The sequence below is a fragment of the Molossus molossus genome, unplaced genomic scaffold (assembly GCF_014108415.1).
Source record: "Molossus molossus isolate mMolMol1 unplaced genomic scaffold, mMolMol1.p scaffold_m16_p_12, whole genome shotgun sequence".
NCBI classification, from domain to species: domain Eukaryota; kingdom Metazoa; phylum Chordata; class Mammalia; order Chiroptera; family Molossidae; genus Molossus; species Molossus molossus.
In genome coordinates, this window is record NW_023425347.1 from 7,600,898 (window position 1) to 7,728,063 (window position 127,166).

A 127,166-nucleotide genomic window follows, 5' to 3' on the forward strand; every position below is an offset into this window, starting at 1 on the left:
TGTCATCTCAAAGGATAAGAGATCTTTCTTTCTTACAGCTGCATAGTACTCCATTGTGTACATGTACCACAGCTTTTTAATCCACTTATCTACTGATGGACACTTGGGCTGTTTCCAGATCTTAGCTATTGTAAATAGCACTGCTATGAACATGGGGGTGCATATATTCTTTCTGATTGGTGTTGCAGGCTTCTTAGGATATATTCAAGAAGTGAAATCATTGGGTTAAATGGCAGTTTCATTTTTAATCTTTTGAGGTAACTCCATACTGCTTTCCACAGTGGCTCCACTAATCTGCATCCCCACCAACAGTGCACAAGGGTACCCTTTTCTCAACATCTTCACAAATACTTATTTGCTGATTTATTGATGACAGTCATTCTGACAGGTGTGAGGTGATATCTCCTTGTAGTTTTAATGAGCATTTATCTGATGATTAATGACACTGAGCATATTTTAATGTCTGTTGGCCATCTGTATGCCCTTTTTGGAGAAGTGTCTAGTGAGGTTCTTCACCCATTTTTTAATTGGAGTGTTTGTTTTTTTTTTGGTGTTGAGTTTTATAAGTTCTTTATAAATTTTGGAAATTAACCAATTATCAGATATATCATTGGCAAATACGTTCTCCCATTCAGTGGGTTGTCTTTTCATTTTGTTGATGGTTTCCTTTGCTGCACAAACTTTTATGTTTGATGTAGTCCCATTTGTTTATTTTTTCTTTTATTTCTCTTGCCCAAAGAGACATATCAGAAAAAAATGTTGCTAAGAGAAATGTTTGAGATGTTACTGCCTCTGTTTTCTTCTAGGATTTTTAAGGTTTTGAATCTAACATTTAAGTCTTTTTTTTTTTTTTCATTTAAGTCTTTAATCCATTTGAATTTATTCTTGTAGATGGTATAAGAAGGTAATCTAGTTTCATTTTTATGCAGGTATCTCCAATTTTCCCAACACCATTTATTGAATAGACTATCTTAACCCCATTGTATATTTTTGCCTTCTTAGTCAAATATTAATTGACTATAAAGGTTTGGGTTTATTTCTGGGCTTTCTATAGGGCTATTGGGGGTCTTTTGTGGTTCCATATAAATTTTTTAAATGTTTGTTTTAGTTCTATGAAATAGGCCACTGGTATCTTAATAGGAATTGCATTGAATCTATAGATTGTTTTGGGTAATGTGGACATTTTCATGATATTAAGTCTTTCTATCCATAAACACGGTATTTGCTTCCACTAGTTGTATCTTCTTCAATTTCTTTCCTCAGTGTTTTAAAATTTTCTGAGTACAGGTTTTTCACATCCTTGGTTAAGTTTGTGTGTGTGTGTGTGTGCGTATTTTTTTTAAGCAATTGAGAATAGGATTGTTTTCTTTTTAATATTTTTTTTAATGTTTTTCCTTTATTGATCTTAGAGAGAGAGGAAGTGAGAGAGAGATAGAAAAACATCAATGAGAGAGAACATCGATTGGCTGCCTCCTGCATACTTTTAATTCTTTTTGTCTGATTGCTGTGGCTAGGACTTCCAATACTGTGTTGAATAAAAGTGGCGAAAGCAGACATCTCTGACTTGTTCTTGATCTTAAGGGAAATGCTTTTAGTTTTTGCCGAATGAATGTGATGTTGCCTGTGGGTTTGTCATATATGACCTTTGTTATGTTGAGGTATGTACCCTCTATTCCCACTTTGCTGAGAGTTTTTTTTTATCATAAATGAGTGCTGGATTTTATCAAAATGCTTTTTCTGCATTTATTGATATGATCATGTGGTTTTTAATCCTTCACTTTGTTTATGTGGTATATCACATTTACTGATTTGTGGATATTGTACCAACTATGCAACCCTGGAACAAATCCCACTTGATCATGGTATACAATCTTTTTGATGTATTGTTGGATCTAGTTTGGTAGTATTATTTTTTTTTAATTTTTTTTTCCTTTATTGATTTTTAGAGATAGGAGAAGTGAGAAGGAGAGAGAGAAATACCGATGGCAGAGAACATCGATTGGCCGCCTCCTGCATGCCCCCGACTGGGGATGGGGCCCACAACCTGGGCATGTGTCCTGACCAGGAATCAAACTGGCGACCTCTTGGTGCATGGGTCAACGCTCAACCACTGAGCCACAGTGGCTGGACTGGTTTGGTAGTATTTTGTTAAGGATTTTAGCATTTATGTTTATCAGGAATATTGGCCACTAATTTTTCTTTTGTAGTGTCTTTATCTGGTTTTGGAATTAGGATAATGCTGGCCTTGTAAAATGAGCTTGGGACCCTTGGGGTTTTAGGAATAGTTTGAGAAGAATAGGAGTTTTTAAATTTTATTATTGCTTCAATTTCCATAGTTTTAAGCAGTCTATTAATATTCTCTATTCTTCCTGATTCAGTTTTTGAAGAATCTATGTTTCTAGGAATGTAATTATTTCTTCCAGATTGTATGATTGGCATATCGTTGTTTGTAATATTTTCTTACACTTTTTTGTATTTCTTGGGTGTTTGTTTTTACTTCTCTCCTTTCATTTCTGATTTTATTTAAGTTCTCTTTTATCTTGATAAGTCTGGTTAAATGTTTGTTAATTTTGTTCATCCTCACCTGAGGACATTTTTCCATTTTTTGTTCAGATAGAGTGGGAGGGAGAGAGAGAGAGAGAAACATCAGTGTGAAAGGGGCACATCAAGTGGCTGCCTCCCACAGGGCCGGGGACAAACTGCAACTAAGGTCTGAGCCCTTAGCGGAAACTGAACCCGGGTCTCTCTGGACCACAGGCTGATGTTCTAACCGCTGAGCAGAACTGGCCAGGGCTTGTTTGTTTTTTCAAAGAACCAGCACTTGGCTTCAATGAACTTTTTCTCTTTCTTTCTGTCTTTTTTTTTTTTTTAATGTTTTTATTGATTTTTTAGAGAAAGAGGAAGGGAGAAACAGAGGAAGAGACACAGAAACATCGATGTGAGAGAGAAACATAGATAGGCTGCCTCAAGCCCCACACCAGGGCATGTGCCCTGACCAGGAATCAAACCAGGACCTCTCAGTCCATGGGACAATGCTCAATCCACTGAGCCACACTGGCCGGGATCATTGACCTTTTATATTGTTTTTTTTAGACTCTATTTCATTTATTTCTGCTCTAATTTTTATTATTCTCTTTCTTCTACTCACTGTGGGCTTTGTTTGCTGTTCTTTCTTCAGTGCCTTTAGGTGTAAACTTAGATTGTTTATTTGAGATTTTTCTTTTTGTTGCTGCTGCTGCTGCTGCTGCTGCTTCTTCTTCTTCTTCTTCTTCTTCTTCTTCATCCTCACCCAAGGACACTTTTGCATTTATCTTCAGATAGAGTGGGAGGGAGAGAGGGAGGAGGAGAGAGACACATAGACTGGTTGCTACCCACACGACCCCAACTGGGGCTGGGGACAAACTGCAACTGAGGTATGTGCCCTTAGCGGGAACCAAACCTGGGACTCTCTGGTTCATGGGCCAATGCTCTAATCACTGAGCCAAACCGGCCAGGGCTTTTTTTGTTTCTTGAGATAGGCCTGTAATGCTATGAATTTTCCTCATACAACTGCTTTTGCTATGTCCCATAGACTTTGAATTGTTTTGTTATTTCCATTTGTTTTAAGGTAACTTCCTTGATCTCATAGTTAACCCATTCATTGTTCAGTAACATGTTATTTAGCATCCAGGTCTTTGTGTGTTTTTCAGTTTGTTTGTTTTTTTTTTTGGTGATTGATTTCTAATTTCATGCCATTATGGTCAGAGAAGATGCTTGATATAATTTTATGCCTCTTAAATTTTATTTTTAAAATATATTTTAATTGCTTTTTTAGAGAAAGAGGTAGGTAGATAGAGATAGAAACATCGATGTGAGAATACTCAACTAGCTGCCTCCTACATGCCCCCCATTGGAGACCAAGCCTGCAACCCAGGCATGTGCCCTGACTGGGAATCAAACTGGGACCTTTAGTCTATAGAATGATGCTCAGTCCATTGAGCCACACCAGCTGGGCATCATTCCCCTTAAATTTACTGAGACTTGTTTTGTGTCCTAATATGTGGACTAGTCTAGAAAATGTTCCATGTGCACTTGAAAAGAATATATATTCTGCTTCTTTGGGGTGAAATGCTTTCAAGCTATCAATTACCAGAAATCTATCTGGTTAGTGTGTCATTTAAAGTCCTCGGATGAGGATAAAAAACAAAACAAAACATAGACTTTAATACAAAGGCTATAGTAAGAGATATAGAAGGAGCTAAAAGGAGCAATCCAACAAAAGAATATAACCCCTGGCACCCAACATAGCAGCACCTAAATATATAAAACAAATCTTCAGTAATACTGTCATAGTAGGGGATATGAGCATCAACCCATGCACCAAGAGGTTGCCAGTTCTATTCCCAGTCACGGCACATGCCGAGGTTGTGGGCCTGATCCCCAGTGGGGGGGCATAAAGGAAGCGGCCAATCAATGTTCCGAGGTACATACCCTTAGCAGGAACCGAACCCGGGTCTCTCTGGACCGCAGGCCAACGCTCTAACCGCTGAGCCAAACCAGCCAGGCTATAAGTCTTTTCTTTTTCTTTTTGTTAGGGAGGGCCTTCTGGTGAAAACCGGAAAACCCACTAGACAAATTCAAAAAGAGCTGTAAGCACTACTAAGTCTTGTTTTTTTATCTATTCAGCTACCCTATTGTCTTTTGATTGGAGCATTTAAGCCATTTACATTTAAATGATTTTTTTTAATTAAAAAAAAAGTTTTCTTTTTCTTTATTGATATTAGAGGGAAAGAGATAGAAACACTGATGAGAGAGAACATTGATTGGCCGCTTCCTTTATGCCCCCCCACTGGGGATCAGGCCCACAACCTCGGCATGTGCCGTGACTGGGAATAGAACTGGCAACCTCTTGGTGCATGGGTTGATGCTCAACCACTGAACCACAGCAGCCAGGCCATTTAAGTGATTGTTGATAGGTATGTATTTATTACCACTTTATTCTTTTGACTATGTTCCTCTGTGTGTTTTTTCTTCTTCTTCTTGTCCTTCTCAGAGCAGGCCTTTTAACATTTCTTGTAATACTGGTTTAGTGGTAACAAACTCCTTTAGCTTTTTCTTATCTGGGAAGCTCTTTATTTCCCCTTCAATTTCAAATGATAGCCTTGCCAGCTAAAGTAGTCTTGGTTATAAGCTTTTACTTTTCATCACTTTGAATGTTTTATGCCAATCCCTTCTGTCCTGAAATGTTTCTGTTGAAAAATTAGCCGACATTGTTATAGGAGCTCCCTTGTAGGTAACTGGCTTTCTCTTGCTGTTTTTAAGATTCTCTCTTTGATTTTAAACTTTTCCATTTTAATTATGTTATGTCTTGGTGTGGGCCTCTTTTGGGATCATCTTATTTGGGACTCTGTGTTTCCTGGACTTGTGTGTCTTTTTCTTTCACCAGGTTAAGGAAGTTTTCAGTCATTATTTCTTCAAGTAGGTTTTCAGTCCCTTGTTCTTTTTCTTCTCCTTCTGGTATCCCTATGATGCAGATGTTGTTACACTTCATATTGTCGCAAAGGTCCCTTAAACTATCTTCATTACTTTTAATTCTTTTTACTTTTTGTTGTTCTGGTTGGGTGTTTTTTTCTACTATGTCTTCCAAATTGCTGATTTGATCATCTGCTTCATCCAACCTACATTTATTCCTTCCAGTGCATTAATTTTATTTTATTATTTTATTTATTTTTATTTTTTATTTTATTATTTTATTTATTTTATTTTTAAATTTAATTTAATTTTATTATTTTATTTATTTACTTTTAAATTTTATTTATTTTATTTTATGAAAGGGACACATTGAGTGGCCGCCACTCACACGATCCAACCAGGGCTGGGGACAAACTGCAACCAAGGTACATGCCCTTAGCGGAAACCAAACCCGGGTCTCTCTGGACCGCAGGCCAATGCTCTAACCGTTGAGCCAAACTGGCCAGGGCTTTCCAGTGAATTCTTTTTTTTTTTTTTTTTTTCTTATCCTCACCCGAGGACATTTTTCCATTTTTTGTTCAGGTAGAGTGGGAGGGAGAGAGAGGAACAGAGAGAGAGAGAGAAACATCGACGTGAAAGGGACACATCGAGTGGCTGCCACCTGCACAACCAACCAGGGCCGGGGACAAACTGCAACCGAGGTACGCGCCCTTAGCGGGAACCGAACCCAGGTCTCTCAGGACCGCAGGCCGACGCTCTAACCGCTGAGCCAAACCGGCAAGGGCCCAGTGAATTCTTGATTTCGGGTATTATATTCTTCATTTCTGACTGGTCTTTTTTTATGTTTTCTATGTCCTTTTCACACTGTTGTAGTTGTCACTAACTTCCCTGAATATCCTTATAACCATTTCTTTGAAGTCTATATCTGATAAATTGCTTGCTTCCATTTCATTTAGCTTTTTTTTCTGTAGATTTCCCGTTCTTACATTTGGAGCATTTTTTTCTCCCCTCGTTTTGGCTGCCTCTTTGTGTTTGTTTCAGTGTATTAGATAAATATGCTATGACTCCAGTCTTCATTTGGTTGCCGTATGTAGTAGGTGTCCTGTGGGATGCAGTGGCACAGTCTCCTTGATCACCTGACCTGGATATTCTAGGAATGTCCTTTGAGTGGGTTATGTGGGTCTTCCGGTTATAATTGAGTCTTGATTGCTAGTGGCCTGTTCGTGCATGAAAGCCACCCTCAGCCTAGCTGACTGGGAGGCTCAACCATAATCACAGCATGTTAGCTGCTGTGCAGGTGCTGACCACATAAAGCAGAATTTGCCTCAGCGGGATTTGGTTATTAATATTGGAAAAGGAGCAAAGGGGGAAGGCCAGACATTATAAGCATGTAATTTGGGCAGCTTCACCAAGAAACTGCAACTTTGCACTCCCCAGGGAACAGGCCTATTCCCTGCAAAACACTTGGGGAAGGGATCCAACAAAGGAAAAATAGACCCATGCCAAGTAAAGTTGGGGTGAGTAGGGAAGGTGCCTGTCAGTCAAACCAGGGATCAGAGATCATTGGCCAGAATACATGTGGCACTGCAAGCATGTGAAAATTTGGAAATACATAATCTCCTAAACAAAGGAGTTCTCTCTTTGGGGCTCTTATTGTTCTTGGTGCAAATGGCCTGAGACTTGTGACTCTTGGCTCTCTTGCATTCGCCCCTATGGCCCACGGCCATGAAGACCCCACATACAATGGACTATTGGACTACGGTGGGAAACACAAGGTAAGCTAGCCTGATGCTGGATTGGACTCTGCTTTGATATGGAACAGGAACTCTGGACACTGGCTCTGAATTTAGCTCTACTAAAGCCCCAGTTACACTTTCTATGACTAGGCAAAGGGAAGGGACTTTGAAAACTCAGGAATTTAATTCTATGCAAATACAAATAATTTGTTCTCCTGTGCAAATTTTTTCTCCGGACCGCAGGCCGACACTCTAACCGCTGAGCCAAACTGGCCAGGGCGCAAATTTTTTCTGAGACCGTTGGTCTCATAAAATTCCTTTACTTGGGATATCACACGAAATCCACCCCACTAGCAACTAGGGGAAACAAGACCCTCTCCCCTCTGTTAACAATACTGATCACAACCTCATTGTTCTGAGAACTTAATGCTTAAGGGAGTAGTTGTGCAAGGGAAAAGGAGGCAGGTGAGTCAGGGTGCTGAGTGAGGCCGGTTTGAATCAGTTATTTGTCTCATTTTCCCTGTTTTACATGCCAAGAAATTTTTCTAGTTTCTTACTATCCTGCCTCATATATTATTTTTTATTTATTTTTATTGGTTTTAGAGAGAGAGGGAGGGAAAGGGAGAGAGAGATAGAAACATGGAAGAGAATATCATTGGCCACCTCCTGCATGCCTCCCACTGGGTACTGGGCCCACAACCTGGGCATGTGCCCTGACTGGGAACTGAACCAGAGACTTCTTGGTGCATGGGTTGACGCTCAGCCACTGAGCCACACGGGCCAGGCTGCCTCATATATATTATGTGATACTATTGTTCTCCATGTATTACATAGATTGACCTCCTCATAAAACGTTAAGAGCAATTCTACCTTGATGTTGTTACAGAACAGAAAGAGTCCATACACCTGGCATTAGCAGAGAGCCAAACACTAGACACCGAGAATTGCAGTAGAGACATATTGGCTATTTTATTGATGAATGGCACCATCCAGGAGAACAAGAAGCTAGTGCTCAGAAGCCCAAACTCCCTGAGGCATGTAGTTTGCAGATTATATAGGGCAAAATCAAAGGACACTGTGGGTTAGGGGGTTGGGGTTATTCCACATGCTGATTGGTTGGACATGAGGTAATGGTAATAAATGATTTCTTCAGGTCTTGAGGACAGTTCTGAGGTCTGTTCTGGTATCCCTCTGTCTGGTTTCATGAAAAAGTAGCTGGGGATGGGGGAGGGGAGTCATTTAAATTTAGGGCTCAGGAACTGAAAAATAACTTAGGTCAAGGTGTAATCTTTAGCCTGCCAGAGGTCCAGATCTCGTAATCCTTAATCAGGTCTCAGTTACTGTCTTCTGCTGCCTCAGGGATTGCTGACTATTGAGGAGAAAAATCTTGGTCTCTGGGGGGGGGGGGGGGGGGGGGGGGAGGATGGCGGTGATTTTTAGAAGTAGGATTTGAAGCTAAATTTAATCAAAGTCTTAAGGACCGTTGGTTTTAATGTCGGCGGTAGAGATGGATTTGTATTGATTTAGCCATATTTTTAAAAAATTAGATCACAGCCATGGCCAGTTTGGCTCAGCAATTGGAGCATCAGTCCGAAGACCAAAGGATCACGGGTTCAATGCCCAGTCAAGGGAATGTACCTGCATTGCAGGTTTGATCCCTGGCCCTGGTTGGGGTTGTGCAGGAGGCAACCAATCAATGTGTCTCTCTCACATTGATCCCTCTCTCTCTATCTCTCTCTACCTCTCTCCCTTCCTTCCACTCTATCTAAATAAAAAATCAATGGAAAAATATCCTCAAGTGAGGATTAGAAAAAAGTCAGGTCACAGTCAATGAACTGAGGAAAAGTTAAGTGTCTAAATGATCAATTAAGCCCTGGCCGGTGTGGCTCAGTTCGTTGGGCATTGTCCCATGCACCGAAAGGTTGCCAGTCTGATTCCCCATCAGGGCACATGCCTGGGTTTCGGGCTTGGTCCCCGGTAGGGAATGCGCAGGAGGCAGCCAACTGATATTTCACTTTCATATCAATGTTTTCCTCTCTCCCTCCTCCCACTTCCACTCTCTCTAGAAATCAATTTTTAAAAATCTTTAAAAAAATAAAAGTCAACTAACATATTTAATGAGTAAAAAAAAATAAAACTTATGGGCTAAACTATCCATAATTAAGTCAATTGCTTAGCATCTGATCTAATCATTGAACTTTCATCACACATCTATAGTACAAAACACTAAGATAATAGCTCTTAGTGTCTAATGTTCTAACAGTTCTTTCAAAGAAATGGTAGCAGCCACTCCCAGAGACTCACTTGAAAAACCTGTTCTGGTCATGGGTCACTTCTGAAAGACAAAGACCAGACAGGAAGCAGAGAACATGTTATGAGATTATGAACACAGAGTGTTGCTGGAAGGTCATCCTTGCTAAGAACATAAAGCAAGTAACCTTGCCTTCTTCCAGTGATAGTTCATCAAAGAGGCCAATTTAAAATAAGGCACTGGCCTTGGCCAGTTTGGCTCAGCGGTTAGAGCGTCGGCCTGCGGTCCGGAGAGACCCGGGTTCGGTTCCCGCTAGGGGCATGTACCTCGGTTGCAGTTTGTCCCCAGCCCTGATCGGTTGTGCGGGTGGCAGCCACTCGATGTGTCCCTTTCACGTCGATGTTTCTCTCTCTCTCTCTCCCCCTCCCACTCTATCTGTACAAAAAATGGAAAAATGTCCTCAGGTGAGGATTAAATAAATAAATAAATAAATAAATAAAATAAGGCACTGCCCAAAGTGGAAAAAATGTAAGAAGTGGAGGTCTGATGAGACTGCAGGTATTGGTTAAATAAAGAACACACACTCCCTTCCCCTGCGAGGTGTGCACAGCTGGGAGGTAGGGCCAGTCTTCTCCAAGTTTCCTCGGTAAGGACAGTTTAGGGGGACCCTGAGCCTGAGCCCCGCAGCATCCCGGCTGGTGAGAGCAGGACGGCAGTGCTCCAGCATAGTCTGCTCCTGGATGTATCGCAGAAAGCTTGGCTCCCTCCCACTGCTTTCTGGGACTGTGGCAAAGAATCTGACTTTTCCCCCACAGATTTTAGCAGAGGTTCAGACATCAACACTGCAGTATAGTTTTCTAGGTGATCACTACCTTGCTTTCCTTCCAGACTCATAGGGACCACGTGCTAGAGAGGATTTATTTCACTGGCTTTCCTGCCCTAAAATGTGACCATAGATTTGACATTGAGATAAATCCATGGCCTTTCTATCAAGACCTAACTTTGATTTCTCTCTCTCTCTCTCTCTCTCTCTCTGTGTGTGTGTGTGTGTGTGTAATTCTTGAGAAAACCCAGCATGGATTTGTTACCGGTGCGATAACCTGGTTATTATTCAACAGGAAAGGAGTAAGGGAAAATTAGGTAATTTAATACTCCAAGTCTATTCCCCCATGATCGATGGGGAAGAGTCTGGACAAAAACAGTTTAGATGCATGCCCAGTACAGTCTGAGTGACATGGGAGGTGCCTACCTGTCCGACACACCTGGGAGTGAGTCGGTGGCCAAAACAGGCATGGCCACAGCAAAGGCTCGAAACCCGAATGTCTGGATCTCCTGGACAAAGGAAGGAGCTCCCTCGCGCTCACTGCCCATGCCAGACTCCTGGATTGCGGGGCTCCTATGCCCTGCCCCTTGCCCTCGTCATGTGGCCCATGGCCATGTGGGACCCCCCCCCCCCCAATTGACTAATGGACTAAATGTAGACTAATCCTGATCTGGACACAGCTGCACCATGGAATGGAAACTCTGGACTCTGGCTTTGCTTTTCTAGCCTTGCTGAATCCACAACTGTCTCTCTTCCAGGACTGGACTGAGGGACAGGGGCCTCGACAACCCCAGAAATGTAATTCCACACCAATAAAAACCATCCATTCTTCCTTGGGGGCTTCTGAATTTGCTTATTTCAACTGCTCTCCAAGAGCCTCCTGCCCACAAGTGTCGGGGGGATCTGGCCCCTTTATCCCTCCAGTGACAGATTTACCCCTTCAACTCCCACAATTAAAATAATTCATTTGTGAAGGTAAAGGACTGAGAGATGCAACCAGTCAGTGTTCTCCTGCCCTGCTTTATTATTTTCTATTGTATCATGTATTTAAATGAGAAAAAGTGACTATTTTAACCAGCGAGGAATAGATCGAAAAAATAAAATAGAATTACTATATTTAAGCTGCTAAATTATGAAAATCAAGTAGGTTGAGAAATGAGGAAATGATTCTATTTTTGTTTTAACTAGATTGGGAATAAAACGTTTGAACTTTCCAGTTCTGGGCTCATGCCTGGATATCCATCAAACCTCCTAATTACCTCCTGAAGGACCAAGAAAGAATGTTCATGTACCCGGACCACCTGACATTCTCTATCCAGACCACCAGTCATCTAGAGGATCACCATCTCAGACCAATCCAAAGCCTAAGAATTCAATACTGATTTTTCTCAAGCATGTGCTTTATACTATAAAGACCCTCAGCTTCTCTTTCTTCTTTGCAATAGTCTGGGTATTGCCTAGTTGTGCTTCTGGTTTGAAAACCCTAAGACCCTTGTATGAATCTTTACCATTTATTTTTAGCAAAGCCTCCAGATTCTGTTTGAGTTCATTCAACACCACAAACCATTTTTCACATTCAGATACTTGGAATTTATAAACCCTCCCCACAGTATATTCATACCCTTGAGGCCCCACTAGGTAGCAGAGCTGGAAAACCCCAAACTTCATTTATTAAACATTTATTGTCCTGATTCCTGTATCAGATCACAAAGAAATTGAGAAGTAAAACTGAATAAAACATGGGCCTTCGTTTTTGAGCATTTCAGGTGGAGGGGAAGCCTGCCTTACCGCAGCTCTAAGGGAGCAGGCACGCAGGTGGCGAGAACAGGATGGCGAGGGCGACTGTGGGGCTCATGGTGGATTCACAGTGGCATCAGTTGAGCTGGGACTTCTGTGAGTAGTGATTGTTTAGCTGGACAGTGGAGAAACGACCTGGGCAGAGTAAATGCATGTGCGAAGGTGTGGCTGTGAAAAGGCTTGCAGAGGACAAAGGTGAGTCCGGGGGGGTGGGGGGGCTGGAGCCTGGCCCACAGTGAAGTTGATAAGGGTTGAACATGTCGGTTAGAGCTGGACTGGGAAGAGTCTTTATGCCATTCTAAGGAATCTGGGTTATATCAGACAGGCAGTGTGAGAACTAGTACAAGATTTTAACTACAAGAGTAATGTCATTTCTTTCTCTCTTTTGTAAAACAAAAATAATACAAATGGCCCTGGCTGGTTTGGCTCAGCAATTAGAGCATCAGCCTGCAGACCAAAGAGTCGTAGGTTCGAGTCCAGTCAAGGTCACATACCTCAGTTGTGGTTCAGTCCCTGGCCCTGGTTGGGTCATGCAGGAGACAACCAATCAATGTGTCTCTCTCACATCAGAGTTTCTCTCTCTCCCTCTCTGCCTCCGTCCCTCACTCTCACTCTATCTAAAGATAAATGGAAAAATATCCTCGGGTGAGGATTAAAAAATAAATAAATAAATAAATAAATAAATAAAATAATAATAATGGAGTTAGATCTGCCATTCCAGAGGAACTGCCTTGCATGTTTTATATCTCAAATCTTTAGAATGTTAAAACAGAGCAAATTAACCTAAAGCAACATTTTGTGCTGAACAACTGTTTGCAAAACAATAATAAAGCAGATATCATTAGCATTTCTATTTTAGCTTATCTGTACCAGTGGAAATGCTTGTTTATCAGGAAGGCATCTGTGAGGATAGAGCCGAGGCTATACCAACCAACATCTTAAAAGACTGCTGAAAAAAGAGAACACTGCAAAGAAAATGGAGAAGAAGAGCAAAAAGAGACTGGACAACAGAGCAAGGTCAACAGCATCAACTTCTGGTTCTGAGAGGACGTGGAGAGTTAGAATTGAAAGAGGCCACTTCTCATTCCCAGATGAATAGTTACATTAGTAACAGGTGAGATAAACACCAAAGTGGGTGGGAATCAGGCATTAAAAGAGACAGCTGACAGAGAATACACTTTGCAGAGACTTGGCTGTGAGAGAGAGAGCTAGAGCTGGAGATTCGCTGGAAAGGAGGATCTGTTGTAAGGACAAAACAGAATTGAGCATGTCATTTGCCTTTTGTTTTCTTTGTTTTTGTTTTTGTTTTTTTTATCCTCACCCGAGGACATTTTCCCATTTTTTTGTTCAGGTAGAGTGGGAGGGAGAGAGAGGAACAGAGAGAGAGAGAGAAACATCGATGTGAAAGGGACACATCGAGTGGCTGCCACCCGCACGACCAACCAGGGCCGGGGACAAACTGCAACCGAGGTACGCGCCCTTAGCGGGAACCGAACCCGGGTCTCTCAGGACCGCAGGCCGACGCTCTAACCGCTGAGCGAAACCGGCCAGGGCTCATTTGCCTTTTGAAGAGTGACCCTCAGAAACAACTTATAAAATACTAGGAAATTAGGAAATTGTCTGATTTTTTAAAAATTCTAAATAAGCCCTGGCCGGTTTGGCTCAGCGGTTAGAGCGTCGGCCTGCGGTCCTGAGAGACCCGGGTTCGGTTCCTGCTAGGGGTGCGTGCCTCGGTTGCAGTTTGTCCCCGGCCCTGGTCGGTCGTGCGGGTGGCAGCCACTCGATGTGTCCCTTTCACCTCGATGTTTCTCTCTCTCTGTTCCTCTCTCTCCCTCCCACTCTACCTGAACAAAGGATGGAAAGATGTCCTCGGGTGAGGATTAAAAAAAAAAAAAAAATTCTAAATAAAATATGATTATTTTCTCAAGAGTAAAATAGTGAAGTAAACCTACATTACTTATTTATTTATTTATTTTTTTATCCTCACCCAAGGACACTTTTTCATTCTTTGTTCAGATAGAGCAGGAGGGAGGGAGAGAGAGAGAGAAACATCGATGTGAAGGGACACATCGAGTGGCTGCCACCCGCACGACCAACCAGGGCCGGGGACAAACTGCAACCGAGGTACACGCCCTTAGCGGGAACCGAACCTGCTGAGCCAAACCGGCCAGGGCTACATTACTTATTTCTACCTAGACAATGATTTCATTATTTAGGTCACCTTTAACCCAGCATCTCATGAAATCCGCTTCTCAGCCCGACATGTTAATTTAGCACCTGAAAGACAGGTGCCCGTAAGTAACGGGCCTGCGAGCCTTAGAGGGTGTGACTCACTGTGCCTGAAGCCTGAAGGAGGTTTTCAGAACCTGGGTTTCAGTTATTTCTCTTAAAATTACACTTTCTTATTTTAAATCTCGGTTAAATTAAGAGAATCTTGCTACTCTGGGTATTTTTAATATTCCTGATTATAAGATTTTAAGAAATAATTAAATAATAAAGAATAATAATTAAAATAAAATAGCTAAATAACAGCTAAAATAAATATAATACATAGATATAGTAAAAAAAACCTAATAATTTCTCATCATAAGATTTTTTAAATAGATAAATGATAAATAACTGAGGGGGCAGCTGAGTCTGGGCAGCCTTACTCTCTGGTCCCAGGTCGTTGCTAAAGGGCACTAGAGAAATCTGCATGAGAAGTTTAGGAAAGTGTTCCCTCACATGCCAGACTTCAGTAGTTAGGAGGCAATTTCAAACTGCCCGGGGCTTGTGCCATGGTGCGTGCAACCAGCCGCTCCAGTCCCTGCTGCCCGGGACTGAGGGTGCTGTGGGAAACGGGGCTGGCACTGGGACTTGCAATACGGAGCAGTGACCTTGGACACCCAGAAGGCTGCCTTCTAGGCCAAGCCCAGTGCTCAGAGAGTGAAAATGCACTGGGTTTTGCACAAAGGGCAACAGGGTTAATTTGGAAATGCAGGCTTGGGCATCACAGAACAAAAGCCAAAAGGGACATGAGATATGCAATTTTATTGTATCTGTTGGGGGAAGGGTAGTCAGAACATTTTCTTCTTTTTATACAAAGGCAAACAGTTCAAGCATTTTCTAGGTCCCCATCCACCCTGAGGTACTGGCTCAGTCTCTCATCTGGAAGGTAACTGTCACTGAGCCCTGGGGACAGAGCAGCAGGGGCCGAGGGAGGGGTTCTGTCATCTGGTCACTCCTGCTGCTTTCCTCCCCTACCCCAAACCCACCTTGAAATACACACACTTTCTCTTACCTAGGGGCCACTGCCACTTCCAAGGTCAATCTAAGATCTTCACAAAGATTGTGGGAAGTTCTTTTTTCTTTATTGATTTCAGAGAGAGAGGAAGTGAGAGGGAGAGATAGAAACGTCGATGAGAGAGAACATTGATCAGCCGCCCCCTACATGCCCCCATCTGGGGATCGGGCCCACAACCTGGGTATGTGTCCTGACCGGGAATCAAACTGGTGACTTCCTGGTGCGTGGGTCAACGCTCAACCAGTGAGCCACACCGGCCTGACTGTGGGAAGTTCTTACCCCATGAGTCATCTAAGCAATATGATGAGCAGTCTTTTAGATCATTTATAGTGTGATTCTTGGGTAACTTGATGTTTGCTCATCAGCTGTACTCACTTTATTACATGAACTATCAAGTATTCATAAATGATAACAGTGATGCACAAACTGGTGGTATGATTAATTATTTTGTTTATTCCACAAACTTTTATTGAGTACCCACTGTAGGCCAGAAGCTATACTAAGGTCTGGCGATATGATGATAGAAGACATGGTCCCTGGCCTGAAGATACCAGATAGATATTGTGATATTATAGAAAAAAATGTGTATTGGTCTCTGCCTCCTGCTCTGGACACAAAGCTCCTGAAACCCTCATAAGTTCCTGTGTGGTAAGGGCACCAGGAGCAGCTTTGGTTCTAACATTTGGTCTTTGACCCTGGGTCCTGACACAGGACTCATGACACCCTTGTAATTTCCTGGACGAGATGAATGTCTTTTGGTCTAATGAGAAGAATCTGGGTGGGCTCCTGGACGAGAGCTGATGACCAGACTAAGCCATGGTCAGAAGCTTGGCGTTCTCAGCTCCACCCCTCATTGCCCTGCGAAGGGACAGGGGTTAAAATGGAGTTAATGATTAACCATGATGAAGCCTCCACCAAAAATCCCCTAAGGAGGATGGGATTTGGAGGGATTCTAAATTTGCAAACACATCTACACCTGGAGGGTAATACACTCCAATCCATAGGCAATGAAGCTCCTGCACTCGGACCCTCCCAGACCTTGCCCTGTGGATCTCTTCATGCGGCTATTCATCTGTATCCTTGATCATATCCTTTAATAAACTGGTAAATGTAAGTAGGTGTTTCCCTGAGTTCTGTGAGCTTCCTCCCCAGGGAGGAAGGGGTCATTGAAACCAGCGATTTGTAGCCAAATCGGACAGAGTTGTGGGCAACCCGGGGACCCACTACTTGTGACTGACCTCTGAATGGCGGCAACCATCTGGGACTGAGCCATACCTGTGGGGTCTGATGCCATCTCCAGGTAGGAAGAGTTAGTTTCCTTAATGTGTAGGGCAGCCAGTTGGTGTCGTGGAGAATCGCTTGGTGTGGGGAAAACCCACATATTTGGTGAGCAGGAGGGTCACAGTGAAGTGTTGTGTAGGAGTAAAAGAGAATCGCAAGAGAGAAACACAGGAAGAGGAAAGAGCTAGGGTTTATCCTATCAGGAAGAAGTTTGAACTGAGGTTTTTCCTTATATAGATAAGAAAACAAATGAAATATTCTGTACTATGTGCTGTAATGACAAAGTAAAAGGGCAAGAAAACATGAAAGCAGCAAGAAATCTGGCTGGAGAATCAGGGAAGTTGTCACAAAATCCCTAACACTTGAGCTGAGATCTGAAGAACAAGGATGAGCTAAGCAGGTGACACCCAGGAGGAGGGTATTCCAAAGTCAGAGACAGGAAAACTTGCAAAAGTATGCATGTTTGAGGAAACAAATAACTTACTACTGCCATGTCATTCAACACGAGGCAGCTGAGACTGGTGTGGAGGAGACTGTTCCAGGACACGACCGCTGCTGGACCTGCAAGGTGGACCAGGGCCTGAACAGAGATTGCTTTCCAACCTCCCCCTCCTCCCTTGGAGACTGATTGTTAGTCATGTTTGTTCTGGCATAAACCAGGACCCCTTCCCTGCCTCCTGCTACATGCTGGTTCCTGGGACAGGCCAGTCCTGACCTGGACAAGCATGTGATTTCCCACACCTGGCAGCTTTCACATACTAGTAGTAGCCATGATCATCCCCCCTTTACCTATATGGTTCTTTGGCTCCTGCCAAGCTGCACAGAATCCATTTCATCTTTTTTTTTTTTTTTTTTTTTTATCCTCACCCGAGGACATTTTTTGTTCAGGTAGAGTGGGAGGGAGAGAGAGAGGTAGAGAGAGAGAGAGAGAGAGAAACATTGATGTGAAAGGGACACATTGAGTGGCTGCCACCCACACGACCGACCAGGGCCGGGGACAAACTGCAACCGAGATACGCACCCCCAGCAAGAACCGAACCCGGGTCTCTCAGGACCGCAGGCCGACGCTCTAACCACGGCCAGGGCTCCATTTCATCTTGAAGCCACCTAAGAAGTACTTCATGAGCTGTTTCCATTAATAAACTATATAAATTACCAGACTGGAGTGGCCAGCCTCTTTCTTCTCTTTCCCTGTCCTCTGCTTACAGAGCTACGTTTTCAATCCTGGAACTTTCACTGGGTCTGTGTGTATTAACAACTGGATATCTATGAAGGGCCTTATATACAATGCCAATAAATTTCTATTTTGTCTTTTTTAAGAGAGAGAAACATGCACCCTGACTGGGAACAGACTCCTCGACCTTTTGGTGCATGGGACGACGCTCAACGAGCCACCCGGCCAGGGCTCTGTTTTATCTTATAGGCTACAGAGAGTCCCTGAAGAATTCTGAGCTGTAAAGTCGTGTAAACAGAGTTATATACTGGGAAGTTTGCTCTGCAGCAGTCCAGACAAACAGGATGAGAACAAGACAGACGTACCAGTGCTGCAGTACTTCCAATGAAGACAGCGTGCATGAACCAGTGCGGTGCCTGGAGGGCAAGGAGGGAAGAGCTGCTTGAGAAGAATTCAGGACACGCCCAAGGTACTGTAGGTAGGAAGGAAGAATCCATCATCAAACTTTAAGATTACTGACGTGGGCCATCAGGTGAATGGCGGACAAGCAAGGTTGGGAAAACAAAGGCAAATTAACTTGGAAGAAAAAATGAATTTCATTTTTGATATGAAGGTTGGGGTTCCATGGAAGGCTCAGGTTAGGCACCAATGTCTTTGTGGGGGTCATCAGCAAATTGATGTAGGTAAAGTCAGATGTTGAGGAGGTTTGCCAGGGAGAAGAGGGGACCCCCTAGGAATGCCAATACATAAGGGAGAATGGCATTTTCCTTCTCTTTTTCTGGCATCTTTAGAAAGACCCAGGAAAAGATAAGGAGGGGCTAGATAGGCCTTAAAAGCATAAGAAGAATCAGGGAATTATTAACAAAAAACAAAAAGTTTTTTTTATTAATTATTTTTCTTTTATTAATACATTTTATTCAAATTCTGCTACATGCATGTTATTGTGTTAAAACTTAAAGGTAAGAGTATAAATAAGAACGATTTAACTCCGGTCTTGTAGGCTGATAAAGCTGTAAAACCCTTCACACTGCATACGGGATCTCTAATGACAACCTTCAGAGATGCATGGAGAAGAAGGGGCTTCCTTGCAACTCTGGAGTCAGATCAGATCTGAAGTTGGTAGCCACTGACTAGTGCTTCCTTTTCAGAGAGGATTCTAAAATGGCGGCGGAGTGGATGGAAGCTACACAGACGGTCTCCCAGGACCAAACTGGAATTACAATTTGGGCTCCAGCAAGGAAAGAGCAGACTGGACTGGAACTGTGTGGAGAGACTCGGAAGTCTGGAGAGCTACTGGGAGTTTTGTGCTGAATCACTACCTCATAGGACAGAAGCTATCTTACTCAAAGAGCACCTTCCCAGAGCCCCAGGGACCAAAAAGAGTTTTAAAGAAGGAGCTGAGCCCAGCCGATGTGGCTCAGTGGTTGAGCACTGACCCATGCACCAGGAGGTCACCAGTTTGATTCCCAGTTGGGGCACATGCCCAGGTTGCATGCCCAGAGAAGGTGTGCAGAAGGCAGCCAATCGATTTTCTCTCGTTGATGTTTCTCTCTCTCCCTCTCCCTTTAAAATCAATAAAATAAATAAATAAATAAAATCAATAAAAAGAAAAATACATATTTTTAAAAAGAGCTGATAGAATAATCAAAACAGTATGGTATTGGCAGAAACAGACATAGACCAAAGTAACAGAATAAAGAGAGCAGAAGTAAACCCTCATGTATACAGGCAACTAATTTTAGATAAAGAAGCAAAAAACATCCGATGGAGAAAGGAAAGCCTCATCAATTAATGGTGTTGGAAAATTGGAAAGACATGCCAAAGAATGATACTAGACTGCAATTTGACATCACACAAAAATTAACTCAAAATGGATTACAGACTTAAATATAAGACCTGAAACAATAAAATACATATAAGAAAACTGTTATGGTTTGACTGGTGACTTGGGCTTCTGAAAGAATTCACAACCAGAGAGGAGAGAGAGAAAAGGGAGGAAGTTAATTTCACTTTCCCATAGGGAAAGGACCCAAGCACTAACTGGCAATACAAGGGCAGGGAAGAAAGATTTGCTCTTTTATTGGGGGCTCTAGGGAGTAAAGGGCAATTGGGACAGAAAGGGGAAGTTGAACAAACACCAGAGTGGCCTTGAGAAGCCACAGTTTGTTTGTTTTCTAGGAGACAGTCTGGCAGATGCACCAGGGAGGCGTCCTTATTACATATATCTTCTCTAGCCTGTAAAATATGCTTTGGAGCAAAGAAAGTTACCAAGAGTATAAAAGAGTCACATCTGAAGGGGTTACAAAGAGTCTGGAGAAGAGAGACTTTTTTGAAAGGGGAAAGGGAATTTTCTGTTCATTACAGGCTCTTTCGTGTGAATCATCCTGGAGTTGCTAAAATAGCAGAGGGCGTGGGGGAAAGTGCAGCGCTTATCTATTTACTGCCTGAGTAGGAAGGTGGCTTGAAGTTAGAGATGCCAGCAAGCTCTGCATTTAATTACCAGGTGCTTTTCGTAAATTGTGGGAAAGTCATAGCACAAAAGAAAGGGCTGTTTTCTGCCCTTCAAAAACATAGATCCTACCCTGACTGGTTTGGCTCAGCAGTTAGTGTAGGCCTGCTAAGGACACATACCTTGGTTGCAGTTTGTCCCTGGCCCCGGTTGGGGTCCTGTGGGTGGCAGCCACTCGATGTGTCTCTCTCACATCAATGTTTCTCTCTCTCTCTTCCTCATTCTCTATTTGAAGATAAATGCAAAAATGTCCTTGGGTGAGGATAAAAACAAACAAACAAACATAGATACCAAATTTATGGACCTTGGTTGCAGAGAAGCTTTTATGAACTTAACCCCTAAGGCAAGGGAAGTAAAAGCAAAAGTAAATATATGAAGGACATCAAACTGTAAAGCTTCTGCATAGACCCCCAAAAATCCAAAACTCAACAAAACAAAAAGGCAACCAACCAAATGGGAGAAGATATTTGCAAATAATACCTTCGACAAGGGGCTAATATCTGAAATACATAAAAACTCATACAAGAAGTGTTGGAGAGGTTGTGGAGAAAAAGGAACCCTCATTCACTGCCGGGGGAATGTAAACTGGTATAGCCACTATGGAAAACAGTATGGCAGTTTCTCAAAAAATTAAGAATAGAGATACTTTATGAGCCAATAATCTTTCTTCTGGGGTATCTACCCCCAAAATTGAAAACATTTATTCATAAAGGTCTATGTACCCCTAAGTTCATTGCGGTAGTACTCATGGTGGTCAAGACATGGAAACCAGCTAAGTGTCCTGACTGGATAAAGAAATGTGGTACATTTATACAATGTAATACAACTCGGCCATAAGAAAGATGAAATACTGCCATTTGTGACAACATGGATGGATCTTGAGAATACAATGCTAAGTGAAATAAGTCAGATGATTTCACTCATATGTGGAATATAAAACAGAAAACAACAAAAGTACAAACAAAAGAAACTCAGCACGACAGAGTGGTGGTTAACAGAGAGGAAGGGGGTAGGGCAGGTAGTCAGGGGTAAAGGGGGTTAAATATGTGGTGAGGGAAGGAGACTAGGCTCGGTGAGGGTCCTCAGAACTGAGTACGGGTAGGATCTCGGAGGACACTGAAGGCTGCAGAAGTGTGGAGGGGTGGTGGCTGAGGGGTGAATGGGGAAGCCGAGCCAGATGCTAAAATCCGGCCCGCAACACTAGGCTGTGGGGAAGTGGAGGCTTGGGAGGGGCGCCACCACGCCTGCCCAGCCAGAGCTGGAGGGGTCAGAAGACCGGTGGTGGTGGGAGGGTTGCGGGGAAGGCGGGGCGGGGCGAGGTTGACGGCAGGGCGGTTCAGGGAAACCAGGGCAAGCGATCGAGGAAGAGAGAGGGCAGGGTCTGGGATGAGTAATGGAGCGCAGAGCGTGGGGTTCCCGAGAATAAGGAGGGGACACAGGCCCGGGAAGGGCATGCGTCAGGGATGGGAGCCGAGCCCTGAGAAATAAGGGGGTTCGCAGCCGCTGAAAGCCACAGGCACCGCCGGCCTCCAATAGGCTTGCCCTGCGGTGGGGGGGGCGGCACCCCAGCTCGGCTGCCGCCGTGATGCCGGGGGAGGGTCTGCCGGGGTCCACCGCGAGTCGGGCGGTTTGGGGTCCCGCGACCGCCCTCCACCCCCGAGGCGTCCCTTCCTTCCGCTGCGCCCCGAGGCCGGGCCTGGCAGGAGCCACCCGCCCGGGCTCGCTCCCTGGTGCCCGCTTCCCACGGCCCCGTTGCACCCACTGGCGGAAGCCGCACCCAGCCCAGCGCGCCACACCTGGAAGGGGTCGTGGGCTCAGGGCGCGTCGGGCTGGGGCCCGGGGAGCAGTCGTGGACCAGAACTCAGGGCTGGAGGAGGATCGTCTGGGTGACTCACCTGGGCCCGGCCGGGTGGCTGCAGTGACGCCCTGCTCCGGCCAGTCTGGTCGTTTGTAGCACAGCGCCCTCTTTACTCCCTCACAGCACTAGCCACCAAGGTCGTAATTGGCTGAATTCCTCATTCTGCGTTTCCACCAGAAGGTAATTTTCAGGAGAGGAGGCCACGTCTCCTAGCATTCCGCAACGCGGGGACAGCGTCAGACGCGGTGCCTCCACGGGGGTGGTTGGGGGGGAGAGGGAAGGTCAGGCCCGGGAGCCTGGAAGGCCCTGGAAGGCCCTGGAAGAGGAAGGAAGGAACTGGCGCTCTAGGGGAAGGGGCGAGGGGTGGTAAGGCAAGCACAGGGCACCTGCATGAACCGTGTCAGTGTCCAGCATGACAGGAACTTACCACAAGGAGAGGTACAGTAATCACATAATATCTGACCTGCAGATGCACCCTGATGCCACTGCCAGAGCCCCCTGGCTTTGCCAAGGTTACAGGGTGGATCCACACCAGCTTTCTGTTGTTGCTCCAACTTCTAATTACAAGTTTGAGATCTTGTTCTCAACCTTCCTGATGCCATGACCCTCTAATACAGCGCCTCATGTTGTATGTGGGCGTATCTGCATGTGGGCCCACCGCCTTGAGACGGATAGAGGAGCGGTATCTCGGTTTCTAAGACCACTGGAAATATGTGTTTTCCCATGGTCTTAGGCGACCCCTGTGAAAGGGTCGTTTTAACCCCAAAGAGGTCGCGACCCACAGGTTGAGAACTGCTGCCTTAGACCATTTTTACTGCACTTTCAAAAATAAGTACAATATATCATTTAACTTCAAACATATATAATTTTCATCATCTTATGCAAATCCTTAAAACAGCAGACGTGTCGCCCTGGCCGGTTTGGCTCAGCGGTTAGAGCGTTGGCCTGCGGTCCGGAGAGGCCCGGGTTCGGTTCCCGCTAAGGGCATGTACCTCGGTTGCAGTTTGTCCCCGGCCCTGGTTGGTCGTGCGGGTGGCAGCCACTCGATGTGTCCGTTTCACATCGATGTTTCCCTCTCTCTCTCTTCCTCTCTCTCCCTCCCACTCTGTACAAAAAATGGAAAAATGTCCTCGGATGAGGATTAAAAAAAACAAAACAAAACAGTAGACGTGTCGCCTGGCCAGAGTGGTTCGGTGTCCTCCTGTGCACTGAAAGGTTGCTGGTTTGACACCCCCCACGCCACATGGGGTGGCACATACAGAAGGCAACCATTAGATGTTTCTCTCCACATGGATGTCTCTCTTCCTCTCCTCCTTCCTCTCTTGGAAGCAAGTCCTTGGATGAGAACTAAAAAAAAAAAAAATATATTAGCTGTGTCTTGGAAGTTTTGCTGGTATTTACTTTAGTGTACTGTTCTCAAAGTCCAGATAAATACTGTAACGTTTTGCTATTCACTTCGGTGGGCACAGAGCGCTCAAATTTAGGAGCTGATCTTCCTATCTGCTTCTATTATTAACCACCTTGGGATGGGATGCTTGTGAGCCAGGGTGCTATATCTGTATCCCTTTATTCACATATAGGCTGAGGGCTTCCTTGGAGCTATTCCCACCTTTTATAGCAGCCTTCTCCTGTGAATGTTTTGATCAGGATATATACTTTTTTACTAATTTCAGCTTTCTGTTTTTAGTCCTTACTAAGAGTTTTTCTGATTCACCAAAGATTCTCTTCTTGTTTTCTGGTGGGACTAAAGATTTATATTTTTAATTTTTTTTCTAGTTCCAGGGATTTGGAAGTGGAAACCTTAGTATGAGCTCAAGTTGCCAAACTGCAACAGAATGTTTTTATCCTATTTTAATTCTGCAAATGTTAGCCTCTCCCCTTCTACTTCAAGCCCAGTGCAGAAGATTGTTCAACATAGACTTTAATAATGTTGTAAAAACAATGTGTCCTGTAACAAAATCAAGCAATCCAGAAAAATAAAAAGTGAAGAATGAAATATTCACCTCCTTTCTCCCCAGACAGCCTTGTGTATATTAAAATATGTATATATGAAGGAGAAAAAAAACAACAAAGAAAAAATATGTATATATGGAAACATCAACACATAAAATTTTAATATAACACCTACATTTATATTAATATTTTTATGAAAATAGAACCTATATTGAAATATCTATAAAGGAAGATCTGCAAAAAAAGAGAAAAAAAATCCTCAACAGGAACTGAGACCCCCTTCTACTCTTAAATCATTTTATTTTTCCCTGGAAATAAATGAGGTTAACAGCACAATTATCTACTATTCCTAAGGTCTGTGAAAAATACAGGCTATATACATTTGTACTGAGGGAGAACATGTAACATGAGCAAAAATTTCTCCACTTAAAGCCTCTTTATTTCAGAAATCTGAGACACACACACACACACACATATCTTCAAGATGATTACAATTTATTTTGCAAACATTCTTTACACTAGCTCTCATTTCCCCCAGTAGTTTGTATGCTCCACGACACCATGTTTTTGCTGAGAACTGAGTCCTCCTTGCCACAAATAAGGACTGACAGAGAGTAGGTGCTCAGTAAAGACTTTGAATGAATGAATGAATGAATGAATATGAATTTTAGTGATCTCAAGCTTTTAGAATTATTCTCTTTTTTTATATAATTAAAAATACAAAAATTATGTTTAACATTTTCTAATTGTTAGCCTTCAAGATAGTGTTGTACTGGTCTTCCTTTACTCTGGTTTGGTTTCCATGTTCTCAATTCACTTGTTACCTACTTCTCTTTTGAGTTCGAAATGACACAAAACATTTAAAGACTTTTAATTTGCTAGAATACAAACACAGGGGATTTCTTCCATTGATATTGATGTGAGATATGATAGAGGTGAAGTGTTTCAAAAATTTGATAAAATGTCATAATTATTATAATTTTCTATCTTTGGTGTTAAGGCTTGTAATCATTCTTTAATCCTATATAATACAGGACCAAGATTTGATTCAGAAAAGTGATTTTCTTGTAAAGAGACTTAATTGTCTCCAAGACAGTTCTTAACACTTGCTATTCCACACTTCCCTGGTCCTTTCATGGAGTCCACACTACCCAGAGGTCTGGCTGTTGTTTTCTTAAAAGTCCTCATAGCACAAAAGACCAGAATACACCCCTCCCACTGGACAACAGGGTTACTTGCCCTCCTTATCACCAAGTCTACCTTCAATTATTCCAGAGAACCTGACCTGCACCTACCTTTCATAGGATGACTCATTTACTTCCATGACACAATTATTTGAGGAGCCCTAAGTGAATCTCATCAGAAAGGAGGAAAACAAAAACAAATTTTATCTTTGTGGATATCCTGATACATTTGGAAATGCCTCAAGCACTTTTCCTCTGATAAAGGTCTTTCTAAAATACAGAATGCCTCCAGAATTTCCTAGGTCACAAAACAAGGTGGCCCTGTGCCCTGCTGGCATGAGAGCATCTCAGAAAGGGGCCATATTCTCATCCCTGAAAGCAAGGAAAACATCAACAGCAGACAAACCAACCCCAATACTGGTCTACAAACAATAGCAGCACTAACTTTCATGAGGAATATTAGGAACACGGGAAACCTTACTTTTGCTTTATTGCTTGAATAGGACTATCCTAGGACACCAGAAATCAAGGCATAGAGTTTGAGGACAATCCTTGGGGATGTCACAATGGTAGATGGACTGCCAAATGAGATGGCACAAATCAGAAAGTGCTGGAAAAGAGAAAAAGAGACAATGAGCCCAAACTGCTCATCAGCAAACCCGTCTCCCCCCAATCCCACCATACACACACACAAACACATCTACAGGCTCTGGTTCCATACCTTTCCACCTTCTAAGGCAGTGGTTCTCAACCCTCCTAATGCCGCGACCCTTTAATACAGTTCCTCATGTTGTGGTGACCTCCAACCATAAAATTATTTTCGTTGCTACCTCATAACTGTAATGTTGCTACTGTTATATCTTAGGCGACCCCTGTGAAAGGGTTGTTTGACCCCCGAAGGGGTCACGACCCACAGGTTAGAACCACTGTAAGAAATGTCCTGGGCTTTGAACCATCTTTTTTTTTTTTTTTTTTTAATTAAAATTTTTCTTTTGAGAGAACTTTAGATTCATATGCAGTTGAAGGAAGTAACACATAGATATCACATGTGCATTTTATCCAATTTCTCCCAAAAAAACATCTGGCCAAACTACAGTATAATATCACAGCCAGGATATTCACATTGATAGTCAGGTACAGAACATTTCCCTCACCACAAGGTTCCCTATTGTTGCTCTCTTATAGTTACATTGACCCCATCCCTCACCCCTGGCAATCACTAATCTGTTTTCCATTTCTATAAGTTGTCATTTTAAGAACGTTGTATAAATGTATGGGACCATGTATATGTACATGCAAATGTACAGTTACACAGTGTATGAAACCTTTTGGGATTGTTTGTTTTTCCCTCCATAATTCTCTGGAGATTTGCACAGAACATTAGCTGTATCAATAGTTCATTCCTTTTTATTGCTAAGTGTTATGCCATGGTCTGTCTTCTTTAAAATTTACTTTAAGCCCTGGCCAGTTTGGCTCAGCGGTAGAGTGTCAGCCCACGGACCAGAGAGTCCCGGGTTCAGTTCCCACTAAGGGCACGTACCTTGGTTGCAGTTTGTCCCCGGCCCTGGTTGGGGTTGTGTGGGTGGCAGCCACTCGATGTGTCTCTCTCACATTGATGTTTCTCTCTCTTCCTCCCTATCTCCCTCCTGCTCTATCTGAAGATAAATGCAAAAATGTCCTCAGGTGAGGATAAAAAAAAATTTTTAATTAAAAAAATAATAAAATTTACTTTAAAATTATAGTTGACATACAATAATATATTAGTTTGGATGTACAACATAGTGCTTAGACATTTATATACCTTACAAAGTGATCACCACGATAAGTCTAGTACTTACCTGGTATCATACATCGTTATTACAATATTATTTACTATATTCCGTATGCTGTACTTTACATCCCTGTGACTATTTATAACTGGCAATTTGTACTTTTTTTTTTTTTTTATCCTCACCCGAGGACATTTTTCCATTTTTTGTTTAGGTAGAGTAGGAGGGAGAGAGAGGAACAGAGAGAGAGAGAGAAACATCCATGTGAAAGGGACACATTGAGTGGCTGCCACCCGCACGACCGACCAGGGCCGGGGACAAACTCTAACCGACGTATGTGCCCTTAGCGGGAAAGGGACCTGGGTCTCTCTGGACCACAGGCCAACGCTCTAACCGCTGAGCCAAACCAGCCAGGGCAATTTGTACTTCTTAATACAGCTCAACATTAAAAGAAAAAAAAGCAATCCTATTAAAAAATGGGTGGAGGACCTGAGCAGACATTTCTCCAAAGACATACAGATGAAATAGACACATGAAATGATGCTGAACATCATTAATCATCAGGGAAATGCAAATCAAAACCACAGTGAAAGATCACCTCACACCTGTCACACTATTATCAAAAAGTAAACAAACAATATATGTTGTCAAAAACGTGGAGAAAGGGAACCCTCCTGCACTGCGGGTGGGATTGTAAATTGGTGGAACGACTATGGAAAATAGTGTGGAGTGTCCTCAAAAAGTTTAAACTAGAATTATCATATGACCCAGCAATTCCACTTTTGGTAATTTATCCGAAAATACTATTTCAAAAAGAGATATGCACCCCTATGTTCAATGCAACATTATTTACAATAGCCAAGATATGGACCTTCATTTGTTAACCTGAATACCTGTCTGGGCAGGAGGGCTCCCCTCTTCCAAGCTTGGTGGGCCCACCGTTCTCCACAGCGATTCGGCCAACCCCGGTTCTGCTTCAGCCCAAGGGGAGGCATGGAGTGGGTCAGGGGGCGGGGCGGGGGCGGGACCAGAGGGCGTTGTCTGGGGGCGGGGCGGGGCGTCGCCTCGGCGCGGGGTAGCGGGTGGGGCGGAGAGCGAGAAAGGAGCCCGGGGAGAAGCCGGGGGCGGGGCGGCCGGGACCAGCCCGGTGGACAACCCAAGTTCCTCCCAGCCCTGTGTTCGGGCCAGAGCTGGGCAGTCTGTCCGCCTCCGGGCGCGTGCGTGAGAGTGTGCGTGTGCGTGTGCGTGTGCGTGTGCGTGTGCGTGGCCGCCAGCGGCCGGAACCCGGCGCAGACGACCCGAGCTTCCCTTCGGTCGGGCTCGGGTCCTGCCGCTTCTTTCCTGGGGCGTCGGCTGGCCGGAGGGTGAGTGCCTCCCCTTGCCGGGCGCCCGGGGGCTTGGGAGGCGCAGGCCCCACACTCTGCGCGCTCTCGGCGGGGACTGCAGGGCTGGAGAGGTCGCTGCTCGTTTTCACTTTCCAGCCAGAGTGGGAACACGTGGTCCCGTGGGTCCTAGCGTGACTCATTCACCATTTCAAATTAGGATTTTACTTGTCTCTTCCCAGACCTACCGCACGCTAGGCCTGGTTCCTAGTGTTTAACAGGCTCATTTAGTCTGCTCTCAACCCTATTACAAATGAAGAAACAGGGCAGGCTAAGTAAGATCAGTTCGTAAAGGGGGCCAGATTACGCCGGCTCCCCACAGCCCGGCCTTTGACCAGTATACTGTGGCAGTCTCACGGAACTTGAAAAACTCGGCTTCTTCGCCCTGGCCGGTTAGGCTCAGCGGTGAGAGCCTCGATTCCCGTCAAGGGCAGTACCTCCGTTGCGGAGGAGGCAACCGGTCATGTGGCTCTGTCACACTGATGTTTCTCTCTCTCCCTCCCTCCCTCCCACTCTATCTGATGACAAATGGAAAAATAACCTCGGATGAGGAAAAAAAATCACCTTTAGTTTCCCTGAAAATATCAAACAAAAAATACATGAAAAGGGACATGTATTAAATAATACATGCTTCTAGCAGTGCTATTTATAGTTCTGGAACAAAAATGGAAATAACCAAAGTGTCCAGGAATAGAGAAGTGGTCACAAATGGGCATGCAGACAGTGGTCTAGCTACGTAGTGAAATGTTATCTACCTAGAGAGGAACAGGCACAAAGCAAGTCTGTGTGTAAAAGAGGCAAAGTGAAAACATAAAACAGCTTCTGGATACTGATTAAGAAGATATAATGCACATCAACATCAGCCCATTTGATGTGGTGTATATAGTTTCATAACCGATTGGGGGTTTTTTTTGTTTGTTTTTTCCTGTTGACCTGGGTAAGTGTATGCACTTACTTTTCCCCTGACAAAGGGGTAAAGATTATTGTTGTGCAGTGGGGCACTAAGGAAGGTGAGTGAATGGAGATTGAAGAGCCCTGGACAGACAGCAAGTCAAAAGCCTGGCTGGAGTATTTTATTTTGGACAAGTAGCTTACTTCTTGAGCCTCAGTTTCTTTTTCTGTACAAGTACGAGAATTGTACAAGATGTGGAGTCACAAATTCAAATGCCTCAAGTGTCCAGGCATGTAATGTGAATATGTAACTGGGCCAACCAAACAACAGGGAATGGTGAGGCCTGGAATGCAAAAGAATACGTGTCCTAATAGAGGCATTAACATTAAATAATTTCCTCCAAAACCTAAATGTCTTTGGATCCTCACCCTAGGAATCTTAGGATAAAGTGTTATATGAGTCTGAAGTGACACTGATAACCTTTTAAAAAGTAATCAAAACATATCATTCCTGCTTAAGATGCTCCAGTGGCTGTCTTGTTATGCTTAGAATAATATCCTTGTCCCTATCCTGCAGGCCCACCTACCTCTGAGGCCCACCTACCTCTGACTGCATTGTCCACCACAACTCTTTTTTCAGCCATAGGCCAGTCAAACAGGTTTTCTTGAATACTCCAGGTCAGTTCCTAGCTCATGCCTTATTCTTGCTGTTCCCCTACATTTTTGCATTGCTGGGTCCATATCATCATTCATCCAGAGATACCTTCTTGGACCATTCTATCCTAAAATATCAAACACACTCCTGCCATTTTATCTCCGAAAGTACTTTGTTTTCTTATCACTATCACTATTAGCATTATTATTAGTACTTACCACTATTAGAATTCTGTGGTTGTTTTGTTTGCCTATTTGTTTTATCTGCCTCCCCCCACCCCCAGAATAAAGTTCTACCTCCCGTAGCCTCAGCACCTAGTGCAGTACCTGGCCAGAGGGCGAGTGAGTGCCCCAAGCCCGGGACCCAGCTGAATGAATGTGTGAATCGGTTAAGAATTGTGCCCCACTTACTGCAAGTAATAGAGATCGACTCCAGTGGCTTAAACACATTTTAGAATTTGATCTCTCATGTAAAGAATTCTGGAAGCTGGCAATCTAGAACCATCCCACACTCCAAGAAATCATCCGGAATACAGGTTCTGTTCATATTTCTGCTCTATCATCCTTAATCCATAGCCTCCACCCACAGAATAACAAGGTGACTCACTGAGCCCTGCTATCATTCCACGGTCCAGCTGTGAAGAAAGCCACTCGTAAGAGGCCAAAATGGTACCCTCCCCCCCCAACAGAGTCAGCCCCTTTAAGGATATTTCCACCTCATTAGCCACCCCTAAGTGCAAGAGAGGCTGGGAAATGTAGTCTCTAGTTGGGCACATTGACACCTGAATAAATTCAGTGACTGTTAAAGAACAAGAGGGGATGTTGGGTAGCCAAAGAAGCAGGTTCCTAACTGTTTACTCAGTAGTGAATTTAAGGGAATTTAAAATCCCCTCTGATCAAAGCTGTGGCTCCTGCTCCACTTCAAGTGCCCTGCTTTCCTCCAACTCAGCTTCAGCCACAATGATTTAGGTCTCTTTCTTTCTGTCCCCAGGTCAGAGAGCCCATTCCCCTGCACCCTACTTTCACTTCTTGGCAATATTCTGCATACCCTAGCCCTTTACCTCCTGGACAGTGTGGAGCACCCTGGAAGGTGCTAATTCAGGCTCGGCTCCATTTTCCAGGTGTGGCTGTGGATAAGCCTGATTTCTGTCTCTGAGTTTTGTTGCTGTCCTGTAAAGATACAGTCATATGTTAACATCGTCATTTGGGCAGCATTCCCACACTGGCAGTCACAGGCTCTGAGCTGTTTTCTGGAGAGGGAGCAGGTTTGTTGGAGGCACCTGTCTCCCCCAGAAGCCAGCTAGTGAGGATTTAGGCCTCCCTCAGGCCTGTGAGGCCGTCGAGGGAGAGCTAACATTTTTCCAGAGCCTTAATATGTGCCACCCTCCACATGTGTGTACTATCTCTCGCTCTTCTCAGCCATTCTTGTACTTTGTAGACCATGGTAGACGTGGTAGCTATAGGTTTCTTACCAATACCCCTGCCCTTTGTCTGTTCCACTACACTGATTATGTGGAGGGAAAACTGGGGAGAAGAAGGAAGGACAGAGAGAAGTACACTGCTGTTCCCTATCGGATGGCTCATTTCCCAGGAACTTTTCTCTATGGCTGCTTTCACAGAGGGTTCTGAGTTCTCGCAGCAAAAAAAAAGGATTGGTTTTGACATCCTGTATGACTTGTCCTCTGAAGCCTAAATCTCTAGAGGGCTCCTTGCCTCCCTCTCTCTGTTTTTTTTTTGTTTTTTTTTTTTCTGGTTCCCAAGTTTTATTCAAGGACTCATACAAAACGTGGCAGATAAATGAGTTTTAATCCTCATTCTCCTCTTCATCCTGGTTAATGAGAAAATAACACAATTCGTAACTCACTTTGCTGTTAGCAACTCTGTTCAGCCAGTCACAGAGATGATTCTTCAAACATGTTCTGGTGAGATGTTTCAAATTCCTTTTGCAAGAAGGCACCTCAGACCGTACAGTGATCTTGCTCTTGTTTCTTTCAATGGTTATGACCTCTCCACCAAGATTCCCAGTTTTTCCATTCACTTTGTTTCTCCCCTGAAGAAACTCTTCAAAATTGGTAGCATTCATGTTCCGTTTTCTGTAGGGTGGGAGTCAAGGGTGAACTTCGAACCGGTTTCTTTTATTTGCCTCCCATTACCACAAGCTTCTTCACAAGGGGCCATGACAGCAGCGGAGGCAGAAAGGGTGGTTCCTTGCCTCTCTTGAAAAGCCTTTTTTCGAGACATTTCATGTCCTTCACAAAGTGGTGGTGAGGCCTAGAGCCGGTACATCAACTTCACCACCTTGTCCCCCCCCAACTGTTCTTTTCTAGATTGTTGAGGCCTGAAGAGAGTGACCACATTGGAAAGCCTGGGGCTCGCCACACCGAATCCACAGGAGTAAGAGCAAACCTTTCTTGTGACCTGTCAGGAAAGAAATTCATCTTCCTAGAACATGGCAGGTGACTATTAGCTATGAGGGAGTTAAATTAAAAGTTTAATTAAAAATTGAATACGTTGTTATAAAAAATCTAAATAACACTGAAGTATATAAAACTTGTTTTATTTATAATGTGGATCGCTACCTGGAATTATGTTATTTTGTATTTTCTTACTTGTTTTATTGTCTGTTTAAATCTTACCAAAATATAAGTTCCTCAGAAGTAAGGGCCATGCTTATCTATTCTCTGGAATGATATTAGGGGATAGTAGCTGCTCAATAAATAGTCGAGTGAAGGAGCCCCAGGAGGAACCATGGTTCAAAATTCAGTATGACTCCCCATCTTTACATGTCTCCCTGCTCATGACAAACATGCCATTATGCAACATCTTTTTTTTTCTCTCAACAAAATAACATGAAGATTTCTTCATTTCAGAACATAAAAGTCCACCTTACACATGAAACTGTACGTTAAATTTTCCATCTCAGCACTACTGATACTTTGGGCCAGATAACCCTTTGATTTATGCATTGTACCATGTTTAGCAGCATCCTTGGAGCTCTATCTACCAGATGCCAGTAGTGCCCGCCCCCCAGTCATGAAAACTGAAAATGCCTCCAGATATTGTGAGGTGTTTCCTGGGAGGCAACACTGCCGGTAGCTGAGAACCATTGATGTAGATACTTCATTTGTATCCATTTTCCTATTAAGCCCCCAACTAGAGTTCATTCATAACAAATGAATGTGAGAAGTGAAAATAAAAAATGTTGATCATTAACTCATGGAATTCAACTTTTACATTCAGTTGAATTCCCTGAAGTTGTTTGCTTCAGACTGACCTTTGTATTTTCTCCTTAAGGACCTAAACCGAAAAATTTAAATCAAAAGTTTAAATATTTTGGCCTTAGACCTTATCTGGAAAAAGTTAAGCAAATCACCAGAGCTGCCTCCCTAAAAAAAAAAAAAAAAAAAAAAAAAAATCAGTGCATAATCTCACGAAATCTTCTGAACAACGAAAATACTGCTTCAGAGGCTATTGGTAATAGTGATACAACCAGGACCCATAAGACCTGACTCTTCTTAGACTTCTTGTCATCTTCACCACCAAAAGCAGGGGTCCTACAGCCCTGCCTGCCTTGTGGTAGTACTAGGAGTCCAATTTTTCATATCTTGTTTAAGTGTGACATTTCGATGGGGCTGAAGGAAAGGAAGCAGAACTATATTTTGGTAACTGACACCTGGCCACATAGGGTTAACACAAAAGATTAGTTACAGAACTTTTTCATTTCAATGTATGGGAACAGGGCTACAACTTCTCATAGAGGATAGCCAAACTAGACTGGGCTTTCAAAGAACTTGGTTGTTTGAGTTTTGAGAAATCATAATTTGACCCATTGTATATTTGTATATTAGTAAACTCAAGTAACCATGAGGTATGCTATAACTGCATTAAACCTCACCCACTAAAAAGGTTGGTGGTTCTTAGCTTCAACTGCTGTAATGCTCTTACACATTTCATTTCTGTCTTAGTCCTTATGGAATTTTGACAAAGAGGAACTGCTCTTTAAGAGAAATCAATTCTTCTCTGGATTTAGGTAAGAAAGTGCTCATTGTCTATGCTCACCAAGAACCCAGGTCTTTCAATGGCTCCTTGAAGAAGGTGGCTGTGGATGAACTGAGCAAGCAGGGCTGCACCGTCACCGTTTCTGACCTCTACGCCATGGACTTTGAGCCAAGAGCCACAAGGAAAGATATGACCAGTAAGTCATGGGCATAAGCACTGTGTTTTCTAAAAAGTTCTTCTTTGTGTGTGTACATTTTTGTTTGTTTGTTCATTTGTTTTTATTGAGGTATAACTGATATAACAGTTTTAGGTTTACAATGTAATGATTCAATATTTGTATGTATTGTAAAATGGTGACCACAACAAGTCCAGTTAACACTCATCACCTCACATAGTTACAATTTTGTTTTTCCTCCTGATGAGAACTTTCAAGATCCACCCTCCTAGCTACTTTCAGATATGCAATGCAGGCTTATGTACTGTAGTCACTGTGCATAACATCTCCAGGACTTACTCATTTTATAAATCGAAATTTGTGCCTTTTGACCCCCTTCACCTGTATGGCCCACTCCCCAACCCCTGCCTCAGACAACACCAGTCTGTTCTCTGTATTCATGAACTCAGTTATTTGGTTTGCTTTTGGGGGTTTTGTTAGGTTGTTCTTCTTTTTTTCTTTTTTATATTCCATGTATAAATGAGATTACACAGTATAGATCTTTTTCTGTCTGACTTATTTCACTTAGCATAATACCCTCTAGGTCCATTTATGTTGCTGCAAATGGCAAGGTTTCATTCTTTTTTGTTGGCTCAATAATAGTATTCCATTATATGTATACCACATTTTCTTTATCCTTTTATTCACGGATAGGTTGTTTCCATGCCTTGGCTATTATAAAGAATGCTGTAATGAATATGGGAATGCCTATATTTTTTCAAGTGTTTATGTTTTCTTCGCACAAATACCCAGAAGTGAAATAACTGGGTCAAAAAGTAGTTCTAGTTTTAATTTTTTGAGGAACCTCCATACTGTTTTCTATAGTGGCTGCACCAATTTATATTCCTACCAACAGTTCACAAGGCTTCCCTTTTCTCCACAACCTCTCCAACCCTTGTTATTTCTAGTCTTATTGATAATAGCCATTCTAACAGTGTGAGGTGTAGTTTTGATTTGCATTTCCCTAGTAGCCAGTGAAGTTGAGCATCTTTTCATATACTTGTTTGCCATTTGTATGTCTTCTTTGAAAAAAATGTCTATTCAAGTCCTCTGCCCATTTTTAAGTCAGATTATTTGTGTTGTTTTTTTTTTTAATTAAAAACAATTTTGAAAAACAGGTAACCATTGCACATAATGTATAATTCTCAGGTCGAGAATTCCACAGTGTGCCCTGGCCAGTTTGGCTCAGCAGTAAGTGCGTCGGCCTGCGGTCCGGAGAGACCCGGGTTCAGTTCCCGCTAAGGGCATGTACCTTGGTTGCAGTTTGTTTCTGGCCCGGGGTTGGTTGTGCAGGTGGCAGCCCCTCGATGTGTCCCTTTCACGTCAATGTTTCTCTCTCTCTGTTCCTCTCTCTCCCTCCCACTCTATCTGAACAAAAAATGGAAAAATGTCCTCGGGTGAGGATAAAAAAAACGAGAATTCCACAGTGTAAGTCTGTTTCCCATCCGCAGACACCCAGTCTCTCCGTCCCTGAGGTAGTGTTACCTGTTTTCTCAGTATCCTTCCAGAGATAGTCAATTTACAGGCATATTCTCCATTTTGCCTCCAGTTTTAAAAATATGGTAGTATGTTATACACAAAGTTATGCACATTGCTTTCTTTTCTTTACTGCTGCAAACTATCCCATTGTATGGAGTCATAGTTTAAGTAGCCCCCTACCTTAGGGCACTTTGGGTTGTTTTTCATCTTTTGCTGTTATAAACAGTGCTGCACTGAAAAATCATGGCCATCTTTGTTTCTTTTTCCTACATATGCTATTATATCTAGAAGTGGAATGGCTGGGGCAAGGGAATGTGCATTCTTAATTTTTAGAGGTAATATCAAATTGTTTTCCATAAATGTACCAGTTTACACTCCTACCAGCAATATTTGCAAGGGCTCATTTCCTCGCTATCACTAACAGTGTTATCAATTTTTTTTTTTTTTTTTCCAATCTTCACCCGAGGACATTTTTCCACTTTTTGTTCAGACAGAGTGGGAGAGAGAGAGAAAGAGAGAGAGAAACATCGACGTGAAGGGACACATCGAGTGGTTGCCACCGCACGACCCAACCAGGGCCAGGGACAAACTGCAACCGAGGTACGTTCCCTCAGCAGAACCGAACTCAGGTCTCTCCGGACCGCAGGCTGACGCTCTAACTGCTGAGCCAAACCGGCCAGGGCATGTTACCAATTTTTGATAATTGCCAACCTGACAAGTGAAAAAATGGGCTCCTGGTATACTTCTAATTTGCATATTTCTCATTATAATAACTGAGCTTTACTATTGTTGGGGAGGAAGAAATTTTCCTCTGTCCTCCTGGTCAAATAGACATGAGACAGATCAACAAGAGAAAATAACCAAATGTAATTATGTACATATGTATGTATGTGGAACCCCACATGCATGAGAGAGTCAGAGACAGAAAAGGAAAGTGAAGTCTATGTGGCATTCTGAGCTGAGGATGAGGTAAGACATCTTTCACATGGGAGGAAGGTCATTCGGAGGAAGATAAGAAGAGAAGATATTCAGTAACTAGATGTTAGCCCTTCCGTGTAGGTAGGTCATAAAAGTTATTTTTGCTAATAACAATTATGGGCAAGGCCCCTAATTTAAAGTCTTTTCAGAAGACGTATGGGTTTCCCATAGCCCTGACTGTTCATTTAATTTATAGCATAGTTTACCCATTGTAATTTCTCTGATTCAGGAGCAAACTGTTGCCATGTTACAAGGGCATTAAGATGGCAAAAGTCTGGCAATGAGGGGTCATTTTTGCAGAAGCAGAATGGGTGTCATGCCACAGTCTTTGTAGACTTGCTGTGGCCTTCGTGTGAAAGGCAGCTAGGGCGTTTCAAATTCAGAGGGTAGCTCTTATATTGAGTAGATTTTGTTTTCTTAAGTAATGAAATAACCAATTAAGATAACATAAAACAACATTATTGCCTGGCCAGTGTATTTCATTGGTTGAGTGTCAACCCATGCACCAAGAGGTCGCCGGTTTGATTCCCGGTCATAGCACATGCTCAGGTTGTGGGCCCGATTCCCAGTGGGGGGCATGTAGGAGGTGGCCCATCAATGTTCTCTCTCATCGATGTTTCTATCTCTCTCTCCTTCTCCCTTCCTCTCTCTCTAATATCAATAAAGAAAAAAAATTTTTAAAAACACATTATTTTGATAAAACACAGAAGCTTTGCTTTCTCAGCAGTAAACTCTTCACAGTATCTTTTGTTTGTTTGTTTGTTTGTTTTTTAATCCTCATCCGAGGACATTTTTCCATTTATCTTAAGATAGAGTAGGAGGGAGGGAGGAGAAGAAAGAGAGACAGAGAGAGGGAGAGAGAGAGAGAAACATCTATGTGAGAGAGACACATCAGTTGGTTGCCCCCTGCACAACCCTGACCAGAGCTGGGGACTGAGCCACAACCGAGGTACATGCCCTTGACTGGAATCGAACCTGCGACAATTTGGTCTGATGCTCTAACCAATGAGCCAAACTGGCCAGGGCTCGTCACAATATTTTATTAGGGGCAGACTAATAATCCAAGAAAACTTTCTCCTTTTAGCAGATAAGAGAATGTTAAGTTTTTTATATAAAGTTTTTTTTTAACTTTTTAACAAATTTGTTCAATCATATTCAGCTCAATCACTTATAAAATTCCTTTCTCAGGACTTGTTTCTCATGAACCTTCCACATCTTTCTGCATCCATTTTAGTTCATCTCTTGTTCTCTTACCCAGTCGGAAACATTCCAGTCGGAATAAAGTTACTTTCATTTTCCTTAATGAAAACACATCTCTTGCCTTTTTTTAAGCCAAAACACATCCTACTTTTCTTGTATACACAGTTGTTTTTCATGAGTTTTTAGTAGCTTTAATTACATATTAGAATTCTTAGCCTTTAAAACTTAATTTCTAGGGATAACTAAGAAATAAGCAATTGTGTTCTTTAGACTGATAAATTTATAAATAAGTTCCATAATTTTAGAAATATGTTTTTTTTTCATAGTACAGTCTTTCATTGTGCCATAAGACATCTGTTTACTAACAGATCAAAATGTATTTTTTAGTTTCTCTTTAATAAGAGCCAAAGGTAGATAAATCTATATTCAGTAATTGGTGTTTTATTACTTCATCTTATTTGGAAATGATCTGGATAATCGGAATTTAACTTGAATCATCATTTAACTTAACTTGACTTTGAGGTTTCAAATTATCAAAATATTTAGGAAATCATTTTTAAGTACACATAAAATATAATTATTGCTAAAGAGTTCACCTAAAATAACCCTTTTTCTTACTTGTATTTATTTAATTTACTTGTTCTTAACAATTATGTTTAGATTACTTATGAAAATGTTATACAGAGTTATTTTTCTTACTGACAAATTTTGCAACAAAGATAACATGAACTTACTTGACTGATAAAACCAGGTAGAATAAAAGTATTGTATGCTAACAACATTAAAGACACTCCTATTGAACCAAACCAAACTCAAACCAGCTTTATTATCAAATATTTCCCCCCAGATCACATGATCCTGAAAAGTGTTTGGATTAGTGTCTATTATAGTTTTAACAAATTTAATATAAGAGCTTGTTTGTTTAATCCAGTTAAGTGGAGCTCTATTACAAATTAGCAATACCATTCAGCCATAGAAAATACTACACAGTACACATGAACACACAAACAGACAGAGACCTCATAACCTTCATTTTTAAATTACTGCCAAGAGATGCGTACGATAGTGTAAAATTCACTACTTACAAAGTTTATCAGCTCATATGGCTAAAGCTTTTCCTGGTTAATATTTGTGGAGAAGACAATTAAGATTTGTGTTTGTCCTTAATAAGGGAACCTTGTAATCAGAGCAGCAGTTTGTGCTTTCAAAAAAACCTTCATTTCCTTTCCTAAATTTTCTTCAGTCCTAGGAATTGGGGCAGTAAAGATAGGTGGGCTCGGAACTGCTTTTAGAGCTGCAGTTCTAGTTTTGCAAAGATTTGTAAGATAATGATGGTTGCTCTAAGTTTTCCCCAAATTGGTTTGAAATTTAAGTGACATCATAGGTTGCTCTATCTATCCACCCAACTACACCATCCTTAAATTGTTTCTTTCCCTCTGGTTACATAGTTTTATTTATTTATTTATTTTTTATTGGAAGGCTTGCTAAGTGTTATGATAAACCTGTTTAAGATAACCTGTCTTGCCCTGGCCAGTTTGGCTCAGCGGTTGGAGCGTTGGCCTGCGGTCCGGAGAGACCCGGGTTCAGTTCCCACTAAGGGCACGTACCTCGGTTGCAGTTTGTCCCCGGCCCTGGTTGGTCATGCAGGTGGCAGTCACTCGATGTGTACCTTTCCCATCGATGTTTCTCTTGCTCTCTCTTCCTTTCTCTCCCTTCTATCTGAGCAAAAAAGTGGAAAAATGTCCTCGAGTGAGGATAAGAAAAAAAAAAAAGATAACCTGTCTTATTTAGACTTTTACAATATATTGTGGTTAATTCTCAAATACTATGACTTCTGTAGACATGTGTCTTTGTAATTACCAGGATCGTGAACTTTTAAACCACTCAAGTGAAAACATCCTTTAAACTAGATATTTCAAGGAAGTCCCCCTCCAACACTCACTCCGTGGTGTTTACTGATTCACTGACACAAGGTTAGAATTTGGCTTTCCATGTCTAAACGACCATCATATGGAGGACACAGATCTTTGTGGAAGAACTGGAACGTGATGCTGTAGGGACCTTAACTCCCAAGGATCTCCTGTCATAACTTTGGCAAACACCAACGTCTGGCTTTGGAGATTTGCAAGATGGAAAGTCAGTACAGAAAAGGAAAATTTCGATCAACTGAAAACTGCAGGACAAGGGGACACTGTGTCTCTTGGGGATAACTTCTAACATTTCATTTTGAAGAACATTTTATGTGTCACCGTACCACTCTAAATGCCCTTAAAACGATGAATTAAGACCATGCACTAAAAGGGATGAATGGCAGTTGGCTGTGTGTTTGGGCTTGTGAAAAAGATCAAGCTAGCAACCAGGGCAAGGGATGCTTTGGTTTTCCCACACAACGCCAGAAAAGGGAGGGACTCATCAGGGACCCGAGCTGCCCGCCGCAGCTGCCTCCTCCCGAGATGGTCTCTGCGGCCGCCGCCCTATCCCGACAGTGGGGGAGAAGAGTGCGAGTCCCGACCCAGCGGTGGTCGGAGTTCCCAGGGCGGCAGGAGGGGAAGAGAGGGTGGGTGGGCAGGTCGGCCTGTAGGCAGCAGCCACCCAGAACCACCCGGCTTCGGCTAACAGTCTGGTTACATAGTTTTATTTCTGATCATAGTTACTAAATTCTTTTAAATGTGTTGTCAAGTTTTAGCTGGGACAACTAGTAAATATTTCTAGTGGTATTAAATAATTCCATGGTCTCAAGAGGGTGCAAAGGTTATTACCTTGCAGAGTCATTCTCTCTGGTAGCCAAAAGAAAGAAGTGACAGCCTGCATGTCCCAAGCAGGCAGAAAGCCAAGCCATGCCCTTGGGACACAGGCAGTACCTGTCCCTCAGAGAAAAGGATCACTAACCAATTGGTCTGTTTTTAGGAAGAAAGGAACGACGTTAAATTTTATTTTCTTCTCTTACTGGGCTTGGGATAATCCATTCACAGTACTTTTGAGGATGCTCCCTGGTTTTAAGAAATGCTCTAATTATGACCCTTAGTTCTCTACTTGATCAAGGAATGAAAGCTATCCGAGGACAATCACCTGTAAAGGGCATTAGTCTTTTGTACCTTTCCCTAAGTCAGGGCTTCACCAATGGGTTTTGGTATCACTGTTTATGGAATTCCCATACCAAGGAGTCCTGGAAATTTTCTCTTTTCTATCCCCTGATCATTTTATGCACTCTTGTGTGAAAGGCTTTGGGTCCCCAGTGAGAGGTCAAACCAAGGGACTCTAGCCCTCTTGTCAATCTTGAACTTTGTTGCTGAAGAACCCAAGTTTGGCTGATCACTGCTTGAAGACAACAAAAGTATTGGGTGGAAAGCAAATGTTGCTTTACTTAGGAAACTGGCAGCCGGGGAAGATGGCAGACTAATGTTCAAAGACCACCTTCAAAATTCTGCACCAAGCAGAAGAGTTTTAAAGGGGAGGGAGGGAGAGAGGGAGTCAAGGGAATTGAGAAAAAAGTCTGTATTTCTTTACTCACAGATAACACTTTTTTTCATTAGACTCCTTATGCAAAACAAATTCATACATTCTACTCGGGACCCTGAAGTTTATCTCCTCCTGCTTGGCAGAGAAATAGTACATCAACAATTTACAACTACATTTGTGAGAACAAAAGGAATTGAGCAGGAAGAGCGGTTAACATGTGAACAAAGGCCTAATTTAGAATAAAATGATTTAATTCTAGATGCCCCAAAATACTAGGGGCATTAAAATCACGAGGGGCTCAGCTACAATTCAATTAACTGGCCTGTTTCCCCAAGCAGTTGCTGGTCAGGCTTCTCATTGTCATTTCTGCTTTCCAGCTGTTTCAGACTTTCCAAACTGAGGTAAATAGAGGAGTTGTTTGAGGATCTTTAAGTAACCAAATAAAATACCTAGGAATACATCTAACCAAGGAGATTAAAGGCCTGTTCTCAGAAAACTACAGGACATTGAAAAAAGAAATAGAGGAAAATATAAAGAAGTGGGAACATATACCATATTCATGGATCAGAAAAATCAACATCATTAAAATGTTCATAGTACCCAAAGCAATCTACAGATTCAATGCAATCCCTATTAAAGTACCAACGGCATATTTCACAGATCTAGCACAATAACTCCAAAAGTTTATATGGAACCATAAAATACCCCGAATAGCCACAGCAGTTTTGAACATTTTTTAAAAAAAATTTCCCTTTATTGATTTTAGAGAGAGAGGAAGGGAGAGGGAAAGAGAAATAGAAACATCGATGAGATGTTTCTCATGTGCCCTGACCAGGAATCAAACCAGCAACCTCTTGGTGCATGGGTTGATGCTCAACCACTAAGCCACACTGGTCGGACATCCACAGCAGTTTTAAAAAGAAGAACAAAGTGGGAGGGATCACAATACCAGATATCAGATTATACTACAAAGCCACGGTAATCAAAACAGCCTGGTACTGGCATAAGAACAGACTTATAGATTAATGGAACCGAACAGAGAACCCAGATATTGACCCAAGACACTATGCACAATTAATATTCAACAAAGGAGGCAGGAACATACAATGAAGAAAAGATGGTCTCTTCAATAAATAGTGCTGGGAAAATTGAACAGCTGTATGCAAAGAAACTAGACCACCAACTTACACCATACACAAGAAGAAACTGAAAATGGATAAAAGACTTAAATGTAACCTGTGAAACCATAAAAATCCTAGAAGAAAATGTAGGTAGAAAAATCTCGGACATCACATGTACTGGACTTTTCACTGATACATTGCCTAGGGCAAGAGAAACAAAGGGAAAAAATAAATGGGACTACATCAAAGTTAAAAGCTTCCGCATGGCAAAAGAAACCAGTATCAAAATGAAAAGGGAACCCACTCTCTGGGAGAACATATTTGCCAACGATACATCAGATAAGGGGCTAATGTACAAAATATATAGAGTACTCATACAACTCAACAAAAGGAAGACAAAGAATCAGATTAAAAAATGGGCAGAGGACCCATATAGACACTTCTCCAAACAAGACATACAAATGGCCAGGACACATATGAAAAAATGTTCAACATCTCTAATCATCAGAGAAATACAAATTAAAATGACTATGAGATATCACCTCACACCTGTCAGAATGGCGGCCATCAACAAATCCTCAAACAAGTGCTGATGAGGGTGTGGAGAAAAGGGGACTCTAGCACACTGCTGGTGGGAATGCAGACTGGTGCAGCCACTATGGAAAACAATATGGTGTTTCTTCAGAAAATTAAAAATGGAACTGCCATTTGACCCAGTGATCCCACTTCTAGGAATATATCCTGAGAAGCCTGAAACACCAATCAGGAAGAATATATGCACCTCTATGTTTATGGCAGCACCATTTACAATAGCTAAGATCTGGAAACAGCCCAAGTGCTCACCAGTAGATGAGTGGATGAAAAAGCTGTGGTACATTTACACAGTAGAATACTATGCAGCTGTAAGAAAGAGATCTCCTACCTTTGAGACGACATGGAGGGACCTGTTGAGTATTATGCTTTGCAAAATAAGCCAGTCAGAGAAAGACAAGTACCACATGATCTCATTTATTAAATATAATGAACAAAATAAGCTGTTAACCAAAAGAGATCCAGAATCATGGGAATAGGGAACAGACTGGCAAACCTCAGAGGGATGAGGGGTGGGAGGGATGGGAAGAGATAAACCAAATAACTTAAATGCATATATGCACAGCCAATCTACACTGACACTGGGCTGGGGAAGGCAGGAGAGGGGTGAGAGTGGGGAGGAGGGAATCAATGGGGGAAAAGGGAGACATCTGTAATACTTTCACAATAAAAAAACGGGGTCCCTTTGACCAGTTCAGCCTTCTGTGGTGCTGTATGAAAACCTTTGTTTAACCTCATCAATGTCTTTTATTTATCCCAAGTTTTTAAATAACCACTGAAGATTTCCACCCTGCTGAGAGGAGTCCTGTGACGCTGTTTTCTCTGTTTCACCCCTATCAGTATTTATTCACCCATTTCTTTATCATCCTTTAAATATTTTCTGCCTTGTCGAGAAGAGTTCCCTGACTTTCCTCTCAGACTCTCCCACTGTCTTGTTCATTAATCTAATGTCTTGTTAGCATCCCTAAGATTCAACTGGGAAAACTGAGACCAAAATATTATGTCTTCCCTTTTTATTATTAAGGGAGTTTTTACAGCTAGGCATTATATTTTTTTGTATCTACTTTTTAAATTTGGTCTTTTCATAGGTACTAATAAAACAGCTGTTATGATGAAAGCACTCTAAAATTTTTCCAATTTAGAAGTTTTTTTAATTCAAAGGATCCATCTTTTGGCTTTGATGAATAGGATTTTAACAGTGACTCAAACCAGTAAGTTTTCTTATGACTTAACCAAGGTCCACACATTAGTGTAAAAAAGAAAAAAAAAAAATGCAGCCCTCACAAGACCCGGAAACTTATTCTCAGAATAGTCTAAGACAGTAAAAAGCCAAAGACCTTCATGGGCTGGGGCTCCTCATGCAGATGAGCTGGCTGGTCGGTCATAAAGACAAAGAGATGCCAGTCACAAGCTCCAGGTAAAATCCTGTGCTTCGGACCTACTGGCAATTGCTGCTCAGAATCTCCAGTCTATTTGACTGGCTGCTAAATGCAGGCTGATACGTGCACCTTCTGGATGGCAGAGTCCATAGTGGAGGTCAGAACCAAGCTCTCAAAGACAAACGACATAAGAACAGAACAGTGATCACCTGTGGGAGGAAAGGATCTAAAAACCTGGACTACTCATACTGACTGTTGTACAGTAAGGAAGTGCAGTAAACCCTCGATTTTGCAGACCTCGATCAACAGACTTTGGATTTAACAGACAAAATTTTCGGTCCATGGATTATATGTGAAAATTAACACCCTGTTAATTTTAAAATGCTTTTAACCAAGATTTGCTTATAATTAAATTAACAGGTTATTTTTGTTATTAATTCACTGTTATTTTTAACAAATTTTAGCAAATAGGCCATGTGTTAAAAAAAAAAACACTAGTAATTTTGCTGACATAAATAAATATTACATATCTACAACTATAGTCTACATATTTAAATCCAAGAGTCACCACTCATAAATGTTGGGCGAATGATTAGCATGTGATCAGACCACATGGCACATGGCAATTAATTGGTTCTGTTGTCATGTCGTGTGACTTTCTGCAGCAGTTTTAACATGCTGGCCGATGTTCCCATGTGCACTAAGCCACACCTCAGCCGTGTGCATTTACTAGAATGCACACATTTACTAGACTTATTCAGTATAAATGTAAAATTACTGTAACACATATAGAAAACTTTTCTGTGAAATTAAACTTTTCATACATACTTAGTTTTAATTACATAAATGTGTCTACATCAGTAAAAATAGATGAATTAATTTGTCAATTTTTTAATATACGCATTCAGGAAACCTTTTATTTTTTTTAAATATGTTTTCATTGATTTTTTTAGAGAGAGAGGAAGGAAGAGAGAGATAGAAACATTGAGGTAAGAGAGAAGCATCATCAGCTGCCTCCTGCATGCCCCCTGCCAGAGATCGAGCCCAAAACCTGGACATGTGCCCTGACCAGGAATTGAACTGGGACCTTTCAGTCCAATGGATGATGCTCAATCCACTGAGCCACGCTGGCCAGGCAAGCCTACTTTATTATTTATATAATGGACTTTCGCCTTAAACGGTCACCCCCTCACCCGAATTAGTCCCTTTTATCGAGGTTTTACTGTAGTTCCACAATATTTTCTCCTGCTGATCTAGAAAAGGGGAAAGAGGTCTCTTACCAATCTGCTTCTGCCGCACTCTGCAGGTAGAGATCTGGGAGTCTGACTTGGCAAGGATTCTTACCTTTTTTGCCTGCTTGTGTTAGAAGTCCTGGATCTTCCTGCAGCAGCTTTGAGGTGAGGAGTGCCAGCCAGTGAGGTATCCTGCTCACACTGTCTTTGTATGTATTTAAGAAGCATTTTCTTCCCCCACCCCAGCTTTATTGAGATATAACTGACAAATAAAAATTGTATATATTTAAAGTGTACAACATAATGTTTTAAAGACATTTTTTAAATAGACTTTTTTTTTTTTAATTCTTAGAAACAGAGGTGACACGGCAGTTATCCCTACCATCTTTCTCTGGGTGGCAAGATTTTTCTTTAACCTTGTGTTTGCACTGAGAGAATTGTTCTTTGTGAGTCCCAGCTTTATGTAAGAGTCTCAACTCCCACATCCCACCCTTCTTGGCCATAGGGCTGCTGTCTCCAGTGCACATGTTATTCACTAGGATCCAAGTTCTAGGTCGCTGGTTTTCTCAGATGGACCCAGTCAGATGCAAGCTGAAGCGGTTACTTACTGTCTGAATTCCTGCTTCCCTCATTACTCCTCGTCTCTCAGGCTTCACCTGCTTTCCTGTCAGTTCAGTCATGCACTGGAAAATTTTTTTTTACTTGTTTGCTTTTGTTTTGTTTTATCTAGAATTTTGTATGCACTGTTCTTACGAGTTTCTCCAGCATCTTGCCAGAAATAGATATCTGGACTTGATTGCATAAATGAGCTTGACAGAATAATGGTGTGCTTTTTATCCATTGCTGACTTCTTTATTGTTGCTGGCTTCTTCATCTTTTTTTTTTTTTTGCTTAATATTATTGTGAGATTCATCTATATTGTTATATGAAGATGTAATTTGCCCATTCTTGTTGGTGTGTAATATTTTGAGTTATGAATAAGTCATGATTCATTTATTCATTTCTTCTGTTGAAGGACACTTGAGTTGCTTTTTGTTTGGGGGAGATTGTAAATAATGCTACCATAAACATCTTTTTATGTGTATTTTATTAAATACAAGTATGCATTTAATACATGATGCTAAATAATTTTCAAAGAGGTAGTCCTAACTTATGCTCCCCCAAAACTGAATGAGAGTTCCAGTTGCTACACAGTTTTACCAACACTTGATATTGACAGTCTTTTTAATTTTAGCCATTCTGGTAGATGTGATATAAATAGACTTTTTAAAATGTTAAGTACTTTTAGCTTTTTATTTATATTATATTTGTAAATATTTATGTTAATATTTTAATAAAATATTAAACCCTAAGTTTCTTTTTTAAAGTTTTATAGTTTTTTTTAGTATTTAACAGGTTCTACTTTTTAAATGTAAATACTTTATCTTTCAAATTTTATTTGGGTATATGACGTGAGATATGGGTCCAGTTATTTCCCAACTACCTGCCTAGTTTTCTCATCACCGTTTATTGCAAGATCTAGCTATTTGCCCCTGATTTAAAATGCCACATTCATTGTGATCTACATTTCCACATATATTTCACTCTATTGTCAATGTTAGAAATGTTCAAACCTGTGGAGAATTTAAGGAGTTTATTTGAGCCAAATTGATGAGAATTGTCGGGAAGCAAAACCTCAGCAGATTGAGAAAATGCTCTGGAAAATGGCAGTTTTACCACTTATTTTATCAATTGGAATCAAAGGGCAAGAGGTAAGGGGGTTACATGAAATTTATTGGTATTAGATTAGGGAGGCAGGAGAAAGCAAAGCAGGGAAATCTCTCCGATTGGATAAAAAGTAAAATGATAGGCACAGACTTCTTTTACATTGTGGTTATAGGATAGTTAACAGTCAATAATAAACATGATGACAAAGGAAGCTGCCTTGACATTCCAATTATATGTTATCCTAGATGCAAAAAGACAGTAGACACGCTCAATTAAGGTAAAGATTGACTTTTGTCAGGGTAGAGTCTAGCCTAGGACATGACTGCCTGCCATGACCTGCTTTTAGTTAGAAAGTTTTAATTTCAGACCATCCATCCTATGTGGTTACCTTGGTCTCTGAGTTTATAAGGACTGCCATGCAGGCCTCCCCTGCGCTTGTCAGGTTAAGTATGTGGCCCATTTTCATCCACACTCTCCTACAGTTTTTGTTTTGTTCTTTTGTTAATCCATGACTCAGTACCATATGACTTTATTTATTTTGGACAATAATAGAATTTAATATCTGATAGAGTTAGGTTACCCTTATTTTCTTTTTTTCTAACTATTTTTACTTCACTTTTACATAAAAAATTTTAAATTAGGTTTCAGATTCAAAGAGCAACCAGGTGATACTTTTATTCAGATCCCATTAAATTTACAGTTGAGCCCTGGTGGCTCAACTGGTTGGAGTGTCATCTCATACACCAGAAGGTGTCAAGTTCAATTCCCAGTCAGAGCACATACCCAGGTTGTTTAAGTTCCATCCTCAGTCAGGATGGGTGTGGGAGGCAACTGATTGATGTTTCTCTTTCTCTCTCAAAATCAGTTTAAAAAATAAATAAATAAATAGCCCTGGCCATTTTGGTTCAGCTGTTAGAGTGTTGGCCTGCAGACCAAAGGGTCTTGGGTAGATTCCTAGTCAAGGGTATGTATCTGGGTTGCAGGTTCGATCCCTGGCCCCAACTGGGGTTGTGCAGGAGGCAACTAATCAGTGTCTCTCTCACATCGATGTTTCTCTCTCTGTCACTCTCTCCCCCTCCCTCCCTTCCACTCTCTCAAAATCAGTTGGGGGGCGGGTATTCTCGGGTGAGGATAAATAAATAAATAAATATGCAGATTTTATGATGCTGATTCTTTCAATGCAAGATACTGGTATGGCTTTTCATTTGCTCACGTTTTCTTTGCAACCCTCCAGGTCTGTTCATAAGTTTTCTTCATACAGCTCTTTCTTAAGTCTTGTTAACTGGTTTTTGTTTCTCTGTGTGAAGAGGCTTAATCTTGGTATGTGTCTCTACTCCACATGTGTGTTTGTCTCCAGCCACTGCTCATCCTCTTACTGTTTGTGGTAGTTTTCAGCTGATGCTCTGGGACTGTCCAATACACAATCAAATAATTTGCAAATAATGATGATTTCACCTCTACTTTTCCAGTATTTTATACCTTAAGCTTTCTTTTGTTTTTGTAATGTTGTTAACAAGATCCCTAGATTCAGTATTTAGTACTGATGATAATAGGTGACATCCTTGCCTCTTCTAGTCTCCATTTTCTTTTAATGAATCAATCAACTATTTTTACTTAATGAACAACAGAGCAGGGACTGGGAAAACATAGAATATTTTGTTAAGGAACCATTGGTTTTTAAGTGAATAAAATAACAGTTTATTTTAAAAAATACTTTAAAATATAGGAGAACAAAGTGAAGGTAAGATAGAAAGTGCAGGCCCTTCCACATAGCCCTCCACTGCACTCTGGGTCAAATAAGCTTAACTTTCTGCTCTGGATCGTTTAGATCTAACTTTAAATATCAATGCTACTTTGTATTTATGTATAAGGTTTGAAATTCCGTGGACACAGATATAAATATAGGCAGTATTATGGGATTTGCTTTATTCATTTACAGCTTTCAGAGTGTTTGTAAAGATTATGTAGCACTCTTTGGTATTGGTATTGTTGGGGGAGCTCTCTTTGTCCTCATCTGTTGCTGGTGGAAGTGGGCTTCTTGTGATGTCACAAGAAAATGAATTTTCCAAGACTCTCACGAGAATGAATGATATTTATTTGCATAGAATTAAACCCCTGAGTTTCCAAGGTTCCATCCCCCTCCATCTCACAAAGGAAAAAGTCCCGTCTTGTCTTCAGGGGGGCTAGACTTAAATCCAGTGTCCAGAGTTTCTGCTCCATAGTGCACAGTCAGTCTAGCCTCAGACGAGCTTATTTTGTGTTCCCAGCTGCAGTCCATTGTGCCATTGTGCGTGGGGTGTACACGGCCAGAGGCCATGTGACTTGTAGGTCCACAAGGCTATGGAGGGAACACAGATGAGTGCAGGGAAGCAGGAGCAAAGCCAGAGGAACGAGAGAGAATTCCTTTGTCTCAGGATTATGTATTCCCCAAAATTTGTGGGCTTGCAGTGGTCCCACTCCTCTGGCCACTTATCTTTGCTCCCAGGTTAGACTGTCAGGCAAGTATTTTTCCTGTGTCACCCAGACTTACTGTGCATGCACCCATCTTCCCCATAGCTCAGTCCCTTCGCCCAGTGATCTACTGGGAGTGGGCCGAGGTTCCCTGGGGAGTGTGAAATTGCTGCTTCCTGGTGAAGCTGCCCAGGTGGCCATGCTTGTAATGTCTGGCCTTCCCTTTGCTCCTTTCCTGTTCTTTTTTTTTTTTATTTTATTTTATTTTTTTTTAATCCTCATCCGAGGACATTTTTCCATTTTTTGTACAGACAGAGTAGGAGGGAGAGAGAGGGAAACATCGATGTGAAAGGGACACATCGAGTGGCTGCCACCCGCACGACCAACCAGGGCCGGGGACAAACTGCAACCGAGGTACGTGCCCTTAGCGGGAACCGAACCCGGGTCTTTCCGGACCGCAGGTGGACGCTCTAACCGCTGAGCCAAACAGGCCAGGGCCCTTTCCTGTTCTTAATAACTAGCTAATTACAATGGTAACAGTATGTATTATAACTACCAATTCCTCTGTTGATTTATATTTATGTTGTTTCCAACTTTTATTTTAAGCCATGTGTCAGTTTTTCTTTGATGGCTCTGGATTTCTGTCTTGCTTAGAAAGGCCTCTCTACACCTACACTTATAAAAATATTCTTATTTTCCTGTGACACTTGGATACCTTTGCTTTGATATTGTTGGGGAGAACAATGTTTACTCTCCCTTTCTAGGTTCTTCTGGCTGGTCTAATTAAATTGACATAAAACAGGAAAAAAACAAATTAAACTTCAATAGCATGTATACTTCCTATACACATGAGAAAGACTCAGGCAAAGTGAGTAACTCTTCAAAATGGCAGGAACCATCACCTTAAATACCATCTTTAGCTTAAGACAAAAGATGGTGTTGGCGGTGGGAGTCAGTTATGGGAGGTTACCAGGAAAAGCACAGTAATCTAGGATAGGCTTATGCAGATGTAACTTAAAGCCTTCTCCACTGATAACAGTTTCTAGAGATTTAGGTATCTTCCTCTTCTGGTTCAGACCTGTAGAGAATTTGTACAAGTTTATTTGAGCCCAAACTGATGACATTGCTGGAAAGCAAGATCTCAGATGCTCCTGTGAATGGCAGTTTTCAGTTTCTTTTATGCACTTGGAATTAAGGAGGGAATGTAAAGAAGATTACATTAAAGTGGGAGAAAGCAAGGCACAGGGCAGTTAACAAGATTATGTGCTCCTTTGAAGATGGTCAGGAAAAAAGGATTACTTCTGGGCTTTCAAAGGTGTGTTAATAGATGAACAATGGGCAAGGACAAAACAATGCCCAGAACAATGGCTAGGGCTTGCCTAAGGCAGAGATAACCTTTTACTAGAGAAGTTTGTGGGCTTGAGGTGTGACTACCCACCATGGCCTGCCAGGTTAAATTTAATCACCCTGTGAAGTTACTTGGTCGGATTTATACCGTACCCTTGTTTATCCACATTACAAAGAATAACTTCTACTTGGTTTTCAGAGCTTCTCTCTTGCCTACTGTTTCTTAAAATTAATCAGCCTAAAATAAAGGAGACACGTTTGGGGGTGGCAAACTGTGCTCTCCTTGAATATTTGCTTTTTAAATTTACCTAGAATATATTTGGTTCATGAACATTTCATTGTCTCTGTTTACTATTGTGGGGGTTCAGAACAAGTCACCCCAAGATGTGTCTCTGTGGTATGGGATTTTTTTTGAGCTAAAGGCAACTTTAGCCATGTGTTCAAGACAAAATTCTGCCCCTCCTTTACCTAACTAGATTCTTCTGGGTCCTAGAAGAACTTGAGCTAGGGGCCTTGCCCATAAGAGATTAGAGGTAACCTCTTTTGACCTATCTGAAGGGCAGAACAAACTTCTATTTACTAAATATCTGATTTTTTTTTTTTAATACTGCTGCAATGACCCTTTGCAGCCCCTAAGGCACCTTAGTTCATCCCTAGCTCAGAGTGTCTTCTATACCCATGGTCCCTTTCTGTCTCTGAGCCTCTCTGCATGTGTGTGTATGTGTGTGTGTGTGTGGGGGGGGGTCTCTGTCTCTCTCGTGTACGTGGGATTCCCATATGTATGTATGTATTTATTAAGTTTGGTCTTTTTTTCTTTCTAATCTCTCTCACGTCTGTTTGATTATAAACTTACCCCCATGTCTGCTATAGGTCTGTGTACTGTGGGGAGCCAAACCCTACATGGTACCCTCCCTATGAGAACACAGTGTCTTGCCTACAGCAGTTACCCTCTTAGGGTTTCCTGTCACTACTGAACCTTATGTATAGAAGGCACTCAGTATGTGTTTGGTTTTTTAATGAAAATGAAATATAGGTAGGTTAAAAGAGGAAGCAAAGAATGCTGACGTTTTTCAGTTTTGAATCTATCGAAGAACTGCGGGTCCAGTCCTGGCTCCCCTCCAGGCGGCCGGGAGCTTGCCTGCTCCTCTCCAGACCCCAAGTGTGGAGTGGTTCACACGGTGCCTCCCTCCATCCACCTCTGCTGCCACTTAGGGCCCTGCAGTGTTCAACTAGTCACTGGCCTCTCTCTTTTTTTTTATCCTCAATCGAGGATATTATTCCATTTTTTTGTTCAGATAGAGTGGGAGGGAGAGAGAAGAAGAGAGAGAGAAAGAATCATCGATGTGAAAGGGACACATCGAGTGGTTGCCACCCACATGACCCAACTGGGGCCGGGGACAAACTGCAACTGAGGTACATGCCCTTAGCGGGAACCGAACCCGGGTCTCTCGGGACCGCAGGACGACGCTGTAACCACTGAACCAAACTGGCCAGGGCTCACTGGCCTCTCTTTAGTCACAGTTTCCTCTTTGGTAGATTGGGAATTGCAGCCATCTCATCAGTTCTTGTGGAGAGAGAAGATGAAGTATGTAGAGCACCTGATAACTTCAAGTGCTCAGTAAATGGTCACTTGTTGTTAATGCTGATTACTGCCTTCTGAGGAATCATCTTAGTTGAGAAGAGCCCAATTCAAGGTGTAGATCAAGATAACTTATCGTTCATTTTAGTTGCTGTGGGTAGTACTATCAGTTCTAGCCCTGAAACACCTTCCACCCACTGCTACCACCTGATCTCCCCCCACCCCCAGGCTTGTTCTCAAACCATGGCTGCTACCGTAAGCTTTTCTAAGCCCAAATCAGAGAGTTTATTTTTTCTCTTCTCTCTCTCTCTCTCTCTCTCTCTCTGGTATGTGCCCTTAGTGGGAACCGAACCCAGGACTCTCTGGTCCGCAGGCCAATACTCCAACCACTGAGCCAAACCAGCCAGGGCTCTCTTCTCTTTTTTTAAAATTTATGTTTAGAGAAGGAAGAAGGGGGAGAGAGAGAGAGAGATCAATCAGATGCCTCCAGTACGTGCCCTGACCAGGATCAAACCCACAACCTAGATATGTGTCCTGACTGGGAAGCAAACCTTCAACCTGGTGCACGGGACAAGGTTCCAACCAACTGAGCCACACTGGCCAAGGCGTTTTTCTCTTCTTAAACCATGTGGTTCCCCATGTGCAAGAAATGTTTAAGCTCCTTATTGAGTCTCACGCGACCAGAAGGTGCATCTCTGCCGTCATATCACAAGCGCCCCTACTGACTTTCCACCCCTGCTCCTCAGAAGTGCTCCTGGTGGCTCTTTTCTATGCCGTCTAGGTTGTCGGACACACTGCCCTATGTCTTTCGCCCAGGACATCCCTCCACGTCCCTCTAGTGTTCCAGGCTACCTGGAGACTTCTGCTCAATCCCAATTCACAAAGCTCATCCCCAGGATGTGTTTTCTAACCCACCCAAACAGAGCTGGTCACTGCCCCTTTGGGCCACCACTGTATTTAATACACACCCAGAGTTAGACCACATGCATCTTGACTGTGGGACGTGAGGCTGATCTGGCCACAACATTAGACTGAGCTGGCTGACCAATCTGTTTTGCATGTTAATCATTTGGTCAGTTATTTAACTACTTCTCCGACTGGACTTTGAGTCCCTTAACGGTAAGGACAGTAGGATCCTTTCTTTTTATTTCTATAGCCTGACCACCTGGTTAGGTCTCAGTAAATGTCTGGTGGCTTGCTTTGGGGAGTCCAGGGTAAATGACACTGGTAGGATTGGCCTGGATGGGCCGTGGATGTTCCCCTGAGAGCGAGAACCTTTGGCCTCTTCCTCTCCAGGTGCCCTCTCTAATCCTGAGTTCTTCAGTTATGGGGTGGAAGCATATGAAGCCTGCAAGAAGCTGTCTCTTACCAGTGACATAATCGACGAGCAGAAGAAGGTTCAGGAGGCTGATCTAGTGATATTTCAGGTTTGTTTTTCTCTAATTATTATAATGAATTAGATTCACTCAATGGACAAACTCTTTCCAAATATTGGATATCATGCTCCTAGAGGTGGTGTTGATATTTTTAGCACATTTATACACTTATTTATGTCTAGTTGGGTAAGGAGTTCCATATAGCCAGTATCTCTCATTCAGAATCCTGACCTCCAAGTAAATAGGAAGTATTTTGCCTTAATTTTTTTCTTTCTTGATTTTAGAGAGGGAAAGGAAAAGAGAGAGAGAGAGAGAGACGGAAACATCGGTGACAGAGAAGAACATAGACGGGCCACCTCCTGCACGACCCCCTGGGGACCTGGCCACAGCCTGGGCATGTGCCCTGACTGACCAGGAATCAAATTGGTGACCTCTTGGTGCACGGGTCAGTATTCAGCCACTGATCCACATCAGCTGGGCAGAATTATTTTGCCTTTAGCCAAGTGGTCCAAGAAATGTCCAAATCGTGCATATCATGTTGCTTCTATTCCCCTCTGATCCCCACCCCAGACAGGCAAGGCTGTAGGAGACCAGCTTTGTCACACCAGCAGGTCATATGCAGCTCCTGCCTTAAGCATCCCGATCATTAAGAGGAAAGTCTTTTGTTTCCTGCCTCTCACTGGTTGCTTCACCTGGCCGCCATCCCTGTGTTCATTCACAAATTGTTCCAGGGCCATGATTCACTACTGAAAGAACTGGCCCAGGACACTGCTCTAGGGGCCCTGCCTCATCAAGGCCAGTCCCTGCCACAGCTAGACAGGCCTGCAGTCGTGGGTGTGACCCTAAGCCTGGCAGCAAAATAAACACATGCTTCTGGGGAGTCATCAGGTTAATGGAAATCCAAGTCAAACTAGAAAAAAGGAGGAATTTATTCTAAGGGCCCTGGTCTCCTGGAACCCAAGGACAGACTGTGGCGAGGGACAGTGGAAACAGGCTTGGACACCTCTGCTCTTTCTCTGAGTCTCATCTGCTTCTCTCCGCCCGCTGGTCGGTCCTCTCGCTTCACACCAAGGGCTGGAGTCTCTAGATCCAGAATCTCCAAGATGGAACTGATGGATCCGGAGAGTCTGTTTCCCAACTCTGAGGGCAGGAAGTGGGCAGGAGAACAGGACCACCCCTTCCTGGCACCAGGACGATGGGGCTGTGTCAGCACTGGCCTCAGAACCGCGCGCAGCTCTGGCTCCCCTTCCTGTCTCCCTGGGGTCCGCTGACCGCTCATGTGACTGGGTAGCTAAGGCAGGCCAAGGCCTGTTCTTTTTATAATGGTTTGTTTTGGTTAACTTTATTTTTATTGTTGACATTATTAAGTTTTTTTTTTATCCTACCCCAGGTCACCTCTCTTCTCTCACCCACTGCCCTCATCCTGATACTTTGCCAAGAGGGTCTGCATTGTTAGTTTATTTCTTTCATTCAGCCCCACTACTACGGTTACCACCGGAGCTCACGCTGCACTGAGCAGTTATCTGTATGCTGTGAGCTGGGTCTGGGAGTGGCCCTGTTTGCACGTTAGGAAGAGGAGGCACAGAGCAGCTTGGATTTCGTGCCAAGTGCCCAGTTAGAATTATAGTGAAAGCCCATGAAGCACAGGCTTCCTTTCACTTTAGTAACAGATTGTTGTCTGTCTACCTCTTTTCATTGATGACATTGTTGAATACAGTGTTAGGGTTTCCATGGGAACACAGAGAACTTTGGCGAGATCTTACTGCTGGTGTGTGGAATCTGAGGGTCAGGCTTTAGTTTTTGTCAAATCTGCAGTTTCTCAGAACCAACTCATTCTGATTCCCAGATGCCAGTACTCGCCTCCAGGCACCCAAAGGGCAGACTCTTTCCACACTTTCCTCTTGTTCCTTCCACTGCATCTGCCGGAGACTGCTGCCACGGAGCAGTGTCTAGCAGGGCTTCCCGTCTGCTCGGGGGTGAGCACAAGGGGGCTGTCACTGGGGATGCAGAGCCACCTGTAACAGCAGCCAGGACCGTTGCCAAGCCCGCCCGCCCTCTCCCACCCTCACACACCCACACTGCGTGCCTCAGATGGAAAGGGAAGAAACGTCCTCTCCCGAAAGAGGACAGCGGGATTCCTTCTGAGTCACAGAAGGAGTGCGCCACGAAGCCCGAGCCAACCACAGCATTTGCTTGTCTTTGATGTTGTCCCCAGTTCCCGCTGTACTGGTTCAGCGTGCCGGCCATCCTGAAGGGCTGGATGGACAGGGTGTTGTGCCAGGGGTTTGCCTTCGACATCCCAGGATTCGATGATTCTGGGTTCCTTCAGGTAAGTGCTCTGGGATTGGGATCACTACAGACGCGGTGAGTGCCGGGTGCATCTCATCATGATACGTTTCTGGTTTGCTTTTTTAAGAACAAATATTGATTGAGCACCAACTATGTGCCAAGAAAGCCCTTTGTGTGTGGTACCTGGGTGAAGAAAATAATGTTTCTGAAGTCTTGGAGCTTTGTCTGTCTGGTGAGGGACAGACACATCCACAGCTGACCACGTGCATGGCGGCGAGGCTGGGGCTGGTGTCGGGAGGGCCAGTGGGGCCAGCAGGCCACGTGTGCTGGGCCCTGCTCCGAGCGCGCTGGCTGCTCCGCTCCCGGCGCGGGCTAGCCCTGGCCTCACCCCGGGGAGCTCAGAGCTTCACGTGGAAGCTGGTAGATATCCAATACATGGTAGCTATGGATTTATTACTAAAATCCATGATTTTTAAAATTCTAAAAGCCTCAGAAAATAGTGCGTATAAGGAAAACAACAAATCACAAAGATCTGACTTAGACCAGAAGTAAAGCTACCATTTACTGAGTAGCGCCATGGACCGTGTGGCCTGTGCCTCCTTCAGCCCTCCCAGCCTGCAGCTCAGCACCTGGCCTCACCCACCTCTCACACCTCATCCCTGAAGCCCTCTGTCTGCCGCAAGTGGGGCAGGTCGGAGCTGTGTAGCCGCCCAGGCTCTTCCCTCTGACTGCTCCCTCCTCTCCTCCCAGTGGATGGACTTGTCCACTGGAGCTGGCCTTGCTGGAAATGGGAATGTTGCATTTGTCCCTCCCTGGAGTGAACTGCCTCGGATTTCCCCTCCTGGTCATTGCAAAGCTTTGTGCTGGCCAGAGTCACAGTAACATTGATTTGTCTCCTCCTCTGGAGTTCACATAAATGCGTTTGCTTTCTCCTTTGCAGGGTAAATTGGCCCTTCTTTCGATAACCACCGGAGGCACAGCCGAGATGTACTCGAAAACTGGAGTCAGTGGAGATTTTAGATACTTCTTGTGGCCCCTCCAGGTAGCCATGGCACCCCCAGCCCCCCAGTAGCCATGGCACCCCCAACCCCCCCAGGTAGCCGTGGCACCCCCACCCCCCCAGGTAGCCGTGGCACCCCCACCCCCCCAGGTAGCCGTGGCACCCCCATCCCCCCAGGTAGCCGTGGCACCCCCACCCCCCCAGGCAGCCGTGGCACCCCCACCCTCCCAGGTAGCCGTGGCACCCCCACCCCCCCAGGTAGCCGTGGCACCCCCACCCCCCAGGTAGCCGTGGCACCCCCACCCCCCCAGGCAGCCGTGGCACCCCCACCCCCCCAGGTAGCCGTGGCGCTCCCCAAACCCTCCTCCCTCCCCACAACTTCTTCAGGTGAAAATGAGATGCGACTAAAGTCTGAAACCCAGACCATTTTGACTTCATCTGGATACAGGAAATTATAACATTATACCCTTTTTAATCTTTTTACTTAGCGGCACTGCAAAGGTTGGCCAATAGGGACAATGCAAATTATGATAGGGTTCGATCTTGTTTGAGAAGCCAGGCCCAACCTGGTTGGCTGAAGTCTGCCGCATAAACAGAATTGCCCCCGGTCCGGAACATCCTAAGAGCTGTGGAATCCTCCACAAGCCCTGCTGCGTGAAGGCAGTATCTCCCTCAAACCCTGGTGAGAGGTGCCCCGGCCTGCACTCCCGACAGCCTCACGCCGCCCCCCCCCCCCCCTTGGGTGAGGTCCATGGAGCCAGGGGCTGTGTCCTCTCCCCAGAATCCCCCACTCCAGGTCCCTGGGGCTCAGGGCTCCAGAGCCCACCCTCCCAGGCAGATGCCTGTGTGCACACCCTGGGCCCGAGGGGCACCAAGGATGGCTGTCTGCAAAGGGAAAAGCAGTGGGCAAGGTGTGTTTAAGCAGGCTGTGGGGAGGAGAAAAGGGGTACTGGTTAGGCCGCCACATCTTGGTACAGAACTCCCAGGAGACCCCAGGTGGGGACTGTATTTTCACATTGTTATGAAGGGCCGTCTGTCCAGAGAGGGGCTGATCACATATTTAAAAGTTTGTGAACTCACTGTTAAAATGTGATGGTGATGTGTGGGCCTCTTGCCCTCCCATTAACCCCTGATAGAGCAGGCCGGGACCAGGGTGTAGCTTTTAAGGGAAGGAATACAGAGGGAGGAGAGTGATATTTCTAGAAAATAAAAAGTGGACTTCTTTGAAAGGAGATGACAGTGATTCCATTTGGTAATGCTGAAGGAAATGATAATGTCTTTTTTTAGAGAGAGGGGAAGGAAGAGAGACAAATATCGATTGGCTGCCTTCTGCTCACCCCTACTGGGAATCAAGCCTGCAGCCCAGGCCTGTGCCCTGACCAGGAATCAGACTGGGACCTCTCAGTCCAAGGGACGGTGTTCCATCTTCTGAGCCACACCAGCCGGGCTACAAGCCCGCACTTCTTTCTCCACTGGCCAACTGGTCTCTTATGTGCCATTAGCCAGGTTTAAGTTCTTCTTGTTTTTAAAAAATCTTTATATTTTTTCACTTTGCAAAAGTACAAATTATAGATAAAAGTGAGACTATAAAATATAAAAAAAGAAAGTCTTCCTAATTCTACCTTTAAAAAATCACTTTTAATAATCTCATATATTTTCTTATGGCCCATATATATTCTTACATATATACATTTTATTATTAGGTTTAATTTTTTACATAAATGGTATACCATAAATGTGCTTCATACTTCTTGTTTACATTTAACATATCTTTTTGTTAATATGTTTTTATTGATTTTTTAGAGAGAGATAGAAACATTGATGTGAGAGAGAAACATCTATTGGTCGCCTGCTGCATGCCCCCTACTGGGGATCGAGCCACAACCCTGACATGTGCTCTGACTGGGAATCAAATCGGGACGTCTCAGTTCATGGGATGACACTCAATCCACTGAGCCACACCAGCTGGGCCATTTAACATATCTTGAAAAACCTCCCGTGGTGGCACGTTATAGCTAGCATACAGTCGGCTCTCATTTATTGCAGTTAATCAGTTCCAGACTCTATCGTGATACATGAATTTTCATGAAGTAGGATTCTTTCTTTATACACAGTTGTTTCTCACCACTTCACGCTTCGATTTTTGCGGCTTCACTCTATCACGTTTTTTTCAAATATAATAACGTATTCGAAAAAACTGCGATAGAATGAAGCCGCAAAAGTCGAAGCGCGAAGTGGCGAGGGACGACTGTAATCTCATTCTAGAAGAAGCCATCATATGAATGTATCATAATTTGCCTAATCAATAAAAACCATAAAGTTTAGTGTCTGAATCAGTAGCAAAGATTACAGACTCAGCTCAATGGTCAGAAGAGAATTTGGAACCTCCAGTTGCACAGAGTTCAGCGCCCAGTAGAGGCAGCACCCTAAGGCTACTGGGCACTGCAGTTGTTCCCAGTTACCCAGCAGCATTCAAGTTGTGCAGTTTGCCCTGGCCAAGTGGCTCAGCTGGTTGGAACATGGTCCTGGTACACCAAGGTTGCGGGTTTGATCCCCTGGTAAAGCACATACAAGAATCAACCAATGATTGTACAGGTGAGAAACAACGAAATTGATGTTTCTCTCTCTCTCCCTCCCCCTTCCTCTCTCTAACATAAGTCAGTAAATTCAATTTAAAAAAAGTTGTTCAGTTTTCTGAAGTTTTGTTTCATACCACTTCTTTCATTATTTAACTGAATGCCGTGTGAAGGGTGTGGCTTCTAATCAGGTCTTCTCTTTCTTTGTGGCTGTAGCATGGGACATTGCACTTCTGTGGATTTAAAGTCCTTGCCCCTCAGATCAGTTTTGCTCCTGAATTTGTATCAGAAGAAGAAAGAAAGGGGATGCTGGCATCTTGGTCCCAGAGGCTGAAGACCATCTGGAAGGAAGAGCCCATCCCCTGCACCCCTCCTTGGTACTTTGGGCAGTAACACCTTGTGTCATGCACGCATCCCATGAGCAACACACTAGGAGATGCAAGCACATGCAAACAGAGGCTGCTGCTGTAATAAAATTAAATTACAACAAAGTCAACTGGATTTACTTAATGGTGTATGTGAACGAGTGTCACCAGATCCAAAGTTTTTCTAATCAGTTGGTTGTATTGAATTCTAATTATTTACCCAGGCTTTCTTTTCTTTTCTAATATCTTTCCATCTCCCTATATTCAGTCTTCACGGGTAATATTTCAGACATTTCTCTTCACATTAGGCTGCATTTGTTAATTTTGTGTTTTATTTCATAACTTGAGTTTCATTTTTTCATAGGAAAGTTTAATCTTTTTATAGCTAGTGTTTTAGTGCTGTGTTTGGACTTCGTCCATTTTTTTTTTTAAACTTGCATTATGACTATGAAGTTTTAATTGAACAGCCATTTAAAATAGATTTAAAATTATTGAGTGCTAATTACAGTGACAATTTCCAAACAGTAGTCTGATGGCTGCCTATCTTGATGCATGTGTTCATGTAACACCACTAATAATCACTCCACAGTGTAGGCACAGGTAGATGGAGGTGTCTCCATGAAAACGAGTTTAAGAGATTAAATCTCTTCCTCCTCCTCATCATCACTACTGAGGACAAAGCTGCTGCTTGTGGGCAGTGCCCTTCCTTATAGCCAGCACCCCCTGCAGGCCCCTTCCCATCGGACTCAGCATACACTTCTCACTGGATCCTCATCAAGCACCATCTTGTTGGAATCCTTGTCTTCCAACTTTTTACCTGTGCCATCTTCCTCTCCTGCAGCTGACGCATCATCATCACTTTTCATCTTCTTCCTTGCATCTGAGTCTTTGTACTCCTAGGGCTTCCTCATCACTCTCAGACCCATCATCCTCAAATTATAATTTAGGGTCTTTTCTTCTAATTATTATTTTTAGGGGGGAGCTATCTTCACACTTTTTCAGAGCAGTCTTCAGATTTCTCTTTCCAAGACATCTTCCTCAGAGACATTGGCATCATCCTCCTCTTCAAATTGCTTTTCAGGGATCACCTTTACCTTTTGCAAAGCCTTTCTCATCATCATCTTTTTTTTAAATTTATTTAAATCTTTATTGTTGAATGTAGAATGTATCACAGATGTTCCACACTTTTCCCCCATTGACCCCCTCCTCCCCACTCCTGCCCCCCTCCCGCCTTTTCCCACACTATTGTCTGTGTCCATTGGTTATGCATATAAGTTCTTTGGTTTATTTCTTCCCACCACCCCCAACCCCTTTCCCTTTCAGGTTTGTCAGTCTAGCAATGAATTTGTACTTCTTAATCCCTTCACCTTTTTCACCCATTCCCCCAACCCCCCTCCCATCTGGCAACCAAGAAAATGTTCTCTGTATCTATGAGAATGTTTCTGTTCTACTTGTTCATTTTGTTTGTAGATTCCATTGTTGATAGATATGTATTCATTGCCATTTTGTTTGTTCATATATTTTATCTTTTTCTTCAAAAAGACCCTTCATCATTTCATATAATAACGATTTGGTGGTGAACTCCTTTAACTTTTTCTTGTCTGGGAAAGTCTTTATATGGCCATCGATTCTAAATGACAGCTTTGCAGGATAGAGTAATCTTGGTTGTAGGTTCTTGCTTTTCATCACTCTGAATATTTCTTGCCACTCCCGTCTGCAAAGTTTCTTTTGAGAAATCAGCTGACAGCCTTATGGGAACTCCCTTGTATGTAACTAGCTGCCTTTCTCTTGCTGCTTTTAAGATTCTCTCGTTGCCCTGGCCGGTTTGGCTCAGCGGTTGGAGCGTCGGCCTGCAGTACACAGATACCCGGGTTCGGTTCCCGCTAGGGGCATGTACCTCGGTTGCAGTTTGTCCCCGGCCCTGGTTGGTCGTGCGGGTGGCAGCCACTCGATGTGTCCCTTCACATTGATGTTTCTCTCTCTCTCTCTCTTTCTCTCTCTCCCTCCCGCTCTATCTGAACAAAAAATGGAAAAATGTCCTTGGGTGAGGATAAAAAAAAAAAAGATTCTCTCTTTGTCTTGAACCTTTTGCATTTTGATGATGATGTGTCTTGGTGTGGGCCTCTTGGGGTTCATCTTGTTTGGGCCTCTCTGTGCTTCCTGGACTTGTATGTCTCTTTCCTTCACCAAGTTAGGAAAGTTTTCTGCCATTATTGTTTCAAATAGGTTTTCAATTTCCTGTTCTTGCTCTTCTCCTTCTGGCACCCCCAAGATGCGAATGTTGGCATGCTTGAAGTTGTCCCAGAGGCTCCTTACACTATCCTCATTTTTTTGGATTCTTTTTTCTTTTTGCTGTTCTGATTGGGCATTTTTTGCTTCCTTATATTCCAAATCAATGGTTTGCTTCTTGGATTTACGTACTCTACTATTGAATCTTTGTAAATTATTCTTTATTTCAGTTAAAGCCTCCTTTGTTTCTAACTGTGCATCGATCATTTCTTTTTTTTTTTTTTTTTTTATCCTCACCTGAGGACATTTTTTCATTTTTTATTCAGATAGAGTGGGGAGCGAGAGAGAGAGAGAAAGAAACATCAATGTGAAAGGGACACATCGAGTGGTTGCCACCCGCACGACCCAACCAGGGCTGGGGACAAACTGCAACCAAGGTACATACCCTTAGCGGGAACCGAACCCGGGTCTCTCTGGACCGCAGGCCGACGCTCTAACCGCTGAGCCAAACCGGCCAGGGCCATCGATTATTTCTGACAGGTCCTTTTTTATGCTCTTGAGGCCCTCACTGAGTTCACTGAGCATCCTTATAAGCAGTATTTTGAACTCAGCATCTGTTAGGTTACTTATCTCCATTTCGCTTAGTTCTTTTCCTGGGGTTTTGTTCTGTTCTTTCATTTGGGACCTGTTTCTTTGCCTCCTCTTTTTGGCTGCCTCCCTGTGTTTGTTTCTGTGTATTACTTAACAAGCAGTATGGGGCTAGCTGAGACCAGATGCTGCTCGTTTGAAAGAATTTAGGAAAAACCTGAAGCAGGATCCAAGACAGGCCAATCCTATGGTTAAGCAAGTGGCAACAGCTTGGGTGGGCCTGAAAGTTGGGTGGGGCGGGGCCTCAGGGAATCACCAGGGCGGGGCTACCAGTGTGAGCCAGGTTGCTGGAGTCCCAGATATGGCTTCTGTCTGCCACCCCCGGGAAGGGCTCACCAAAGGAACAAAGGCCTCTGACAGCACGTTTGTCCCGGAGAAAGCCCCCTCACCTCTCTCCAGTGCCAAACAGCTCAGTTCTTCCCTGTATGTCTCTGGTACCCCTCGAGCTGCCTCCCCTCCAAGCTCAGAGGGAGAGAGTCTGGTAAGTCCGTGCGTGGGCCCTTTAAGGAGCTGCCTGGGGCTCCAGCCGCTTCAGCTTCCCTGAGCCTCAGTTCCCGCTGGTTTTTCCAGCCAGAAGTTATGGGGATTCTCTTCCTGGCATTGGGACCCTGAGCGGGGCACCTGGTGTGGGACGGGGACCCCTCAGTCCTCAGGAAGGACCTTCCCAGCCGAGGGAACCTCCTGATTTTTATCCGCCACACGTGGGTGTGGGACCAGCCCGTCCTCCTCCGCCCCTCCTACCAGTCTCGATGCAGCTTCTTTAATTCCGTAGTTGTAGGACTTCCATTCAGCTTGATTTCGGGCAGTTTTGAATGATGGTTGTTCTGTAGTTTAGTTGTAACTTGGATGTGGTTGTGGGAGGACGTGATACCGCATTTACCTACCCACCATCCTGACCGGAAGTCCCCTCATCATCTTTTTTTAAAAATATGTTTTCTTTATTGATGTTAGAGAAAGAGGAAGGGAGAGGAAGAGAGAGATGGAAACATCGATGAGAGATAACATCAATTGGCTACCTCCTGCATGATCCTCACTGGAGATCTGGCCCACAACCTGGGCATGTGTTCTGACCAGGTATTGAACTGGCGACCTCTTGGTGCGTGGGTTGACAATTAACCACTGAGCCACACTGGCTGGGCTTTTCATCATCTGTGTTGAGGCTCTTCTTTTTAGTTCCTCTTTCCAGACCATTCTCTCTCTCTTTTTTTTTTTATCCTCACCCGAGGACATTTTTCCATTTTTTGTTCAGATAGAGTGGGAGAGAGAGAGAGGAGGAGAGAGAGAGAGAAACATCAACATGAAAGGGACACATCAAGTCACTGCCACCCTCACGACCAACCAGGGCCGGGGACAAACTGCAACTGAGGTACATGCCCTTAGCGGGAACCGAACCTGGGTCTCTCTAGACCGCAGGCTGACGTTCTAACCGCTGAGCCAAACTGGCCAGGGCTCCAGACCATTCTCTACAGACTTTAGGAACTGCCTTCCCCAGACTTTTTGGGGGGCCATGTTCTCTAGCATCATTTTCAGAAGTGTCTTCTTCAATATCACCCCTATCTTGTTTTTTCAAATATCTTTGAATTTTAAAGGATTTTAAAGTTTATATTTTAAAGGATTTTATCTTGTATTTATTCTATACTCCTGATCATTCTCTGTAATCAGAATACAAGTCATAAGAACAATCTATCAAATAATTTGCCAGTAATCTTAGTGCAGCATAGCAGTACCTCTAATACATCTATTCCAGATTAAGTTTAAAAACTCAAACAAAAATCTGCCTTATCAATAAAAAGCTTGATTTTTTTTTTTAAAAGAACATTACATCAAACTACTTTATAATTCAAGTATTTTCCATTTATAAAAATGCTTTGTAAGCTCAAGGCCTGAATCTAATATATCTCATCTGCCTCACCTTCCCAATTTCACATTTGTATAATGTTGCCACAAGAATGCTACTCAAGACATTAATTTTTTCCTTTAATACAGTACTTTAAAATCTGAGAAATTCAAGAAAAAGATTCTATAATATGTATTTATTTGTCAAATAAAATTTAGGCAAATTAACAGTGTCCATTTGAGGTAAAATGCTAAAAGGACTTTTGATTTAATCACAGCCTACTTAAAAAATTTTTTTCCTTTATTGATTTTAGAGAGAGAGGAAGAGGAAGGGAGAGAGGGGTAGAAACATCAATGAGAGAGAATATCGATCTGCCGCCTCCTGCATGCCCCCCACTGGGGATCGCGCCCACAACCTGGGCATGTGCCCTGACCGGGAATCAAACTGGTGACCTCTTGGTGCACGGGTTGATGCTCAACCACTGAGCCACACCGGCCGGACAGATCACAGCCTACTTTAAAACTCTGCATCAGAAATTCACTTCTCATAAATTCTAAAGTTAACTGTGGAGAATATTAAGTGTAACATATAACAAGAGTCTTCTAAGATGATACACAGTGGACAAGAATGTTACTCTTACAACTGCTGCCTTCATGTACATTGAAGCACATAATTCTACAGTAGACATCCAAGATCCATTCTCAAAGTCTTCAGCATTCTGTTACAAAAAGCACAGCCATGCTAACTTCAGTATATAAACCATAACCCCACACCTAAAAACCAAAAATAGAGTTAGTGCCTTATACAAATTTAACCAACATGGGCACCAGGCCAAAGGAATTAAAACATGTTCAGGACATATGTACAGACTATACATCTCAAAAACAAACAATAAAAATACAAGAAAAATCTGTGCATTATGTATCAAACTCAACAACGGGGGGAAAACATCAATGCAATAAATGGGATTATAAAGACACTTCTCTACACTTGCCTGGATTATTGCAACAACCTCCAAAATAAATTTTCCTCATGCATTTTTGCCCTTACAAGCCATTTCCTACAAAATGCTTAGGATAATTGTTAAGCACACACATCTCATGGCACTCTTGAGTCTTACTAACTCTGCAAAGACTTCTTTTGCTCTTAGGACATGTCCAGAGTCCTTGAGTGGATCTGTGAGGCGTAGCATGTGACCTTGCCTCCTTTCTAGCCTCTGGCTGCTGTGTCCACATCCCAGCTGTGCCTGGCTACTTCCCACTCCTGCCAAAGACCCACATCCATCTGCTGCAGAGCCTCATCTAGGCTGCTCCCTCTGGCAGGAATACTTGCCCCATTTCATCACCCTTTACACACCACCTTCACAGTCACTTGAAGGAAGCCCTCCATGGCCCCTTGGGTGGAGTCAGGTGCCCTGTCCCATGCCCTGTATTCCGCCTGGCTTTTAAAACATCTTTGTGGTGTTTTATTTTTACAAGAAACACCTAAGAACATCCTCGCTGTACACGTTTAAGCACTAGGACCATCTTGTTAGAGTCTGTCTCTCTCACTAGACTTTTGGCTCCATGAAGGCAGGGATGAACCAGCCTTTGTCTAGTTATCCCATTTCAGGAAGTGCTCCCTAAATATTTGTTGGAGAAATGAGGTCCAGACCCTTCCACACCCAGCCCAGGTCCCGGCCTGGATCTCAGGCAGCAGTTTGGCTCTCAGCAAGGCTACAGCATCCCTGTGCATGAATATGCATCCCCATTAGTACCAGGTGGAAAGAAAATGTGGACATCTGAGTGACTAGACTTCATTGCCCACTTCCTAGTTTTTCCTCTGCTTCTGTGCCTGCAGAAACCAGCCCCTGACTCTTGATGAAGGTTGTAGTTCTGGGAGGACAGGCAGGGACAGGCAGTGCTGGAGAAATTCCCTGGACAGCCATCTTCCTGATTTTCACTGATGACCGAGGACGTCTCCAGGCAGCATGAACATGCCACGTTCTCCCATGCACGCAGTGGGCTGCAGCCGCTGTGACCTGGCAGGTGGAAATGGAGCAGCAGCAAATTTCAGAGCCTCCTGCAGCCTCAGAACCCCTTGGAGGCAGGAAGCAGATGCCACACTGCACAGTCTGTGAAGTCAGAAACTCTAGATGTCAGAGGGATGGATTCTCTAGCCAGCCAGGGGACACTATTCCTTCCCAAGTTGGGGGTGAGAGTATTGGAGAATTCAAGGGCAATGTGTGTGTATGTGTGTGCGTGCCAGTGTGTGAGTGTGCATGCCAGTGTGAGGGAGTGTGTGTGTGTGTGAGTGTGCCAATATGGGGGAGAGTGTGTGTGTGTGTGTGCCAGTGTGGGGGAGTGTGTGTGTGAGTGTGCCAGTATGGGGGAGTGTGTGTGAGTGTGTGTGCCAGTATGGGGGAGAGTGTGTGCCAGTGTGTGTGTGCCAGTGTGTGTGAGTGTGTGTGTGTGTGTGCCAGTATGGGGGAGAGTGTGTGTGAGTGTGTGTGCCAGTGTGGGGGAGTGTGTGTGCCAGTGTGTGTGTGTGTGTGCCAGTGTGGGGGAGTGTGTGTGTGAGTGTGTGTGTGTGTGTGCCAGTGTGGGGGAGTGTGTGTGTGTGTGTGTGTGTGTGTGCCAGTGTGGGGGAGTGTGTGTGTGTGTGTGCCAGTGTGGGGGAGTGTGTGTGTGTGAGTGTGTGTGTGTGTGTGCCAGTGTGGGGGAGTGTGTGTGTGAGTGTGCCAGTATGGGGGAGTGAGTGTGCGTGCCAGTGTGGGGGAGTGTGTGTGCCAGTGTGTGTGTGTGTGTGCCAGTGTGGGGGAGTGTGTGTGAGTGTGCCAGTATGGGGGAGTGAGTGTGCGTGCCAGTGTGGGGGAGTGTGTGTGCCAGTGTGTGAGTGTGCGTGCCAGTGTGGGGGAGTGTGTGTGTGTGAGTGTGCCCGTATGAGGGAGAGTGTGTGAGTGTGCGTGCCAGTGTGAGGGAGTGTGTGTGTGTGTGCCAGTGTGGGGGAGTGTGTGTGAGTGTGCCAATATGGGGGAGAGTGTGTGTGTGTGTGTGCCAGTGTGGGGGAGTGTGTGAGTGTGCGTGCCAGTGTGGGGGAGTGTGTGTGTGTGAGTGTGCCCGTATGAGGGAGAGTGTGTGAGTGTGCGTGCCAGTGTGAGGGAGTGTGTGTGTGTGTGTGCCAGTGTGGGGTGGTGCACTGTGTGGGGACTCAGAGCAACCAGGCGGTTCAGGCTCCAGGCCGCTGTCTGGCCAGGTGCTTCTCAGTCCAGGTTCGGATCCGTGCCACTGTTCGGATCCGAGTCTTCCAGGGAGGAGGCCAAGGGGGCCGCCAGGACTGGGTCCCCAGCGTCTCCGACACCACCACAGTCAGCACGGCCCTGCCGCCAGAAGCCGGAGTCCCGGAGCCGCCGCAGAGGTGGCCACGGAGTGGGCAGTCGCCTCCCTGGCCTTGGCGCCTCTGGAACCGCAGCCTGGACAGGAGTAAACTGTGACTCGGCCACAGAGCCGGGAGCCTGGAGAGCACGAGGTGGCCGACAGCGCTGGCCCGCGTTCGGAGCGCAGTGGCAGGACTCGGAGGATCAGACTCGCTGACGGGAGCGGGCGAGTCCCCACCACCGTCCTGCCGGGAAGTCAGCCAACTGAGGGCCCAGCAGTGCAGCTTTGGGCCAGTGGGGGTGTCGCACTCCCACCAGCGACCTCGAGGAACCTTTTTTTTCTTTTTTAAAATGCCTCCCCCTCCCCCCCCATTGATATTAGAGAGAGACAGAGGAAGGGAGAGGGAGAGGGAGACAGAGACATCGATGAGAGAGAACATTGACTGGCCGCCTCCTGCATGCCCGTCACTGGGGATCGGGCCCACACGCTGGGCATGTGCCCTGGCCGGAATCCACCCGGAGACCTCTTAGTGCCCGGGTTGTCCTCAACCCTGAGCCACACCGGCCGGCTCCAGAGGAACTTTTGATGGAGAGCTGGTCGGGGACTGGACTGGGGCCCAGGAAGGAGGTCCCACCCACCTCCAGTGCAGGGGGGCCGCTTCCACACCCTGTGGAATGGCCAGTTTTGCTCCACCCGCTGCAACGGGGAAAGTCAGCGCCCTTTCAGTCTCGAAGCGAGGGGACGCCAACATTTGGCTGGTCAGAGCCTGGGAGGAGGCCTTGCCCAGCGGAGACCAGTGGCACTGAAAGAGTGGAGTGTCAAGTCCTCTTGATCTGTTTTTATTTTTTATTTAATTAATTTATTTTTGTTACAGATATTTCTCCTTTTTTCCCCATTGACACCCTCCTCCCGTCCCCTCCGTCCCCCAGCATTGTTGTCTGTGTCCATTGATTATGCTTATCCGGCTGATCTATTTTTAGTTTTTAGTTTTTTATTCCCTCCTGCTTGAGGTGTGGCATAGGGGTGCCAGGAGCCAGGCAGAGCTGAGGCACTGGAAGGAGACGAAGTGCCCACCCCCCTCCCAAAGACTAGATCCATCTCCAACCAAAGTATGTTTTAACCACTTTGGCCAATACCAGGAATCCCACCCGCTACCTCAGCAGAGCCAAGTTCCTGGGGAAAGGGAGAGTAACTCAGAATAGGGACATTCAAGGTACCAGACAGGAGGCAGATCCAGCCTCTGAGCTATGGAGGCCTCGCCTACCACACTACCTGGGGCTCTGCCCGGCCAGGCTTTAGTTGAGTTGTCTAGGGCCAGGCAGACAGGCTAGGGCACTTGCCCAAGGGTCACAACTATAGACAGGCAGATGTGGGATTTGAACCTTTCCGGAAGCAACCTAAGTGCCTGTAATCAGGGTAATGATAAAAATGCCATGACCACCCACTGGGTGGTAGTGATGGCAGGTGTTACGAACCGTCACCTGTGTCTGTTCTACATCAACTCCTGCTTCTTCTAATGACAACACCCTGATTTTCCTAAGGATGACATCTCAGGACCAAGGGGTGACAGACAATCAGTGTTCCATGCCCCAGAAAATCCAAGTCAGGCAACGAGATTAAACTCAGGAATTCACTGATGTACTGAGAAAGAGGAGACTTCTTGCTTCTGGACTTAGAGCTGTGACTATGTATGTTAATCAGGGGCCATGCCATAGTGCTGGCCTGAAAATGAAGCCAACACTGAGGAAAGCTCATCTAAACTATATAAAGACTCAGCTTCCTAATGACATTTTCTGAACACCTGGACCCTTGCCTGAAGCTTTTTCTTTAGTTCGCCATGCAAGGCAATGTGTTGCCATGGTTGCTTTAATGGTTTTGGAGTAATTGAGCAATCCTAAATAATTTAACAAGCACAATTTCTATCTAATTGGAAATATAAGATACTCCAGTAAAAACAAAACATAAATTTTGGAAACTGATTATAATGATTTAAAAACATACATAGAGGTGTATAAAATTAGAACAAACTTTATAGTAATATAAGTTAAATTCTTTTTCTCACCAAATGTCTAATGCACAAAGGGGGAGGGCCAGGGAGGTAGCAGAGGGCGATACAGAATCCCGAGTTCAGTGCCAGCTCTGCCAGTAACCGACTGAGAGGCCTTGAGCTACTTGGTCGACCTATTTGGGCCTCAGGTTCTCCATCTATGAAATAAGGGGCGTCTGGCCTTCCATAGTTACCCTACCTGATGTGTAAGATGCGAGCAGGCCCTCAGTCCTATCATGTTGTAATCTTTCCCCTCAGGTATCAGAAACCAACTGACGTACTCTCTGGGATCAGCAACAGTACAGTCCTGGGGCTGATCCTGATTTGGGTTGTATAGACTTGTATATCTGATTTTGCTTTGCCTTTTACTGTTTCTCTCTGTCAAGTGGAAAGATGCAGTAAAATGTAAATTTGTACAGTCATTTCTTTCATTAAAAAACACCGAGGACAAAGTTGATCAGAATCAGATTATGTGTCACTTGAACTCCTGAGTCACTGATAGAAGGTCTGTATTTTGTCCTGATTTCTCCCAGCATGAGCTGTGGCAGTCTGTAAGTTTTTATTATTTTCTCCATTTTCACAGATGGGTAAATAGAGACTTACAGAGTTGAAGTAACTTGGGCAGAGTGGCACCACTACAAGTGGCAGAGCTGAGGCTCAAACCAAGGCAGCCTTTTCCAGAATTTGTGCTCAGAACCATGCAGCTTAAGGAACCCTGTTGAGGAATCAGGATTGAGGGTTGGGTCACCACTAATCAGAGGCCATTTTTAAGAAATGACCCTCAAAGACCCTACTGGTGAGGTTATAGTGAGAAAAGGAGAACTCTGAACTGGGTCTCTTGGTTCAACAAGGGCCTAACGTTTTGTAGACTAAGAATTCTTTTACAGAGTGTCTGGCTGAGACTTTCATGTCTGCTCTGTGGCAGACAATATTTTTGAAAAGCCCTCCTGCAGCAAAACGTATAGAGGCCAGATAAATCACAACACACTTTTAAATGCATTGCTGAGATAATAAGAAACTAAGGGAAATGTCCAAATTTATCCCCAACTCTGTCTCTCCCCATGCCACAACCACCAACCTTGCACCACCACAACAAAAACCTAACTAGTTGCTGACAGCAGAAGAGTAAACAAATGTGGAAACTTGGGCTGCCTCAGGGTCAAATGCTGATATAAATTCTCTAGCGTAAAAGGAGTGAGAGAGCAGACCTATGCAGTGCAGGCAGCTGAACTGAGACCTTGCGTAAAGGAGCCCATTCTTGTGAGAAGGTGGGTAGGAAATTACACCTGCCCTTAACGGGAGACAGGAAGCTAACCTGTCTATCCCATCTCAGCTCTGGGAAAAAAAAAATCTCTCTGGTATCATAGGATCTTGGATTGGAAAATTTTCTATCGCATCTACAGAGTAAGAAGAAATCTAAAGAAATTAAGTGGTCCCAAATGATAATACCCCTTAGTACAGAAAGAAGGCAACATAAATTTACTGTGGAGAAAAACATCATCACATGGCTGTTAGAATTCTCCTTAATTTAGATCAGCCTAATAAAAGCCCCCAAAATTACCAAACACATGAAGAAAAACAGCATGACTAAGAATAAGCAGAAACATCAAGAATTGATTTTATTACCCATGAGCTTCAAATATTGGCATTAAGAGATACACAACACACACACACACACACACACACACACACACGTATAAAATGTTTAAAGAAATAAAAACAGAATCAAATACTTTGCAACATACAAGAAAGATTCAAAAGGGATCAGATAGATTTGAAAAATAACTTAGTGAATAGGTTAAACATATATTAGAAACAGATGAAGAGAGGATTAGTAAACTGAAAGATAGATCTGAACAAATAAGGAATGAAATTGAAAGGATAGAAGATAGAATAGAGAATAGAGTTTTTAAAAAAGCTATTCTATATTTAATTGAATTTCTAGAATGAGAAAATGAGAGAGTGCCATATTTAAAAAAATATAATAGCTGGACCCAGCCAGTGTGGCTCAGTGGATTGAGTGTCGTCCCATGGACTGAGAGATCCCGGTTTGATTCTCAGTTAGGCCACATGCCTGGGTTGTGGGTTCCATCCCCAGTAGGGGGTATGCAGGAGGCAGACAATCAATGTTTCTCTCTCACATTGATGTTTCTGTCTCTCTCTAAAAACTCAATAAAACATATTTTAAAAAATACAATAGCTGGGAATTTTTCAGAATTTATGAAAGATATTAGTACTCAGATTTAATAAGTACCACATATTTCAAGCAGTAAAAACAAGAGAAAATCTATACCTAGACATAGCATAGTGAAACTGCTTGAACCAAAAGAAAAATGGAACAAATAGAGAGATTACCCATAAAGGAACAACAATTTAACTGACAACTGATTTCTCAAGAGCAATAATGAAAACTAGAAAACGATGGAATAGTACCATCAATGTGTGGCAAAAAGATAACTATAAATCTAGACAAATATTTCAATTATTAGAGTAAAATAAAAACATTTTATGAAATGAAAAATACAGTTTGCTATAAACAGACATTATTAAAGGAATTTCTAAAAGTTGTATTTTTTTGGAAGGGCAATGATTCCAGAAGAAAGGAAGGTCTGAAATACAGTAGGAAATGGGGAGCAAAGAAGATGGTAAACATGGGTGAATCTAAACAAACAATGGCTATGTAAAACATAATAATACAGTCTGATTCACAGGACTAAAAACAGTAGAACTAAAATGGCTGGATAAAAATAACATAAAATAGAGCATATAATTTATTTATTTTTTTACTGAAAACCTTTTTTCTTTATTGATTTTCGAGAGAGAGGAAGGGAGAGGGAGAGACAGAAACATTGATGAGAGAGAACATTCACTGGCCCCCTCCTACATGCCCCCCACTGGGGATTTGGCCCACAACGTGGGCATGTGCTCTGACCAGGAATCAAACCCGCAACCTCTTGGTGCATGGGTTGACGCGCAACCAGTGAGCCACACCGGCCGGGCTAAAGCATATAATTTAAATTAAAACAGCCAATTTTTACTTTTCAAGGAGGAATATAAAGTTATAATCAACTTTATCTTTTATAGTGAAATATATATGTTGTCACGTTTCTGGGGTAAGCACTAACATAATGGAAATCGAGGGTCAAATTAGTACAATGAAGTGAGAAAAATGCAATCACCCAAAATAAAATAAGATTGGATGGGAAAAATAAAAAGTAAAAGCAGGATAAATTGAAGGCACAAAACATGATGATGAAAAAAATCCTACTAAATCTGTGATCACACAAAAAAGTAAATGGACAAAATGTCAGTTAAAAGGCAGAGTCAAACTGGATAAAAATGAACAATCTGTGGTTTACAAGAGATATATTTAAAACAAAAATACAGAAAGGTTAAATGTAAAAGGATGGAAAAAGTTATACCATGCAAATACTAACTCAAAGAAGGTAGAATAGCTATATTAATACCAAAAAACAGACAAGGAAAAATCTGTTAGTAAGGATAAAGAAGTTTTCTGTGTAATGATAAAAGTTCCAACTCAATATAAAATTATACCAATTCCAAATTTGTTTGTGTTTAACAGAAAGCAAACACTAAATTATAAAAATAAATGGACAAACTGACTCTCAAAAGTGGGAGATTTTAGCATACATTTCCTACTAAATGGTAGTTCAAGTTGGCAAAACTAAAAGAATAAAGATTTGAACAAAATCGATATGCTACCTATATAAAAATCACTGTATCCAGCAATAGAGAATCCATATTTTTCTCAAACATTCATGGAAAAATTATACAAATTCTGACCTCAAAAAATTCCAAAGAACTTGCAACACACAGAAGACATTCTCTGACCAAAATATAATTACATCAAAAACCATGAAATAGAGATAATTTTTTTAAAAAACACCATTTGAAATTTGACAACCCTCTTTTCAATAACTCATAAAGTGGAAATTATAATGAAAACTTTAAAAAGTATTTAGAACTGAATAATAATTAAAATTCTGCGTTATCAAAATTTGTGAGTTGTTGCTCGAATAGTATTTTGAAGGATATTTATATCATTGAATACTCATTAGCAGAGAATAAAGACTGAAAATGGCCCGGCTGATGTGGCTCAGTGAATGGAGCAGCATCCCATGGACTGAGGTCCCGGTTCGATTCCCGGTAAGGGCATATGCCCGGGTTACAGGTTTGAACCTTGGCAGGCGGCATCAGAAGGCAGACAATGGATGTTTGTCTCTCTCTCTTTCTTTAAAAAAAATTTTTTCCCCCTCTTTATTGAGTTTAGAGAGAAAGAAAGGGAGAGGGAGAGAGAGATGGAAACATCGATGAGAGAGAACATTGATTGGCAGCCTCTGGCATGCCCCTCACTGGGGATTTGGCCCACAACCGGAACCTGCGACCTCTTGGTGCCTGGGTCGATGCTCTCCCACTGAGCCACATCAGCCAGGCTCCCTTCCTCTCTCTCTAAAAAAAAAATTATCATTTCCTTCAGCATTATCACTAAATGGAATCACTGTGTCATCTCCTTTCAAAGAAGACAGCTGATAGATGTATCTCTCTCACATAGATGTTTCTGTCTCTTTCTCCCTTCCTCTCTCTCAAAATAAGTAAATAAATAAACAAAAACATATTTTTAAAAAAGACTGAAGCCCTGGCCCATTTGGCTCAGCGGTAAAGCACAGACCAAAGAGTTACGGGTTCATTCCTGGTCAAGGGCACATAACTCGGTTGCAGTTTGTCCCTGGCCCTGGTCAGGGTCTAGTGCGGGAGGCAGCCAGTGGGTGTGTCCCTCTCATTTTGATGTTTCTCTCTCTCTCCCTTTCTCTCCCTCCCACTCTACCTGAAGATAAATAGAAAAATATCCTCGGGTGAGGATTAACAAACAAACAAACAAACAAATTTTAAAAAGATTGAAAATGAACAAACTAAATTTCAAATATAAGAGACAAAAGAACATATATGCGCACGCGCACACACACACACACGTCCACACACAAATGCAACCGATTTCTCAGAAGAGAATGCACTCTTGGCCAATTAACATTAAGAAAAGATGTCAACTTGCCCGGCCGGTGTGGCTCAGTGGTTGAGCATCAACCCATGCACCAAGAGGTTGCTTGTTCTTGTTCGATTAGGGCACATGCCCAGGTTGTGAGCCAAATCCCCAGTGGGGGGCATGCAGGAGGCAGTCAATCAATGTTCTCGCTCATTGATGTCTCTCTCTCTCTCTCTCTCTCTCAAATCAATAAAGAAAAAAATATTTAAAAAAAGAAAATATGTCAACTTAATTTTTAAAGAGAAATTCACATTAAATGTACAATGCTATACCATTTTACAATCACCAGACTATCAGAAATGTAAAAGTTTAGATAGTGTAAGTGTTAGTGAGAATGAAGGTCAACAGGAAAACGTATACACTGCTTACAGGTATATTAGTGCAACTTTATAACATTTATTGTGTAAAATTGAGCATTTACACATTTTACCACCCAGTTAAAAAAAAATTAACTTCTCGCACACATCAAAGATTATACATTTCATAATCACAAAGTTAAGTAGGAAAAAAAAACAGGTCACAAAATATCACTTAGACTAAGCATAAAAAATGTCCAATAAAAAATAATTTGGGGATATATATTAAAATGATAGAATTATAATGAAATATTCAAAATAGTAATAGGAAGGGCACACAGACCTCTAAAGGTATATTAATATATTATTTCTTAAACTAAATGGTGGGTATTTGACTATTTATTTTACTATCCTTTAAGTCATATTTATATAACACTTTGAATTGTTTTTGTTATTTATTTAAGTAGCTATACAAGATAATATTAGTTTTGGTGTACTACATAGTGATTAGACCTTTATATACCTTACAATGTGATCACCACACTAAGTCTGTCACAATGCAAAGTTATCACTATATTATTGACCATATTCCCCTTTATTTTTTTCACCCATTCTCCCCAACCCCCTCTCCCCCAGCAACCATTAGTTTAATCTCTGTTTCTATGAGTCTGTTTTTGTTTTGCTTTGCATTTTTCAAACCCACATATAAATAAAATCATAAGATTTTTGTCTTTCTATGACTTATTTTACTTAGCATAATACCTTCTAAGTCCATCCATGTTTTTGCAAATGGCAAACTTTATTCTATTTTATTTCTGAATTATTTATATATAAATTATGTATATATTATGTCTCACATCTTTATCCAATGCTTCCATATCTTGGCTAGTGTAAATAATGCTGTAATAAACATAGGGGTGCATATATATTTTTGAATTTGTGCTTTGGATTTCTTTGGATAAATACCCAGAAGTAGAATTGCTGGGCCATATGATAGTTCTATTTTTAATTCTTTTGAGAAATATCTGCACTGTTTTCCATAGTGGCTGCACCAATTTACAATCCCTCCAACAGTGCACAAGGGTTTCCTTTTCTCCACATCCTTACCAACACTTGTTATTTGTTCACTTTTTGATAATAGCCATTCTGACAGGTGTTAAGTGGTATTTCATTGTGGTTTTGATCTGTATTTCTCTGATGATTAGTGATGTTGAACATCTTTTCATATGTCTGTTGGCCATCTGTATGTTTTTTTTGAGAAGTGTCTATTCATGTCCCCTACTCATTGTTTAATCAGATTGTTTTTTATATTTTTGTTTTTTTTAAATCCTCACCCGAGGATATTTTTACATTTATCTTCAGACAGAGTGGGAGGGAGTGAGGAAGGGAGGGCGGGAGGGAGGGAGAGAGAGAGAGAGAGAGAGAGAGAGAGAGAGAGAGGCATCGATGTGAGAGAGACACTTTGATTGGTTGCCACCCCCACAATCCCAACTGGGGCCAGGGACAAACCACAACTGTGGTACATGCCCTTGGCTGGAATCAAACCTGGGACTCTCTGGTCTGCAGGCTTATGCTCTAACCACTGAGCAAAAACTGGCCAGGGCTGTTTTTTATATTTTTGTTATTGAGTTATGAGATCCATATCTATCTATCTATCTATCTATCTATCTATCTATCTATCTATCTATCCATCTATCCATCCACATCTGTACTGTACATATATATATTAATAAAACATATATTAATATGTTTTTATTTATTTTAGAGATAGAGGGAGGAGAGAGAAATATCGATGAGAAAGTAACATCAACCGGCTGCCTGCACACCCCCTACTGGGGATTGAGCCCACACCCTGGGCATACCACCTCTTGGTGCATGGGATGACACTCAACCAACAGAACCACACCCAGCCAGGGCTCCTTATATATTTTGGATATTAACTCTGATGCAATATATAATTTGCAAATATATTTTCCCATTCAGTAGGTTGTCTTTTTGTTTTGTTGATGGCATACATTGTTGTGAAGATGTTTTTTAGTTTTCTATTTATTTTTTCTTTTTGTTTTCCTTTCTTGAGGGGACACATCCAAAAAGATATTACTAAGAGTAATGTCAAAGAGTTTAATCCCTATGTTTTCTGTTAGGAGTTTTATAGTTTTAGGTCTTACATTTAAGCCTTTATTTCATTTTTAGTTTATTTTTTAATATGGTGTAAGAGAGTGGTCCAATTTCATTTTTTTGAGTGTGTCCAGTTCTTATGGAAGAGACTATCATTTCTCCATTGTATATTCTTGACTCCTTTATTATAGATTAATTGACCATATAAGTGAGGGTTAATTGCTGGGCTCTCTCTATTCTTTTCCATTGATCTATGTGTCTGTTTTTGTGCCAGAACTATACAGTTTTGATTATTTAGCCTTGTAGTATAATTTCAAATCTGGGATCATCATTCCTCAAGCATTGTTCTTTCTCAAGATTGCTTTGACTTTTGTGGTCTTATGTTTTGATATAAATTTTAGGATTACTTTTTCTCATTTTGAGAAGAATGGCACTGGTATTGCATTGGATGTGTCTATTGCTTTGAGAAATATGAACATTTTCACCATATTAATCCTTCTAATTCATGATCACTGTATATCCTTCCATTTGTTTGTTTCCTTTTCAGTTTCTTTCTTTAATGTCTTACAGTTTTCAGATTACAGGTCTTTCATCTCCTTGGTTAAATTTATTATTAGGTATTTTATTCTTAATGATGTGGTTATAAATGATAATTTCTCCTTATCATTTATTATTAGTGTAATAAAATATGGTGGATTTTTGTACATTAACTTTTTATCCTGATACTTTACCAAATTCATTTATTATGTCTAATAATTTTTTGATGGAGTCTTTAGGGTTTTCTGTATATAGTATTATGTCATCTGCATTTAGTGACAGTTTTACTTATTCCTTTCCAATTTGAATGCCCTTTATTTTTCTTTTCTGAATGCTGTGGCTAGGACTTTTAATACTACATTGAATAACAGTGGTGAGAGTGGCATCCTCGTCTTGTTCCCGATCTTAGAGGAAAGGCTTTCAGCTTATGATGTTAGCCATGGGTTTGTCGTATATCACCTTTATTATGTTGAGGTAAGTTTCTACATTATCCATTTTGTTAAGAGATTTTATTGTAAATGGATGTTGAATTTTTTCAGTGCTTTTTTCTGCATCTATTAAAATTAATTAATTTGCTGATATTGAGCCATCCTTACATTTCACGATAAATGCCACTTGATCTAGATGTATAATCTTTTTCATGCATTGTTGAATTCAGTTTGCTAGCATTTGTTGAGAATTTTTGCTTTTATATTCATCAGTGATACTGGACTATAAATTTTTTTTTCCTGTTGTATCTTTGTCTGGTTTTGGTATCAGTATAATTCTACTTCATAGAATGAATTTGGAAGAGTTACTTTTTCTTAATTTTTTGGAATAGTTTGAGAAAGGTAGGTATTTATTCTTTGAATGTTGGGTAGAATTCACCTGTGAAGCCATCAGGTCCTGGACTTTGGTTTAGGGGGAATTTTTTTAAATTCCTGCTTTTATTTCATTGCTAGTAACTTGTTTGTTCAGATTCTCTGTTTCTTCCTGGTTCAGTCTTGGAAGATTGTGTGTTTCTAGAAATTTATTTATTTCTTTTAAGTTGTTCAATTTGTTGACATATAATTGTTTATACTCCTCTTTAATGATCCTTTGTATTTCTGTGGTGCAGGTGTAACTTCTCCTCTCATTTCCAATTTTACTTATTTTGACTCTTTCTCTTTTTTCTTTGATAAGGCTGGCAAAAAGTTTGTTGATTTTATTTGTTCTTTCAAAAAAACGGCCTTAGTTTTATTGACCTTTTCTGTTGCTTTTTAGTTTCAATTTGATTTATTTCTTCTCTCACCTTTATCTTTTCTTTTCTACTTCAGGTTTTGTTCGTCTTCCTTTTCTAGTTCTGTTCTCTTATGTGTAGTTAAATTGTTTATTTGGATTTTTCTCATTTATTGAGGTAGGCGTCTATAGCTATGAACTTCTCTCTTATAACTACTTTTGATGCATCCCTAAATTTTTATAAAGTTATGTTTTCATTGTCATCTACATCAAGGTGCTTTTGGATTTCCTGTTTGATTTCCTCTTTAATCCATTGGTTATTTAGTAGTATGTTGTTTGGTCTCCATATTTGTGTTTTTCCAGTTTTCTTTTTGTAGTTGATTTCTAGTTTCATGCCATTGTTGTCAGAAAAAATGCCTGATATGATTTCAATCTTCTTGAATTTATAGAGACTTGTTTTATGCCCAATATGTGATCAATCTTGGAAAATGTCCCACATGCACTTGGAAAATAATATGTATTTTACAGTTTTTGTATGAAATGTTCTGTCAATATTAATTTTTTCTGGTATAATGCCATTATTTTCTTATTAAATTTCTGTCTGGATGATCTGTCCAATGATGTTAGAGGGGTACCAAAGTACCCTACTACTATCATATCACTGTTAATTTCTCACTTTATGTACATTAATATTTGCTCTATATATTTAGGTGCTCCTATGTTAGGTGCATCGATATTATAATTTTTTATCTTCTTCTTGGATTGACCACTTTATCATTATGTTGTGTCTTTCTTGGCTCTTTTTACAGAGTTGTTTTATTTTTATTTTTATTTTTTTTAAATTTTTTAAAAATTTATTTTTTTCTTACAGATGTTTCTCCTTTTTTATGCCAATGGCACCCCCCTCCCCACCCCACACCCACCTCATCCCCGGCTGTGTTGTCCATGTCTATTGGTTATGTATACATGCATATAAGTTCTGTGGTTTATCTCTTCCCACCCCCACCCCCTCTTCTGATGGATGTCAGTCTGTGCCCTACTTCCATGTTTCTGGGTCTACCGTATTCCTCAGACTGTTATGTTCATTATATTCCGTATATAAGTGAGATCATGTGGTATTTGTCTTTTTATGCTTGGCTTATTTCACTTAGGATAATACTTTCCAGGTCCCTCCATGTCGTCTCAAAGGATAAGAGATCTTTCTTTCTTACCGCTGCATAGTACTCCATTGTGTATATGTACCTCTGCTTTTTTATCCATTCGTCTACTAATGGACACTTGGGCTGTTTCCAGATCTTAGCTATTGTAAATAGTGCTGCTATGAACATGGGGGTACAAATATTCTTTCTGACTGGTGTTTCAGGCTTCTTAGGGTATATTCCTAGAAGTGGGATCACTGGGTCAAATGGAAGTTCCATTTTTAATTTTTTGAGGTAACACCATATTGTTTTCCATAGTGGCTGCACCAGTCTGCATTCCCACCAGCAGTGTACTAGAGTCCCCTTTTCTCCACACCCTCGCCAACACTTGCTGTTTGATGATTTGTTGATGGCGGCCATTCTGACAGGTGAGGTGATACCTCATTGTTGTTTTATCTTTTTTTTTTTTTATGAATTTATTTATTTATTTATTTATTTGTTACAGATATTTTACCTTTTTACCCCATTGGCACCCCCCACCCCACCCCCCCTCCACCCTGTCCCCAGCTTAGTTGTCCATGTCCATTGGTCATGCATACATGCATATAAGTTACAGAGTTGTTTTAAAGTCTATTTTGTCTGATGTAAATATTGCTACTCCAGCTTTCTTTTTATTTCTATTTGCATGGAATATCTTTTTCCATCCCTTCACTTTCAGTCTGTGTGTATCTTTCAATCTTAAGTGAGTCTCTTGTAGACAACATATAGATGGGTCATCTTTTTTATCCATTCAACCATCCAATGTCTTTTTATTGGAGCATTTAGTCTACTGGCATGCCCTGTTACTTTGACTGATTGCTGTGGGAGTCTTGTCTGAGCTAGACTGCCTCATGGGCATGAACAACTCTGTGCCCCACCAATCCCTCTCACTTTGTGCAGACAGGGCTACCTAGCAGTGTGTACATCATGGCTCCCTGGTGGTTCCACTTTTGCTCTGGGAGGGGCAGCCTAGTGGGTGTACACAGAAGTGGCCTGGTGTGGGTGAGCCTCAGCCTGTTGTGCCCACTGGATCTAGCTTCAGACGGAGGGGGGGGGGCGTGTATATCCACTGTGGTGCCCTCTTGTCCTTATTGGAGCTAGTTCGGGGAGGGGAGCATGACTGGGGACACACTACTGCAGTCTTGCAGGTCAGCCAGAGTACGCGGACAGCGCTCCCACTGTGTCATCCAAGTGCAAGAGGAATGCAAACAGTAGCGCTCAGTGGCTCCTTCAATCCTGGTGGGCTCCTCAGATTCTGTAGAGACCCTGTAGTCCCATCTCTATGCATCTCTCTTCTTAGTTGTGCTGAAACTGTTGACTTGTCCCTCAGTTGCCTCTCAGGAGGAATTGCTCTAATATAGATGTGCATTAGGTGTGTTCGTGGGAAGGGGTGAGCTCCATGTCCTCTTGACCCACCTCTGAAATGCTTTGTTTTAAGAAAGTAATAATAGCCCTGGCCAGTTTGGCTCAGTGATTAGAGCTTTGGCCCTCGGTCCAGAGAGACCCGGGTTTGGTTCCCGCTAAGGGCACATGCCTCTTTTGCAGTTTGTCCCCAGCCCTGGTTGGGGTCGTGTGGATGGCAACCACTCAATGCGTCTCTTTCACATCGATGTTTCTCTCTTCCTCCCTTTCTCCCTCCCACTCTGAAATTTTAAAAAAGAGAAAGTAATAATAATACAGTAAATCTAGATACTTATTGTTTTTTTATAAAAACAAAACCTTCTCCCTGGCTGGGGTGGCTGAGCAGTTAGAGCATCAGGCCGCAGACCAGAGAGACCTGGGTTCAGTTCCCACTAAGGCAGTGGTTCTCAACCTTGCTAATGCTGCGACCCTTTAATATAGTTCCTCATGTTGTGGTGACCCCCAACCATAAAATTATTTTTGTTTCTACTTCATAACTGTAATTTTGCTACTGTTATGTCTTAGGCAACCCATGTGAAAGGGTTGTTTGACCCCCAAAGGGGTTGCAACCCACAGGTTGAGAACTACTGCGTTAAGGGCATGTACCTTGGTTGCAGTTTGTCCCTGGCCCCAGTTGAGGTTGTGTGGGTGGCAACCAGTCAATGTGTCTCTCTCACATCGATGTTTCTCTCTCTCTCTTCCTCCCTTTCTCCCTTCCGCTCTATCTGAAGATAAATACAAAAATGTCCCCGGGTGAGGATAAAAAAAGTAAATAAATAAAATAAATAAAAACCTTCTATGCCAACTGCCCAGGCAGGATGTTCTGCTTTGGGGACAACGGCTGAGTGAATGTGAGATGAAAGTGTTGCCCCTTTGGAGTCCACTCTGGGGCACCCAGAGGATGTGAGGGCTCCAAATAAGCTAGGGCATGACTATCCCAGTGGACAAATGTTATGAGGTTGTATAAGACATAAACTCAAGAGTGACCCCCCACAATGCCCAGGTCAGGAGCACCAGTGCTGGTAGACAGATCAGACTCTCCAAGTCTCTCACCTCCCGAAGTTTGGAAGCAAAAACCTTAAGCAAATCCCAGGGTTCTTGTGTAATTTAGGGTAGAAGGGCAGAGCTCAATTAAAAGGGCATTTAGGGACCCATGGGATTAACTGGGCAGACGACTCTAAGTGCTTTTGAAGTAGGGCTGCTGTCTAACCCGCCCTCCCATGAGCTCAGGCACCAGGTGGTGCAGGGTCCTGCCATAACCTCGAGACCTTTCCCACAGCTCGTCCTCCACGGCCCTCTCCCCCACTGAAGCCACCTCGGGTTAGAAAAGTTAAGGCCGGCAGATCAGCTAAAGCTATTAAGAGGACCTCCATTTCGCAATATCCAGTTTGAGCCATAAATAAAATTTTCTTCAGGGAAAAAATTTTTTTTTCCAAGACATGGCTGGTAAGAAACATAGTTTTGAGAGATAAGAATTAAAAATTTAACAACAACATTGCTTGAGTTTCAAATTCCTATCTTGGGAGAATTACCTGAAAGATTATTTTAGCTTTATGTACATATTTTCTCTTTAGGGCCTGAACAGATCATTCAAAATCAATAATTTGTTATTCTGATTGTAGTTGCTCTGGCTCACACTTGAGCACTTGACCTTTATTGCAACTCCTCTGGCACAGAGGGTGTTTGGTCCTCCCAGAAGGACGAAAAATCTCACGGGACTTCTGAAATGGTAGAGCTCCATCCTAGGGCTGGGTGAGGTGCAGGATGTAGGAGGAGCCTGTGAAACGCCACTGGTCTGGATGGCTCCCTGTGACCTGTATGACCACACAAAGTATAGTGGGTCTCAGGACGGTGGGGTTCTTTACATTGTGGGTATGTCTGGGTGTGGAGGAGAAGCAAACATAACTCTGTTCTTATAATCAGAGTGGTGTTTGTCAGGGTGTGGCTATGACTGAGGACAAAGGTCAGTTCCCCTACCATTTGGCTTATGGCATCAGCTGTTGTTATTTCCACATGAACAGGGTTCGAACCTCTAGAATAACCAAATTTTTGAGACTTTTAGTAAAATTTGCTTGTTTCTTCCTGACAGGACATAATTTATTCCATCATATTTTCAAACTGTGTGTATTGCAAAATTCAGTGAAAGTGAAGTTTGCAAATTCCCACTTAAAATAGTTTAAATGATCACTATTTTAAAAAGAGTATGTACTAAAAATCTTATTTCTCAGCTTTGAATGTGGTGATGCAATTAAATATTTCCTGATAGTTTTCTTCTTCCTTAAGTTATTACCAGGAGGGATTTTTTCCCCAGAAAGATTTTTTTCTTTTCCTGATTTAGGTAAGAGACTGCTTATCATCTACGAGTACCAAGAACCCAGATTTTTCAATGGATCCTTGAAGAAAGTGACTGTGGATGAACTAAGTGAACACCGTCACTATTTCTATGCCATGAACTTTGAACCAAGAGCCACAAAGAAAGACATGAGTTACTGGATCAATGTTTTAACCCCTTCTTTAAAGATTTCCTTTCTTTCTTCATAAGAAATTGTTCAGTTATGACCACATGTTGAATATCAAAACAAGGACCAGAAATGGGGGTTTAGGGAAAGGAACCAATGATACCCCCTTAACATTTTGAAGTTGTAAATATACACGCATAGTCTAAGTGCAGACAGTGAGCCATTTGAGCCACTGCCTAAGAATTAATCAGCCAAGCTTATGGGATGAAACGGGTTTTCAACATTATAAGACTATACCAATCCCATTTGGCCCAACAATTTGTATTGATCCCATCTGCCTCTGTCAAAGATTCTCTCAATGTCTAGCATAGATATCTAAATAGATAAGTACACATAAACTTTTGTTGACTGACCAATACAATATAGCATTATCTGATATCTTTAGCTAATAAGTCACAAATGTCTACCTATAGCAGTAACACTGATAGATTTTTTTTTCATAAATACACTGTCTTTTACACTGTTGTTCTCTTTTTTTTTTTCTACCCAAACAATAGTAGGTTAAAAAATAAGACAGCACAGCAAAGTTTAAAAAAATATTATGACACCAGGACAGATTCTAATCTGTGACATTAGGCAAATCACCTCAGTGCCTCAGTTTCTTCATTTGTAAGATGGAAATAACAATGACCTCATGGGGGTTATGTATATTACTTTAAAAATGTTTCTATGTCCAAGGCATTTAGTGTAGTATACTGCCTAGCAAGGAGTGTGTGCTCAATAAACAGTAACTCTATCATTAACTTTCGAGGCCACATGCGTGTTCAGGAAATAAATCAAAGTGGTCTTTCTTTCAGTCATGGCGACACTCCACCTTCCTAGTCTACAGGGAGGCAGTCCTGTAGATGCGTTTCTGCAACGTCTTTCCTAGCCATCCTTGCTTTTCTCCCCATTCCTAGAACCTGAATTTAGTCCTCATCATCTCTCATCTGGAGACTACCAATTGCGGTGGAGGCAAAAGTCATTAATATCTAAGTATTCTCAGCCTCTCTGGTGCAAAAGGATTTCATCCTTATTCTCAAAGCTTTCCACCAGCCTCCAAACAGAGCACCAATCTTTCCAGGAGAGTTCCCAGGTTCCTGTGGTGCAGAGATGGGAAACTGGGAAGAAGGCCAGGTGGGCCAGGAATGGGAGGAGCTGGGTTTGCAGTGTGAGAGGCTGTGCCATAGAGTTAAAAATACGTGCACAGCACCTATCAAGCTCTCAATGTTATTCTAAAAGCTATGATACAAGAGAAAACAAGACACAGTATTCCTACTCTCCAGTTACTCATGTTTAGGGAGTGTGTGTTGCTGAAGAGGAAAAATGGTCACAATGTGTTGCTATGTGCTTTGAAATGTATTCCCTTCAGCATTTTTTGGAAGCACAAAGAAAGACTGGAATTTTAAAAATAACTTTTAGCTGTTGCATTTGCTTCTTAATGTGAAACCCTGAAGAGGCTGGGCCACATGGGGTCCTGGAAGTTTTTATTATTATATATATATATATAATCATCTTCTAATTGGTTGCCCAATCTCCAACCTTGCTTTTCTACATTGCCCCAAAGAATGTCTCTAAAACACAAATCTGATCATGCTCTAAATCAGTCTTCTAGTGCAAACACCTTCCATTGTTTCCCATTGCTTCCAGAATGAAGTCCAAGATCTCTCGTGAAAAAGGCCTTCCTACCCCTAGTCTGCTTTCTTGTAAAGGCTCCCTACCCATCCCTTGGCTGCCACAAACTCTGGCATAATCCACCCTGGCACACAAGCCTCAGGCTCCGGGGAGAACTCCCAATACAATCAAGTGCTTTGCCTTCAGTGACCTGGTTTCTGCCACCTCTCAAACATGTTTCTCTGGAAAACCCTAGGCATCCTTCAAAATTCCATTCGAGAATGTCCTGTGTGCCCTGGCCGGAGGACTCAGTGGTTAGAGTGTTGGCCACACATGGACAGGTCTCCTATTTGATCCTCTGCCCATGTCAGGGTGTGGGAGGCAACCAATGAATGTGTCTCTCACATTCATGTTTCTCTCTCCCTCCTTTCCACTCTATCTAAAAAATAATGGGAAAATATCCTTGGGTAAGGATTAACAAAAAAGTAAATAAATAATACAAATAAATGGAAAAGTATCCTCAGGAGAGGATTAACAACACAAAAAGAAAAAAGAAATAGTACTCACAACTCTCATCTATTGCTTAGTCAGACCACCAGAATCGCAAATTTTAAATTCCAAGTCGCCAGGCTGACTATGGCTGGAGGCCCCTGGGTCCCCTGCGGTGACTGGGAACACCCTCCGGCCAACCTGCTCCTTCCGGGGCCCGGCTGAGGCCCGCTTGGACCTGGCACTGCCAAGCGGCCATCTCCCTGACAAGTCCGGAGAATTTAAGAAATTCTCCTTGTTTTGGTTTACTTCAGTGGTTATTTTTGTTTTTGTTTTTTTCACCTGGTTCACAAATTGGTACGTGGCCCGAGTGAGTCAACGCCTTCCCGAGGAACTGGTTCTAATCCCCTGGCTTGTCCTGCTCCGAGGTGAAGCCGCTTCCTGCACGCGGCGCATCGGGGGCACTTGTGCGCATGCCTGCGGGAAAGTGGGTGGGCCCGGGCCCCGGATCGCGGCAGACAGAGCCAAGCTGTAGACCTGACAGTTTGCCTCACTCCCAAGGACTGGAGCTGAGCCTGTACGGCCAGGCTGTACGTATGCTGCCCTCTGGTGGCAGGTCCTGGAGTAAGCCTCGGGTTCAGGGTAGGCTCCGGCCAGTTCATAAGGGACTCCCGGGTCCTCCTCTAGCTCTGCAGACATGGGTGCCAATTCCACTCCTAGACCATTTCCAGACACCTAGCCCAGAAGGTAAGCTCATTTTCTCATTGAACACGGATCATAATAATGGCTAAAATGTATAGAATGCTCACTCTGTGCTCTGCACTGTGCTAGATACTTGACCCGAAGTGTGTCATTTATCTTCACCAGAAGGCTATGCAGTGGGTATCCTTAGTGGTATTCCTGTAGATCGATGAAGAATGGAGGCCTGCTCTTACAGCCCTGTGCCATGGCACCCGACCTTCCTCCACCTCCTGCCCCAATTCTGAGCAAAGTAGCAGCCACTGGGTCCTTGATGATCAATTATTAGTTATTGAGTTGATTTTGAATATAGAACTAAAATTAGGATTAGTAAATGCTAACCTATTTTTCCCTAATCATTCTCAGTCTTTCACCACGTGGAAAAACTCCATGGCTAGCTGACAGTGTCTTCTAATGAAGTCTCTGAGAGCGGACTACCGAATCCTTTGGGTGGAGTTGAATATTAACCTTTTGCGCGGTGTTTTCTGCCGTGTGGCGAACTGTGCGTACCTATGCTGAGGCCCATCAAGGTGATAAATGCCAAGGAGAGCCCAGCGTGTCAGAGTATCTGAAACAAAGTGCAGCTATGCTCAAATTGCTTCATGAGGTTGATCTTTAAGAAATATAAGGTAGGAGGGAGGTATTCTTTCTAGGGGGAAAATGTGTCTACTTAGAAAGTTAGTGGTCTAAGAACTAAAATTTGGAAGAAGTGAAGGGCTTTAGGTAATCACCACAGGAAACTGCCTTCTTGCTTTACTAATACTTACACCATAATTTGTCCCTGCCACAGTCAGAAATCAGAAAAATTGTAGGTATCTTAATTACAGGAAACCTTGCATATCTTGTGCGACATGGGGCTATTTTTTAGTTAACTAAAGGATTTAGTTCATCCTTCTTGAAAGGGCTTTGGAAAATTTGAATCTCTGAGTGGACTTGAACCAATTTTTTCTGACTTTGTGACTTTAGCACTGTGTGCTGCGCCTCTGTGAATCTAAAGTCCTTTCCTTGCCCCTAAGATGAGTTTTGCTCCTGTCAGACAGACAGGAAAGAGATGGTGTCACTGTGGGCCCAGAGGCTGACAACTATTTGAGAGGAAGAGCCCACCCATCACATGCCCCCTTAATACTTGGGCAATGACATTCAACACAGCCCACCAAAGAGTTGGCAGATGGAACTATAGTTAAATAAAAACTCCAAAAGAGTTGGTTGAATATACTTAATGTGTTAGTTATCAATTTATTGCCCCTTGGCCCTGAATGCCACCTTTAATATATTTGCTGTGTGATAAACAGAATTCCTTCGAGCATGTAGCCATCTGTGGCTCAGAGACAGGGTCTGCACCTTGGTCCCCGACGGCCAGACAATCTTTTTGCAGATGCTGCTCATCTGCCTGCACTCCCCAAGGTGGACTGTTACTCATCCAGCAACTCCAGCTTGAGCAAACCAGTATATTTCTCTGCCATCAGAGTGCTGAGCCACACCTGCTCCAACAGGTCTGAACCCTCTACCGTTTGTCCTTCTGGGATTACAGCCCAAGGGAGCCTTAAAGAGATACCTTGTATTTTAGAGTCACTTTTAAAAAATCATAGTTAATAATTATTTATATTAAACTTCTCCTGTTTAACCTACAGTGTGTTTCCTGTCTTCTTATTGTACCCAGACTGCTACATTTTACGATGTGACTAAAGGCTTTATGATACGCAATTAACCCAAATGGTAAAGAACTTCCATGAATTAGTGTGCTTCGTATTTTACATAGCAAAATCAAACTTTTCTAACTCTGTAAAGTCTATTTGGAAGATACCTGTATTCATAGCCCCATGATACAATCTGGAAAACATATTCTCCACTTATGATTATTTTTATTTGTAGATATATCATAGAGCTACATTTTCTTTTACTACTACTATTTTTTTCTTTCAAGACAATTATTTATTTCTTTTCTTTTCTTTTCCTTTTTTTTGTGGTACGTGAGCCTAGCAGGAACCAAACCCGGGACTCTGGTCCGCAGGCCGATGCTCAACCGCTGAGCCAAACTGGCCAGGACTTAGGACAATTTATGAAGAAAATATTCATTAAATTTAATACTTTTAATACATTCTTGAGAATTTATCTTCAAAAATTACTTTAAAATCACCAAGTTATATATTATTTTTAAATGAAGGAAAAAATCTTAAATATGGGTTGATTAAGCAAATTATTTTGTTTCACCTTGATGTAACAGTATAAACGAATAGAAAAATAAGTATGGTGTTATGCACAACTTATAAACCTGGTCATGAAAACCTTTGCATGTAAGAAATAGTAGTACATAACTGTTAAGAACTGGGCGAGTTCTAAAGTTTTACCCTATTTACAAATTAACAAGTTAGCATGTTATATCCTGCTTCATGGGTGTTGGCAGAAGACATAAGACTTTGGTCAGAGGCCAAAGACTTTATTACTCACAGCAAAAGCAATAGCTAGAGCGTATCATATTCTTTTGTGTTGGTTCTTCATGCCCCCCGCCACCACAACTTCCATGAAGGCAATGCGAAAGTCCCATGGTGGATGCCTACATACACAGGGTTACAGAAGGGGAACGCTGACTTGGGGGACTCACTGCTTTTATAGACAGCAGAAGCAAGCTGGGGAGATACGTTAACTCATCCCTTGAGGTTGCCTACTTCAAGCACAGAAATAGCCCAGGTAATGAGCACTCAAACATCCCTGGCATACTCAGTTCGAACTCGCAGGGAGCTAGGTGCCCATGGTGGACTGCCTTTCCCAACAAGGTAAAAACTAGGCATAAGGCATGAAAAAAATAAATATAATTTTGTTAATGTGGTAACATTTTCTTTAGCATTGTTCTTTGCTCTAGTCATCTGTGTATGTATGTATGCATGTACACAGGTTTATATATAAACACCGGGCAGAAAACACTGTCCAAAATCAGTTTTCAAAAAACGAAGAAAGGGAATTCTTCCCTCTTTCTGGTGCTGCCATCCCTGCTTCTTTCCTATGTCAGAGATCTCTCCCAGATTCTCCCTGTCCTTCCTGCAGCTCACGGGGAGTGTGTATTCCACTGGGAATATTCCGTGTGGCAGCCGCAGCTCGGCACCTCTCCACGGGGATGCCTGTGAGCACTCGGCTCTGGGGGCTCTCGTGTCCAGGAGGCACTGTGCATCCGTGAATAATTACAGTTTTGTTTCTCCTTTTCCAACTATGCACTTGTTTTGCCTTTTTGTATTTCTAGGGAAACTTTCTTATACAATAGATGGGCACCCGCCCAGCCAGTGTGGCTCAGTGGTTCGGCATTGACCCACGCACCAAGAGGTCGCCGGGTCGATTTTCAGTCAGGGCACATGCCCAGGTTGTGGGCCTGATCCCCAGTGTGAGGCATGCAGGAGGCGGCCAATCGATGTTCTCTCGCCTCGATGTTTCTATCTCTCTTTCCCCTCCCTTCCTCTCTCTGGAAAAAAAAAAAAAAAAAAAGACATTATTTATAAAAAAATAGATGGGCACCCTTATCTTGTTACTAATCTTAAAGTGAAAACTTTTAGGGATTCATTCTTAGTTTGATCAATAGTTGTGAATTTATAAAATATTTGTATGCACATATAGAGATAATTATGTTTTTAACTTTGATCCCTTGATATAGTATTTTTAGTGACTGCTCTCTTGATTTTATTATTATTTTTTTACCTTGTTTGTTTTTTACTTTATTGGTTTTTTTATTTATTTATCTTTATTTTTAGCTTTATTGTGGATTGTATTACAGATGTTCCTCATTTTTCCCCCATTGGCCCCCTCCTCCCGACTCCCGCCCCCCTCCTGCCTTTTCCCACACTGTCTGTGTCCATTGGTTATGCATATAAGATCTTTGGTTTATTTTTTCCCACCCCGCAACCTCCTTCTCTTTGAGGTTTGTCAGTCTAGCAATGAATTTGTACTTCTTAATCCCTTCACCTTTTTCACCCTTTCCCCCAAACCCTCCTCCCATCTGGCAACCAAAAAAATGTTCTCTGTGTCTATGAGAATGTTTCTGTTCTGCCTGTTCATTTTGTTTATAGATTCCATTGTCAATAGATATGTATTCATTGCCATTTTGTTTGTTCATACATTTTATCTTTTTCTTCAAAAAGACCATTCAACATTTCATATAATAATGGTTTGGTGGTGATGAACTCTTTTAACTTTTTCTTGTCTGGGAAACTCTTTATATGGCCATAGGTTCTAAATGAGAGCTTTGCAGGCTAGAGTAACTTGGTTGTAGGTTCTAGCTTTTCATCACTCTGAATATTTCTTGCCACTCCCTTCTGGCCTGCAAAGTTTCTTTTGAGAAATCAGCTGACAGTCTTATGGGAACTCCCTTGTAGGTAACTAACTGCTTTTCTCTTGCTGCTTTTAATTCTCTCTTTGTCTTGAACCTTTGCATTTTGATGATGATGTGTCTTGGTGTGTGCCTCTTGGGGTTCATCTTGTTTGGGACTCTCTGTGATTCTTGGACTTGTATGTCTGTTTCCTTCACCAAGTTAGGGAAGTTTTCTGCCATTATTGTTTCAAATAGGTTTTCGATTTCTTGTTCTCTCTCTTCTCCTTCTGGTACCCCCAAGATGCAAATGTTGGCATGCTTAAAGTTGTCCCAGAGACTCCTTACACTATCCTCATTTTTTTGGATTTTTTTCTTTTTGCTGTTCTGATTGGGTGTTTTTGCTTCCGTATATTCCAAATCGATGGTTTGCTTTTTGGCTTTACCTACTCTACTATTGAACCTGTGTAAATTATTGCAGTTAGTGCCTCTTTCATTTCTGACTGTGCATCCATCATTTCTGACTGGCCCTTTTTTTTTTTTTTTTTAATCCTCATCCGAGGACATTTTTCCATTTTTTGTACAGACAGAGTGGGAGGGAGAAAGAGGAAGAGAGAGAGACAGAGAGAAACATCGATGTGAAAAGGACACATCGAGTGGCTGCCACCCGCACGACCAACCAGGGCCGGGGACAAACTGCAACCGAGGTACATGCTCTTAGCGGGAACCGAACCCGGGCCTCTCCGGACTGCAGGCGGACGTTCTAACCGCTGAGCCAAACCGGCCAGGGCTGACTGGCCCTTTTTTATGCTCTTGAGGCCCTCACTAAGTTCGCTGGGGTTCTCACTAAGTTCATTGAGCATCCTTATAAGCAGTATTTTGAACTCAGCATCTGTTAGGTGGCTTATCTCCATTTCGCTTAGTTCTTTTCTTGGGGTTTTGTTCTGTTCTTTCATTTGGGACCTGTTTCTTTGTTTCCTCATTTTGGCTGCCTCCCTGTGTTTGTTTCTGTGTATTACTTAACAAGCAGTATGGGGCTCGCTGAGACCAGATGCTGTTTGTTTGAAAGAATTTAGGAAAAACCTGAAGCAGGATCCAAGACAGGCCAGGCCTATGGTAAAGCAACTGGCAACAGGTTGGGTGGGCCTGAAAGTTGGGTGGGGTGGGGCAGGGCCTCAGGAAGTCACCAGGGTGGGGCTACCAGTGTGGGCCAGGTTGCTGGAGTCCCAGATATGGCGGCTGTCTGCTGCCCCAGGGCAGGGCTCACCAAAGGAACAAAGGCCTCTGACAGCACATTTGTCCCAGAGAAAGCCCCCTCTCCAGCCCTTGCTCCAGTGCCAAACAGCTCAATTCTTCCCTGTATGTCTCTGGCGCCCCTCGAGCTGCCTCCCCTCCAAGCTTAGAGGGAGAGAGTCCGATAAGTCTGTGCGCGGGCCTTTTAAGAGGAGCCGCCTGGGGCTCCAGTGCCTCAGCCTCCCTGAGCTTCAGTTCCCGCTGGTTTTTCCAGCCAGAAGTTATGGGGATTCTCTTCCTGGCACTGGAACCCTGAATGGGACATCTGTTGTGGGACATGGACCCCTCAATCCTCAGAGAGGGCCTTTGCAGCCGAGGTGTCCTCCTGATTTTTATCTGCCACACGTGGGTATGGGACCAGCCCATCGCACCTCCGCCCCTTCTACCAGTCTTGATGTGGCTGCTTCTTTTTTTTTTATTTTTTTTTTAATCTTCACCCAAGGACATTTTTCGATATTTTGTTCAGATAGATTTTGTTCAGGGAGAGAGAGGAAGAGAGAGAAAGAGAGAGAAAGAAACATCGACGTGAAAGGGACACATCAAGTGGTTGCCACCCGCACGACCAACCAGGGCCGGGGACAAACTGCAACCGAGGTACGTGCCCTTAGCGGAACCGAACCTGGGTCTCTCTGGACCGCAGGCCAACGCTCTAACCGCTGAGCCAAACTGGCCAGGGCTGTATTGGTTTTTTTAATATCCTGATGAATTTAGTGCGCTAATAGTTTGCTAATAAAAGTTTTACATTTATGTTGATAAGTTAGATTAGCCTGTAATTTTCTTTCTCCTTCTGTCCCCAGATTTTAATATAAAACTTAATCTCAAAAAGTGAGTTGGAGAGTGATGCCTTTTCTGTGTATTCTAGAATAACATGATTAAAAATTAAATAATTTGTTCCTTGATTTTTTGGTAGAACTCTCCAGTAAAACGATCTGGACATGAAATTTTGTTTGGTTTTATTGTTCTAGATTAAATAAAATAAGCAAAATCCATCTGGTCTCTTCTACTGAATGCAGCTATAAATCCTGGAAAAAATGCTTAGAGAAGCTTTCACAGGAGCCAATAAAATAAATGGTAGAAGGTGGTTTAGAGAAAAACTACCACTGACCCAGCAATAAGTTTACCATTTTGTTCCCCTCCAGCACTCCAAGCCTGAACTCAACACAGCCCCAAACCTTAAAGTAGGCATAGGTTGAAGATAGATTCATCCCCAGGAGAAGCCTTCTAATTCTGGATTGAAAGTCAAGAATGGAAACTCCTAATGTTCACGGTGAGTGTGAAATCACCATTCTTTCTTTTCTCTTTTCTCTAGCAATTCGGACTGCAAGCAATCCAACAGATAGAACCTACAACAGCCAAAACCCTGGAGAAATAAAACCTTCCTCTCCAATCAGTGACACTGTGGTCCCAAAAGGTTGGGACAAAACCCTGTTGCTTTCTTTCCCTTTCTGTCCTCCCATCTCTTGGCTCCAGACATGGGTGCACTTGTAAAATCATGTGGCAGAGTGGGGCAATTAAAACTCTTTCTGTTTGCAGACTGGAAATAGAAGTCCCGCCAAAGCAGAAAGTACTGGGGAGATAACGGGGAGGGGAAAAAAAAAGTACAGGAAAACATTGTAAATTTATGTGTGAACTCCTAGACTAAAAGATAAACTTCTGCTCAGGTCACAGACTGGCCACTGGGTAGCATATACAGAGGACAGATCCAAAAAACACTGCAAAGTCTTTGATATCTGAACTGACATGGGAACCACAGCTCACTGAAAGTATGTTAGAATTTGTGACCTGACCTTAACCAGGTTGACTACTTGCTAAAACAAGAATAAGAACATTCTCCATGGAATTAGAATTCCATAACATAGTATTCAAGCTAGCCAGAAAACAATTCCAAATTACTTAGCATTCAAGAATCAAATCTCAATTTGCATGGGGAAAAATAAATCAAGGGATGCTAACACAAAGATGACACAGATGTTGGAATAATCTGACAAGAACTTTACAGTACCTATTATAAAAATTCTGTAATGATCAATCACCAATACTCTAGAAACCAATGGAAAAGTAAAAATCTCAGTAAATAAATGAAAGACATAAAAAGAAACAAATAAAAAAATTTTAGAACTGCAAAATACAATAATAAAAATATGATCTCAGTAACAGAAAGGAGAAAACAGAGAAAAGAATCAATGAACTTAATAGAGCAATAGAAATGATCAAATCTGAATAAAAGAGAGAGAGAAAGATTTTTAAATATGTATATAGCTTCAAGGACCTGAGGCACAAAAACAAAAGGTCTATGATTGGTGTTATTGGAATCCTAGAAAGAGAGGAGAATGAGTGCACTGCTGAAAAGTATTTGGAGAAATAATGACTAAAAACTTTCCAAATTTGGTGAAAGAGATAAACCTACAAATTCAACCCCAAACAATATAAACTGCAATTTATACCCTGATATATCACAATAAATCTCTCTGAATGAAACTATTGAAAACTAAAGACAAAAATTTGAATGCAGCCAAATGAAAAAGAATGTATTGTCTATAGGGGAAGAATATTTCAAATGACTATAGATTTCTCATTGGAAACCATTTATCTCAGAAATAGAACTAGAGGCAGAAAATCAGCAAAGAGATGAAATAACCAAAAATATCATCAACCAACTAACTGCACCTAATTGACACCTATATAATACTTCATCTAAACAGCAGCACATTATTTCCAATTATACATAGAACATTCACTGAAATAGATATGTATCCTAAGCTTGTTTCTTCATTAAATTCCATAAGTGAGATAATGTGATAAGTGAGATCATGTGATATTTGTCTTTCTTTGCTTGGCTTGTTTTGCTTAGGATAATCCTTTCCAGGTCCCTCCATGTCGTCTCAAAGGATAAGAGATCTTTCTTTCTTACAGCTGCATAGTACTCCATTGTGTATATGTACCACAGCTTTTTTATCCACTCATCTGTTGATGGACACTTGGGCTGTTTCCAGATCTTAGCGATTGTAAATAGTGCTGTTATGAACATAGGGGTACATATATTTTTTCTGATTGGTGTTTCAGGTTTCTTAGGGTATATTCCTAGAAGTGAGATCACTGGGTCAAATGGCAGTTCCATTTTTAATTTTTTGAGGTAACACCATACTGTTTTCCATAGTGGCTGCACCAGTCTGCATTCCCACCAACAGTGTACTAGAGTCCCCTTTTCTCCACACCTTCTCCAACACTTGTTGTTTGATGATTTGTTGATGGCAGCCATTCTGACAGGTGTAAGGTGATACCTCATAGTTGTTTTAATTTGCATCTCTCTGATAATTAGTGACATTGAGCATTTTTTTCATATGTTTCTTGGTCATTTGTATGTCCTGTTTGGAGAGGTGTCTATTTAGGTCCTCTGCCCATTTTTTAATTGGGTTCATTGTCTTCTTTTTGTTGAGTTTTATAAGTACTCTATATATTTTGGAAATTAGCTCCTTAACTGACTTATCGTTGGCAATTATGCTCTCCCATATAGTGGGTTTACTTTCCATTTTGATGGTTGCTTCTTTTCCTGTGAAGAACCTTTTTAGTTTGATGTAGTCGCATGTGTTCATTTTTTTTTCTTTGTTTCTGTTGCCTTAGGCATTGTATCAGTGAAAATTCTGCTGCGTGTGATGTCTGAAATTTTTTGCCTGCATTTTCTCTAGGATTTTTATGAATTCATGGGTCATATTTAAGTAGTTTGTCCATTTTTGTGTTTATTCTTGTGTATGGTGTAAGTTGATGGTCTAGCTTCAATTTTTTGCATGTAGCTGTCCAATTTTCCCAACACCATTTATTAAAGAGACTGTCTTTACTCCATTGTATGCTCTTGACACCTTCGTCAAATATTAATTGAGCATAATGACTTGGGTCAATTTCTGGGTTCTCTGTTCTATTCCATTTATCTATATGTCTGTTCCTGTACCAGCCTGTTTTGGCTATTATGGCTTTGTAGTATAACCTGATATCCGGTATTGTGATCCCTTCTACTATTTTCTTTTTCAAGATTGCTGTGGCTATTTGGGGTCTTTTTTGGTTCCATATAAAGTTTTGGAGTACAGTGATACCTCGGTTCTCGAACATAATTCGTTCCAGGAGGACGGTCGAGAACCAAATTGTTGGAGAACCGAAGCAATGAAACCCAATAGGAAATAATGGAAACTGGATTAATTCGTTCCAAGCCCCAGAAAATGCCTATTTACTGGCCTAATTTGTATATAATATGTAGAAAAACATAAGTCTCAACAAGAAATAAAAGTGTACAGTATGTCTAAGGGTTAAATTCAGTGTAAAGCGTGACTCTCTCCACAAAGCGTGACTCTCTCTGCACTCACACTGATGACGCGAGCAAGGCGCGCTGGGCCGAATGAACGCCATTCGGCTCAACTCGGCTCATCTCGGAAGTTCGAGTTCCAAATATTTGTTCGGATTCCAAGACAAAAGTTTCTCGAATCTCTTGGTCGAATACCGATTTGGTCGAAATCCGAGGCGTTCGAGAACCAAGGTATCACTGTATTTATTCCATTCTGTGAAATATGTCATAGGTATTTTGATGGGGAGTGCATTGAATCTATAAATTGCTTTGGGTAGTATGGACATTTTAATGATGTTAATTCTTCCAATCTATGAACAAGGCATATGCTTCCACTTTTTTATATCTTCCTCTATTTCTTTTTTCAATGACCTGTAGTTTTCTGTGAATAGGTCCTTTACTTCTTTGGTTAAGCTTATTCCTAAGTATCTTAATTTTTTTGCCTCAAAGGTAAATGGAGTTGCTTTTTTAATTTCTTTTTCTTTCTTTTTTATCCTCACCTGAGGACATTTTTCTATTTTTTTGTTCAGAGAGAGTGGGAGGGAGAGTGAGGAAGAGAGAAAAACATCGACATGAAAGGGACACATCAAGTGGCTGACACCTGCACGACCCAACCAGGGCCAAGGACAAACTGCAACCGAGGTACATGCCCTTAGTGGGAACCGAACCTGGGTTTCTCCGGACTGCAGGCCGGTGCTCCAACAGCTGAGCCAAACCAACCAGGGCTTTAATTTCTTTTTCATTGACCTTGTTGTTGGTGTACAAGAATGCCATCGATTTCTTGATGTTAATTTTGTATCCTGCTACTTTGCGAAATTTATTTATTAAATCTAGTAGATTTTTGATGGAGTCTTTAGGGTTTTCTATGTACAGTATCATGTCTTCTGCAAATAATGACAGTTTCACTTCCTCCTTTGCAATTTGGATCCTTTTTTATATTTTCTTCATGTCTAATAACTGTGGCTAAGACTTCCAGTACTATGTTAAATAAGAGTGGCGAGAGTGGGCATCCCTATCTGGTTCCTGTTCTTGAGAAAAATGCTTGTGGTTTTTTCCCATTGAGTATGATGTTGGCTGTAGGTTTTTCATATATGGCCTTTATTATGTCAAGATATGATCCCTTTATTCCCACATTGCTGAGCATTTTTATCAGAATGGGTGCTGGATTTTGTCAAATGCCTTTTCAGCATCTATTGATATGATATATATATATATATTTTTTTAATTTATTATTATTATTATTTTTATCTTCATTAAGGACAGTTTTGCATTTATCTTCAGATTGAGCAGGAGGGAGAGAGAGAGGGTGGGAAGAGAGAGAGATAAATATCAATGTGAGAGAGACACATCAACTGGCTGCCACCCACATGACCCCAACTGGGGCCGGGGACAAACTGCAACTAAGGTACATGCCCTTAGCAGGAACCTAACCTGGGACTCTCTGGTCTGTAGGCTGATGCTCTGATTGCTGAGACAAACTGTCCAGGGCAATCATATGGTTTTTACCTTTCATTTTGTTTATGTGGTGTATCACATTTATTGATTTGTGGATATTATACCAGCATTGCATCCTTGGGATCAATCCCACTTGGTCATGATGAATAATTTTTTTGATGTATTACTGGATCTGATTTGCTAATATTTTGTTAAGGATTTTGACATCTGTGTTCATCAGGGATATTGGCCTGTAGTTTTTTTTTTTTGTTTTGTTTTGTTTTAATAAAATATACTTTTACTGAATACGGTAGTAATGACAGTAACCAATAGCTTTGCTTAGTTGAGCTTAGCCTAGTTACTTATCAGATCTTTACTTGGCACAATAAGCAACTGGAGGAAAAGAAAAACATCAGTCCCAAATTTTGTTTGTCCATGAAATGCAAAGTCTGGCCATCATAGATCTTGAGGATTTGGGTGAAAGAGTCCGGAAGATGGTCTCACTGGGCTAAGGCATCTTCAGGGCACCAACTGTGTGCCTGGCATGTGCAAGGGTGGGGGCAGACATGTCCACCCTCACTGTGGAGTGGGGTGCACCGTCCTTCCAGGCTCTCAGAGTTTGATGTCAGGAGGCCCTGGATTCAGCCAATAAACCCTCCAGTTGCCAAATCTGATTACTGGATCTGCAACCTATTGATTTTTTTTTTTTTCTTTTTAAATTTTTTATTTATTTTTTTGTTACAGATATTTTACCTTTATTACCCCATTGACACCATCCTCCCCACCCCACCCCGCCCCGTCCCCGGCTTAGTTGTCCAAGTCCATTGATCATGCATACATGCATATAAGTTCTGTGGTTTATCTCTTCCCACCCCCCCCACCCCCTCTTCTGACAGATGTCAGTCTGTGCCCTACTTCCATGTTTCTGGGTCTACTGTATTACTCAGACTGTTATGTTCATTATATTCCGTATATAAGTGAGATCATGTGGTATTTGTCTTTTTATGCTTGGCTTATTTCACTTAGGATAATATTCTCCAGGTCCCTCCATGTCGTCTCAAAGGATAAGAGATCTTTCTTTCTTACCGCTGCATAGTACTCCATTGTGTATATGTACCACAACTTTTTTATCCATTCATCTACTGATGGACACTTGGGCTGTTTCCAGATCTTAGCTATTGTAAATAGTACTGCTATGAACATGGGGGTACATATATTCTTCCTGATTGGTGCTTCAGGCTTCTTAGGGTATATTCCTGGAAGTGGGATCACTGGGTCAAATGGAAGTTCCATTTTTAATTTTTTGAGGTAACACCATATTGTTTTCCACAGTGGCTGCACCAGTCTGCATTCCCACCAGCTGTGTATTAGAGTCCCCTTTTCTCCACACCCTCGCCAACACTTGTTGTTTGATGATTTGTTGATGGCGGCCATTCTGACAGGTGTGAGGTGATAGCTCATTGTTGTTTTAATTTGCTTCTCTCTGATGATTAGTGATGTTGAGCATTTCTTCATATGTCTCTTGGCCATTTGTATGTCCTGTTTGGAGAGGTGTCTATTCAGCTCCTCTGCCCATTTTTTAATTGGGTTCTTTGTCCTCCTTTTGTAGAGTTGTATGAGCACTCTATATATTTTTTGAAATTAACCCCTTATCTGATACATCATAGGCAATGATGTTCTCCCATACAGTGGGTTGCCTTTCCATTTTGATGATTGTTTCTTTTGCTGTGCAGAAGCTTTTTAGTTTGATGTAGTCCCATGTGTTCATTTTTTCCTTTGTTTCTGTGGCCTTAGGTGATGTATCAGTGAAAATTCGGCTCCGTATGATGTCCGAAATTTTGTTGCCTACATTTTCTTCTAGAATTTTTATGGATTCACGGGTCACATTTAAGTCTTTTATCCATTTTGAGTTTATTTTTGTGTATGGTGTAAGTTGATGGTCTAGTTTCATTTTTTTGCATGTAGCTGTCCAATTTTCCCAACACCATTTATTAAAGAGGCTGTCTTTACTCCACTGTATGCTCTTGCCACCTTTGTCATATATTAATTGAGCGTATTGCCTTGGGTCCATTTCTGGGTTTTCAGTTCTGTTCCACTGGTCTATATGCCTGTTCTTGTGCCAGTACCAGGCTGTTTTGGTTACAGTCGCTTTGTAGTATAACCTGATATCTGGTATTGTGATCCCACCTACTTTGTTCTTCTTTTTCAAGATTGCTGTGGCTATTCGGGGTCTTTTTTGGTTCCATATGAACTTTTGAAGTATTTGTTCTAGTTCTATGAAATATGTCGTTGGTATTTTGATGGGGATTGCATCGAATCTATAGATTGCTTTGGGTAGTATGGACATTTTAATGATGTTAATTCTTCCAATCCATGAACAGGGTATGTGCTTCCACTTTTTTATATCTTCCTCTATTTCTTTTTTCAATGACCTGTAGTTTTCTGTGAATAGGTCCTTTACTTCTTTGGTTAAGTTTATTCCTAGGTATCTTAATTTTTTTGGCACGATGATAAATGGGATTGTTTTTTCAGTTTCTCTTTCTGTGAGTTCATCATTGGTGTACAAGAATGCCGTCGATTTCTTGACATTAATTTTGTATCCTGCTACTTTGCCAAATTCATTTATTAAGTCTAGTAGATTTTTGATGGAGTCTTTAAGGTTTTCTATGTATAATATCATGTCATCTGCAAATAATGACAGTTTCACTTCCTCCTTTCCAATTTGGATCCCTTTTATTTTTTCTTCATGTCTGATTGCTGTTGCTAAGACTTCCAGTACAATGTTAAATAAGAGTGGTGAAAGTGGACATCCCTGTCTTGTTCCTGTTCATAATGGAAATGTTTTTAGTTTCTGTCCATTGAGTATGATGTTGGCTGTAGGTCTTTCATATATGGCCTCTATTATGTCGAGATATGATCCCTCTATTCCCACATTGCTGAGCGTTTTTATCAGAAATGGATGCTGGATTTTGTCGAATGCTTTTTCAGCATCTATTGATATGATCATGTGGTTTTTATTCTTCATTTTGTTTATGTGGTGTATCACATTTATGGATTTGTGAATATTGTACCAGCCTTGCATCCCTGCAATGAATCCCACTTGGTCATGGTGAATACTTTTTTTCATGTATTTCTGGATCCGATTTGCTAATATTTTGTTCAGGATTTTGGCGTCTATGTTCATCAGGGATACTGACCTGTAGTTTTCTTTCTTCGTAGTGTCTTTTTCTAGTTTTAGAATTAGAATTATGCTGGCCTCATAGAACGTGTTTGGAAGTCTTCCTTCTTCTTGAATTTTTTGAAATAGTTTGAGGAGAATGGGTGTTAGTTCTTTTTTGAATGTTCGGTAAAATGCCCCGTGAAGCCATCTGGGCCTGGGCTTTTGTTTGCCGGGAGAGTCTTGATTACCTCTTCAATTTCCTTAGTTGTTATTGGTCTGTTCAAGTTTTCTATCTCTTCCAGGTCCAGTTTTGGGAGTCTGTGTGTTTCTAGAAATTTGTCCATTTCACTTAGATTGTCGAATTTGTTGCCATATAGTTGTTCATAGTAGTTGTTAACGATCTTTTGTATTTCCGTGGTGTTGGTTGTTACTTCTCCTCTTTCATTTCTGATTTTGTGTATTTGGGTTCTCTCTCTTTGTTTCTTGGTGAGTCTAGCTAGGGGTCCATCTATCTTGTTTATCTTTTCGAAAAACCAGCTCTTTGTTTCATTGATCCTTTGAATTGTTTTTTTTGGTCTCTATGTCATTTATTTCTGCTCTGATCTTTACTATTTCCTTCCTTCTACTTGCTCTGGGGTTTTCTTTTTGTTTGCTTTCTAATTCTTTTTTTTTTTTTTTTTTTTTTACCCTCATCCGAGGACATTTTTCCATTTTCTACTCAGATAGAGCGGGAAGGAGAGAGAGGAAGAGAGAGAAACATCGATGTGAAAGGGACACATTGAGTGGCCGCCACCCACACGACCCAACCAGGGCTGGGGACAAACTGCAGCCAAGGTACATGCCCTTAGCGGGAACCGAACTCGGGTCTCTGTGGACCGCAGGCTGACGCTCTAACCGCTGAGCCAAACCGGCCAGGGCTGCTTTCTAATTCTTTAAGTTGTGAGGTTAGACAGTCAATTAGAAATTTTTCTTGTTTTTTGAGGTAGGCCTGTAGTGCTATGAACTTCCCTCTCAGAACTGCTTTCGCTGCATCCCATAGAGTTTGTGTTGTGTGTTCATTTTCATTGGTTTCCAGGAAGTTTTTAATTTCTTCCTCGATCTCCTCGGTGACCCATTCATTATTTAATAACATGCTATTTAGCCTCCATGTGTTGAAATGTGTTTGCATGTTCTTGTTGCAATTGATTTCTAGTCTCATGGCATTGTGATCTGAGAAGATACTTGATGTTATTTCAATCTTCTTGAACTTGTAGAGATTTAGTTTGTGTCCTATCATGTGGTCTATCTTTGAGAATGTCCCATGTGCACTTGAGAAGAATGTGTATTCTGTAGTTTTGGGGTGTAATTCTCTGTAGATATCTATTAAATCCATTTGGTCTAGTGCTTCATTTAGAGTCTTTGTTTCCTTGCTAATTTTTTGCCTAGAGGATCTATCCAGTGCTGTCAACCGGGTGTTGAAGTCCCCTGCTATGATTGTATTGTTGTCGATTTCTCCTTGGAAGTCCTCCAGAAGATTTTTAATATATTTTGGTGCTCCTATATTGGGTGCATATATGTTTATCAAGGTTATATCTTCCTGTTGGATAGATTCTTTCAATATTATGTAGTGGCCTTCTCTGTCTCTAGTTATGGTCTTCGTTTTGAAATCTATTTTATCAGATATGAGAATTGCTACCCCAGCTTTTTTTCCCTTTCCATTTGCTTGGAAAATTTTCTTCCATCCCTTCACTTTCAACCTATGTGAGTCTTTTGTTGTGAGGTGGGTCTCTTGTAAACAACATATAGATGAGTCATGCTTTCTTATCCAATCAGCTACTGTGTCTTTTTATGGGAGCATTCAATCCATTTACATTCAAGGTGATTATTGATATGTACTTATTTATTGCCATTTTTGTTTAGTGTGGTTCCATTTTTCTTCCCATTTCTACTGCTAATTACAGCAGTCCTTTTAACATTTCTTGCAGTGCTGGTTTGGTGCTAATGTATTCCCTTAACCTTTTTTTTGTCTGGGAAGCTCTTTATTTGACCTTCTATTTTGAATGATAGCCTAGCTGGGTAGAGCAGTCTTGGATTCAGATTTTTGTTTTTTATGACTTTGATTACTTCATGCCATTCCCTTCTGGCCTGTAGTGTTTCTTGTGAGAAGTCAGCCGAGAGCCTTATGGGGTTTCCTTTGTAGGTAACCTGTTGCTTATCTCTTGCTGCTTTTAGGATTCTCTCTTTGTCTTTAATTTTTGGCATTTTAATTACTATGTGTCTTGGTGTGGGCCTGTTTGGGTTCTTCTTACTTGGGACTCTCTGTGCTTCTTGAACTTGAATGCCTTCTTCCTTCACCAAATTAGGGAAGTTTTCTGCCACTATTTTTTTTGAATATATTCTCTATGCCTTGCTCATTTTCTTCTTCTTTGGGGACTCCTATGATGCGAACATTATTACGTTTCCAGTTGTCCCACAGTTCTCTTAAGCTGTCTTCCTGTTTTTTAATCGTTTTTTCCTTTTGTTTTTCTGATTGGTTGATTTTTTTCTACCCTGTCTTCTAATTCACTGATCCGGTCCTCAGCTTCCTCTACTCTGCTTTTTAAAGCTTCCAATGTGTTTTTCATTTCTGATATGTCATTTTTTATCTCTTCTTGATGGTTTTTAATTTCCAGTTGGCTTATTTTCAGTGTCTCTATGTCCTTACTCATGCTGTTAAGCTTTCTCAAGATCATGGCTCTGAATTCTAGCTCTGTTAACATGCCTAATTGCTCCACACTGATCTCATGTTCAGTGGAGGTCTCTTGCTCTTTCATTTGGCTTCTGTTTTTGTGTTTCACCATTTTGGCTATCACTGTGGGCTTTGGAGCCTGTCAAGGTCTCTTGCTCTTTCATTTAGCTTCTGTTTCTGTGTTTCACCATTTTGGCTATCACTGTGGGCTTTGGAGCCTGTCAAGTTTTCCCTGTGTGTGTTGGTGTTCTGCTGTTTGTGGCTCCCTCTCCTATGTTTCGATGAGCAAGGGAGGACCCAAGTTAAATACCACTGTCAAGTCTTACTTTCCTGGTTAAAGTTGCCAGCCCAGGAAAGGTACTCTTATCCTCTAGCTTTTGCCTGAGGCTAGCAGTCCAGGTTACTTGAAGAGTTTTGGATTGTCAGTTGATTGAAAAACTCCCTCAGGTGCTCAGCACAAGGGGCTTTCAGGAGGGTGGGGCAGATGCTGGTTGTTAATGAGCCTCAATTAGCACTTCAATGGCCCACAGGGTGGGGTTGGATCTCCGAGGGAGGGGCTGCTGCCTCTCCTCAGAGCCCTGGGAAGGAGCAATGTGGCCACCGTCCTGGGTGGCTGGCACTCGCAAACACTCTGGGTGCCCTACAAATCCCGAGTGTCCCCACACAGCTCCAGTCCAGTCTGCCCTCCCTCTGCCGGAGCCCAAGGTGAGTGGCTGTGGCTGTTTTAGCCCCTGTCCCGGCTGCGCTGTGGAGCCGCCTGGGAGTGTAACCCGCGGGCGCTGCTCCCAGCTGAGGCCGCTGCCAAGCTGCCGACAGGGCTCCCAGCCCCGTCTCGCGCCTTCGCAAGCCTACCGGGATGGAGTCAGTGTCCCTCGTTATATGGTCCTCGCAAGCTGCTTTTCTGTTGCTTTTTCCCGTCAATTTGTCTGTGTTATAGTTGTAATTCCAGTTTGGTTCTGGGAGACGGTCTGTGTAGCTCCGTTCACTCCGCCGCCATTTTTTGATCTTAGTTTTTTTTTTCATTGTGGTGCCTTTATCTGGTTTTGAAATTAGAATTATGAAATTAGACTTTCATAAAACTAGTTTGAAAGTCTTCCTTCTGTTTGAATTTTTTGAAATAGTTTCAGGAGGATGGGTGTTAGATCTTTGAATGTTCGGTAGAACTCCCTCGTGAAGCCATCTGGGCCTGGGCTTTTGTTTTCTGGGAGTTTCTTTATTACATCTTCAATTTCCTTAGTTGTTATTGGTCTATTCAGGTTTTCTGTCTCTTCCTGGTCCAGATTTGGGGGACTGTGTACTTCTAGAAATTTGTCCATTTTGACTAGAATGTCCAATTTGTTGGCATGTAATTGTTTGTAGTATGTTTTTTTTTTTCTTTATCCTCACCCGAGGACATTTTTCCATTTTTTGTTCAGATAGAGTGGGAGGGAGGGAGGTGGGGGGAGAGAGAGAGAGAGAGAAAGAGAGAGAAACATCAATGTGAAAGGTACACATCGAGTGGCTGCAACCCACATGACCCAGTCAGGGCTAGGGACAAACCGCAACCCAGGTACGTGCCTCTCAGGACCGCAGGCCGACGCTCTAACCACTGAGCCAAACCAGCCAGGTCTAATGATCCTTTGTATTTCTGTGGTGTCAGTTGTTACGTCTCCTCTTTCATTTCTGATTTTGTTTATTTCAGTCTTCTCTTTTTGTCTCTTGATGAATGTGGCTAAGGTTCCATCAATCTTGTTTATCTTTTCAACGATCCAGCCCTTTGTTTAATTGATCTTTTGAATTGTTTTTTTTTAGTTTCTATGTCATTTATTTCTGCTCTGACCTTCACAATTTCTTTCCTTCTACTTGCTCTGAGTTTTCTTTTTGTGTACTTTCTAGTTCTTTGAGTTGTAGGGTTAGAAAGTCGATTAGGAATTTTTCTTGTTTCCTAAGGTAGGCCTATAGTGCTATGAAATTCCCTCTCAGGACTGCTTTTGCTGTGTCCCATAGATTTTGTGTTGTTGTGTGTTCAGTTTCTTTGGTTTCCAGGAATTTTAAAATTTATTCCTTAATCTTCTTGGTAACCCATTCATTGTTTAATAACATGCTATTTAGCCCCATGTGATGTTTTTGTTGTAATTGATTTCTAGTTTCATGCCATTGTGATCTGAGAAGATATTTGATATGATTTCAATTTTCTTGAATTTGTAGAGATTTACTTTGTGTCCTAAAATGTGGTCTATCTTTGATAATGTCCCATGTGCACTTGGAAGAATGTATATTCTGCAGTTTTGGGGTAAAATGTTCTGTAAATATCAATTAAGTCCAGCTGATCTAGTTGGTCATTTAAGGACTGTGTGTCCCTGTTGATATTTGTCTAGAAGATCTATCCAGTGGTGTCAGTAGTGTGTTAAAGTCACCCACCATGATTATATTGCTATTGATCTCTCCTTTGAAGTCCTCCAGAAGTTTTTTAACATATTTTTGTGCTCCTGTGTTTGGTGCATATATGTTTGCCAGGGTTATATTCTCTTGATATATTGTTCCCTTTAATATTATGTAGTGACCTTTTTTGTCTTTTATTGTGGCCCTCATTTTAAAGTCTATCTTATCAGATATGAGTACTGCTACACCAGCTTTTTTAAATTTTTCATTTTTTCCATCCCTTCACTTTCATCCTGTGTGAGTCTGTTGTTATGATGTGGGTCTCTTGTAGACAGCATATATATGGGGCATATTTTCTTATGCCATCAGCTACCCTATGTCTTTTGATTGGGGCATTTAAGCCATTTACATTTAAGGTTATTATTGATAGATACTTATTAGTTGCCATTTTTATTTTACGCCTGTGTTTCTCTTTCTCTTTCTCTTTCTCTATTTCTTCTTCTTCTTCCAGCATTCCCTTTAGCATTTCTTGCAGTGCTGGTTTGGTAGTGGTAAATTCCTTTAGCTTTTTTTTTTTTTTTTTTTTGTCTGTGAAGCCCTTTATTTCACCTTCAATTTTGATAGCCTTGCTGGATACAGTAGTCTTGGATTCAGACCCTTGCCTTTCATTACTTTGTATACTTTATGCTACTCCCTTCTGGCCTGCAGTGTTTCTATTGAGAAATCAGCTGACAGTTTAATGGGAGCTCCCTTGTAGATATCTTTCTGTCTGTCTCTTGCTTCCTTTAAGATTCTGTTGTTGTTGTTGTTGTTGAGGGTCTCCAAGATCATGCCTACGTTTAGGGATTCGCTGGAGGAACCCAGGTCTGAGCATATAGTCATATTCAGGGCTGTGATTCATTACAGCAAAAAGACATAAAACCTTGACTGTAGCGGGAGCTGCTCAGACATGAGATTTAGGATTTTGTAAGTCTGGTCACACATTCACTAGCCTACTTGTCTCATTGACTATCCTCTAGAGTAGCACTGTGCAAAAGAAATACAATTCAAGCCACAAGTCATTTAAAATCTTCTAGCAGTTGCATTTTATAAGAGTAAAAGAAACAAGTGAAATTAATTTTAATAATCTATTTTATTTAACCCAATATGTAAAAAATGTTACCGTTTCCTCATATAACCAATATTAAAAGTTATTAATGAGATATTTTACATTCTTTTTTCATGCTAGCTCTTTGAAACGTGGGTTCTGTTTTATATTTATAGCACATCTTAATTCAGACCAGCCACATTTCAAGTGCTCCATAGCCACATATGGCCCATGGTTACCAAGTTGGACAGTACAGCTCTAGAGAAAGGCCAAGAGGTCACTCAGAACCCAGCCATTGCCATGACAGTCAGGAAGCTGGCAGCCCTGTAATGCATGCTATCCCTGGGCATTCATTTGTAATAGACTGATGCCTCCAATGCCTTTGTCCCAAGGAAGGATTCTTTCTTTGTCTTTAATGTTTGCCATTTTAATTATGATGTGTCTAGCTATGGGTCTTTTTGGGTTCATCTTGTTTAGAATTCTCTGTGCTTCCTGGATTTGTGAGACTTTTCCCTTCACCAAATTAGGGAAGTTTTCTGTCATTATTTCTTCAAACAGATTCTCTATTCCTTTCTCTGATTCTTCTCCTTCTGGTATCCCATAATGTGAATGTTGTTACTCTTTGTGTTGTACCAAAGCTTCCTTAATCTCTGTTCCTGTTTTTTTAATTTTTTCCCCTATTTGCTGCTCTATTTGGGCATTTTTTTCTACCATGTCTTCTAACTCACTGATTCGGTTTTCAGCTTCTTTCTAACCTACTATTGAGTCCTTCTAATGTATTTTTCATATCAGCTATGTCCTTCTTTATTTCCACTTGATTTTTATTCATAGCCTCTATCTCTTTTTTTAAGCTGATGTAGTTCCCACTGAGCTCTCTATAATTCTCATTAAGTTGCTTGTAGTTCTTATTGAATTGTTTGAGCATCCTTAAAATCATTGCTTTGAACTATTTATCTGACAAATTGCTTTCTTCCATTTCATGCAGTTGTTTTTCTGGTGATTCCTCTTTTTCTTTCACTTGGGTGTTATTTCTTTGTCTACCCATTTTAGCCATCTGTAGTTCTAGACCTGGTGAGGGATGTTGGGATGTGTAGGCAGGTCAGTGTGTATCAAGTAAGGCTGCTATGCCTCCCAGACTGTTCTGGTGCATGTCGCCTCTTGCCTGCTGTGGGTCCTGGAGTATTGACTGCTGGCAGCTGGTATTGGTCTGTCCTGGTAGGCACTGCTGCTGGATCGCGTGGGCCCCACTGAAGCCGTGCTCCCAACCAGTAGCTGGTGCCTCAGGCAGCTGTATTGCTCAGGTCCCACTGGAGCCATGCTCCCTGCTGGCCCCATGGGCAGCTGGATTGCACAGGTCCCGCTGGAGCCCCAGGTCCTGTCGCTGGCAGCTGGGACTGCTGCTGCCTGGTGGGGCTTAGCTCTTGCTCAGCCTCTGCTGAAGTTTTTGGGCATCGGTCTCAGCTGCCAATCTGTGCTGCTGCTGCCTGGGGATGGATGTCTGCTCTCAAGCCTCTGTTGCTGGGGTTATGTCTATTATTATTATTTATTTTTTACAAAGCAACCACTTAGATTTTCTATGCAAAGGTGATTCAGAGAATTTATATTAAGTCAGGAGTTGGGTGGCTGGGCAAGGAGCTTCCTGCACAGCTGTTGCCCAATGGGCCACCTGCTGGGCCTTCTGTTTTCCCCAAGACTACTGGCAGGAGAGCAAAAGCGGTCACTCCAGCCTCAGCTGTTCCTATCCTTCTTGGGGTGCCTAGTTAGCAGGGCCTTGGGCCTAGCCTTAGCTCCACCACATCCAAGTTTGGGGGTGTTAGAAATGGGGAAAGCAGAAGTAGAAGAAAATTGCCTCTGCTGAAACACATTTCCTAGTTTATTATTTTTTTTCCTTTTGAAGGTAAGGGTCCCTTCCCACGTTGGGAAGGGACTAAAATGCCATCATCATAGTATGAAGGGAACCTGTACCAATCCTGAGGGAAATGCAGAGGCCTATGTTAGCTATACGGAAAAGGGACACCTTCCATGATCAATCCTTGAGATTTCTGTGTCTGTCCCCAGTGGCTGACAGTGAACTTCCTCCCCTCCAGGCCTGAAGGCCTTCTGTTCTCACTCTTGGCAGGGGTAGGAGAGGGGACTTGGAGGGGCTCAGCAACAGGACAGCAGCAAGAGGCAGGGGCTGGATGGAGGGCTTTCCCAACAGCTGGGTGGGTTGTACATTCAAGTGTGAGGTGAACCCTTTTGTGGGAGGGGGCTGTGGGGCTGCACAAGCCTGGCCCAACCTTGTCTTGAAGACCTGGCAGGGCCACCCCTCACCACTGAGCCTCTGAGTTGGAGACAGGGGCTGCTGGATCAGCCTGGCCAGCCTAGTTTCTCAGAGGGTCTGTGGATTGACACTGGTTCTTTTTCTGAAATCTAATTTATTTATTTTTTTATTTTGTTTTGTGCTTTTGGTGTCATATATTTTGTAAAAAACCAACTTTGTTTAACCCAGGACACAAAGAGTTGCTCTTTGTTTTCTTCTAAGAGTTTTATAGTTTTAGCTCTTAATTTTTGTGTATGGAGTAAGGTTGAAGTCCAATTTCATCCTTTTGCAGGTGTATATCCAGTTGTCCCAGAATCATTTGTTGAAAAGACTATTGTTTCCACATTTGTTCCATATTCTTTCCAAATTTGTCCTGGTATCCTTGTAAAAAATTAATTAACCATAAATGTATGGGTCTGTTTATGGACTCTTTATTCTATTTCATTGATCTTTATGTCCATTGTTACACCAGTGCCACATTGTCTTGATTATTGTACTTTTGTAGCAAGTTTTGAAATCAGGAAGTGTAAGTCCTCCAACTGGGTTCTTTTTCAAGATGTTTTGGATATTCTGGATTCCTTGAATTTCCATATGAATATCAGATCAGCTTGTCAGTTTTCAGACCGCTCTCTCCAGGCTCCAGCATGGGGGAGGCAGCTTGAAAGGCACCAGAGACATACCAGGAAGAATTGACCTGTTCAGCATTGGGGCGAGAGCTAGAGGCAACTTTCTCCTGGACAGACATGCTGATGGAGCAACACTGGTTCTTTTTATAAAAACATACAATTAAAAACAGGCAGCAAGTGAAGCTCATTGTGACCAAGGCCTGGTAGTTGAAAGGGAGGCCCAGTCTAGCTAGGACCGCCTTCCCACTGGAGACAGGCAAAGGGGGCAGCCGGGGCCACAGTTGCTCCCTGCTCCACACCTCACAGGGCTTGGAGCTGTCAGGCCTGGACACATCTGTTTTGTTGGATGTTAAGCTCAGGTCAGGGTGGAGTGGGCAGGATGGGGATAAAGGGCTCCCACAACATAATCTTATGTAAAATATGGCAGCCACATGTGCTCAGGGCCAAGATGTGTGTGGGCGATAGCAACGCTGTGTAAAAAGTATCCAACTTCCCATAGCAAAGAGGGCCAGGTCTGGTGTTTGGGTTTCTCCAGGACAGGGGTAAAATAGCCTGGGCGCAGGGGTGGGCAGGCAGGGTCTTCCTTTGGTTTCCTGGTGCTGTTAGTCCTGTCGCACTGGAGGGGCCTGGCTCCTGCAGTGCATGGTGTTGGTTGGGATGGACATGGGTGAAGCCATCATGATCCAGGGCCACCCTTGGTGAACTGACTGTTGACAGCCTAGTGGGCGCAAGAGCCACTGGCACTGCTGCCCTGGGTACCTGAGGACCCTGGAACAATCCCCTGCTCATTACTGAGCCCATCCAGGCATGGGTGTGATGGACAGTGCCCATGTCCGCTAAAGGAATCAGGCTGTTGTGCCCACACTGGAGCCGTGGCCGATAACACTGCTGCTCCATTCCACGTGTTCTCCGAGGGGGCTGTGGTGTGGGAACCAGGCCGGGTGAGGTGCCCTGCTGTGTACCTGAAGAAGGGGTTTTACAGACCCGAGAGGTTACTGGATTGGAGCCCATCTGGTCTGCCTGGGTCACAGTACTGATGTCCCATCTCTTTCTTCTGTTGTCAGTAAGCAGACATGTCCGTGACAGTGTGTCCCCAACCTTGGAGAACAGTGGCGACTGGAACAGGGACCTGACCTGGTACCAGTGGGTCAGGGGCTCCGCCAGGGATATGGACAGCCACACGGTCATTTTGGAGCCAATGAACCCAACATCCAACCAGAAAGCCAGCCCGTGCCCCAGCGTGGAATGCAGCATATGGAATGTCTACCCTGTGCAAATCCCCTTCTTTGGCTTCTAAGAAGTTCACTGTGTACTTGACAGACTTGGCCATCAGGATCTGGATGTCAAAGTGTCCACTACAGGCTGCGGGAAACACTCGTCCACAGCCGCGCTTCGGAGTGCCAACAGGCCCCCTTCCTGCGAGAACGGCTGGAACTGGAAGTTGGCCTCAGTGAACTGCTTCGTGTAGGACGGCAGGTGGACATCGCCAATGGTAGGGAATGTGTTTCCACCAGGCCTCAGGTACTCGGCATGCAGGTGGCGCTCGAGCATGCACTCACTGAAGAGCATGTAGCCCATGGGCTCCGAGAGAATGATGTCCACCTGCTCAGGGAGCGACCTCTTCTACCTTCCCGGGGATGACCACGACTGTCGGTGAGGTGTTACTCTTCACCCAGACCTTGGCTTGCTGGGCCCTGGTGCTGGCTCCAGGCCTCGCTTTTCCTTGCTCCAGCTTGGGCAGTGAAAACTGACAGCATCTCAGGGCCACAGGCAACATCACGAGCGACCTTGTCCTTGAAGTCCGTGTGGTTCTGCAGGGCAGCACGCTGAGAAGCGCCGGTCCGCACGTAGTCCCGCGCCCCGTTCGGCTGCGCGGACAAGGCCATGAAACTGGAGCTAGTGCGCAGAAGACGACTCCTTCCCTCGCTCGCTGAACACCGACTGGCCCAGGGTAAGCCCTCGGCAGGTCCTCAGGATGTGGTGGAAGGAACCGAAATCACTGGGTGTGGCAAACTGGGTGAAGGACCCTTGCCCACGTGGCCGCACTCTGTCTTGCGGTACACTGGGTACTTGAACGCACCCACCTCTTCATCCCTCATCGCTGCGGAGGGCGATGCTGGCGCGGTGTCTGCTCCTCCGTGAGCCGCTGGATCGCAGTTCGAGCCCTGGATGGTGAGGGGCGGGCGCAGGGGAGCACAGACAGGGCCACGCGGCGCCCTGCGACGCCAGCCTCACCGCTGCTGCTGTCCTCTTAGGTCCAGCTTCAGGCCCCACCACCGCCCCACAAATTATTAATATAACTACGAAAGAGGGAATATCACTACAGACCCACAGACATTCAAAAACTAATGACTTGACCAAGTATTCCCCCTGATATTTCCAGTATCCACTGAATATTAATTATATTTCCTATGCTGTACTTTACATCCCATGACCGTTTTTGTAACTGCCAATCTGTACTTCTTAATCCTTTCCCCCTTTTCACCCACTCTCCCAAACCCCTCCCTCTGGCAACCATCGGTATATTTTCTGTGTCTTTGAGTCTGTCTCTGTTCATTTATATTGTTCTTTAGATTGCACATGTAAGTGAAATCGTATAGTATTTGTCTTTCTCTGAATTACTTATTTCACTTAACATAATACCCTCTAGATCCACCAATGCTGCTGCAAATGGTAAGATTTCATTCTTTTTATGGTCGAGTAATATTCCATTATATATATATATATTCCCTAAAAAATGAACACACATTTTAACAGCTGATAACTCACTTAATTTGCACTCCTTTTCAGGTTTAACTGATTTGAAATAATGGGTGAAGCCAGACTAAATTTTGAACTAAGAAAATTTATCCACTAGACTTTTTTATGGGGATATAGAAAAGATAAAGTTTACGGTACAAAACCAGTAACAGTCAATGAATTGAGAGCAACTATTGAACAAGGATGTGCACAAATACCAAACAAGATGATTCTTTATGTTTGCTATTCCCTTGTTTAGGATTATCAGCATGCCTGGACCAGTACAGTCATGAGTTTGAAAATAGGTGCTGACAAAAAAAATTATTCATTTCTGTAGAATCTTTTAAATTTTGAAAATGAACTGTGTGTTAATAAAAGTTGTGTATTCAATGGAGTACTATGCAGCTGTAAGCAAGAAAGATCTCTTATCCTTTGAGATGACATGGAGGGACCTGGAGAATATTATCCTCAACGAAACAAGCCAAGCAGAGAAAGACAAATATCACATGATCTCACTTATTTGTGGAATATAATGAACATAACAGTCTAAGGAACAGGGTAGTCCCAGAGATGTGGAAGTAGGGTACAGACTACTTCAAAAGAGGGGGTGGAGGGGGAGATAAACCACAGAACTTATATGTATGTACGCATAACCAATGGACATGGACAACAAAGCCGGGGATGGGGCAGGGAGTGATGGGGAGGAGGGTGTCAATGGGGGAAAAAGGAGAAACATCAGTAAAAAAATAAAAAAATAGAAATTGTGTATACATTTTATTGTAGTGAAAAAATATATATCACAACCTCTTTATTCACTCCTCTATTTTTTTTTTTTTATCCTCACCCAAGGACATTTTCCCATTTTTTGTTCAGATAGAGTGGGAAGGAGAGAGAGAGAGAGAAACATCGATGTGAAAGGGACACATTGAGTGGTTGCCACCCGCATGACCCAACCAGGGCTGGGGACAAACCGCAACCAAGGTATGTGCCCTTAGCGGGAACCGAATCCAGGACTCTCTGGACCACAGGCCAACACTCCGACTGTAAGCCAAACCGTCCAGGGCTTTGCTCCTTTATTAATGGACATTTGGGTTGCTTCCATAGCTTAGCTATTGTAAATAATGCTGCAATGAGCATAGGGGTGCATATATTCTTTTGAATTAATGTTTTGGGTTTCCTTGGATATATACCCAGAAGTGGAATTGCTGGGTCATAAGGCAGTTTCATTTTTAATTTTTTGAGGAACTTCCATATTGTTTTTCATTACATTACCACCAACAGTGCACAAGGGTTCCCTTTTCTCCACATCCTCACCAACATTTATCTTCATAACCCCCAAATTTATCTGTTTTAGTTAAATTTCTTGGGCTTGGATTAAAATATCAGCCTTAAAAAAACTAATAAGACAATAAAATAATACTATAAACATCTCTATATATAAATTTTAGATGAAACCAACCAATTCCTTGAAAACTACAAACTACTAAAATGTGCCAAGACTGAAATAGACAATTTGAATAGTTTTATAACTATTGAAGAAATTGAATTTATAGTTAAAAGCTGTCTGAACAAGAAATCTCTAGGACCATATGGTTTTCCTGGTGAGTTCTACCAACTATTTAAATGAAGAAAAAAACAAACAAACCATCAATTCTACACAATCTCTTCCAGAAAATAAAAGAGGGAACACTTCCCAACTTATTTTATGAGGCTAGCACTACTGTGATAGCAAAAACAAAATACAAAAAACAAAATTTCAGAAAACTATACCTATAGAACACTTCCTCTATATTTTTAACAAAAATGCAGAAATCCTCAACAACAAAAATTAGCAAATCAGATCCAGCAATGTATAACAGAATGACAAAGTGGGGTTTATCCCAGGTAAGCAAGTCTGGTTGAATATTTGAATATCAATCAATGTAACCCATAATATGTTAAGGAACAAAAACCACATGATTATATTAACTGATGCAAAAAAAGCATTTGACAAAATTCAATATCTATTCATGAAAAACAAAAGCAGACACCTCTCAGCGAGCTTTGAATAAAAATAAAATGACCTCAAGCTGATAAAGAGTGTCTAAAGTGTACAGTAAATTTATATATATAAATATATAAATACACACACACATTTATTTATTTATTTTGTGTGTAAAATCAGGAATAAGGCAATAATGACCACTTTTTTTTTTTTTTAACCACTCCTCTTAACATCATACTGGAAGACTTATACATGTTGGAAAGAAAGAAATAAAACTCTTCCTAATTGCAGATTATAAGATTGTTTACATTAAAAATTTCAAAGAATTTATAAAACAAAAGACAAAAATATCTGCTAGAACTAATAAGAGTTTAACAGCCCTGGCCAGTTTGGCTCAGCGGTTAGAGCGTCGGCCTGCGGTCCTGAGAGACCTGGGTTCGGTTCCCGCTAAGGGCGCGTACCTCGGTTGCAGTTTGTCCCCAGCCCTAGTCGGTTGTGCACGTGGCAGCCACTCGATGTGTTCCTTTCACATTGATGTTTCTCTCTCTCTCTCTCTGTTCCTCTCTCTCCCTCCCACTCTACCTGAACAAAAAATGGAAAAATGTCCTCGGGTGAGGATTAAAAAAAAAAAAAAAAGTTTAACAGGGTCACAAGAAACAAGGTCAATGAGCAAAGTCATATAGTATTTTTATATACTAGCAAAGTGCAATTGGAAATGAAAATTTAAAAATAATTTATGATATACACAAAAATGAAATAATCTCACAAAATATGTACACAATCTCTATGCCGAAAACTATAAGCTATAAACAGCGTATTAAAGAAATTAAAGTAGATCTAAATAAAAGTAGAATTACCTGGTTGGTTTGGCTCAGCAGTTAGAATGTAGGCCTGTGAAGCAAAGAGTCAAGGGTTTCATTCCCAGTCAAGATTCAATCCCTGGCCCTGCTGGGAGTCATGCAGGAGGTGGCCAGTTCAAGTGTCTCTCTCACACTGATGTTTCTCTCTCTCCCTTCCTTCCTCCCATTCTATCTAAAATCATTCTATCTAAAAATCAGTGGGAAAATATCCTCCAGTGAGGAATAAATAAATAAATGTAGAATTAAAAAATTTAAGTTAAGCCCAGCCAGTGTGGCTCAGTGTTTGAGCATCGACCCATGCACCAAGAAGTTGCCAGTTTGATTCCTGGTCAGGGCACATGCCCAGGTTGTGGGCCCATCCCCAGGGGGGCATGCAGGATGCGGCCAGTTGACCAGTTGATGTTCTCTCTCATTGATGTTTCTATCTCTCTCTCCCTCTCCCTTCATCTCTCTCTAAAATCAATAAAATAAAAAAAATTTAAGTTGACCTAAATGGAGGAAACATACCATATTCATGGATTAGAAGAATTAGTATTGTAAAGGTGTCAATTCTTCCCAAATTTATACATACATGTAATATAAATCCAACCAAAATCCCAGAGAATTTTTAGTAGATACAAACAAGTTGATTCTAAAATTCATAGAGAAAGGCAAAGAAGCTAGAATAGTTAAAACAATTTTGTAAAAGCATACAGGTGGTTCCACACTGCCCAATTTTAAGGAAAAATTGTAGACTGTGACAAGAGAATCTCACTGAATTAAAAATATATAAAATAACCTCACTGAGGGGGTGGGAAAAGATGCTGACCCAAGTTACTTTGGAAATGATTGAATCTAAGATGAAAGATAAAAGGAACTGCATATAAGACTGTACTCTAATTGATAAAATTGATTCCCACAAGGTATGAGTTAATGATTCTGATATTGTTATCCATGTATACTAGAATTGAACAATTAAATAAATGGTGGATCTCCATGTGATACTTGTCTTTCTCTGACTGGCTTATTTTGCTTAGCATGATACTCTCCACATCCCTCCATGCTGTCTCAAAGGGTAATAGATTCTTCCTTTTCATAGCTGCATAGTATTCCATTATGTAAATATACCACAGCTTTTTTTCTCACTCATCTATTGATGGGCACTTGGACTGTTTCCAGATCGTAACTATTGTGAATAGCACTGCTAGGAACATAGGGGTACATATAGTCTTTCTGATTGATGTTTCGAGATTCTTAGAATATATTCCTAGGAGTGGGATCACTGGGTCAAATGACAGATCAAATTTTAATTTGTTGAGGAAATTTCATACTGTTTTTCATAGTGGCTGCACCAGTCTGCAATCCCACAACAGTGCACTAGGGTTACCTTTTCTCCATATCCTTGCCAGCATTATTTATCTGTTGATTTATTAATTTATTATTATTTTTAAAAATTTCTTACCCAAGGGTATTTTTCTATTTATTATTAGATAGAGTGGGAGGGAGGGAGAGAGAGAGACAGAGAGAAACATCAATGTGATAGAGCCACATTGACTGGTTGCCTCCCACATGACCTGACCAGGGCCTGGGATGAACTGCAACCGAGGTATATGTCCTTGACTGAAATCGAACCTGAGACTCATTGGTCCATGGGCAGCTCCAATCTCTGAGTCAAACCAGCCAGGGCTGTTGACTTATTGATAGTAGACATTTTGGTCAGTGTGAGGTAATACCTTATTGTCATTTTAATTTGCATCTCTCTGATGATTAGTGACTTTGAGTATTTTTTCATATTTCTCTTGGCCATTTGTATGTCCTGTTAGAAGTGTCTATTCAGGTCCTCTGCCCATTGTTCTAAATTTTTTATTGATTTTTTTAGAGAGAGAGGAAGGGAGAGAGAGACATATAGAAACATTGATGTGAGAGAGAAGCATCGATTGGCTGCCTCCTGCACACCCTCCACTGGAGATCCAGCCCGAAACCTGGGCATGTGCCCTGACTGGAATTGAACAGGGACCTCTCAGTCCATGAGACTATGCTCAGTCCACTGAGCCACACCAGCCAGGCATCTCTGCCTATTTTTAATTGGGATTGTTTGTCTTCCTTTTGTTGAGTTGTATGAGTACTTTATATATTTTGGAAATTAATCCCTTATCAGATGTATCTCCCAAACAGTGGGTTGCCACTTCATTTTGATGCTGGTTTCTTTTGTTGTGCAGAAGCTTTTCAGTTTGATGTAGTCCCAAAGGTTTATTTTTTCCTTTATTTCTTTTGCCCTAGGTGATGTATTGGTGAAAATTCTGCTACATGAGATATCTGAAATTTTGCTGCCTACAATTTCTTCTAGGATTTTTATGGTTGCACAACTTACATTTAAGTATTTTATTCATTTTGAATTTATTTTTGTTTATGGTGTAGGTTGATGGTCTAGTTTCAATTTTTTTTGCATGTACCTGTCCAATTTTCCCACCATCATTTATTGAAGAGACTGTGTGCTCTTACCTCCTTTGTCAAATATTAGTTGAGCACAATGGCTTGGGGTATTGTCAGTTTTTATTTATTTATTTATTTATTTTTTATTTTAGCCTTCTAATAGGTGTGTTGATGGCTACAATGAGTAAACAATTCCCTTGTGACAAATTATATCATATCACTTTTCCATATGTTTATTTGCCATCTTTATATCTTCTTCTGTCCAGATATTTTGTCCATTTTTAATTGCATTGTTGAATTTTAAGAATTAAAAAAATATTTTAGTACAAATTCTTTATGTATTTTGCAAATATTTTCTCCAAGTATGTTAAATGTCTTCTCATTCTCTCAATAGTTTCTTTCCAGAGCAAAATTTTCTATTTTAATCAAATCTAACACCTGTTTTTTTTCATGGATCATGCATTTGGTGTGGTAAAAAAACTCATTGTCAAACCTAGCATCACCTAGTTTTACTCCTTGTTTTCTCTAAAAGTTTTATAGTCTTGTATTTTCCATTTATGTCTCTAATTAACTTTTTTAAAAATCCTCACCCGAGGATATTTTAGCATTTATCTTCAGATAGAGTGGGAGGGAGGGCGGGGGAGAGAGAGAGAAACATCAATGTGAGGGAGACACATCGACTGGTTGCCACCCACATGACCCCAACAAGGGTGGGGACAAACTGCAACCAAGTTTCATGCCCTTAGCAGGAACCGAACCTGGGACTCTCTGGTCCGTAGGCCAACGTTCTAACCGCTGAGCAAAACCAGCCAGGGCTCTAATTAACTTTTGGTTAATTTTTTGTAAAATGTATAAGGTCTGTGTCTAGATTAATTTTTTTGCATATTGGTATTCAGTTGTTCCAATACCATTAGTTCAAAGGCTATGATTTTTCTATTGAATTGCATTTGCCCCTTTGTCAAACATCAGGTGACTGTATTTGCATAAGTCTACTTCTGGGTGTTTTATTCTGGTCCGTTGATCTGTGTGTCTTTTCTTTCACCAACATTGTCTTGATCTTTTAAAGTCTGTGCATGGGTCCTTTAAGAGGAGCTGCCTGGGACTCTAGAGGCCACAGCCTCCTTCAGCCTCAGTTCCCACTGGTTTTTACAGCCAGACGTTATGGGGACTTCTCTTCCTGGCACTGGAACCCTGAGATGGGGGGCCTGGTGTGGGACGGGGGTCCCTTACTCCTCAGGGAGGACCTTCCCAGCCAAGGTGTCCCTCCTGATTTTTATCTACCTCACGTGCATGTGGGACCAGCCCATCTGCACCTCTGCCCCTCCTACCAGTCTCCATGTGGCTGCTTCTTTAATTTTGCAATTGTAGGACTTCCATTCAGCTCAATTCCAGGTGGTTCTGAATGATGGTTGGTCTGTAGTTTAGTTGTAATTTTGATATGTTTGTGGGAGGAGGCAATACTGCTTTTACCTACCTGCCATCTTGACCAGAAGTCTTTCATCTGCTTTCTAAACCCATCTATTTGCTTTCTTAACTTCAAGTAGGATATATTTCAGGTTCCAGAATCTCTATTTGACTCTTTTTTAAATAGCTTCCAGATTTCTGGTGAGATTTTTTATTTCATCTATTTTATTTAAAATTTTTATCATAATTATTTTAAGTCCTTGTCTGATGTACATATTATTCAATATGTATTTCTATTGGTACTAGTTCTCCTGTCTTTTCTTTTCATTTAAAAAATAATAATTTGTACTATTTTTAGCATGTTTTACACTTTTTTTATTGAATGCCAGCCATTATGAGAAAAATGAAGATGTGCAGAATGATGTCTTTGTTCAAAAAGGGTTAAGTTTCCTCTGGCAGGCAGATAGTGGACCAGTTACTGTGGTCCTGTTTTAGGTGGGTTAGAGCTGGGTTTTGTCAGAGCTGCACTATTTTTCCCTTATTCTTGAGTCACATTCTTAGTTTGAGGACATTGCCATGGACAGAATTATGTCCCCCACTCTAAATTCTCATGTTGATGCCTTAACCCCCACAGTGTGCTGACATTTATAGATGGCGTCTTTAGCAGGTAATTAGGTTTACATGAGGTCATGAGGATGGAACCCTCAAGATGGGATGTGTGCCCTTATTAAAAGCCACACCATAGAGCTTTCTTTCTCTCCACACATGCACAAAGAAAAGGTCATGTGAACAGACAGCAGGCTGGTGGCCAATACAATCCAGGAAGAGAGGCCTAAGGAGAAACTACCCATGCTGGCATCCCAGTCTCAACTTCCAGCTTCTAAAACAGCGAGAAAATTAATGTGAGTTGTTTCAGCTACCCCATCTATAGTATTTTGTTATGGTAGCTTGGGCAGGTTAAAATAGGCATGGTTCTGACTCATAGGGCCTGTTCCTTCTCTGATAAATCAATAGAAAGATTAGGGTGATTTTCAGGGCCTCTCCAGCTTGGTAGGGCTTGAACTCCTACATTTATTTCCCTGGTACTATGAAGCTACTAAAAACTCAGCTCAGCTTTTTTGCCTTTGATCTGTTCTTGCCTGCTGGGTTTCTTTTTTTTTTTTTTTTAATCCTCACCCGAGGACATTTTTCCATTTTTTGTACAGACAGAGTGGGAGGGAGAGAGAGGAAGAGAGAGAGAGGGAAACATCGATATGAAAGGGACACATCAAGTGGCTGCCACCCGCACGACCAACCAGGCCCGACCGCAGGTGGATGCTCTAACCGCTGAGCCAAACCGGCCAGGGCCCTGCTGGGTTTCTTGGAGTCTGTCCTACATATGTGCAGTTTAGTCATCAGCCAATCAGTGGAATGTAATTTCAATGGACAATTTTGGAGTCATTTCTCTCTAGTTCCCTCCTGAGATTTTGCTGCTCAAGTTCCAGACTCTGAGCTATTCAACCAGTGAGACTGCTACTTTCTGTCTGGCCTCTATTATCCTTTGCACAGAATTAGAAATCCCTCAGAGCAAAAGCTGTGTGAATGAATATGGAGTTCACTTCCTATTTTTAATTCTCAAGGACAGTAGTCTCTTTAGTCCTCCCTGTGTTAGCTGCTTTCCAATGCCTTCGAACAGTCCTTTTACAGTTTTGTCCGTGTTGCATTACTGTTTTCAATGGAAGGATTCATTCTGTATGTTCTGTCAAGACCAGAATAGGAATTTCTCTATTCATATTTTAAGATTCACTCAACAGTGACTTCCCTTATGAAGTCTTTCCTGATTCTCTTCCTCTAGAGCAAAAGTATCGTGTCAAGTAAAACCTTTTCTTGCCGTAACACCTTGCACATACCTTAAATAACATTTTTTATGAGACAGTTATCTCTCCAAGGGACTGTGAATTGTCTTAGAGTAAATATGGGATCTTAATAAATTTTTTACACCACTTCCCCCTCCAACTGTTGTCCTATTTATCTCATTCTGTTTTATGAAAAATTCCCTTTAAGACCTAACTATACTCAGTCTCTCAGCTTTCTCCCCATCTCCTCCAACATTGTCTTTAATTGACTCCCACCATACCACTAAAACTTACATTATTGTGGTCTTTGACAATTTCCATGTTACCAAATGCAATGGTAAATTTTCAGTCCATCTTTCTTGACATATCAGTAGTACTTGGCACATCTAATCACTGTCTTAGGATCCCCTCCCCACCTGTTTCCCTGGTGGCTGCTCTTCTCTCATCAACTTGTAAATATTGTAGGACCTCAGGGCTCATTCTTCAGACCTCTTTTCTATCTACAATCTCTCCCTTGGTATCTTGCCTGAGAGCTTTAGATATCATCCATGTGTTCATGACATTCTAATTTACATTTTCAACCTTGACCCCTTCCTTGAGCTCCATATTCATATATTCACCTGGCTATTTGACATATCCACCTAGATGCTTAATAGACATCTCAAATTAAAATGCTCAAACAGAGCTCGAAAGCTTCACAAAATTGCTGTTCACACTATTCAACTCTGTCCTTCAAGTTATGCTCAGGACAAAAACTTTCCAGTTATTTTATTTCCCACATCATTTCTGATCTAATCCTGTCACTTGCACCTTCATATTTTATCCAGAATCTGACAATTTCTCATGATCTCTATTGCTATCACTCTCATCCAAGCCATCCTCATCCTCTCTGCATTACTGCACTAACCTCCAAACTTGTCATCGTGCTTTGCTCTTGTTCATTTGCAGTATATTTTCTTTTTAAAAAAATTTATTTATTTATTTTTTTGTTAGAGATGTTTCTCATTTCCCCCTCATTGACACCCTCCTCCCCTCCCCCCACCCCATCCTCAGCTTTGTTGTCTATGTTCACTGGTCATGCATACATGCATGTAAGTTCTGTGGTTTATCCCTTCCCCCACAACCCCCCCCCCCCGCCCCCCCAGTCCTCTGAGGCTTGTCAGCCTGTAACCCACTTCCATGTCTCTGGGTTAATTTTGTTAATCAGTTTGCTTAGTTCATTATATTCCACAAATAAGTGAGATCATGTGATATTTGTCTTTCTCTGCTTGGCTTGTTTCGCTTAGCATAATACTCTCCAGGTCCTTCCATGCCATCTCAAAGGATAAGAGATCTTTCTTACAGCTGCATAGTATTCCATTGTGTACATGTACTAGTGCTTTTTAATCCACTCATCTACTGATGGACACTTGGGTTGTTTCCAGATCTTAGCTATTGTAAATAGTGCTACTATGAACATAAGCATACATATATTCTTTCAGATTGGTGTTTCAGGTTTCTTAGGGTCTATTCCTAGAAGTGGGATCACTGGGTCAAATGGCAGTTCAATTTTTAACTTTTTGAGGTAACACCATATTGTTTTCCACAGTGGCTGCACCAGTCTGCATTCCCATCAGCAGTGTACTAGAGTTCCCTTTTTTCCACACCCTCACCAACACTTGTTGTTTAATGATTTGTTGATGGCAGCCATTCTGACAGGTGTGAGGTCATACCTCATAGTTGTTTTAATTTGCATCTCTCTGATGATTAGCGATGTTGAGCATTTCTTCATATGTTTCCTGGCCATTTGTATGTCCTTTTTGGAGAGGTGTCTATTTAGGTTTTCTGCCCATTTTTTATTTTATTTTTTAAATTAATTAATTTTTTGTTACAGATGTCCCCCCCCTCCATTGATTTCCCCCTCCCCCTCCCTCCCTGCCCTGTCCCCAGCTTGGTTGTCCATATCCATTGTTCACGCATATAAGTTCTGTGGTTCATCTCTCCCCCACTCACCCCCTCTTCTGGGGATTGTCAGTCTGTACCCTACTTCCATGTCTCTGGGACTACCCCATTCCTCAGACTGTTCATTATATTCCACAAATAAGTGAGATCATGTGGTATTTGTCTTTCTCTGCTTGGCTTGTTTCACTTAGGATAATCCTATCCATGTTGTCTCAAAGGATAAGAGATCTTTCTTTCTTACAGCTGCATAGTACTCCATTGTGTATATGTATCACAGCTTTGTTATCCATTCATCTACTGATGGACACTTGACTCTGCCCATTTTTTTTTTTTTTATCCTCACCCGAGGACATTTTTCCATTTTTTTTGTTCAGATAGAGCGGGAGGGAGAGAGAGGAAGAAAGAGAGAGAGAAACATCGATGTGAAGGGACACATCGAGTGGCTGCCACCCACACGACCAACCAGGGCCGGGGACAAACTGCAACCAAGGTACGTGCCCTTAGCGGGAACCGAACCCGGGTCTCTGTAGCGCAGGCCGACGCTCCAACCGCTGAGCCAAACCGGCCAGGGCCATTTTTAATTTTTTTTTTTTTTTGTCTTGCTTTTGTTGAGTTGTGTGAGCACTCTCTATATTTTGGAAATTAACCCCTTATCTGATGCATCAATGGTGATTATGGTCTCCCATATAGTGGGATCCCTTTCCATTTTGATGGCTGTTTCTTTTGCTGTGCAGAAGCTTTTTAGTTTGATGTAGTCCCATGTGTTCATTTTTCCCTTTGTTTCTGTTGCCTTAGGTGTTGTATCAGTGAAAATTCCCTTTGCAGTATATTTTCAATTCAGCTGCCAGAGCAATCCTATTATAATTTAGAACATGCTTCTCTTTCAATGACTCAATTCATTCAAAATAAAAGTCAAACTTCTTATAATCACCTATAAGTCCTCACATAATTCCCACTATTCCTTGCCTTACCTTTCTGACCTTATCCTCTATTACTACTTCCTGTCTTATTTATTCCACATGTGCCTCCTCCCTCTGCTTTCATCTCTGAGCCATTGCCCTTGACCTTCCCTTTCTCTGCTGTGTGCTTGTTCCCAAGATATCCTCATGGCTTCCTTTAGTAGTTTACTGAAATATCACCTTTACAGTGAGATTTTTCTTGGCCACTCCATCTAAAATGGTGATACACTACCCCCACATTCATGCATATCTATCCAATTTTGGTGCTCTTTTTCTCAACACTACATAGTTCATTCATTCATTCATCTTCCCGATTAGAATGTAAGCTCCATAAGAGATTTTTCGCTTATTAACAACTGAGTTTTTAGTGCCTGTACATATATACTGAATGAATGATTTTGTGTCATTTGTATCTACCATCAGATACTCTTGTATCTAGTACATACTTATACAATATTTAGAAATGTTTTAAATGAAAAGGTACCCCTTCATCACATATATGTAACTTTTTTTACAGCAGTTTTAGTTTAACAGCAAGAGTGGAAAGAGCAGAGCATTCCCAGATATTCTACCCCCCTTCAAATCCCCCGAAACACAAAGCCTCTCCCACCACCATCTTACACCATGTGGTACATTTGTTACAATTAACCAATACTGACACATCATTATTAAGCAAAGTCCATACTTTACATTTTGTTTCACTGTTGTACATTTATGGGTTTTGACAAATGTATAATGTACTCACCATTATAATATCATGCAGAATAATTTCATAGCCCTAAAATCCTGTACTCCACCTTCATATATCCCTCCACACAAACCTGACAACCATAGATTTTTTTTTTTTTTTTTTACTGTCTGCATAATTTTGCCTTCTCCAGAATGTTATAGTTGGAATAATATACCATGAGCTTTTTCAGATTGTTTTCTTTCACTTAGAAATAAGCATTTAAGGTTCCTCCATGTCTTTTTGTGGCTTGATAGTACATTTCTTTTTAGCACTGAGTCATATTCCATTGTATGGTTGGACCACAGGTTTTTTGTTTTTTTTTTTTGCTTTTTTTTCTCATTCACCTATTGAAGGACAATATTGGTTGCCTTCAAGTTTTGGCAATTAAGAATAAAGGTACTGCCTGGCCAGTGTTGCTCAGAAGATTGAGCAAGTCCCATGGACTGAGAGGTCCAGGTTCAATTCCAGGTCAGGGCACATGCCCAGGTTGCTGGCTCTATCCGCAGTATGGGGCTTGCAGGAAGCAGCTGGTTGATGTTTCTCTCTCAAAACAATGTTTCTATCTCTCTCTAAAAAATCAATATAAGCATTTTTTTGAAAAGTATAAAGGTATAAAAATTATGTGCAGGTTTTTGTGTAGACACAAGCTTTCAATTTGTTTGGGTTAATATCAAGACCTGTGGTTGCTAAATCATATGGTAAGACGAGTTTTAGCTTAAAAAGCAAAACAAAGCTAAAAACAGTCAAACTTTCTTCCAAAGTGGCAGTACCAATTTGATTCACACAATGAATGAGAATTCCTGTTGTTCCACATCCTCACCAACATTTGTTGTCAGTATTTTGGATTTTAGTCATTCAAATAAATATGTAAGAGTGGTTTGATTTTTCAAATTTGCAATTCCCTATAATGGTGAGCATCTTTTCATATGCTTACTTGCCATCTGTATCATCAGATGTCTATTCAGATCTTTTGTTCATTTTCTAACTAAGTTGTTCCTTTTCTTCATTGTTGAGAATTGAGAGTTTTTAGTATACAGCTACCCTTAAACAAGAGGTGAAGGTGTTGAGGTGCCCACCACCCAGTCAGTCAAAAATCTGGGTATAACTTAAGTTGGCCCTCCAAAA

At 42.1% G+C, this 127,166-nt stretch overlaps 1 protein-coding gene, 1 non-coding gene and 2 pseudogenes across 2 annotated transcripts; 1 reads left to right on the plus strand and 3 right to left on the minus strand.

Annotated features, from left to right (window-relative positions):
* Positions 1-4,575: 4,575 nt before the first annotated feature.
* LOC118627369 lies at positions 4,576-4,638 on the minus strand. Its single transcript, XR_004959119.1, has one exon. It is a non-coding gene; the product is annotated as a U7 small nuclear RNA (small nuclear RNA).
* Positions 4,639-28,315: 23,677 nt separating this feature from the next.
* Positions 28,316-60,426, plus strand: NQO2 (N-ribosyldihydronicotinamide:quinone reductase 2). The gene is made up of 7 exons (XM_036256416.1): positions 28,316-28,433; positions 32,324-32,452; positions 34,027-34,191; positions 54,029-54,159; positions 56,324-56,437; positions 57,338-57,439; positions 60,190-60,426. The coding sequence occupies exons 2-7, from the start codon at positions 32,446-32,448 to the stop codon at positions 60,364-60,366; spliced, it is 696 nt and encodes a 231-aa protein (XP_036112309.1). The 5' UTR covers positions 28,316-28,433; positions 32,324-32,445; the 3' UTR covers positions 60,367-60,426.
* On the minus strand, positions 31,801-32,242 carry LOC118626175 (annotated as a pseudogene).
* A 51,353-nt stretch (positions 60,427-111,779) lies between the features above and the next one.
* On the minus strand, positions 111,780-113,276 carry LOC118626184 (annotated as a pseudogene).
* Positions 113,277-127,166: the final 13,890 nt, after the last annotated feature.

Bases quoted from the DNA above. Each gene is read 5' to 3' on its own strand.
- NQO2 (XM_036256416.1), top strand. The intron at 54,160-56,323 runs GTTTGTTTTTCT...TGTTGTCCCCAG, and splicing joins CTGATCTAGTGATATTTCAG to TTCCCGCTGTACTGGTTCAG. The intron at 57,440-60,189 runs GTAGCCATGGCA...TTGTGGCTGTAG, and splicing joins ACTTCTTGTGGCCCCTCCAG to CATGGGACATTGCACTTCTG.